The sequence below is a fragment of the Pelobates fuscus genome, chromosome 7 (assembly GCF_036172605.1).
Source record: "Pelobates fuscus isolate aPelFus1 chromosome 7, aPelFus1.pri, whole genome shotgun sequence".
Taxonomy (NCBI): Eukaryota; Metazoa; Chordata; class Amphibia; order Anura; family Pelobatidae; genus Pelobates; species Pelobates fuscus.
The window spans coordinates 11,251,063-11,395,241 of record NC_086323.1 but is presented as its reverse complement, the minus strand read 5'-3'; positions in this window follow the sequence as shown (position 1 = coordinate 11,395,241).

The following is a 144,179-nucleotide window of genomic DNA, read 5'->3' as shown; positions in this document are numbered from 1 at the left end:
ATATGTGGCTTTGTATGTGTTTATGGTTGTGTATTGGTATGGCTGTGTGTATATGTGCATTTGTATGTGTTTATAGTTGTGTATTGGTATGGCTGTGTGTGGATATGTGCCTTTGTATGTTTTTATGGTTGTGTATTGGTATGGCTGTGTGTAGATGTGGCTTTGTATGTGTTTATGGTTGTGTATCAGTATGGCTGTGTGTAGATGTGGCTTTGTATGTGTTTATGGTTGTGTATTGGTATGGCTGTGTGTGTTGATGTTGCTTTGTATGTGTTTATGGTTGTGTATTGGTATGGCTGTGTGTATATGTGGCTTTGTATGTGTTTATGGTTGTGTATTGGTATGGCTGTGTGTGTTGATGTGACTTTGTATGTGTTTATAGTTGTGTATTGGTAGGGCTGTGTGTATATGTGACTTTGTATGTGTTTATGGTTGTGTATTGGTATGGCTGTGTGTATATATGGCTTTGTATGTGTTTATAGTTGTGTATTGGTAGGGCTGTGTGTGTTGATGTGACTTTGTATTGCTTTGTGTTTGATTACACAATGTGTTTTTCTGTCCTTTTCCAGTGAGAGTCTAACCCGCCACTGGTCGGTATCTTTGTAAATGAACGTTATTGGAGGTCAGGGGGTAAAAACTACCACAATTTTGGGAATTAGTAGGCAATTGGCCATCACAACTAGCTACACTTACCTATCGACAAGGTTGGAAATAAGCCTTTCGTTTTTTTCCTTTTCCTTTTAATTTTTTTCCCAAAATACAGACTGTAGGTTTATTTTGCTCTCTACCACATGCTTTCTGATGGTTAGAAACAGATAATTTACTCTGTGTAATACCAGATTCACAGATAATAATAACAACTGGTGGCTCTAGCAGCAGGTAGTGCATGGAGTCAGGACTGCAGACAAGGTTTACGTGGAGTCTGTTTGCTCTGTATGTAGCTTTAATTTCTGACAGGTTTGGAAAAAATGCTGCTTTGTTAGTCAGACCTCAGCTAACCTCATTCGCTAATTAAAAAGAGAAAAACAAAAAAACAAACACTAATTAAGAAAAGTGACATTTCAAAACATTGCTGTGAGAAGCAGGGCCAGAGGATGCAGCTTCCAAGATTCTATATTACAAATTACATTTATTGGACAACTGAACCACTGCCACCTCGGCCAGCAGTTATTTTATTTTGTTTTCCTTGTTAAATGGAAATGATATTAAGCATGGCCGGAGTCAGTGTATAAGGCTTGGCCATTACAGAACTCTACAGCAATCTATCAGCTTCTGATTTCAAGAAGTAGGTTAGGGGTTTACAGTCAGGATGGTAAGAGTCAGGGGAGTTTAGGGTCAGGAAAGGCAGAGTCCAGGGGTATAGTTTCAGGATAATCAGATTCGGGGGTATAGGGTCAGTATAATCCGAGTTGGGGGGTTTAGTTTCAGGATAATCAGATTCGGGGGTATAGGGTCAGTATAATCCGAGTTGGGGGGTTTAGTTTCAGGATAATCGGAGTCGGGGGGTTTAGGGTCATTATAATTAGGGTTGTGGGTTTGGGTTAGAATAATCAGGAATGGGAGAATTAGGGTTAGGGATTTTAGGGTCAGAAGAATAAGGATTGGGTAAATCAGCAATGGAGAGTTTAGGTCAGGTAAATTAGTTAGGAAAATTGGGAGTTTTGTTAGGAGAATTAAAAATAAAGGAAAACAGTCAACATTAAAAAAAATCGTCTTCTTCAATGACTGGAAATTCGAGGTAAAAAAGAAATAGGGGACCCCAAAAAAATAAAAGTAGAAGAAAATAAACAGTGTTTTCTTTGTCTTCTAAGAAAGCAACGGAGGGACGGCAAGAACTGGCCTCCTGCGAGAATTACGGTCTATTCCTACAGTAAACAGAGTCCTGGTTACAAAACGGTGATCCCAAAACCAGTGGATCTTACTCTTATAGCTGAAATGCTGACCCAGAAATTGTATTTTTGGCTTGGATGGCAGACTTGCCGTAACACAGGTGTGTCCAAACGTTTTTCAAACAGGGCCAGATTTGATGAAGTGAACATGCGTGAGGGCCAACCATTTTGCCTGACATTCTTTGAACCATTAAAATTGAATTCAAATGAACTATTTTATGCAAAGTTTATTGCAAACGGCATACTTTTCATTTCATCTCTTTATTCTATCCCTCTTTATTCCGTCTCTTCTCTTTTTATTCTATCCCTCTTTATTCCGTCTCTTCTCTTTTTATTCTATCCCTCTTTATTCTGTCTCTCCTTATTTTGTACCTTTTTATTCTGTCCATTCTCTCTTTCTGTCCCAGTAAGGAGGAGGAACCAGATCGCACGCACCGAATCCTGCAAATCCTGTGACGTCCAAGAGATCACGAGAACGCAGACTGAGATCACTGTACGTCCGTCTGCGTTCTCGCGATCTCTTGGCCCCCAGTGAATCCACGAGTGCCGCTCAGGACCGCGGCGTTCAAAGATCCCAGGGGTCCTGAGTGGCGCTTGGGGATTCACTGGGGGCCTCAACAGATAGATTTACCAAATTAACTGTGGGGCTGTATTAAACCGGAACATGGGCTGGACTTTGGACATGACTGCCGTAAAACAACAGAGAAACCTTTAATGAAGACGGCTTGGGCAAAGCTGCCCATTAAATGTCTGCTTTGAGAAAGAATGGACTGAAATGATCCACGTGGGCTGGAAGCAGGGCCGGACTGGCCCACTGGGATACCGGGAAATTTCCCGGTGGGCAGCGGCACCTGGGGCTGTGTGACTGTCTGTGTGTGACTGTGTGTGACTGTCTGTGTGTGACTGTGTGTGACTGTCTGTGTGTGTGACTGTGTTTGTGTGACTGTCTGCCTGTGTGTGTGACTGTGTGTGACTGACTGTATGTGACTGTGTCTGTGTGACTGTCTGCATGTGTGTGACTGTCTGCGTGTGTGTGACTGTATGTGTGGATGTTTGCCTCGGTGTCAGAGACTGTCTGCCTTTGTGGTTGTGCATCTGCTAGTTAGTGAGCGAGCGAGCATTTGTGTGTGTGTGTGCGCGCGCATCTGCTAGTGAGGGAGCCTCTGTGTGTGTGCGTCTGCTAGTGAGTTTTGTGTGTGTCAGTGAGCTTGTCTGTAGTGAATCTGTGTGTTAGTGAGCTCTTCTTTAGGGAGCATGTGTGTGTCAATGGGCTTGTCTGTAGGGAGAGTGTGTGCGCATCAGTGAGCTTGTCTGTAGTGAGCGTATGTATGTGACAGTGAGCTAGTTTGTAGTAAGCTTGTGTTTGTATCAGAGTTTGTCTGTACTAAATTTGTGTGTGTGCCAGTAACCTTGTCTGTGTGTGTCATTGAGATTGTCTGTCAATGAGCCTATTTGTGTGCATCAGTAACATTGTCTGTGTCTGCATGTGCGTATGCTTTACTGTATAATTTAATTACCCTGAAAGAACTAATATTTTGAATTAGAAGAAGAAATGTATCAATAATATGTATATATAAAAGCTGTTGTACCTTGCACTCAGGCTTCAAAGTTGTGTGACCGGGCTCCAGTATCCAGGCAATTGAAACAGTTGGCTGCACTCTCAGATTTCCTTAAAACATAACTTTTATTGAAATATTTATGATCCTGATGAAAGTCCACAAGAGGGGATGAAACGTTGATCTCCTCTTAAATATTTCAATAAAAGTTACGTTTTAAGGAAATCCGAGAGTGCAGCCCACTATTTCAATTGCCTATATATATATATATATATAAATATATATATCACGGGGCGGGGCCTGACAGCCGAGCCAAGAGGACGCTCACCGCGACGGCTCCTGCATACTGGGGCAAAAAAGCGAAAATAAAACCCAGAAAAATTATTAAAACAGCGACGAAAGGCCTCCTGGGGAAAGGAGTAACCGAGCGGCACACAATGATACCCTTTAAGCGACACCTGCATCGGCGCACACCGACCACCCTGGAGAGGCCTACCAGCATGGCTGGCGCGGGAGAGACGGCCGCTCTCCTGCCGCCGGATTCGGCTGGAATCCTGCCCTGGAGCCCTCGTTCCCCCCCCTCTGGACCGGCGGGGGTTATCCCGGGCCACCCCCACACGATCCCCACATTAAGAGACGCCCAAGCGACAAGCTTACCGAGTTCGGAGGGCGACAGTGCAACTTCCAAAATGGCGGTAGGCTCACACAACGCAACCCTGTGCACAGCCTGGAAGGCCACAGAGCTACGACTCAACGGCATATTCAGCTCCTTTTGGGAGAAGCTGGAGGCGCTCCAGTGGCCCACAGAGCAGGAGCCCCCACTCGAAAATATCGCACGGGGCATGCCACGGAAAGCCCCAGAGCGTGTCACAGCATATCCACCGCACTACTCCTTCAGGCCGAGTAGACACAGGGGACGAGCCACCTCGAAAGCTGGGGCCTGGAGCCACACTGAGAGCGGGAGCAGCCCAAAAAAACAAGCAACCAAAGCAAGAGGGACAACTACAGTAAAGCGCCAAAAATCATCTCACCCACGCGCAGAGATCCAGCACGGACCCCGGACTGGCGCGGCCCAACGAGCAAGATTGCAAACGCAGAGCTCCAGGGGAACTAAACCGATGGCAGCAGTAGCCCACCCATACCGGCGCTACAACAGCCCACAAACGCACCGACCACAGAGACACTCAAACGGGACTTCACATTGCCTACCAAGCGGGCCGACTTCCCTCTTTGGAACTCCTCACCCCAACGCCTCCGGACCACGGAGAACGAAGCACAGCCCAACGCACTGGGAAACCACCGCAAACCAACAGGGTATAGGTTGAGAGACTCAATACTGGGGCAGCCTCCCAGAAGCTAGGACCGCAGTCTCCAACAGTGAAGCACACACACAATTTTTAAAGGTTCACCACACACAACACCGCAGACTTATCACTGTACATAGGCATACCCCATGTACACACACAATAGGCTTCAGCAAGCAACCACCTACACCCAAACACCTGGGGATCAGAGGGGGGCAACACTCTTATGCAAAACACATAATGAACCTACCGATATGTCTAACCCTAATGCAAATTGGTTTAACCAGAACGTAACTTTTATTATGTCTTGCTTTACCTACTATTTAGCTTAGCATTCTATAACAACTGTTAATTGATATATAATGATTATCTCCTATATTCCTGTCTAGTATTTACCTCGGAATGGCACACGCAATCCGCTACTTAGTCTAGACAACAATGACTAGCATGAAGTACTCATGAAAAAAAAAAAAATAATAATTTTGTGCTCGCACTTCCAACGCCATGTCACTGTCTTTAAATGTTTGAAAATGTTATTGTCTGTTCCGCTGTTGTGGCGATGCAAGCTTCTACAGTATATTCTTTGCGCATCAAAAATAAAGAATTAAAAAAAAAAAAAATAAAAAAATATATATATATCACCATACATATCACAATGACCTATGGGGCTGGCATAGCTTTTTTCCAGGGCTGCTTCGTATCCCCAGTCCGGCCCTGGCTGGAAGTACCACAATGCTGGCTGGAAGTACCGCTTACCACTTTACTCTGAGCTTCAAGAAATATTTCAATATTTTTTCCCAAATTAATGTAAAAAAAAGCCACACAGATAATTTGTTCCAACGCAGTTTAGTTTTCGTTCCTAGCGCTAGGTGCTATCCTTCTGTGTAAGTTGTGCCTCTATCACCACGATACGAAGGAGCTGAGCTGTCCTCTCATGGCTCTTCTGCATATTTTGGGAAAATGTCCTTTATTTGGGAATTGAATCCCTAACCCTAAAACAGCATTTACCCAAACCCAGCATTACCTTACCCCAACCTAACAATAACCCTACAGATATCCCTACTCCTACCCTAACTCTAGCATACACTGCCACTACACCTAATGCTACCACTACACCTAACTGTACCGACTAACCCTACCACTACACCTAACCCTACCACTACACCTAACCCTACCACTACACCTAACCCTACCACTACACCAAACTGTACCACTAACCCTACCACTACACCTAACCATATCACTAACCCTACTACTACACCTAATGCTACCACTACACCTAATCCTAGTACTAACCCTAATCCTACTACTAACCCTACCACTACACCTAACCCTACCACTACACCTAACCATACCACTAACCCTACCACTACACCTAACCCTACCACTAACCCTACCACAATATCTAACTGTACCACTACACCTAACCCTACCACTACACCTAACCATATCACTAACCCTACTACTACACCTAATGCTACCACTACACCTAATCCTAGTACTAACCCTAATCCTACTACTAACCCTACCACTACACCTAACCCTACCACTACACCTAACCATACCACTAACCCTACCACTACACCTAACCCTACCACTAACCCTACCACAATATCTAACTGTACCACTACACCTAACCCTACCACTACACCTAACCCTACCACTACACCTAACCATACCACTACACCTAATCCAACCACTGCACCTAACCATACCACTAACCTTACCACTACACCTAATACTACCACTACACCTAATCCTACTACTAACCCTACTACAACACCTAACCGTACCACTAACCCTACATCTATACCTAGCCCTACCATTAACCCTACCACTACACCTAACCCTACCACTACATCTAACCCTACCACTACACCTAATCCTACCATTAACCCTACCACTACACCTAATCCTACCACTACACCTAACCCTACCACTACATCTAACCCTACCACTACATCTAACCCTACCACTACACCTAATCCTACCACTACATCTAACCCTACCACTACGCCTAACCCTACCACTACATCTAACCCTACCACTACGCCTAATCCTACCACTACACCTAACCCTAAGGAAACCCTCAGCTAATTCCAGTGCTTATCTCAGTATGAGTACAGGCACATGTTTGTGTGATAATTAATAAAGCATGCTTTTACACTGTGTAACCAGCTGATTACACTGTGAGCACCGATGTCAGTCGGCTTGGGGCACGCAGGGTGAACCTGTCAGGGTCTGTTGAGTCCTTGAGGGTCTCACTTCACCAGCCTGTAGCCCGAGAATCACTGTGACTTAGCTGTGTTTTCAATGGATGTAAACGGCTGTATGTAGTGTTGACTTTTCAGCTCTCCATAAAGCTCATCGATCAGTCTGGTTCCACTAAACATGTTCCCAGCTGACACAGGGGAGCCCTTGGTATCTATTGATACCTGGGTCTCCTGGTGCGAGCTTGGATTTAACCCTGCTGGCACTAAATCACATTTTGTCAAGAGTTGAGTCAGTTCAAATATAATTTTTTATTTATTTATTTGGCGCAGGAGGGATGGTACCTTAGCAGCAAATGCAAAGCAATAGGAGTGTCAGATAGGCGAGTTAGAGATCGATTGGCAGAAATAGGGGCCGTGCAGGACTGTCAAAGAACAAGTTAAAATCAGGGGAGAAAAAAAAGAATACCTGTCTGTTTGTTAGTAATTTTTTCATACAGCTAAGACTGCCATTTACTGCGATTATTTCTATAAGATATGTACACTTGCTGTCCTGTGATTGAGTGGCTCACATTTTCAGTTTTTCTGATCACGTTGCTGTTGTATAATTTGCTTGTGGTGCGATCTATGTCACCGTGTCTGCGCAGCCATTCATTCCGTGCTAATCACACACCTGCTGCTACATTATCTGTATTATAAAACAGCAAATTAATTTTAATATTGTAATCTAAACTAGCTAATCTGAAAATACAGCTGATTTGGGCAATCTCTCCAATCTGGCAATTTTACCCTAATACTTAAAATTGACTTTAAATTCATTTGCAATTCCCAACAATCGCCCACCTTAGTGAATAGCCCTGTGCGTGTTTTCTGTGAGATCAATACAGATTGCTCATTAACTCTCCGAGATACGGAACGCTGAGACACTCTGAGGCTAACAACCAATTGGTTTAGTTACTGTTGTATCTTTCTTGTGATATTTGTGGGTGGCTTTTAACGAGATCTGCGTGTGTCTGTGTATTACACGTATAGCTGGCCATTGCAGCCTTGTTACTGTGTCTCCTTTTAACCCCTTAAGGACACATGACGTGTGAGACACGTCATGATTCCCTTTTATTCCAGAAGTTTGGTCCTTAAGGGGTTAATGGAGCTGTATGGAACTCTTTAAAGGGACAGTATAGGCACCCAGCCAGTTCATCTCAATGAAGTGTTCTGGGTGCAGCGCCGCTGGCGTTTTGATCCTGCAATATGAAACATTGCAGTTTAGTACAAACAGCAATGTTTACACTGACTGCCATGAGATGACTAGACTCGGTTCCTCACGCTTTGTAGTGGATTCATTGCGTCTCTATAAGAAGCATGTGATTGGAGGAGTGTGGGGTTTGCTGCGCATGCAGTTCTTGTCCACAATGCTTCTCTGTGAAAAAAAGTGTTTGATTGGGTGAGAGGTCAAAGCGGAAACACCCAAGGAGGTAAGGAACAGATAGATAGATAGATAGATAGATAGATAGATAGATATGGGAACAAGAAACTAGGAAATGGAACAAACAGGGGGTACTGTGTACTGCTCAGGTAGTGTGGGAGTTTCCCAGAGGTGGAGGGAGCAGGTGATAGCGTACTGCTCAGGTAGTGTGGGAGTTACCCAGAGTTGGAGGCAGCTGGTGTGAGCGTACCGTTCAGGTAGTGTGGGAGTTACCCAGAGTTGGGGGCCACCGGTGAGAATGTACTGCTCAGGTAGTGTGGGAGTTTCCCAGAGGTGGAGGGAGCAGGTGTGAGCCTGCTGCTCAGGTAGTTGGTGTGGGAGTTTCCCAGAGGTGGAGGCAGCTGGTGTGAGAGTACCGTTCAGGTAGTGTGGGAGTTCCCAGAGGTGGAGGGAGCAGGTGTGAGCGTGCTGCTCAGGTAGTGTGGGAGTTTCCCAGAGGTGGAGGGAGCAGGTGATAGCGTGCTGCTCAGGTAGTGTGGGAGTTTCCCCAGAGGTGGAGGCAGCTGGTGTGAGCGTACCGTTCAGGTAGTGTGGGAGTTACCCAGAGTTGGGGGCCGCCGGTGTGAATGTACTGCTCAGATAGTGTGGGAGTTTCCCAGAGGTGGAGGGAGCAGGTGTGAGCATACCGTTCAGGTAGTGTGGGAGTTTCCCAGAGGTGGAGGCAGCTGGTGTGAGCGTACTGCTCAGGTAGTGTGGGAGTTTCCCAGAGGTGGAGGCAGCTGGTGTGAGCGTACCGTTCAGGTAGTGTGGGAGTTTCCCAGAGGTGGAGGGAGCAGGTGATAGCGTGCTGCTCAGGTAGTGTGGGAGTTTCCCAGAGGTGGAGGCAGCCGGTGTGAGCGCACTGCTCAGGTAGTGTGGGAGTTTCCCAGAGGTGGAGGGAGCAGGTGATAGCGTGCTGCTCAGGTAGTGTGGGAGTTTCCCAGAGGTGGAGGGAGCAGGTGATAGCGTGCTGCTCAGGTAGTGTGGGAGTTTCCCAGAGGTGGAGGGAGCAGGTGATAGCGTGCTGCTCAGGTAGTGTGGGAGTTTCCCAGAGGTGGAGGCAGCTGGTGTGAGCGCACTGCTCAGGTAGTGTGGGAATTTCCCAGAGGTGGAGGGAGCAGGAGTGAGTGTGCTGCTCAGGTAGGGAGGCAGCTTTCCACAGAAGCAGTTATGAACCAGACAAAAAAACAGCAGCATTTTTCTATTTCAACATATTACAATGAAGAGTACCGTAGCTACACTGGAGAACAAAGTGACATCATGCATTATACAGAGAGTTGAGTTTAGTCAGTTGTGTTTGTGCTGAAGATGTCTATGTGTATGACATTAATATTTGCTGGATTAGTTAGGTTTGTTAGTGATATTATTGTGGTGGTGCCATCATGGTGCTACCTGCACACCTGATGTTTTGCTCACTGTGGGGAGATTATAAATAAATATGGAGAATAGACGAGGCAAGGATTGAACCTGAGGGGACTTCACTTCGGTGAGAGACGCTGTGGGCAGTGGACTAGGTCGGACATAGTAGAACACGACCACATTTTACTGGTTGTATCAGGAAGCCACAGTGTCTGTGTTACTAGGGGTGATTTGGGTTAGAACTCAACTGCAGCTTGTAAACTCCCTAATTACAATAGTGAAGAAATTGAGAATCCTTAAGTATCAATACTGTAGCTTTAAGAAAAGAGAGAATCACTGGTAACTTGATTCAACCAAAGTTTTAATAAGTGTTAAACTTAATGAATAGTGGTACTCTCTAAATAGAAAATCTAATAGGGAGTACAGAAAAAAATCGGGTTCTAGGGGTGGCAACAAGGGCATAACCCTGCATAAAGCATATAATATATAGAAAAACAGAAAATGAGAGAGAGCCCCCCTCGTATAGAAACAGGCAGCTCTCCTTCAAAGCCACCCCCAAATCGAAAACGTCTATAGAAAATAAATAACTTTTATTAGAAATATACAAATAAGGAATATATACAGTAATAGTATTTACAGCCTAAGGACCCGTAAATGTATCTTGCCTTGATATGCAAGGTTATGAGATAAAGATAGTAAGTATTAATCATTCCTGGATGTAGCAGTATGAACGTTATAAAGAGTCAGTGCTAAGGGTGATGATAACAATACAGAATGCTATCCACTGTGGCAATTAAACTAGGAGCAAATAAGTGTCCAAAGTTATGATTGCAATACTCATAAAACCTTATACAAGGTCAGAAAATACATAGTCACTAGCATAGGGTGGAAATCGAAAGGATAGGGGGCGGGGCCGGGCAGCCATGCCAGCAGGCTGCTAGTCACCACGGCTCCGGGGAAACACGACGAATAAAGGGTGAAAACCCTTCAAAAAGCGGCTTGGAATCCCCTGGAAATGCGGGATACCTGACCCTGGAGTGTCCCGGTGCAGCTGGAGCACCTAATATCGGGTGGACCGGGTCCTGGTGAGATGCTCCGGGGCAGGGGAGACTGAGGCCTACCCGGGAACAGGGCGGGGTGGACGGCCGCCACCTCACCTTCCGTCCCCGGCACGTACCGAGACCCTTTACAACTCTGGGGCCCCCGGCCTCGTTTCCCCCCCCTTTGGGCCGGCGGGGGTTATCCCGGCCTCCACCAGGCAGACACCACCTCGGCAGAGCTTCTGGGCGACTAACCGCCGACAACCACCACGCGGCCCTCACAAAATGGCCGACAGCGAGGCACCTACTCGGCACACCGCTGAAGGAAGCTCCCGCATCACTCAGCCAGGGCTATAACCACCCATGGCATTTAAAAGCAGCCATGACGGGGAGACAGCGGAGACCTGCCATACCGCTGGACAATCACCCCACAAACAGCCTTACACACCAGCAGAGGATCCAGCGCTTACCTGCACTGAGAGTACCCCACTGGAGCTCTCGAGACCCCAAGCGACCAGCTCTTCACAGCACCAGCCTCATCTGGGTGCTGCGACCCATAAAGCAACATACCCGCATTCAAGCACCAGCTGAACACACAGTCGAAAAGGCCTGCAGACACATTAACCCACAGAGGGACCCACAGCTGCAAGGGATGCAGAGATGCGCTATGTGGAACACCTGGGTGCCGAAGAAAAGGACACTGCTCGACACCATCCTCAACTCTGAAACGACAGGTACCCCAGCCCCAGGTGACAGACGGCAAACACGGCAAAGCTGCTGGACCTGCTGCTAACAGCCTTACTCACCCCCACAAACCCTGGCTGTGAACACCTCCAAATGGACACATCTCCTACAGATAATTAGCGCAGTAATTCACATAATATGCCATAACCTGCCTGGTGGTAAATGTTTAACTCACCTGTGTAATCCTTCTTAAATAAGCTGCTGATACCAGTGAAACTATTGTTACTCTTAATAATGTTACCCAAGCATAATTAACATAATTTAACAGACGTTGCTCAATTCTCAGTAATTTAATCACATGCATGTTTAGCGTAGAATATGTAATACGACTACTGAAGTTACAAAGCTTAACGAACACTCGACATGTACTAGCTTAAAACTTAAACGTTCATTTGTTGTGCTTTTCAAACTCTTTAAGCAAAGTTCTTCATTACGGTATAACTCTTTACTTTTAAAAAAAAAAAAATGTGTACAAGATCTCATGTCTACCCCTATGTTTGAATTGTACCTAACGTGCTAGAGGAATGCCTTTGGGGTACCTCATAAGCAATTGTTATCACTGTGCGCACTTCAAAAATAAAGAATTTAAAAAAAAAAAAAAAAAAAAAGAAATCAAAAGGATAGGTGAGATTGTATAGTTTGAGAAGGAAATGGTAAGTAGGAATCAATGTAACACAGATCCAGATGCACAGAAGCTGTATAGATCAGCCTACTAAAAACTTCAAACTAAATACTCAGGAAAACCCCCGGCAGTCCATAGCCAGAAACGATCTCCCCAACATAGCTGTGACACATTAAGGGTCAACTAGAGGTCTGGTAAAAGCAGCAAGACTGCAAGGAAAGCCCAAGCAGCAAGACTGCAAGGAAAGCCCAACGCGCGTTTCGGCGGACTAACCGCCTTTCTCAAGGGCTAGAAAAAAGTGCATCGATAGAGGTCTCCCCCTCCCTCTTTTAAATACCTCCTACATACCTCCTATCAGCTGCCGCTAATCTCCTGAGCCGGTCTCATCCAATCCTCCTAGTACTGCGCATGTCTAAACGTAGCTTCCGCGCAAGCGTGTCAGACTTGGAGTGTAAGGTAATTTCCGAACCTCCGTATTGCGCATGTCCCTTCAAAGCGTCCGCGCATGCGCGTCAAACTTAGAGTATGGAGAGTCTCCAAGCTGTTCAGGACAGAACGGTCAGCATAAATGCCGAAAAGAGCATAGAGCGAGTTTGGACTGCACTTTATATATATATGAAAGAGGGATTTAACCTTTAGTCTGGACAATGTTCAGATACCTGTTAAAACTCATCGATTGTGTAAGTAATTATATAACTTATCAGCCCAGATAAATGGGATCTTAAGTATAACAACATTTCTGGCACATAAAGGACAGAGGTGAGAGGATGGAGAGAGAGGGGACTAAATCGATAGCATAAAGAAAAGTATAATAAAATAAACAAAGTATATACATAATAGACAAATAGAGTGGTAATAGTGTATTTCAATTAGGCTGGTAATAGCAAGTTCAGATGTAAATATACCTATATATATATATATATACACACACAAATATATATATATATATATATAGAGAAAAATTAGGCTAAGAATAGAAATAGAAGTAAGCAGGGAGGGAAAAGAGATGGAATGTATATGACTCAAAACACCGTGTAGAGGTCCACTCTGGCGATTATATGAAGGGGGCAAACGAGAAGCCCTCATTCAAGCCTAGAGGTTGAAGTGTTTTGAGTTCATATATCCATCTGGATTCCCTTTGTCTAAGTACTCTATCGTAATCTCCACGTCTAGATGTCCTTTTTACCAGTTCCAGACCAGAGAACCTGAAGTTGTTGGAGTCCCCCTGGTGAGATTCACTCAGATGTCTTGAGACGGTACCTAGGGGATCTCACATGTTCCATGATCCTGTCCTTGAAAGCCCTAAAAGTTTTCCCCACATATTTCTGTCCACAATTACACGAAAGCAGGTATACTAGGCCCTTTGTGTTACAGTTAAAAAAACTTTTGACTTTAAAGGAGCCCAGTCCCTGGCTATCGCTGACAGTTTTTGAGTTTTTGAGGATGAACCTGCAGGCTACGCAGCTACCACAGCCGTATGTGCCCGTTGGAGGAGTACCTAACCAAGTTGCACGTGGTTGTGGTTTAGTGGAGAAATGACTAGGGACCAACAGGTCACGAATGTTGCGTCCCCTCCTAGCTGTAATGTTCACATGTGGGCTGAGGACCCCCTTGAGATGTACATCGTTCAGTAGGATAGGCCAGAATCTTTCAAGTGACTTCCGCACTTCTGGCCACCCCTTGTCGAATGTTGCAATCATACGGATGGTTCCTGCGTCCTTATTAGTGTTGGTCTTATTAGGTATAGGCTCACACAAAAGGTCGCCCCTGTCAGTTTGTAGTGCCCTCTTGTAGGCTCTTTTTAAACAACGGTTAGGATAACCCTTTTCCTTGAAATGTTGTCGGAGTTGTTTTGCTTTAACAATAAAGTCCTGAGTGTCACTACAGTTTCTCCGAAGTCGGAGATATTGACCCACCAGAATGCCCTCCTTGAGGGGTCGAGGGTGGTAACTGGTCCAATGTAGGAGAGAGTTGGTTGCCGTGGGTTTCCTGAATAGAGTAGAGTGTAATGTGCCATCTTCTCTAATATCGATGGTCACATCCAGGAAGTTGAGTGAGCGTCCTCCGAATTCGGACGTAAAACGGAGATTTTCAAGTGTTAAACTTAAATGAATTGCATTTAGGCAATAATCCAAAAAGAAGAAGTGCAAGTAATCAACAACACAAAGTTCATTATTAAGTATTTCTTCAGAGATGCATTAAGTAACATTAGTTCATGAGAATAATCTTCAATAGGAGCAATAAGCAAGTAGCTAAGGATATTTGCAAAGCAAGAACAGTTCATAGTGAATATGCATGATGGGAGTTGTCCTTCATGAGATTAGTAACTTGAAGCACTGAATGTAATTGCAAAGCAAGAAACAGTTCATAGTGAATAAGCATGATGGGAGTTGTCCTTCATGAGATTAGTAACTTGAAGCACTGAATGTAATTGCAAAGCAAGAAGCAGTTCATAGTGAATATGCATGATGGGAGTTGTCCTTCATGAGATTAGTAACTTGAAGCACTGAATGTAATTGCAAAGCAAGAAACAGTTCATAGTGAATAAGCATGATGGGAGTTGTCCTTCATGAGATTAGTAACTTGAAGCACTGAATGTAATTGCAAAGCAAGAAGCAGTTCATAGTGAATATGCATGATGGGAGTTGTCCTTCATGAGATTAGTAACTTGTAGCACTGAATGTAATTGCAAAGCAAGAAACAGTTCATAGTGAATAAGCATGATGGGAGTTGTCCTTCATGAGATTAGTAACTTGTAGCACTGAATGTAATTGCAAAGCAAGAAACAGTTCATAGTGAATATGCATGATGGGAGTTGTCCTTCATGAGATTAGTAACTTGAAGCACTGAATGTAATTGCAAAGCAAGAAACAGTTCATAGTGAATATGCATGATGGGAGTTGTCCTTCATGAGATTAGTAACTTGTAGCACTGAATGTAATTGCAAAGCAAGAAACAGTTCATAGTGAATATGCATGATGGGAGTTGTCCTTCATGAGATTAGTAACTTGTAGCACTGAATATAATTGCAAAGCAAGAAACAGTTCATAGTGAATAAGCATGATGGGAGTTGTCCTTCATGAGATTAGTAACTTGTAGCACTGAATGTATTTGCAAAGCAAGAAACAGTCCATAGTGAATATGCATGATGGGAGTTGTCCTTCATGAGATTAGTAACTTGAAGCACTGAATGTAATTGCAAAGCAAGAAACAGTTCATAGTGAATAAGCATGATGGGAGTTGTCCTTCATGAGATTAGTAACTTGAAGCACTGAATGTAATTGCAAAGCAAGAAACAGTTCATAGTGAATAAGCATGATGGGAGTTGTCCTTCATGAGATTAGTAACTTGTAGCACTGAATGTAATTGCAAAGCAAGAAACAGTTCATAGTGAATAAGCATGATGGGAGTTGTCCTTCATGAGATTAGTAACTTGTAGCAATGTAGATTTGAGTAAGCAAGCATTAGTTCATTAATAAATGATATTGTGGAAAATAGCTGAAAGATATACTTAAGGTAAATATGGGTAGTCCTCCAATAGTTCAGAGATATGGTCCACTTTTAAAGTAGCAAAGTATCCGTTCTCCAGTAATCCTTTATGGCATACAGCAATCCTTGCAGTTGCTCAAAGGCTGGAAGGGCTTGTCTGAGCTTGTGGAGAGGTAAGTCTGGTGGAAGCAGTTCCCAGTAGCTGAACCTGTGGAGCTCACAGAGGCAGCTCACACGTTAGCTCAAACAATCAATCACCAAGCACCCTCCCTCTGGCCCAGTCTCCCTAAATACTGTCAGAGCTGTGTCAGAGGGGGGCGGGGTCCGGCTCCTCACAGCTGAGTGCCAAACCCTGAAGTGTTACTCCATGACAGTCTGGATGGAGTGGGAGTCTATACTCAGGTGGCCGTCTTATTGGTGTCCTTGATAAGCACAATAATCAGCATTGAACAATGAACCCCAACTTTTGGATAGATGTGTGGAGACCCGAGCCAAGGTCACAATGCTAAGTCCATTCTCTGGTGACAGCTAAAGGACATCAAAGCATGTACGAATAAGATAAAGGCATAATGAACTCTGGGTAACTGGATAACAGGATCTGCCATGGAATCTGGCTGGAGAAAAAAAATTAAGGAATCAGGTCAAAAAGAAATATTCATAAGGGGAAAACACGAAAAGTTGTTCAATATAATATATTCACTTCCATGCTTTCATTGTCCAACTTTTCAATTGTTAGTAAGTGTAGCATGGGAAATGGATGATGTTATAATAATTCCATAGATTAAAAAAATTAATAGCAATGAAAATCGGCCAATTTGCAGCTAGATTCATTATAATCTTACATAATTTTCTTTGATTCAATCCTCTTGGCAGAAGATGTGAAACCATGTTTTATACAATTTATCTTGACGGTTTATGTCTTTTCATTGGAACTAGAGTAAAGGTGCTAAGACAATACAATGAAAGAGCTGGCCTAGAGGAGAAAATAATTAATTATTGCCAGAAGGTTTCTTTTGATTTGAACATTACTTTGTGTTAAAATAACATCTTGTCGGGTCTTTGTCTGCGTGCGATGTAATAAAGGCGCTGAAGAAGCAATCGGAGCAGAGTTGGTAATTGCTACCAAGGCTCTGTGAATGCTGGATCTTATGCACAGCTTATTGATCATTTACAACTTTTTAGAAAAATACACCTTACAAAGCAGGACGGTCCAGCCTTGGCTCTCCAGCTGTTCTTTGTTTTGTATGTAGGTCCCAGAATTCCCTGCCAGTCAAAACTTTCTCCCATTCCAGAAGTCCATTCGGGATTGGTCCTTCTGGTCAAACTGGAAGGCAATATCCATCCACAGCCTTAGTCCAGAGATCTACCATGTAAGATGGATGGGCGCCGGGCACCTCAGATCTTTCTGTTTCCCGTGATAACAAAAAGTTTGGTTCGGACATATCCAGGCTGTCAGTCTTAAACATCAGCTGATTACAGCTTTGGTCAGTAAAGAACTGGACAGTTGGCAAAATAATGTAATTGGGGTTAATCGTCGTGGAAACAGATGGAACATTCTATTAGCTTCCATAGAACTATCTGTTCATTTTGAACTTTCCCCCACAGTCATTACATGACCCTCATTATCTGCAGTTACATAAATATAGACTAACGCTAGAAAATAAAACAAATACAAATTTACCAAGGAAAAGTACTCCTGGCACCATAACTACTACCATGGACTGTAATGGTTATGCTGGATGGAGTAACCCTACCAATTCTTAGCTCAAATGGGAGAGAATTCTGATTTCTCCTTAGATCAGTAACTGTTAATCCTTGACTGAACAGAGAGTTGTAATGTGAGAATAAAAATCACAACATTCAAATATCGTTATTCGATCATATTCTTCATAGTGGCATCTTTAGATTCTTTCTCATTGCAGAGCAGAGCTGCTACAATATTTCGTCTTTTTGGGCTGTCTGGAGTCTGGATATCAGGATGGGTTCCAAGCATTGGGGACCCTCTGAGATAGCACGGTAACCCAAATCCTGATCCAAGACTTAATAACAAGAACTCTAAATGTATTCAATTTTTTGCTTTCTGTGTGTCTCAATGGATAAAAACATACTTTAGGTCGGTGCCTAATGGGACTTGTGGTTATATGTCAGCTAGAGGGAGTCAAGAAATGTTAGATCTGGTTAACATAGGAACAATCAATATGTAAAGGTTCATATGGCGTTTATATTCTGCCATAACCTATGAACTGTTCAATAAATCAAAGACTTTATATTCTATGCTTTTTATTTCTCTGTATCACAGTTTCCCTTATTCCTTCTATATCACTATTTCTCAACGTTTCTCCTTTCATTAGCTTTCTCTTTGTTTCTATTTCTGCCCAAGTCATATTTTAAGTCCCCTCTCCAAGCGCCCCCTCCTTCCCTCGTCTCCTGGTGGAGAGGTTTTTTTTAAAAGATAAGAAGAGCTGGCTGAGTTTGAAGAGGGAACATTTCATGCTCTGTGACATATTACCCGACACGACAATCGTTTACTAAATACAATAACAGCTTCTTGGAATTCTGAATATGTAGATTTTGTGTAGAATAAATGTATGTATACAGGTATCTCTGCCAACTAAAAAAATCTGTATCCTAGGAAACGCGTTCTATATAATTTCTCAGATTACATCACTCATTCCTAATTTCAAAATCACATCAAAGACATTTTAGGCTCCAAACCTACAAAGAAACTTCCTCTAGCAGCCCGGTCCCTGGACAGTTTGTAAAGGATGTGCATTGATTGAAAACTAGCGATTTCTAAACCATTAAAGCTATACTGAGGGGCAATAAAGAATACTTTGTATCATGTAACCAATATCCGACCTTCATACCGTTCATATTTGTTCCAACTGTCAATCATAGACAGTTAATGTCTGATGTCACAGGTAGGGGGCTTTGATGGGTTCCCGATAGACCGCGTCTTTGAGCCCAAGGGAATATTTAATGACTGTTACACTAACAGAGAGTTAGAGTCATATTTCAGGACATATCCCCACCTTTCTATGTTATATCCTGTCTTCTAAACCCATGAACGGTCTCAATAAAAGCTGGAAACAAGAACACGCTGCCCAGACAGGTATTCAATGTGACCCGCTTCACTAACTAATAGAAGTGTGTGCAGCTCCCCCTCCCGACTGTCAACTGGGGGTCATCACCTATTAGCAGAGCACTATTCTACTAATCTTTCATATTTTAGGGGTAGAGGTAGGGCTAGGGGTAAGGGTAGGAGTTAGGTTAGGGGAAGGAGTAGGGGTAGGGTTATGGGTAGGGGTAGGTTAAGGGTAGGGTTAGGGAATTGCCGAAGTCCAGAATTGCCAAAGCCCCAAATTGCCAAAGTCCCGAATTTTGGAAATCCCAAACTGAAGTGCCAAATTACTGCATTGCCGAAGTGCCGAATTTCGGAAGTGCTGAAGTGCTTTGTGTAGGAAATTGGCATTCCGTGAAATCTTTGTTTGTCACATATCAGTTTTCTTAACAATCGAATCAAGTATCTTGCAGTTTAACTTATGTTTATTCAAACATAACAATTATCATCCATCTGGTAATAACAAATGTCTTTAACAGTCTTTGTCCAATACAGAGCAATATTCCAGGTGTTATCCATTTTTGATGTTAAAGGTATTGGCCACGAATTCTAAACTACAATTAGTTTTATGGGTTTAAAATTCAGTTACAGAGGGGAGTATACATAAGATTGCCTTACTTTAAAATAAGTGGCTATCTTAGAAAAAGGGGTGTGACTTAGCATCATTTGAAATCTATGATTAAAGTCATACGTTATATTTGGCGGCAAGATATGTGAGACAAAGAACTTCTATATACATGATGTAATGAATAATTGCCTGTAGAAATGTGAGTCTTCAAAGGAATTCAGGCTTTCAAGGCTAGGTCAAAGGTTACTATAAACAAGCCCTTCAACATCACTCTTAAAGTGAACCAGATGTGGTCTCCATTCCTATACAATGAAAGTCTGTAATACTCTATAGGCCAAGGTATGGCTTCTCAATTTCAGTGTTCTTGAAGCAATCCGAATAAAACTTATAATATTTATATCAACACGTTAAATACATTTAAAGTACATAAAAAATATTTTTCAAGCCCCTCTTTGATGCTTTTTATATTTTACTTATACCAATTACTTATGGAATTTTAATTTTGTTTTCTGATATTGATCTAAGTATCAGTTTACAAGGAAAGGCCTTTTAACACAGCCATTTCCAGTTGTCTGTATTTTACACTCCAAGAGGGAGAAGCAAGCCATTTTAACCCTTTCATAGTTACATAGTTACATAGTTAGATAGCTGAAAAGAGACTTGCGTCCATCAAGTTCAGCCTTCCTCACACCTGTTTTTTGCTGTTGATCCAAAAGAGAAAAAAAAAAAAAAAACCCCCCCAAAAAAAAAAAAAACCAAAAAACAAAAAAAACAAAACCCAGTTTGAAGCACAATTTTGCAACAAGCTAGGACAAAAAATGCCTTATTGACCCCTTTCATTTCTGAACTCCTAAGAACAAACTTCTTGTTACAATTACCTTTACATTTTTCACTAATTCATTAATTTACCTTGGGCATTGATTTTACCTAACATTAATAATAACGGTATCATAGTTATTATGCTGTGTAATTGTATACAGTTTATATTAACCAGAAAACACAATCGGTTTGATTTAGTCCATGAAATATTGTCCTCTCCAATCGAATCCACAAGCACAGTCTCTTTGAAAGTCCATAATGTCCTTTGAAAGTCCAAACAATTTGTCCTTTCATTTAAAATCATACAGGTTTTTGTCCATGTAAAACAGTATTAGTTCTGTAATGAAAAACAGATGGGAGTTTACTATTCTTATACATTAGTACATTTATTATACCTTAGCACATTTCTTATACCTTAGTAAATTTCTTATACCTTAGTACATTTCTTATACCTTAGTACATTTCTTATACCTTAGTACATTTCTTTTACATTGATCACTAGACACAAGAATTGATTTATTACACTTTGTACCAATGTTTGCTTTTTAAACCTATAACACAGTTTGTTCTAATTTTTATTCTTAGACTAACATAAGGACCATAAGGACCTTCCCAACTTGCTTTTCATAGACCTGGTGTTTTAAATGATTTACCATTGCCTTGTAACCTGGCTTAAGCATATCTGCATAATTTCCCTGTGTTACTTCTTTATATTTATTTAATTTATTTATATAGCGCCATCAGATTCCGTAGCGCTGTACAACTTTAACACATAGTTTACCATAAGGGACGACATTTGAAGTTGCAAACTTCAAATCTAACAATAGATGTTCCTGTAATACTTTCAACTATTCAGCATGTTCTGCTGTAACTTTGAATGTACTTGGAACAAAAGGTTTATTAGGGAAAGTGATTACATAGTTCTACATGTCACTAACTCATGAGGTGACACTTGAGTTTGGATTTGCAGGAATAGACATTAATACTCCTGGTAAATATGTTAACCAATTACTCTTATCTTAAAGCATTTTTATTTCTATTTTATTTTATTTATTTTAATTTAGAAATTAATTTATATAGAGTACCATGGTATTTTTGCCAAAGGAACTCTCTGCAATTTTGGTTTCTAGTATTTAGGTCTTGGATTAAATTGAGCACATATGAGACACTTCTGCAATATATTTATACACTTTTTGTTTTAAATTAGGATGATACAATTTATTTTGCAGGACCTTAAACAGTTGTCCTGTACCCAAATGCCCTGTGTACGATGATTGAATACAATCAGCCCTTGTAATAAGCCACTAGGTACAAATGTTTGTGTTTCATTGTGTTTAACCCTGTACATGCCAGTTTCAGTATCTAGATCCATTCTTTTTATATTGAAAGCTACATCCTTCCATTCTCTATCTGATCTTATAGGGTATTTGTTATTTGTCTTTTACTAACAGTTGCACTCATTACATTTTCCAAGTATTATAACAATTATAAAAGCAGCTTCCTTTGATTCCTGATTTACAAGTCTGTTTCACAACAACAAGTTAAACCATTTTTTTCTTTTTCATAATTAAACAGTTCTGCCAGAATACCTGCATGTTTTAAAGCTTTATCCTGAGAATCTACCATTCCTCTTTTCTCCATATTGGGAGGTGAAGTGTTAAAGCTTTAACTACATAACTGCTGTCACTGATTATATTCACTGGTCATATACTGTTATTTCTAGAACTTTCTTTACAAACTCTAACTCAGCTTTCTGAGCAGCCATATGGCCTGGCAGTCTATCTTTGCAATTATTTTGTTTAATCGTCATATATGGCATAACCTGTGTGATGTAATCCATCAACATAAAATCTTGTTCCTCCACATACAAACTAGAAATCCCTTGTATTGTTTGCTTCTCAAAAGGAGATCTGGATTATATTTCCATTTCCTTCTGACATCAAATCAGGAATAGCATATCTTTTACTGGTTTCTACCCTGGGTGGTTTATTTTGTAACTGGCTATATACTCCTAACTCAGAACAATTTTGTAACAGTTTTAGATATTTGGGGGGTTTGTAAATTTATCTGTCCAAATCCTGCCATGGGTTGTGTTGCTTCTAAAGCCCATCATACAGCCATGAGCTGTTTTACACAGGAAAACATTCCTCTTTCCACTGGATACATAATTTTAGCAAAATATCCCAGCATTCGTAAAGATTCATGCTACCTTTGCATTAAACTGCTATTAATGAAGAGACACCTGCATAACATTGAACAATATATGGTACTGTTTCAATGGGAGCAGCTAGCACAGGCGCTTGTGTGAGAGCATCTTTTAACAGATTTAACTCTTTTCAAATTCCCCTGTCCAGATGATCTTATCTTTTATATTTTAGCATATTGCATAAGGGTTTTGCTATCCCTGCCATATCATATATAAATTCTCTGCTAACATTTATCAAGCTTAAACATTTCTGTAGATGATACACTGTCATTGGCCTTGGCAATTGCTGCAATGCTTTAACCCTTGCTGTACATGGCGTTTTACATTCTGGATCTATATTAACTCCTAGGAAAGTAAATCTTTCCTTCAAGATCTGCACTTTGAATGTGTTCAGTTTTAACCCATTATCTGCCAGTGTTTGACAATTATCACACAGTATCTGCTCATGCTCTTCCCTTGTTACTGTTTGAACTTAACAGATCATCAATATATTGCAAAATCTTATTCCCATACCCCAGGGGTTCCAATACTTGAGCCATTGCTTTATGAAAGTAAGCTGGTGAGGCGTGGAAGCCCTGTAGCAACACCTGGAACAGATATTGATGATTTTTAAAGGTAAAAGCATAGCGATACTAGCTATCTGGATTGAATGGTATAGAAAAGAACACATTGACTATATCCAATACAGAAAGTACTTAACATTAGCATCTATTTGCGCCATGATATCTGATGAGATTTACTTATTCACCACATACGTGTCTACAATTAAACCATAAGTGCCATTGGCTTGATTATTAGCCAAATGGTGACTTACATTTGGAATTACCCACTCTCAACACTCCTTGAGATACCAATGCTTTTATCACCTGATTCACACCTTCTTCTTATTCTTTGGGATCTTATATTGTTTAACTGCAGGGGGTCTAGAACTACAATTACAACTTGCAAATTCACTATCCCACACTCTTGTTTAGACTTAGAGCACACTGTGGGGTATTTAGTTTTAAGATATGGTACAACCTCATCATCTTGTTGTATAGAAGGTGACACTTCACTCTGTTTTACAGTCATATCATGACTAAACTATCTTAAATTATTAGGTTTAACCACTCAAACTGTTTTGCTCTCACCTAAAGCTTGCCATAAAACCAAATTTAATAAATCCACATACAACTTTTTTCATTGATAACATCCATTCCCATAATAGTACAGTGTGAGGAGAGGTCGACCCATAAGTCACAATTTATTTTACCTCCTTCAAACTCAACGTCATTATCAGTGGATAGAATTGCATGTGCATGTGTTCCATTAAAAACTTAGAAGGGATTTGTTGATATGCTTAAATTTTTAAAGGCAAGCGTGTTTTATTAGAGTCATTCCTGCTCCTGTTTCTAATAAAACTCTGTTATATTTCCCTCTAGTCTTCCATAAATATATGGTTGCCCATCTTTACTTCATTATCAGCAAGATAGATCTGATAATAGCTAGGGGTTACACATCCCTATTTATTGGTGGGTTTAGGCAGATTTCACTTGCTGAATTTCAATGGCATTTAACATCAGTATACACTCTTCACATGGATTTGATATGTGAGGGGGGGTTGGTTGAAGATGTATGCTCTGTTTTTACAGCTGACACTCTCTGTAGATTCTTATGGTCTGGGAAATTCAATTTTCTTTCCCTTTCACTGGGTAAGTTTTTTCTTCATATTTAGGACAATATCTCCTAGCATGACCTTCTTGCAATTGCAATTATAGCATACCATAGAATTACTCTAATAAAATCCTATAATATCTATCTTGGGGTGTGGCCGAATAGTTTTTAGTACCCTGGTAATTTTGTTAATTTTGTGGTCTTTCCTTAAACCTCACTCTAAAATTACCATATTCAATTAATAACCTAATTTCTCCTTCTACCTTCTTCACTAGACACATTTTTAATAGGGGCCAGTCCTGCTGAAGTATCCCTAGACAAAAGTGTGTCTGTGCAACATTTTAGTTATTCCTGTGTTTTTCCTTTTTAACAATTGCAAGGATTTCATAATTTCCATAGCAGCAAAATCTCTTAATCTAGCTCATTTGGTTACCCTGATATTATAGAGACACTATACTCTTTAGACATAGTAGACGGTTTTGTGTCAGTAATCAAATTCCATGCCTTATTCCTTAAATTAGCACAAACATGTATATCATAATTTTCTCCATTTAAATTAATCAAAAATAGAAAATTCAAAACTATTCAAACCAGTTGCACACTGTACAACCATTAGCAATATATTTGGAAACAATTCCTGCAACTAAACTCTGGGCTTTTCACATTCTTTATCCTCCAACACATCAATGAGTTAATTTTTAACCCATTCACTTAATGAGGCTGGCAGCCAGATCAAACGACATCTGGTGGCTACCACATCACTAAATTTTCGTTTATTCATTTCACCTTCAAAAACACTCATATTGTAAAAAGGTCCTCTCTGCTCATCATATTTAGACACATTTTTAATCAATCTGGCTAATCTGAGAGTATCCATCTGACCCTTTTCCTTGCACAATTTCCCAATTTTCCTATATCTTTTCTTCTCTTCTGCCCTTTTCACACAACTTCTACTTTAATCCAAATCTTTCAGATTTTTCCACAAATATCTGTAACATTCCCCAGACTAGCAATTTTTGCAAATTGTCAAAATTAGTAACAACGTCTAATCTTGGACATGTGAGACATTGTTTTATGGGTTCTATTTAACAGATCAGTCTGATTCTTAAGCATTTCTTTCATTATATTAAAATCTTAATTTCCTTGACATTACTTAATCCTTTCAACAACTGCCGAGAGTCTGAGGTTTTGTTTCAACTAATGTTGCATCCAATGCACTCTCAAAAGAGAGCCATGGGGGGCGATTTCCTTCTTTTAACACTTTTAAGGAGATTTACAGTTTAACTAGGGGCTAGGTAAATTACTAGACCTTGCAACAACACATATATTTTTCAATTGTTTTTAACAACACATTTCTTTTTTGTTTCGATGTATTACAAACATAACAATTACTGGTCTTTTTAAGTTGACACCATTCCTTTATAGAATCTTTAGTTTCCAGAAAGCCTTTTGCCAGTAATGCAACTTTTTCTTTCCCTTTTAACCACATTGCTTTGCTCAATACCAGTTAATCTTTCTAACCATTTCAATACACAATAGCGTTTTCAGACAGATCCTGTTACATTTGACAGCAGTCTTTTGCTGCCAATCCATAATTTGTTTCAATATACATATGAGCAACTTCTACAGACATGTTAAAGACACATACCCTTGAAGTATTTGATTTCCACAGGTGTGCGCATCATCTGATGGAAGAATACTTTTTGGAATATGTTGTTATTTCTTGAGAATCCTCCGAAATGCCATCTTCGATCTGCAATTCGTCATAACATTTATTTCTTCATAAATAAAGTATGGATAAAAGGATACAGATTGTCATCTCAATTATTATCGTCATATTCTTCCGTCAGTACTGAGCATATTTCCACGTTCAAACGATTTTTCACCCTGCGCAACTCTATTTTCGCATAGTAAAGCTGAATGTTTAAATAAAGGATTTTTGGGATGCCATCCTGCTGTATCAGTCACTTGTGTTTCTCCTGTTTCAAGCCGGGTACTAAAGCTTTTTCTTCAGGGAACAATTTCAACTTTTCTTCTGTGATTTTCTTATCTTCTTCTTGTAATCTTCTTGTAGCAGAACACTTAAAGATTAAGTCAGTCATAATTCAGGCTTAAATCAAAAGTTCAATAATAGGTCGCGCTATTTTTCCTTTGAGGTTATTAGAGGGAACCTCATACCCATAGGTTGCAGCTTTCGATTTGTTCACAGTCCTATTAGATCACTCAGCGCTGATCCAATACCTATCTTTTAAATCAAAAGTTTGCTGTTGGTGCCCGCATTCTCCACCATTAAATGTAGGAAATTGGCATTCCGTGAAATCTTTGTTTGTCACATATCAGTTTTCTTAACAATCGAATCAAGTATCTTGCAGTTTAACTTATGTTTATTCAAACATAACAATTATCATCCATCTGGTAATAACAAATGTCTTTAACAGTCTTTGTCCAATACAGAGAGCAATGTTCCAGTTGTTATCCATTTTTGATGTTAAAGGTATTGGCCACGAATTCTAAACTACAATCAGTTTTATGGGTTTAAAATTCAGTTACAGAGGGGAGTATACATAAGATTGCCTTACTTTAAAATAAGTGGCTATCTTAGAAAAAGGGGTGTGACTTAGCATCATTTGAAATCTATGATTAAAGTCATACGTTATATTTGGCGGTAAGCTACACAAAGGAGTTATATATGCATGGTGGAATAAATGCCTTTAGAAATATGATCCATGGTAATACAGAGGGAGACTGGCTAGCAAAGCTTAGGTCAAAGGTTACTATAAACAAGCCCTTTAACATCACTCTTAAAGTGAACCAGATGTGGTCTCCATTCCTATACAATGAAAGTCTGTAATACTCTATAGGCCAAGGTATGGCTTCTCAATTTCAGTGTTCTGGAAGCAATCTGAATTAAACTTATAATATTTATATCAACACGTTAAATACATTTAAAGTACATAAAAAATATTTTTCACCATTCACCAACTCTGGTAGTTTTCCAGTTAGATTATTGTTCACTTCCTTTTTAACTCCCCACAATGCACTGTTCAGTGCAGAATTACCAAGGAATTGACTGAGTTAAACACTTTTATCCCCCATGTCAAATTATAAGCAAGTGATTTACGTTACAGTCTCTTTCAGTTTGTTAAATGAGCCTTTCAGGATAATATTAATTCTCTGTTTGAGCTTTGATTACTGATCATTCTTGCAGTTAATTGAATTTTTACAGAAGCGTTAAGCAAGGCCCAGACCGAACGTTACAGATAGGACAAACGTGCACTTATCTATCCTCGATCACACAGCTGATGCTTCACATTTAGTGATTCATGCTCTTATTTCGTTAGGATGCAATACAGTAAGGGTATTTGGTACTTGAAGGGGAAAATACCGATTACAAAAACAGTATCGCCCAACTTTGCCTGGTAGGGATTCGGGGTGGGAAGGCCAGGAAGGGGGCAACACCATGGAACTGGCCCTCACATGAAATATTCCATATTTATATACAAATATCTATAATCATGGAGTAAACAGAAATAACATAAGTGAACAATGTATATATGAGTAAAATAAGATTTATACATAACAACATACAATACAGAGTATAATTGAACCAAAAATAAGTGTAGTATTCGCCAGAAATAGATTTTCTTGTGTCCTGATCTGTTAATAACCTGCTAGAGCCTGCATGAGTTTGCTTTTAAGTTCAACTAACAGAGCAGGAGATTTAAAAAACCTCTAATATAGGGGGCGGAGCCTGACAACCAAGGAGAGCGGACGCATGATCCAGAAGCTCCGAGCTGCAAACGACGAAAATCGGCGCATAAATAGCCATTACCACCCCCAAACGCCAACGATCATCTGTGGGAACACCTCATGGGTCGCAAACACAAAAAACACCCAGAAAAAACGGCCCCGGGGCTCACAATCGGTGAAATGTGGCAACAAGCACGCGGCCTGAGCGGAGCCAATATGGCGGCGCTCCATGGAGGCTGCTCGGACTTCTCGGATGACGGCTCAGGGGGAGCCGAAGATGATTACCTCCAAGCTCCAGACCCGACACCGAGAACGAAGTCTGGGAAAAGCACAGCAGACCCCGATACAAATTTGGTGACCACTGGGGTGCTTAAAGGACTGCTGGCGGAACTCCAGAAGAACATCCTTACGGATGTCACTGCTCTCTGGGAAGAACTACGAGGCCTCACAAGCCGCCTAACAACTCTTGAAGAAACCTCCCAGGAACAACAGCGGACCATAGCCTCGCTGCATAAAGACATCCAGGACCTGCGGCACCAAAATGCGCTGCATGAAAGAAAGTTTGCCGCCCAGGAAGACGCGAGCCGGAGGCTCAACATCAAGGTTATGGTATACCAGAGGGGGAACTGCCACGAGTGATTACCCGCATTCTACACTCTGTGTTACCCCCAGGCCCCGCCAAGGCTATTGCGCCCACAGCCATGTTCCGGATACCGAAATCCCCTAGAGCACCGCCAACAGCCACAAAAGACACCATACTGATCTTTCAGAACAGCACAGACAAAACGACGGTCCTCACCGCCCTCAAGGGAAAAACTCCCGTGCGGTTCGAGAACTCGGAGATCACCTTCTACACTGACCTGTCTCAGGGTACTCTGGCCTGGCGCAGATCTCTCCGGCCGTTCACCTCCATACTCCAACGCCATAGTATACAATATCGCTGGCGAGCCTCCACCACATTACTTGTGCAACATGACGGGAAAACGCACCAAATCCTGGGCATACAGGACGCTACCAACCTCCTACATACCTTAGGACTGCCTCGAGACTCGATCTCACAAGGGGAACCCCTGATCCCCAACCCCCCGACCCACAACTGGGATCCAGCAGGAACGGCCCCATTCATACCGCGGAATACCACACCAATTTCTTACGCATCTGTCACTACCTAAACAGACACGCGGGGCATGTTGCCCACCCGCTATGACACCTCCGGATCGACCCTACAGGATTACCCTTCTACCTTGCCCAGCAGACATATCAGCCTAACGGAACCATTAGCCAGACGGCCCCACAGACACCGCTCCCGATGGAGCACAGGACCTTTTTTTTTTTTTTTTTATTACATGCTTGGCCCTCACGCTCTTTCCCAAGCTGTCCCCTGGTTGGACTGACCGATGTGTCTACGTCCTAAACCGCCCGGGAAACACTGCATGTCTCTCCCCTCAGGACACTGCCAGGGTTTCTACCTTCAGGGGTGACAGCATTCCACGCCAACAGATCAACTATATGGGCAATGGCCGACACCGAGAAGCACAGCGGACATCTCCACACTATGGACGGCCGCTCAAACGCCAATACTAGCCCATAATATGTACATTTTATAAATGTTACGGACATCCGTGAATCTTCCCTAAGCAAATACTGATCTGTTCCATCCCTCTATTCTTATGTTTTCATTCTATTCTGTTTTCACACTTATATCTCCAGCCAAGATCTCCTGATCAGGACCAAACGCAGCTTTAGCTACACAGGCAACGACATACAATCACTTATGCAACACATGAATACCCATAAATTCTTTCACCCTCTCGCAACCAATTTACAAATTTATGCTTCGCCGGCACTCAGTCACACTGAGAATAGCCGTCTCTCTTAGTCGCCTGTACAGGCAACAATACCGACACAGGCAGGACCATAGGCTCATACACTACTCATACACTACACTTTCTCTCTGCCTGTAATCAATAGTTTAGTTTGGCTACTTCTTGATCGATGTTAACGATGGAACTACAAATCCTGAAATGCCATCTGCCGACCTGGTACGCCAGCAACTAATATCAGGTTTATCTCTCAAGTGTACAATATGTTTTTCCTTTTTATCTTATTTCTCATGAAACGTTCTCCCTCACCTCTCTGTCTAACTTAAGTGTTAATTGCATGTTTAGCTGAATTTCATCTGGAACCTAAGTCTGTCAAATGCTCAGTAATACCCAGCCAGATTTATTATGTTTCACAACAGGGCATTTTTAGCCTGACAAAGCGTGCACCAGTGTAAAAAGGTGGCCGCCGCACCTAGAAGCTACTTAGGTTAAAACGTTAACACATCTGGAGTGAGTCTCTCTGATTTAGCTCCTTTACCTCTTGATACTCTAACTATAAACCTTAACCAAAAATTGTGCTGTCACATCGAAATGAAGAGGTCAGCTTAACCTCCATCCTACACCCTAATCATAGCAATTGTCAAGCATAGGCTGACATATTTAAGCATGCTGTATAACTCCAGCTTGACTAGATTAATGTTACACCTCTTGCTTTGACTTATGTGTTATGTGTTTTGCCATAAGCTTAAGTGTACCCAACTGTGATACCCTGACTATTGTCTCAATGCACTATGACCTCGCCTGTACCAATCAGTTCATATGTTTCCTCATGGTAATCGCAGTTAATCTAGCAAAGATGCACCCAACTACACCTGTTATGATAGGCTACTTTTTCTTTTATATTGTAATGATAGTTAACTATATGTGACCCACCCGTATGCTGCAGCTGGACCTAGCCTGTACTAATCAGTTCATAAGTTAAGTGTTTTTATGGTAACCACGGCGACTCTAGCAAGGTTACATTCAGTTATAATGGTTATAATACGCTGCCTTTTCATTTTTATTTTAATGACCTTGTCGTATAGCCGAGCTAATGTTCAATATCAATATACAAAATGTGCAATTCCTCTTGCCACTGTTCAACCTAAGTACGTTCTTAGACACGCTGTTGTGGCGTTTGACATTGCTATGTAAATCATGCACAACAAAAATAAAGAATTTAAAAAAAAAACAAAAAACCTCTAATATAAACCCAATGGGCTGTCAGAACTGATAGCATATCGACATTTTTCACAGCCAGGGGAGGTGTGGCTAGGGCTGCATAAACAGAAACAAAGTGATTTAACTCCTAAATGACAGTAAATTGAGCAGTTAGACTGCATTACATGATCTTTACACCAAAACTGCTTCATTAAGCAAATGTTGTTTTGGTTCTTAGAGTATCTCTTTACAGGGAGTGCAGAATTATTAGGCAAGTTGTATTTTTGAGGATTAATTTTATTATTGAACAACAACCATGTTCTCAATGAACCCAAAAAACTCATTAATATCAAAGCTGAATATTTTTGGAAGTAGTTTTTAGTTTGTTTATAGTTATAGCTATTTTAGGGGGATATCTGTGTGTGCAGGTGACTATTACTGTGCATAATTATTAGGCAACTTAACAAAAAACAAATATATACCAATTTCAATTATTTATTTTTACCAGTGAAACCAATATAACATCTCAACATTCACAAATATACATTTCTTACATTCAAAAACATAACAAAAACAAATCAGTGACCAATATAGCCACCTTTCTTTGCAAGGACACTCAAAAGCCTGCCATCCATGGATTCTGTCAGTGTTTTGATCTGTTCACCATCAACATTGCGTGCAGCAGCAACCACAGCCTCCCAGACACTGTTCAGAGAGGTGTACTGTTTTCCCTCCTTGTAAATCTCACATTTGATGATGGACCACAGGTTCTCAATGGGGTTCAGATCAGGTGAACAAGGAGGCCATGTCATTAGATTTTCTTCTTTTATACCCTTTCTTGCCAGCCACGCTGTGGAGTACTTGGACGCTTGTGATGGAGCATTGTCCTGCATGAAAATCATGTTTTTCTTGAAGGATGCAGACTTCTTCCTGTACCACTGCTTGAAGAAGGTGTCTTCCAGAAACTGGGAGTTGAGCTTGACTCCATCCTCAACCCGAAAAGGCCCCACAAGCTCATCTTTGATGATACCAGCCCAAACCAGTACTCCACCTCCACCTTGCTGGCGTCTGAGTCGGACTGGAGCTCTCTGCCCTTTGCCCATCAAGACTCACTCTCATTTCATCAGTCCATAAAACCTTAGAAAAATCAGTCTTGAGATATTTCTTGGCCCAGTCTTGACATTTCAGCTTGTGTGTCTTGTTCAGTGGTGGTCGTCTTTCAGCCTTTCTTACCTTGGCCATGTCTCTGAGTATTGCACACCTTGTGCTTTTGGGCACTCCAGTGATGTTGCAGCTCTGAAATATGGCCAAACTGGTGGCAAGTGGCATCTTGGCAGCTGCACGCTTGACTTTTCTCAGTTCATGGGCAGTTATTTTGCGCCTTGGTTTCTCCACACGCTTCTTGCGACCCTGTTGACTATTTTGAATGAAACGCTTGATTGTTCGATGATCACGCTTCAGAAGCTTTGCAATTTTAAGAGTGCTGCATCCTTCTGCAAGATATCTCACTATTTTTGACTTTTCTGAGCCTGTCAAGTCCTTCTTTTGACCCATTTTGCCAAAGGAAAGGAAGTTGCCTAATAATTATGCACACCTGATATAGGGTGTTGATGTCATTAGACCACACCCCTTCTCATTACAGAGATGCACATCACCTAATATGCTTAATTGGTAGTAGGCTTTCGAGCCTATACAGCTTGGAGTAAGACAACATGCATAAAGAGGATGATGTGGTCAAAATACTCATTTGCCTAATAATTCTGCACACAGTGTAAAGGGGAGCAGTCACGTCTGTAGAGACATCACTCCATCTCTCCTTTTCTCTGTATCCTCTCTCTATGCTGACAGTCAGGTGTAATGGACAGAGCTTAGAACATTTATTGACCAGGAGCTAAGATGGAGGCACCCTGCTACAGGATAAAGAGGTGTGCATTAATAGATTGAATTTAATTTTTCAGTTTTTATTTGTTAAAAATCTAAATATCATATTAAATCTAAAACTATCCTCTGACGTGACAGGTGTATAGTCGCCATTTGGGCAGTCGGAATCCAGGGCAAACCAAACCCATATCCTAACCCAATAACACGCAGACACTAAGGAATATGGGAAAATTTGTCCACAGCTTTATTAACCAATAATAATAATAATAATAATAATAATAATAACCATAGTAATAAATTAACAGGTAAACATGGGTCATTGCCCCCCATACTCCGCCCTCGCATCCTGTTCCTTCTGCTACCATACAAAAGGCAATGACCCCCATATAAATAACACATATACATACATATAACATACACCAACATTATTCCAATCCACCAATTGTAAAAGTGCCAACCATCCATTAACCACGGCAGGGGTATACCCGGATACCCCTGCCCCACCAGGTTCTGAGCCACCGACAGGACTCGAAACCTATCAACCACCGATGACCACAACTTGTTTGTTCCACCTCACGTTCATCCAGGGGAGCCTATTTCCTCTCCTTCGGCTCCCCGTCCCGCCACTGTGAAAGAAACGGGATAAATTGACACACAACAAACATAGGGAGGGTGGGTGGGACAAACTCAACCAGGTAGAAAGTTAGAATGACTCACCTAAAATGGCTGCCTATTTAAATAGCCAATCCTACTTACCCATAACTCCAACCCTTGCTTACTTCCTCCTAAGCCCGCCTCCTAACCCCTGTCAAGGCCTTTTTCCGCTTAGCTGCGCTCTAGCTACATGGGGCTACAGTTCTGCTTTAACAGCTGCTTTTTAACAACACGCACGGAAAAAAGCAATATTTATAATTGCGCATGTTTATTTCTCTATCACCACGGTAGATACAATGAACATCCTTAGTGCGACTGTAGCGAATTACACATTAACTTTATATAAGTTGCTATTTGTTTATCCCAGTATTCTCCCCAAATGTCGCTCTTCATTCCATATTCACTCCATTTGCCCATATACCATTATACACAACACTCACCATTATCTATTCTTCCAATATGATATTTTACACGAAACCTTCGCCCAGTAAGTTATTATATAGCCAGATATAACATTCATATGTCATTGTTCATCTAATTGATCCTATATGTCATTGTTCATCTAATGTGCCATTTTCAACAATTTCCCCAAAGTCCGCTCTCCTTTCTCAAGTTGCACAACGGAAGCACTTATTCCTTCTCCGCACCCATTGAAGTGATATTGATCTGGTCAGCAATGAGGTGACGGAAGGGAACATGATATACAATATATGAGATAAGCATTAATTAGACATTTCCACTCTCTCAAATGATCTAAAGTGAGCAGCCCCCCATTTTCCCTCTCCCATGACGTCACTTATTAAAACCAGTTATTCTATTTTCAGTTGTCGCAAAGGCTCTACAAATGAATCCATATATAATTTGTAAAGAAAGTCATTATTTGGGTGTGTGCCCACTCGCCTTGTTTATAAAATCAATTTATTCTTTCCTTCAACGCAGGGCGGGAGATTGTGAAAATGGCTTTGTTTAAAGGAAATCTTCCTGGAGAGACTGTAATTTTCAGTTCTGCTGCATCGCTCGGGAGGTGAGAAAGTGTCACTTTTATTGTTTCGAAAATAAGCGTCAAAGTCTGACATTATGGGCACTCTAATTACAAGCCCAGTAACTGTGACTGACAAAGCGAGCGGGCGTCTAACCATCATCACGAAGCAGAACAGCGAGAAGTGCAACTCAAACCCTCTATTTCATCCCCAGTATGTTACATAATAAACAGCTCGGGAAGAAATATTGTTGAGTATTTGTGACAAACACTGATCTGCATCCTGTTACCTCTACGTTTATATTTAGTTTAGTTACTAAGGCTGTCAACGTGTAATCATCAATCCAAATACTTAGAACATTTCCTGCATATTCTTTCATTATGATTTCAGCTTCCTGTCAGTTAGGATGTCCGTATGTCCAGGTCTTGGAGGTGGTTGGCCATGGTTAGTCAGTACGCTACACGTAACTCTCTAAGGGTACTCCGCTTTGAGATAATGGGGGAAGGAAACACAATGTGGAAATCCTGGAGAAGGTACCACGGGGCAGTCTACTTGAGCCTTATTCTGCATTATCCAGAACTCCTGGAGAAATGGTGAGCTCAATTTTCTGCTCCTGAATGACAGATTTAGGGATTTAGTGATTGTCTCTATAACAAATAAATTGACCGGCCAAGGAGGATTTTAATGGAGTCCTTCTACCCATTGGCAGCGATGGGTTCCATGAACACCTGGAGTCTAAGTGCAAAGGTTGATGAGCAGGGCCCTCATGTTATATGAAGGGCTCAGCTGTTATCTAGTAATTATAGAGGATGAGATGCAATAAAAACCTTTGTCATTGTTAATGGACTTTTTAATATGACATCTTTATCAGAGCCCGATGTAGGTCAAAGCCTGGAGCCGCCAGAACATATCCTACAAAGGGTGTATCACCACTATTATGATATGGGAACAATTTGTTAGCTGTGTCTGTAATTTCCCTGCGTTACTATGTTACTTTGTTACTCTACTGATCCATTTATACTGATATGGAAGTCATACAAAAAGCTTGAACAGGATTGCAGCAACATCTGGGTCCTATATCCCACAGGGACTGGTATTTTGGTGCCCATCTCCTGGGTGGATAAATCAGAGATCTCAGGGCCTGCCTCGAATGATCAGTCTCAGCAGATATGATCCAAGTGGTGATATCATATCACCTCCACAGTAACACTTTATCCCAAACCATTAGAAGCCGTTCAGCTAACTGATTACCTCCTCAATCTGTCTGCTTTAATCAATGCTAGACTAGGACATGGGTTGCATGGATGGTGTGGGTGACTCCCTTGTATGGTGGGAGGACAGCTTATCATTGGCCAACCATTGAGTGTGTTTTGTAACTCTCAGTGAGAGCACAGTGATATGCTAAGAGCATCAACAAACATTCTCAAGCAGAAACAGAAGTCGAAGTGCAGCGGACATGGCGAGGACTGCAGGAGACAGGGCAGACAGGGTCGACACTCTGCCCCCTCCGACATCCCGTGATGAGCTGGGTCTATTGTGCATGTGCGGCGTGAGGACGTCCAGTGTCAGATACCAGACCTAAGGTCTGTTTCAATCCTGGAAGCCCTCTAGTGGCTGTTTGGGAGACAGCCACTGTGGGCAGACTTAGTGCTGCAATGTAAACATTGCAGTTTCTCTGTTTTACATTGCAGCACTAAGTGCAATAGGGATACTGTACCCAGAACACTTCAATGAGTGGAAGTGGTAATGGTGCCTACAGTGTCCCTTTAAATAACAACAATTAAATAATACATAATAATTATTATTTAGCCACAAAACAGAAAAAAGTTGGGGGGAAATAGAAAGAAGAAGAAAATAGGGATAGCTGAATGTGCTTTGAGTCTGTTATCAACGCTTCCTCAGCTGCACAAGCAGCAACGTGCGGCCGAGGAAGCATTGTTAACAGATGCGAAACATGTTTAGTTATCTGTGATTACTGCTGGCACTCTGACCGAGTACCTCCGCCAATCGATGCTCCTAGTGCTTGCCGAGGACTCCAAGCACTCCAACCGACACCATCAGCACTGCAGACCCCACTTCCAGCGATGCAGCTGCACCGGGGTCTCGCCGTCTTTCACCCACCCTGGACCGAAGGCCAGGATTCAGCTTCCAGTGGGTATACCTCTCCTATATCCAGAGAGCAGGAACCAGGAACAAGCTCTTACAAGAGCTTACACTCAGGGGAGTATTGTGATATAGTTATCCCATCCCCCAAGCATGAGCCAAAGCTTCAAGAAAGGGTCAAGTAGTTCTGTTTAATTGGCACCAAAGGGCTTTCTTTTATGGAGGTCTTACACATACATACAGGACCGCCCACAGGGTTTTGAAGAACAAACCAATCCATACATTACAAGACAGCTAAACACTCCCATTCATACCAGCAGAAATCCTCCTCTCTGCCTGTGATACAATTATATCAACACAATAGACTAACTTAATTATCACAGGCAGAAAATACACAGTTTTACACAACATAAACAACTTTAAAAGTATACATCACATTCACATACATTTTCAGAATCAGCATACTCCAAATACAAACATACTCAAAAATCAGGCAATTCCTTCCATTGGATTAAAAGTTAGATCGAAGTCCTTTGAGATCACTGCAAGCATGGCTTTTCCTGCCCAAACCAGTTCCACAGAGTTAGGCTGTGTGAGATAAGTGGCTTAACTGGGTGCGGTAAGCCAACTATCTCCAGGTACAGAAAATATCCCTATTCACAACAGCAAAAATACATAACTCCTATCATACTGAACAGAACCTCCACATTCCCCAGATAGCTACGATCTGAGCGCTCAATATATCCAAACAGCGCTCAGATCCCACAAACACAGTCAAATTGCCATGAGGTTAAAGTTACAGCATGGGCTGATGAGAGGGACCATAGTCATGAGGCAAGAGGCTAGCCATTAGTCCTCTCCAGGTAGAAGTGGTGAAGGGCACTTCGTCACATTATCTTTTTTTCTCTTCTTCTTTAAAATTGACTTTGAATTCCCATCGACTCTCAAAGAGAACGTCAGAGATAAAACCTACTCCACCATATAACTATGTGCGGTAGACGACTGATATAGAGGAGAGTGAACTGTAAGGTCCAAGCTACGAAGAAATATAACAGTTCAGTACCCCAACGAAATCACTCTCCATCTAACAAATCTTAGATAAACTAAAATATTGAAATAAATAAAAAGTTAACTATGGTAACCAACAACACCTTAATTTAATATTTTAGGAGAGCTTTTCAAATGATTTAATATTTTGAAAAATATTTTGAAAATGTGATATTTATTGATTTATATAAATTTATATAATATTTTTTTATATATAATATATTTTTTGATATTTCAATATTTTGAATTTTTTTTTGGAAAATCCCATCTAAAAATATAAAATTACTCTTATCCGCCTTATACTCTCTTCCCCAACCCTCCGTGTCCCCCTTTGGTTAGGCGTCAAAATTCTATTTCAACATCTCGCTTGCAGGTCCCTGGCTCCCACATAGCTTCATTGTTCCCATCGCAAACTAAGCTACCTGTCACCCGAATGTCGTAGTTAATCGCTGGGAAATCAATGGAGAACATCAGCTTGAAGTGCTCTAAATAATCACGCAGGTGCACACGGATTAGGGTGTTCTGGACACTCAAGCAAAACACCTTTAATCAGACGAATGTTAGACGGTTTTACTTGAATATGAAGTCATTCTTCAAACCTTGTCCTTACCCTCGAAAACAAAACAAAAAACATCCCAATTTGACAGTTAAACTAAAAACCATTTGCTATTTGAGCTAAAAAAGAAGTTACCGAAGATCATCCGTAATAATCGAGATCAGAATCCTGAGTCTGGCACTTAGAGCCTAAATATATATTCAGATTCTGATACACCAGAGACAAGATCCGTGAACAAACCTATATCTCCCGGTAAACTACAGCAAGGAACAGGAGCCAGGGAGCTTATATCATATACTCATGGTATAATGAGGTTAAAGGCCTCCACAAGAGAGTCTAATGATAAAGAAAGCTTGCTATATATTGCCAATAGAATGTAACGTGCCCACGCCATCAATAACCCCAGGCACGGAGCACAATGCCAATCAGATAATTCAAAGTAGGGGAAATGGCAGCAGTAAAACTCTGCATCAGTCAGCAGGCAAAGAAATACATTTATAACCAGCAGTATTTTTCTTTTATTTGAGTAAAAGTGCATATACATAAATCTCTCTGATTAAAACTCTTCCCAACACTTATAAGGAGAAGGGGGTGGGGGTTAGGGGGGTATTCATTCTTAAAGAGTGGGCTGTTTGTGTATAGCTACATCTGGAAGATAAGAATTGAGAAATTATAAGAAAAGTTAAATAAAAATTGATGTACCTGACCTGGAGCCCCAATAAGAGTTAATGGGATAGCATGTTGCACAAGGTGCGGAGGGGTCTGAAGTGTGTGCTGGGTTCTGCTCCTTTAGTATCAGAATGTCTAATTATGGCCTTAATTTAATATTTTTGGATATATTTTTCACATTATATTTTTGGATAAACTGTTAAAATTATATATATATATTTTTTAAATATTAAAATATCAAATTATATATAATATACAAAAATATTTAAAAATAATTCTGAAGCTGTTTTTTTATGAGTGGGGAGCTGCTGAGAGTCAGCTGACCGCTTTAAGCCAATCAGTGGCACCCCTGTCCGAGGCAGTCCGAGGCGTCCATTTTGAAGATTTTTCCAGAAAGTGGATGTTGGGGGAGGCAGAGCAAAATGGCACTCGTGAGGAGACATGGTAATGTAAGACTTCATTTAAATTAAGTTGTTATGGTGCCCAGAGTATTATTTCAAGTCTCATGTTAATAAAACGTATTGAAACATGGTGAATATAATATAGATACAGTGAAACACAATCCATGTAATACTGTAACTATAAAACATGGTGAACATGATAGTTAGGTGAAACACAGTGCATATAAAACAAATACAGTGAATAATAGTGAATAAAATGATCCCTTGCATTCAGAGTAATTCACTACTCCATAATTTGTAGAATATTCACCCGGGAAATTACAATTTAAAGTCCGTAATAACTTGATGGAAAACATACTTGGAGAATTTTACCAATTAGGCTCTTTTTGAATACAATTTGCAAATCCCACCAGAATTCCTGACAGTCCAGTTTCGTGAATAATATGATAGTGTGTTCCTCTAGCGCGTGATGAGCTAAGATCCAAATTCAATGAAAGGGTGGCATTATAATACCAGTTTTATTGGCATTTCATTAATGGAATGTATAAGCTCATCGGCCTGTGCAGAATGCTCAATGCTTTTACTTCATTTATTTGTGGCTCAGTTGAAATATTTGCATATTTCCTATCATTTCTAGTTAGAGATCTGTATTTTATTGCTATAGTTTGAGGGCTATACGGTAGCTTAGCAGAACGAAACTCTCGCAATTCCAAACACACGCACACGGTATCGTGCTAAATTTTTATATAGTGCCGCACTGCTCTTATTAATGTTTTAAAACATGCCCCTGACCTTATCTAGGAAGCCAGCCAAGTGAAACCCACAGCAGACGATAAGAAACATTTGGGATAAAGTTCTGCTTTGACCTTGATTAGGTCATTAGGTCAGGAACCGGCGATAACACATTGCAGGTGGTTTAGCTGCACTATGTCTTTGAAGTTATTATTGTGGGTTTGATTCGAGGGCCACGTGCAGTTGGGAGCTGGTGAATGTATAAGTAGGAAATATCTTTAATATGCTGCGCACAGAATCTTTTAATAATACTCGCAATTGAGAAAACTGACAAAGAGCTCTTTATCACGGGACGCGGGGTCCTTATCATCTCTACTTGTTGCAGAATTATTGCTAACGTTTGGTGAAGAGAGAGACGCGCAAGCACTAATGTTTCTAGTGGCAGAATTCGAGTATCTTGTTACCATGTACTTTAGAATGAACGTGACACCTCGTACGCTTTGATGACGGGTAAAAATAAATATAATGTAACTATAGCTGCAGGAAACGCACAGGGTGAAAAAGACAGTTGGCTTTCGGATCGTATATCATTCTGTGACTGGGTGTAGCAAACTATAAAAAAATAAATAAAAATGTACATTGAGAACATAGGGATAATCTCTATATAGCTTAAAAGACAGCTCGTTTTAAAAAAAATTGGATTCAATTTAATGAAACAATTATATATATTTTTAAATTATGTATTATAATTTTTTCAATAAAGTCGTACTTTTCTAATCTGGCCGAGCGGCCATGTTGGTTCAGCAAAGTCTGAACCAACATGGCCGTTTGACAGATAAAACATTTTTTGCATTTTTTATAAAAAAATAAATCAATATATATAATTAAAAAAATATATCATTATCTTTCATAAAATGTACTAAGCTTTTATTTTTTTTAATAAAAAGGTCACAGATAACCTGTCTAACCTCAACACCTTGTTGAATAAATGTCCTTTTTAAAGCGGGTCTTTTATATTTTTTTGCGTCTCCGCCTACGCATAGCCCCCCGACCTCCAAATGTAGGTTTAGCAGGAATAATAGTAGACCATGTATAGTAAAGTAAATATGTGAGCTAACACTCTATAGCCAGTAACGTACCAAGTAACCCCAACCTCGGCTAAGGCTATCAGTAAACCCTAGCAGGGGTTATTAACCAAAAAACCTTAAAAACACATCAATACAAGCAGGATCAACAAGACCTAAATAACTCAGAAAGGATCTCTCCCTGGGTTACCTCGGCATCGCACATAGTGCCTACCTGAACCAACTGACCCTAGTGTAGCCAAACTGGTATACAAAAATAAGGAAAACTTAATTAAATGTGCTCATCGTGCTACCAAGTGCAAAAATGAAGGTGCTAGGAGCTAACTATTATTACTATTTTATTACTGCTATTATTCCTGCTGAGCCTACATTTAATCCTAAATAACCCTGCTTACATCTATACCTACTGTCCCTCTCTCTCACCCAAGAGGAGGTTTTTTCGTGGACCTTGGTTTTAGGTTTGCCCTGCTCTGCACCAGTTCTTTCTGGTATTTATCCTCCCCTAGTGTACAAACATTATCGTAAGCTGTAATCCTTCTGTTTTTAATTAGTAATAATAAAGGTAGGGATTTACTACTCCGCGTTTAGACTCTGTCCTTTCACTTACTGGTCCCTTTATCTGTTTGGGATATTCATTGAGTACTGTTTTGTTTATGTTTTGTTTTCTGTTTCAGTCATTGTATGATAGACAGACAGACAGACTGACAGCAAGCCATACGGACAGTCAGAGATGTGCGTATATAAATAAAAATATATATGCCCACAAAAAAATGAAATGAGATATAATCTAAAGAGGATATCGTTTAATATACTGATATGTTCAGATGCACTAGTCTAGTGAGTAAGTGAGATTATCTCTAAAACTCCTCTCCTACATGTGCTTGCGATATAAGAAGTTCAGTTGTGTAAAGTCGTTTTATTTATTAAAAATCACAAAGGAAGCTACTCGGCAGATTAACACTTGCTCCTAACATCCTAATGCTGTGAATGAAGCCAGTCTGCTCTGTGATCTAAAAACAGGAGTGAAAACAGAGAGCCGTCATTAAGTCCTGAGCAGATCATAATGACATGCTTTCTGCTAAAATCTGAAAAACACTGTAATCAAACATGAATTCTATTATATAATGGAGAGAATGGGGGTTTTATGTAAGATCTATAATTGTCCACATTTTGCCCTACTTTATCCAAATGCACTTATAATGTGGCATTAATGTTGTTTGTCTTTAATTGGCTGACCCCTAGAGAGCGGAGCAGTATTAATGGGGGGAAATAATGCTGGTGTTTTCTACTCACTCAAGTCAGTAACAGGATTACAAGCACCTGGCATGAGGCAAAAATCATAACTACTATTATATAATGTCATTATTTGAGGTAAAATAAGGAAATATGCATGAAAGATAAAAAAAAATGTATTTAAAGGGACACTTTGACAAACTAAAGAGCCTTAACTTGCTGAAATGTTTTATCTGTGAAGAGTGTGTCCTCCTTTTTAAATTGTACAAAAAGTGCATATTTCAATAGAAATTGGCAGCTTTGTATGTCAACCTAGTTATACCCTGGCTGTCAGACACCTGCTTTGCAAAGACTTATCATTTGGCTGCATTGGGAAGTCTGTGATTGGACAGCCACAGAAAGTCTGGGCGGGGTTAGAAGGGGAGGGTAGATCTGAGAGAGATCTGCAGCTTTTGCATGCTGTTTTTTTTAGATATTTTTAGAACGTGCAATTACATGCATGAATGTTTTTTATAAGGGGTATATTTACCAAACAGTAATTTTTACTAATGCTATTTGGGCAGCGGTGTGTCCTTTTAAACATCACGGCTTAGAGATTAGTACATAAATATAAAAAGAGTTTTGTGTAACTTTATGAATACATTAAAGATAACTATAGTCACCAGAACAACGATGCTTAATGTAATGGTTCTGGTGTCTATAGCCTGTCCTTGCAGGCATTTTAATGTAAGCACTGCCTTTTCAGGGACAATTCACCTTTGTAACTGGGGATAAGGGGGGCCAGGTCCCTATATGGTATTTTAGACCTAAAGTGTCAGGAATACAGGCTTGTATTCCTGACACTATAGGGTTTCTTTAACTAAAGGACCACTATAGGCACCCAGGCCACTTCAGCTTAATCTCATTGACAGCCGCTAGAGGCGCTTCCGCGCTTCTCACTGTGATTTTCACAGTGAGAAAAGGCTGCCGTCCACAGGAAAGCATTGAGAATGCTTTCCTATGAGACTGGCTGAATGCGTGCGCGGCTCTTGCCGCACATGCGCATTGAGCCGATGACGTCAATAGAAGGAGGAGATTCCCCAGTGCAGAGGGAGCCCGGCGCTGGAGAAAGGTGAGTGTTTAACCCCTTCCTCAACCTAGAGCCCGGCGGGAGGGGGACCCTGAGGGTGGGGGCACCCTCAGGGCACTATAGTGCCAGGAAAACGAGTATGTTTTCCTGGCACTATAGTGGTCCTTTAAAGGCACACTCTAAGCATCAAAGCCACGTAATCATAATGTAGTGTGTGGGCCCTGCCCCTGAGGCCTGACAATAGTTTGTGAGAACAGCAATGATTACATTTGTCTGTCAGTTTGTTTCTAGTGACTGTCATTCTGTCAATTAATCAGTCATTCTCTCAAGCAATCAATCAGACACTATAAGCCCTTTCTAGAGAATAACTTTAGAAATCTTAGGACATTCTGCTTTGCAATCTATATCATAGAGAGGTATTAGACTTTATGAGAAGTATCGGATTAGCTGAGCATGGTGATTCCATGCAGCGCATGACATGTGCACAGTCGTTATTCGGCATGTGCTAACCCGTAATTAAATGACACTCAGACACCAAATTTCTGTTGGATTATAAAGTCCACAGCTTTATTAATTATAAATATAAATATATATTTAACAATTTAGGGTCATTGTCACAAGTACTAATTACTTCCGACCTTCTTGCCCAATACCCCTGACAATGACCCTACCAAATAACAATAATGAACATTCCAATAGTGCATAACTTTTTTACACGTGGCCTACCAAAGAGGCCCCAAAACCATATGTTTAACCGTAGGTGTTTACCCCAGACACACCTACACCCCCAGGTTCGTAGCCACCAACGAGCTAGAACCTACCAACCACTTTTTCCTTCCGGCCTATTCCAGCCTAGACCTTGGCCTATCCCCATTCTATTCCACCTAAATCCAATTTAACCCATGCCCTATTCCGCCATAGCACGTGACTTGACCACCTTAAGCTCATGTGCGACCCCCACCACACCTAAATAGGGCCTGGGCAATCCCATCCTGAAAACCTAGGTTAAGAAAATCAGAGCCCACGTCCGACAAATGCACCCCGTCTTTCCTGAAATATCCTGGCAGCATGACCTCCAGTTCCCGGTGCCTCACTACCACCCCGCCAATCCGGCGAATGAAAATCGCCATGGTCTTATTGACCTTTCCCCTACACCTCGCTACAGCGGCCGAGTCCCTGGCGTGTCTCCAATTAAAACGGGGCACCATTTCCGACCAGACAACAATCACTCCAGGGACCAATTCGCGCAGCCAATCCAAATCTTTATTCATCCTCCTCAACAGTTCGCGCTGAGGGATTAAACCTAGGTCATTTCCCCCACCTTGAACCAATACCACGTTTGGGATAAACCCCTTACCAATCCTGCGGAACAATTCCAAACTAATACTCTGCCAACTGAAACCCCTGAACCCGAACCACGATAGGACCGCCGTATCCCTAGTAAAGCCCAATTGCGCTCCATCTCTTCTCACTGCGGCCCTCTTCTGTGCCCAGTACACATAGGAATGTCCGATCAACCATACCAAACGACCTGAAATAAGAAAAACAGTGAACAGCAGAGTAACTTGAAACAGCTAAACGCCCCATCCCACCATTACACCAACCTATCAGGCCTCACATAGGAACGGAACCGAATAGATTCCCACCTCCCAAACCGCTTAATCCTCTCGTCGCCCAGCCCCAGGCGTGCTGGCTCCGTTGCCGCTCCAATTCGGAAAGAATGTGTCCCGAAATGTGCTGGGTCCAGGCCTAGCTTAAGTAGGCCCGAGCGAAATACCCTCACAAACTGAAAACGGGATAACGCCGTCCCATCCGCATGGATGAAAAAACAACCTTCCTGTTTGGGGCGGAATTCCAAGAACCTGGCACCGCAAGCCACTGTGCAGACCTTGGACGCTGGCAGAGCAAACAATGTCACCGAGCATGCTTTACCAAAAACATCCATTTTTGAACGCCTCAACTTAATCAGCACCCTGTCTTCGCTGATAACCACGTCCCCCCTTTGAAGCCCACCAACTCCCACTTTGTTGATGCTAATCAGTTCCCCGATTCGGAAAGACCCAAAAAAGGCCCACGCAAATGCCCCAGAAAACAAGATCACTTCGTAGTTTGAGGAACATAAGGAAGGTAGCACTTCCACTAGCCCCTGAAGCACTGCAAAAGACACCGGCCTCCTCGTATCCACTGATTTTTTGCCTCTTCGAAAACCGCGCACAGCCTGCCTCACCATAAAGTGTTTGGTTATGTCCTCCCATCCGTTAAACTTGAACAGGAAAGCCAGCGCCGACAAGTGCCTGTCTAGCATAGACGGCGACACCTTCTTAGCGAATAGTCGACACAGTACCCATAATAGCATGTCTAGACGCCGACCTGCGGAAAGGTCCCCTCCCACTTGTACAACAGTCTCATCCCATTCCTGCCGAACCTTTTTGTATGCCACCCACCTGCCCGGCGCCAAGGAATTCCTCATGAACTCCCCAAGCATGATGTCCCGAGCTGCCACATTTCTTTCGGACATGCCAGACCCACCTCCTGTGCTTCCGGTGACGCTTCCCGAAAACGTTCCCACTGTGACACTACCACCGGGAACAGCTCCAGGAATGCTAGATTCCTGATCAGCGAGCTCGCTTTCCATTCCGCCGGCCACTCTTCGGCGCACCACTGTCCTGACAGATAAGCCCCAAAACCTACACTCCCTGAAGCATCCGTGAACAATCCTATGTCCTCAGACGATACGCCCGGCTCCCGAAAAATTACCGTACCATTAAAATCCTTTAGAAACCTCCCCCATACTTCCAGATCCTCTCTCATATCCGCAGAGATCTTAACGTAATGCTTTGGCCTCCGCACTCCACTTGTTGCCCGAGCTAGCTGCCTGCAAAATACTCTGCCCATCGGGATCACCCGGCAGGCAAAGTTTAGGCTCCCCAGCAGGGACTGTAGCCCCCGTAAAGTCACCTTCCTTGCCCCCTTCATTGTGTCCACTAACTGACAAAGCGTACGTAACTTGTCCTTGGGCAGCCTACACTCGCCCTCCACCGAGTCAATCTCCAAACCGAGGAAACTGAGGCATGAAGTGGGGCCGACAGTTATATCCCTTGCTAGCGGAACCCCGAAGGAGTGTGCCACCCATTGAAATACCTTCAATATCTGCCCACACCGGTCGGCTCCCGCCGGCCCTACGCATAAAAAATCGTCGAGGTAATGCACTATCGTCCCCCCCGGCCGACTCCCGTCGTACCACCCATTCCAAGAAGGTGCTAAACTTCTCGAAATTGGAACACGATATGGAACAGCCCATAGGTAGACACAGGTCCACGAAAAAAAAACCTTTGAAGAAACACCCCAGTCGGTGGTGGCAATCCGGATGTATGGGTAGCAGCCGAACGCTGCTTCCACATCCACCTTCGCCATCAAAGCTCCATGTCTGTCAGGGCTCCGCGGGCGGCGGTGAGGGGAGGCTGCAATCCTCTCGCAGCACTCACCCTCGGTCCGTCGCCGCCCGCGGTCCCCTCTCCCCTTACCGATAAGCGAGCGGCGTCCTCTCCTCTTGACACGCCGCTCGCGTCCTCCTCCCAGCGGCAGCATGTCTAACGCTGCACGCTGGGAGCCGGCACTATTATCTAAGCGCCGGGGTCACTCACATGACCCGGCGTTAAAGCTACAGTGCAACAAACACAGTGGGGGGTATAGATATCCCCCACGTGTGTTTGTTAATACTGATTGGTGGTTAGCCAATCAGGATTCAGGCTAGGATTTAATTACTTACCTTTCCTGTCTTTCTGTGCCCTGTTGTGGTCTTTGCTTCTTAGTATTGATTGTGAACGTGTGCTTTCTGGTTACGTACTCTCTGGCTTGATATACTGACTTTGTGACTTTCTCCTACCCTTTGACCTCGGCTTGTTTCTCGTTATTCTGTTTTCTGGTTCCCCTTACTCGGCTTGTCTCCTGACTATTCTGTGTGTGCTTAGCCCGGCCACTCTAAGGACCGGTACTGCACACTTTCTGTGTGTGTGTCTGTGTGTGTGTTAGCGTGTTGGGTTCCCCGGAATCGTGACATTACAACAGGGCCATAATGGAACCTGCTGACATACCACAGCTCCTAGTTAATCAGGAGGCTAGAATGGATGGCTTGGACCACCGTATGGATCAGTTTGCTCAGGCTTTGCAGACCATACTGGCTCGTACTGCACACCTGCAGCCTGCCGTCCAGGAGGCGGTTGCTGCTGTGCCCGAACCCATTGCCACTCCAGTACCCGTTCCTGCTCATGTAGTCCATATGACACCGCCACAGCGCTATAGTGGTGACCCAGCTTTGTGTCGTGGTTTCCTCAATCAAATTGACATCCATTTGGTGATGAATCCACGTTCCTATCCCACCAACAGGTCCAAAATTGCCTTTTTGATAAACCACCTGTCTGGGAGAGCTTTAGCATGGGCAAACCCCATGTGGGAAAATATGTCTCCTATGTCCTTTGCAGATTTTTTGTCAGCATTCAAACGCACGTTTGATCAACCCGGTAGGGTTGCCTCTGCTGGCAAAGCTCTGCTTAGGGTTCGACAGGGTAACAGATCTGTAGCGGATTATACTATCGAATTCCGCACTCTAGCAGCTGAAGTGGTTTGGAATAATGACGCCCTCGTAACAGTTTTTCAGGAGGGTTTGGCCGCTTACATACTGGATGAAATAGCATCCAGGGAACTGCCTGTTCTTCTGGATGATGTTATAGACTATGTAATCCTTATTGATAACCGTATTAGAGAGAGGCGTACTCAAAGACGGCTGGATACACGGGTGTTACCTGCTCTACCCAGTACTGCATTACTAGCATTACCCGCTCCTAGACAATCATCCCCCGAACCCATGCAATTGGGTGCTACAGGGTTAACTGAGGCTGAAAGAACGTATCGTAGAAGGGAGGGGTTATGTCTTTATTGTGGTAAGAGGGGGCACCACTGTAATACCTGCCCTAAGTTACAGGGAAACTACAGCACCTAAGGCCCAGAGAGGGGTCGGCCTCGGGTGTTATGACCTTGTCCCCTCATGTGTCCATCTCCAGACCGTTTATTACAGTTTCTCTTTTGGTCAATAAAACCACTATAACAACCAAAGCCTTGATCGATTCAGGTGCGGCAGACAACCTTATGGATGAGAACTTTGCCAAAACCGCAGCCCTGACTTTGATCCGAAAGGCCACACCCTTGGCCGTTGAGGCCATAGATGGTAGACCACTTGAGAAACCTCTGGTGACCCATGAAACCCAAGATATAGTTATGTCTGTGGGTGCTTTACACAAGGAACGATTAACCTTCCAAATAATTGACTCCCCTACTGCTACCATCGTTCTGGGTTTTCCCTGGTTAGTTAAACACAACCCAGTACTTGATTGGGGTTGTTTAGATATACTCTCCTGGGGGGAATCTTGTCAACGAGACTGTATGGCCCAGGTACGTCCCGTTAGTTTACTCAACGTGCCCACAGCTAAACCACTTTCTGTTTCTGTCCCTTCTGTATATGCAGACCTTGCATTGGTTTTCGAAAAAAGGGAGGCAGATAAGTTACCTCCACACCGTGAGTATGACTGTGCCATTAACCTATTACCGGGTACTATGCCTCCTAGGGGTAAGGTCTACCCTCTTTCTGAGAAAGAGAACCAGGTCATGGAGGAGTACATACGGGAGGCCTTAACTAAAGGTTTTATTAGAAGGTCCTCCTCTCCGGCTGGTGCTGGTTTCTTTTTTGTGGCGAAAAAGGAGGGTGATTTGAGACCGTGTATAGATTACAGAGCACTAAACAATATAACGATTAAAAATGCCTATCCGATCCCTCTCATTACGGAGTTGTTTGATCGTGTCAAAGGTTCTAAATATTTTACAAAACTAGACCTCAGGGGGGCTTATAACCTTGTTCGTATCAAAGAGAACGATGAATGGAAAACGGCGTTCAATACACGCAGTGGGCATTACGAGTATCTAGTCATGCCTTTTGGATTGTGTAATGCTCCTGCCGTATTTCAGGATCTCATAAACGATGTCCTTAGAGACCTACTGCATGTCTGTGCCGTAGTCTACCTTGATGACATACTGGTATATTCTCCAGATTTGGAGACACATCATACTCATGTTAGGATGGTGCTTAAAAGCTTGTTGCAGAACGGTCTTTATTGTAAATTGGAGAAATGCTTATTCGACCAAACTTCTGTACAATTCCTGGGTTATGTTATTTCTGAACAAGGATTCAGCATGGATCCTTCAAAATTGGAAGCTATACTGTCCTGGCCCCTTCCCCAAGGACTTAAGGCAATACAGCGATTTATAGGGTTTGCCAATTATTATAGAAAGTTTGTTAAAAACTTCTCATCCATTATTTCCCCTATCACTAAACTGACAAAAAACGGTTTACACCCCAGGGTTTGGAATCCTAATGCTATTGTGGCCTTCGAGACTCTAAAAAAGGCATTTGCCACTGCCCCTGTGTTACACCATCCCGATCCTTCCCTTCCCTTTGTACTGGAAGTAGACGCCTCTGAATCAGGTATAGGAGCAGTGTTGTCACAAAGACAATCGTATGACGAACCCCTCCTTCCCTGTGGTTACTTTTCAAAACGCTTGTCAGAGTCTGAAAAGAATTACGACGTTGGGAACAGGGAATTATTAGCTATAGTGATGGCATTTAAAGAATGGAGGTACTTGTTAGAGGGAGCTAGACACAAGATTCTGGTTATAACCGATCATAAAAATCTATCCTATATCGCAGATGCTAAGAGGTTATCCTCTCGTCAGGCTAGATGGTCTTTATTTCTCTCACGTTTTCAGTACATAATCACATACAGGCCTGGTTATCGAAATGTCAAGGCTGATGCCATCTCCCGCCAGTACGAACCTGTAGATTCTATTACCTCCACTCCTGAGCCCATTGTACCCACAACTAATATAATAGCTACTACCCGTTTGGTTATCTCGTCTCTTTTTCTTGATGGTATCAAGTCATACCAATCCCAAGCACCCTCTGAGACTCCTACTGGTAAGCTGTACGTGAAAGTAAAAGACAGAAAGAAGTTGTTAACTTTATTTCACACAGCCAAAACGGCTGGTCATCCAGGGGTTACCAAGACTTACAAGGGTCTTTTCCAACAGTTTTGGTGGCCCTCACTCAAAAAAGACGTGGTAGATTACGTGCAGGCTTGCCGTGTCTGTACACAGTGTAAGTCCCCTAATGTTAAACCCCTGGGACTCCTTATGCCCCTATCTGTACCCAAGAAACTGTGGACACACTTATCCATGGACTTTATTGTGGATCTTCCTTCATCTGATGGGCAGACAGGAATTTTGACTGTAACGGATAGGTTCTCCAAAATGGCGCACTTCATTCCGCTTAAGAAGCTACCTTCTGCGGTTCAGTTGGCTCAGGTGTTTGCCAAAGAAGTGTTCCGCTTGCATGGTATACCACAAGATATCGTATCTGACAGGGGCCCTCAGTTTGTCTCTAGGTTTTGGAGAGGCTTTTGTGCTGAGATGGGGGTCTCCTTATCATTTACTTCCTCCTATCATCCGCAATCTAATGGAGCTGCCGAACGAGCAAATCAGTCTGTGGAGTTGTATTTACGCTGTTTTACGAATGCACACCAGGACAACTGGTCCCATCTCCTTCCCTGGGCTGAGTTTGCCAGAAACACTGTGTCTCATTCTTCTACTGGCGTAAGTCCTTTTATGGTGGCTTATGGGTTCCAACCCGCTGTCCTTCCCGGTGTGTTCTCCGACAAGGGAATGCCCGCTTTGGACGAGCACCTCGCCTCCTTACGGAAGATGTGGGATCAGGTCCATGCTGCTCTTTGTCGTGCTGCTGCTACTCAAAAGAGATTTGCTGATCGTCGCAGATGTGCGGCTCCTTCTTATGCTCCGGGTGATAGGGTTTGGTTGTCCTCTAGGAATCTCCGCCTTAGGGTTCCCTCGATGAAGTTCGCGCCCAAGTTCCTTGGCCCCTATAAGGTGTTGCGTAGGGTGAATCCTGTATCCTACTCCCTGGCCTTACCCCCTTCCATGCGCATACCTAACACCTTTCACACCTCCCTTTTGGAGCCCTTGCTCTGTAATCGGTTCTCTGGGTCTCTCAGGCGTTCAGATACCCTTCGCGCAGTCTCTAGTGATGTATATGAGGTGGCTGCTCTCCTTGATTCTCGTTTCTCTCGAGGTCGGTTGCAGTATCTGGTTGATTGGAAGGGTTACGGCCCGGAGGAGCGGTCGTGGGTTTCTGTCTCTGACTTGAACGCCCCCTCCTTGATCCGCTCCTTTCATGCGCGGTTTCCTTTGAAGCCTTCGGCTTCCCGCCCTCTGGGCGGTCTTCGAGGGGGGGGGTTATGTCAGGGCTCCGCGGGCGGCGGTGAGGGGATGCTGCAATCCTCTCGCAGCACTCACCCTCGGTCCCCTCTCCCTTTACCGATAAGCGAGCGGCGTCCTCTCCTCTTGACACGCCGCTCGCGTCCTCCTCTCCTCCTCCCAGCGGCAGCATGTCTAACGCTGCACGCTGGGAGCCGGCACTATTATCTAAGCGCCGGGGTCACTCACGTGACCCGGCGTTAAAGCTACAGTGCAACAAACACAGTGGGGGGTATAGATATCCCCCACGTGTGTTTGTTAATACTGATTGGTGGTTAGCCAATCAGGATTCAGGCTAGGATTTAATTACTTACCTTTCCTGTCTTTCTGTGCCCTGTTGTGGTCTTTGCTTCTTAGTATTGATTGTGAACGTGTGCTTTCTGGTTACGTACTCTCTGGCTTGATATACTGACTTTGTGACTTTCTCCTACCCTTTGACCTCGGCTTGTTTCTCGTTATTCTGTTTTCTGGTTCCCCTTACTCGGCTTGTCTCCTGACTATTCTGTGTGTGCTTAGCCCGGCCACTCTAAGGACCGGTACTGCACACTTTCTGTGTGTGTGTCTGTGTGTGTGTTAGCGTGTTGGGTTCCCCGGAATCGTGACAATGTCCTGCTCTCCGAACCAACTCGACCGCCTGGTCGAATGATGCATAGGATACAGAACACAGTGGTGCGTCGATATCATCATTCACCGAAGCCTCTTGTGGGTGCGATAAGTGATGTATCAAGCGAAATTTTCCCACCTCCTTTTTTGGGACCACCCCTAGCGGGGACACTCGCAAATCACGTATTGGTGGGGACAGAAATGGCCCCGCCATCCTCCCCGAATGGACTTCCTTCATTAATTTTTTCCTCACTGCCCCAGGGTGCTCCCGAACAGACTTCAGGTTTGCACACATAATTCCCGGCCCCTTAATCTTGAATGGGATAACAAAGCCTTCCGTAAACCCTTGCCATAAAAATTGCGCGTCTTCCTGGTTAGCGTATAGCCTTAGCCAAGGCAGCATCACGTCGACCTTCACCGGCGACGCTCCCAGGTGCAACCGCTGTAGCTGTTGACCCTGTTGCACCCCCAAGGTTAGCTTTTCCTTTTTGAAAGCATCTGTTGACCCCGTGGTTGCCCCCACATCCGGAGCATTCATGTTTAAATCTGCATGAAGCCCCCCACTTACACTGCCCCTCATTGTAGAGCCAGCAGAATCCCTTCTTCTGTCCGGCCGACACGGCGCCTCCGGCGACCGTACCGGCCGTCCCCTGAAAGGGCGCATTTTTCTGCGCCATCATCAGTTTCATCCACAATGGCAGGTCCATCTGGTCCCACCTCATGCTAGGGTTTGCTGCTAACCGCTGGCGGAACTGCTCATCGTACCACCACCACGTCAAGCCCCCATAAGTCCTGTACGCATCACCTATCCCATCCAAATAGCAAAATAGCTGCGAGCATCTGTCAGGGGACTTTTCACCGATAACGCTCGCCAAAATACAAAAGGCCCTGAGCCAATTCCCGAAACTCTTTGGTATCTTTCGATACCGTCGCTTCTTCTCCTCCTCTTCCTTCTTAGCGTCTTTCTTGTCCTCCTCCTTTAAATCGAGGAATTCCTCAAGTGGGAGCAAGGAGAAGATTTCTAAGTACTCACCTTTCCAAATTTTCTCTTTCGTTTCCACTTTCAAGTGACACCCCAGGGGCCCGGCAAAAGATACGTGTACATTCTGCCGTGCCGTGTCCGCAATCTTGCCATGCCCCACTACCTGGTCCACCGCCCCTTCCCCTTTTCCAGCCACCGCCGGCCCTTCCTCAGCTCCGCCGCCGCTCAACCTGCGCGCTATCGACACCTCCGCCCCTAACTCCTTGTCACTTCCTCCTACCGGTCACCATACCCTTCCAAACTGCGGAGATGACCCCTCCTCCCCCGACCATGACTCTAAAAAAGTTTTTAAGCAACCCAATAAATCCCCAGTGTGTGGTGTATGTCGTGACTCACCAGTGCCCCCGACCGTGGCCGGCCGCGGCGTTGCTGTCCATCCGTCCGCCTTTCCAGGCTCCGGAGCATCCTGTTGATGCCGACTCCTGTCCGCCTGGCCCCTCCTCGAGGCCGAAGGTGAGACTTGCCGAGACCTGCTGGGAGAAGATAACCTGGGTATTCTGCACACCTGTTGCCTTACCCGCCCTTCCTCCCTGCGCTCCCTTCCGCGGTCCCCTTCCCTGCGTGTCCCAGCTGCCCGACCATCCCGGCCGTATGCGCTCCTCTGCTCGCCCTGCTGACTGGCTGACTACACTGATGGACTGCGCCAATATCTCTCCCTCGGTTCCCTGGTGCTGGACCTCTGTCTCCTCCACTGGCTCCTGGACCGGCTCCTGCTCCTGCGCCTCCTTCCCTCCACTGAACTCCTTCGTATGCTGCGCCTGTCGCAGCGCTGCGCTCCACTCTCCCTGCGACTCCTGCTCTCCAACTGCTGACCCTGGGAGCAACCCCTAGGGGGCTCCCGCTCTTCTCTCCTTCCCCTGCCGAACTCTCTCCTCTGTGGACTCAGCCTCTCTTCCCTGTCCTCTGAACCTGTCCTCAGCTGTGTCCTCACAGGATCCCCTTGCGACCTCCTGGGGGACGGGATTTCCCCCCCCCCCGCTGATCCACTAGGTAACTGAGCTCCCGGTCCCTGGACCTCCTGTCCGTCCGTTCCCCTGCGCCTGGTCCCTGCAAGGGTTAATCCTGTCTCTGACCTGGCAGCTGCTTCACCTCCTGCCCCCTGTAGGGGCGCTAACGCTGCACTGTCTGCCTCCATCACCTCCCCCTGCCCTCCAGCATCGCCACCAGAGCGGACTCACCGGGGCGTTGTTCCGACATTCCCACACCGCCATGCTGACCGGCCGCCGCTGCCGCCGCCTCCGCCGGGCCGGATCCAGCATTCCGGAAAGTCCTCCCGCCCGCGGACTTGCGGCGAGGCGCCTTCCGCGATGCAGGCCTCCTCGCCTGCCTTGCGCCCGACTGGCGCGTCCCTGTTCCCGCGGCCCGTCCAGCCACCTGGACCTCTCCTCCGGCTCCGCCCGACGATGGACTCCTGTCCCTCAGCTCCGCCATTGCTGCTCCTGGGCTGAGCCGTTGGGGCGGTCGTGCCATTCTCCTCGGCCTCTTCTCCATCACCACGGAGGGGGGAGCAGACGTGCTCGGGACCCCCAGTTGATCCTGCAGCCAGGACATCCCCTTCTCCTCCACCATTCTACAAACGCCAGCCAGGATCTCTTCAGCAGAAGCCATACCTGAAAGAGAAAATACAAACCACCCAAACCTGCTACAAGTAACAAGTAAGTGATTTTGATTAAGATGGCCACATTTCTAAAATGGGTGCTATTTAAACCCCTACTCTCCACCCCCCAAACTGCCTATCACTTAACCACACCTCTTGAACTTAATTTCACCTGCCCACTCTCTGGCCCTGTCAAGGCCCATTCCCCACTGCGTTGCTCCATGGGCTTCATGTCCACTAGGAGAGTGTTACTCTTTGAGAAGCAATTGATTGGATCACAGATAATCCCGATAGATTATTCCAGAAGAGTGACTGATTGACACAGACTGTCTGGCGCTGCGCAAAAGTTTAGTAAACATTTTTTACATTTTTTATGGGGAGTGGGACATAATCTGAACTTTAGGAACACTAACAATAAAATTACTTACATTTATGATTGTAGCGGAGCCCTAGTCCTAGCAGGGACTCTCCTCCGCTGGTTACTCCAAAATATACTCAAGTAAAACACTCCATAGGAACAATCAGGCACAGCAAAATACTAAAAGAATCTCCCACCTCATCCCCAGCAACTGGACATACTCAGCTCTGGGGATATAACTGAATTTTATTCACACATACACGGCTTTCATGCCATCTCCCATGTAAGGGGTCTGCAGAAAACGCAAGGGTTTCAATCCCAGGATCCCTTGTGTCTTAGAGATAATTGCCTGAGTAATCTCCTCCAATTTAATTATGTCTCAGGTACAAAAAATCTCAAAAATATCCCGTACCCCAAAAGTCCCCCAACCATACATAGGAACCCCACAAAAAGTATGTGACGAAATGCCTTTTGTCACTGGATTGTTAGGTGACAAGCTGCCTTTTGCTCCCGGCTGTTGGAGGAGCCTGATTGCCAGCCTCCTTCTCATGACTATGGCCCTGGGGTGTATTGCCATTTAAAAAGACTATTTGGGGCTTATTGGCTTCTAAAGACTGTTTCTGCCCATTTGAATCCATGGGAAGGTGTGTCTCTTCCCTTCCCCCCGATTCCTGTCTATTGTTCTCCAGCAGGGTGTTGTCCCAGGCACACTGCCAAACCAGTTGGAACAGACTGCTTTTGTCCCTACCCCATGGCAAATTTACTCTGTTCATGGGATCTGAGCGCTGTTCTGTCAGGGTACCTGCTGTCTCTACCTCTGTGGAGGTGAGACACTTGGACGTTCTTCCTCGCAAAAGGGTTGAATCACTCGTTCCTCGCGGTTTCCTCGGTCGTTTACACGCCGGCCGCGAGGGATCCACTTCCTTTTATGACGCGGCATTCAGTAGCCGACGTCATGACGACAATCCAACTCGATCTGTCAATCAAGCCCCAGGCACGAATGAGGATTCGTCGGGGGCGTGATTACCTGTTTAGAATCAGGGTATAAAAGAGGGCTTTCTACGTTTGTTCATTGCCCTGTCGTGGTTCTAGCTTGTCTAGTCACTCAGTGCTCTTGTATTCTGTTAGTTTCTTTGGTTTTGACCCGGCTTGTCTGTTCTACCTCGTTTACCTCTATTACCCTTTGACTCGGCTTGTCTCTCGTTTACCTGCTCTCTCGTTCCCTCGACCTCGGCTTGTCTCTAGACCATTCTTTACTACTACTTACGTTAGTCCGGCCATTCTAAGGTCCGGTATACGTACCCTGTACCTGTTTGTACTCTGCGTGTTGGATCCCTGTCCCGATCCTGACATTACGACAGGGCCAATGGATCCTGCAGGTACAAACACTCAGGTTGGTTCTTCCGATTCTAGATTTGATGCCATGGATCACAGAATGGACCAGATGGCTCTAGCGCTGCAAGCTTTATTATCTCGATCTAGTAATCCACCGGAGGAGATGCGAGCTACGTCCATCTCTCCTGTAAGTTCAGGTCTAGAAGTAGCCACTGTAGGTGCTTCTTCCCGTATTACACCTCCTGTACGTTATGGTGGTTCTCCGGAGAAGTGCCGTGGTTTCTTAAACCAAATTGGTATTCATTTTGAACTCCAACCTCGCTCTTACCCTACAGATAGGGCAAAGGTTGGGTTCATTATCACACTCCTCATTGATAAGGCTCTGAGATGGGCCAATCCTCTGTGGGAGAATGAGAATCCGTTATGCCGTAATGCCTTTGTCGCTGCTTTTAGAAGAACTTTTGACCCTCCAGGTAGAAAGGTCAATGCAGCTAGATTACTTTTGCGCCTTAGACAAGATAACCAAACCCTTGTGGATTATGCACTAGAGTTCAGGTCTTTGGCGGCAGAGGTTAAGTGGAATGAACAGGCCTATATAGACGTATTTGTAAACGGATTATCTGATGTAATTCTAGACGAGGTGGCTACTAGAGAGCTCCCTGAAAATTTGGAGGTTTTAATTTCTTTTTTTTCTCGTATTGACGAACGTTTAAGAGAGAGACAGAACACTCGTGATAATATTCGTAGACCTTCCTTTAAACTAGCTCCTTTATTTCAAAGTCCTCAAACCACTATCCCAGTTTTTTCTGAACCTATGCAATTAGGCAATACCCGCCTCTCAGAAGAGGAGAGACAGTACAGAAGAAAGGAGGGATTGTGTATGTATTGTGGAGTAAGAGGGCACCTTCGCCTAAATTGTCCTTATCGTCCGGGAAACGCTCGCACCTAAGTTTCTCTAGAGGACAGGCCTTGGGTGTTTCTATTTTGTCCTCTATACACAATTATAAAGATCACAGGCTTCTACTACCGGTTTCTTTAGCATGGGAGAAAGGAGTAATAAAGACTATGGCATTGATAGACTCCGGAGCTGCTGAGAGCTTTATCGACCAAGTTTTTGTTTCTAAACACTCTATCCCATCTCAGCTAAGAGATACTCCCTTGGCCGTTGAGGCCATAGATGGTAGACCATTATCTGAACCTGTGATTTCTCAGGAGACTATACCTGTTAGTTTGACTGTTGGTATCTTACACGAGGAGGGTATATCCCTTATGCTTATCTCTTCCCCTTCTGTTCCTATAGTTCTGGGGTATCCATGGTTAAAGAAACATAACCCTATTATTGATTGGGAGCTAGGGGAGATAACTTCATGGGGTCAGGGTTGCCAGGACAGGTGTTTACAGAAAGTCTCACCACTTTGCGTAGGTAATACACCGGTTAACTCCACCCAGTCTACAGACTTACAAATACCGTCTCGGTACATAGATTTAAAGGCAGTCTTTGACAAGAAGAATGCTGATACTTTACCTCCACACAGGTCCTTTGATTGCAAGATTAATCTCCTACCTGGTACTATGCCTCCGAGGGGCAATGTATATCCTTTATCCACTAAGGAGAACTTAGTCTTAGAGGAGTATATCCGTGAGAATCTAGACAAGGGATTCATTAGGAGATCATCCTCGCCTGCCGGGGCCGTTTTTTTTTTTTGTGAATAAAAAGGATGGCACGTTAAGGCCTTGCATTGATTACCGAGGTTTGAATAAAATAACTATCAGAAATGCATACCCAATTCCCTTGATTACTGAGCTCTTTGATCGTTTAAAGGGTTCCAAGATTTTCACCAAGTTAGATCTCAGAGGGGCGTATAACTTGGTGAGAATTCAGCAGGGAGACGAGTGGAAAACAGCGTTCAATACTCGATATGGGCACTACGAGTACACGGTAATGCCTTTTAGGCTCTGTAATGCACCGGCAGTATTTCAGGATCTGATCAATGAAGTTCTTAGGGAATTTCAACAGGATTGTGTTATTGTATATTTAGATGATATACTTATACACTCTAGAGAAATTGAGACCCACCACAGACAAGTCAGAAGGGTATTGCGCAAACTCCTACAACATGGGTTGTACTGCAAATTGGAGAAATGTAGTTTTGATCAATCTCAGATAAACTTTCTTGGTTACGTGATTTCTGGGGAAGGCTTTAAAATGGATCCGGATAAACTCCAGTCTATTTTAGATTGGCCATTACCTAGGGGTCGCAAGGCCATTCAGAGGTTTATTGGATTCTCCAATTATTATAGGCGCTTCATTAAAGGATACTCTTCCATTATTGCTCCTATTACCAATATGACCAGACAGGGGGCTGACACTAAGACTTGGTCTACTGAAGCTCTTGTTGCCTTCAAGACACTTAAGGAACTTTTTGCTTCTGCACCAATTTTAGTTCACCCCGATACTACTTTACCTTTCCTACTCGAGGTGGACGCCTCAGAGACAGGTATAGGTGCCATCTTGTCTCAAATGTTAGGCGTGGATAAACCATTACATCCATGTGTTTTTTTTTCCAAGAAACTATCTGGGACTGAAAGCAGATATGATATTGGTGACAGGGAACTACTAGCTGTTATCATGGCCTTAAAGGAGTGGAGACATTTATTGGAGGGGACCTTGCATCCTGTTACTATTCTGACGGATCATAAGAACTTGTCTTATATTGGGGAGGCCAAGCGCTTATCCGCCAGACAAGCTCGTTGGTCCTTGTTCCTCACCCATTTCAATTACGTGCTCACTTATAGACCTGGTTCTAAGAACTCTAAGGCCGATGCTTTGTCTCGCCAACATGAACCTTCTACTATATCTGAGACGGTTTTCTCTTCTATAGTTCCCAAGTGCAATATTATCGCCAACACTAGCCTCAGGATTCATTCTCCGTTGCTTGCCAAGATTATGAAGCTACAACATCTGGCTCCTAGACAGAGTCCTGAGTCACGGCATTTTGTTCCTGCTGAACTCCAACTAGAACTGCTACAATGCTTTCACAATGGTGGCTGGGCATCCTGGCATTCGTAAGACATGTTCCTTAATAGCCAAAGATTTCTGGTGGCCCACCTTACGTAAAGATATTAGGGATTTCGTCGAAGCATGTGAGGTCTGTATGAAGACTAAACGACCTCAGACGCTTCCATGTGGGCTTTTGCATCCCTTGGAAATTCCCGAGAAACCATGGACCTGTTTGGCTATGGACTTCATTGTCGATTTACCTGTTTCTAAAAAACAGACTGTGATTCTCACGGTGGTTGACAGGTTTACTAAGATGGCTCATTTCGTGCCCTTACCTAAATTTCCATCTTCTCCTGAACTGGCTGAGATATTCGCTAAAGAGATATTTCGTTTACATGGCATACCTTCCGAAATTGTTTCTGATAGAGGTTCCCAATTTGTTTCCCGTTTTTGGAAGTCATTCTGCTCTCAAATGGGTATCAAATTGAATTTCTCTTCTGCCTATCATCCCCAGTCTAACGGAGCTGCTGAACGCACTAATCAAAAGATCGAACAATATTTGCGTTGTTTCGTTTCCGAACACCAGGACGATTGGGTTGGTCTGATTCCTTGGGCAGAGTTCGCACACAACAATCTCGTTTGTGATTCTACTCGTTCTAGCCCCTTTTTCATGAATTATGGCTTTCATCCCTCCATTCTTCCCTCGGTTTCTCCTTCCCAAGGAGTACCATCGGTTGATGTTCATGTTGCCAATCTGAGGAAGTTGTGGGATCAGACTCGACAAATTCTTCTGCATAATTCCATGTTGTTCAAGAAACACGCTGATAAACATAGAAGGGCGGCTCCAGTCTTTGTTCCAGGGGACAGGGTAGGGTTGAGTACCAAAAACATTCGCTTAAAGGTTCCTTCTATGAAATTTGCTCCTCGTTACATTGGACCTTACAGGGTTCTGACTCGAATTAACCCAGTTGCGTATCGTCTGGCTCTTCCATCTGCCTTACGCATTCCTAACTCCTTTCATGTTTCCTTGTTAAAACCCCTAATATGTAACAAGTTTTCCTCCACTGCATCCTCTCCTCGCTCTGTTCAGGTTGAGGGACAAGAGGAGTATGAAATCAATTCCATCATCAATTCTCGTATCTCCCGGGGGAGGTTACAATATTTGGTTGATTGGAAGGGATATGGTCCTGAGGAGAGGTCTTGGATACCTCAGGAGGATGTGCATGCGCCTCGCCTCCGCAGGGCTTTTCACTCCCGTTTTCCATCTCGCCCCGGTTCCTTCCGCCCGGTGGGCGTTTCTGAGGGGGGGGGGGGTACTGTCAGGGTACCTGCTGTCTCTACCTCTGTGGAGGTGAGACACTTGGACGTTCTTCCTCGCAAAAGGGTTGAATCACTCGTTCCTCGCGGTTTCCTCGGTCGTTTACACGCCGGCCGCGAGGGATCCACTTCCTTTTATGACGCGGCATTCAGTAGCCGACGTCATGACGACAATCCAACTCGATCTGTCAATCAAGCCCCAGGCACGAATGAGGATTCGTCGGGGGCGTGATTACCTGTTTAGAATCAGGGTATAAAAGAGGGCTTTCTACGCTTGTTCATTGCCCTGTCGTGGTTCTAGCTTGTCTAGTCACTCAGTGCTCTTGTATTCTGTTAGTTTCTTTGGTTTTGACCCGGCTTGTCTGTTCTACCTCGTTTACCTCTATTACCCTTTGACTCGGCTTGTCTCTTGTTTACCTGCTCTCTCGTTCCCTCGACCTCGGCTTGTCTCTAGACCATTCTTTACTACTACTTACGTTAGTCCGGCCATTCTAAGGTCCGGTATACGTACCCTGTACCTGTTTGTACTCTGCGTGTTGGATCCCTGTCCCGATCCTGACATGTTCACCTATATTGGGCACTCAGATCAGAGCTATCTGGGGATGTGGGGCTTCTGTGTAATATAATAAGAATTATGTATTTTTATTTACTTTTGCGTATTTTTGCTGTTAGTGTAAAATGTAGATATTTTCTGTACCTGGAGATAATTGAGTTTATTGCAGCGCCTTAAGCCAATTATCTCCAGGATGGAGAGGAGGGATTTCATTGTGTATGTGGGAGTGTTATTATGTTAATTAGTGTTCCCATTGGTTTGTGTCCCTTTTGTCACAGTTTACCACGAGCTCCAGGGGGTGTGCCTCTGGCCTGAAAACACGTGAGTTTACAGAGGAAGAGGTTCTATTTCAACTCTCAAAAGTAACGCCAAATAAGTCAATTGGACCTGATGGAATACACCCAAAGCTATTAAAAGAGCTTAGTGGTGTACTAGCAAAACCATTGGTTTATTTAACCAATCTTTGATAACAGGAGTAGTCCCAGAAGATTGGAAGTTGGCGAATGTTGTGCCCATTCACAAGAAAGGTAATAGGGAGGAGTCGGGCAACTATAGGCCAGTAAGCCTTACTTCAGTAGTGGGGAAAGTGATGGAAACCATGTTAAAGGATAGGATTGTTGAACATCTAAAAACACATGGATTTCAAGATCAGAGACAACATGGGTTTACTTCAGGGAGATCATGCCAAACTAATCTTATTGATTTTTTTGATTGGGTAACTAAAATTATAGATCAGAGTGGTGCAGTAGACGTTGCTTACCTAGATTTCAGTAAGGCTTTTGACACTGTTGCACATAGAAGGCTTATCAATAAACTGCAATGTTTAAGTTTGGATTCCAAAATTCTTGAATGGGTAAGGCAGTGGCTGAGTGACAGGCAACAGAGGGTTGTAGTCACTGGAGTATATTCGAAGCTTGGGCTTGACACCAAAGGGGGTACCTCAGGGATCTTATTAATGATATTGCAGAAGGTCTTGATGGTAAGGTATGTCTTTTTGCTGATGATACTAAGATATGTAACAGGGTTGATGTTCCAGGAGGGATAAGCCTAATGGCTAATGATTTAGGTAAACTAGAAAAATGGTCAGAGTTGTGGCAACTGACATTTAATGTGGATAAGTGCAAGATAATGCATCTTGGACGTAAAAACCCAAGGGCAGAGTACAGAATATTTGATAGAGTCCTAATCTCAACATCTGAGGAAAGGGATTTAGGGGTGATTATTTCTGATGACTTAAAGGTAGGCAGACAATGTAATAGAGCAGCAGGAAATGCTAGCAGAATGCTTGGTTGTATAGGGAGAGGTATTAGCAGTAGAAAGAGGGAAGTGCTCATGCCATTGTACAGAACACTGGTGAGACCTCACTTGGAGTATTGTACGCAGTACTGGAGACCGTATCTTCAGAAGGATATTGATACCTTAGAGAGAGTTCAGAGAAGGGCTACTAAACTGGTTCATGGATTGCAGGATAAAACTTACCAGGAAAGGTTAAAGGATCTTAACATGTATAGCTTGGAGGAAAGACGAGACAGGGGGGATATGATAGAAACATTTAAATACATAAAGGGAATCAACACAGTAAAGGAGGAGACTATATTTAAATGAAGAAAAACGACCACAAACTAACAGTCTTAAATTAGAGGGACAAAGGTTTAAAAATAATATCAGGAAGTATTACTTTACTGAGATGGTAGTGGATGCATGAAATAGCCTTCCAGCTGAAGTGGTAGAGGTTAACACAGTAAGGGAGTTTAAGCATACGTGAGATAGGCATAAGGCTATCCTAACTATAAGATAAGGCCAGGGACTAATGAAAGTATTTAGAAAATTGGGCAGACTAGATGGGCCGAATGGTTCTTATCTGCCGTCACAGTCTATGTTTCTATGTTTCTATGTAAAACTTGTATATAAGGAGTAATAAACGCTCATTGGAGTCAGATCATCTTGTCCCTTCATGAAGTTTCGGCTCATGTTTGGGGGATTAGAGAACTACACTCTGGGGATTGCTATAATCACTATACTCCCCAGGGTATAATCACTAAGCTCTCCTAAGAGCTTGTTCCTGTTCCTGCTCTCTGGAATTAGGAGAGGTTGAAACTGGACCCTGGTCTTGGGTCCAGAGTGGGTGGAGACGGCGAGACCCCAACTAAGCTGCGGCAGTTCGTGTGAGTCTACAGTGGTTATGGTGTCTGGCGGAGTGCTTGGAGTCCTCAGAAAGCACTAGGAAAGCACTAGGAGCATCCTCAACGGAAGGTACCCGGTCGGGGTGCCAGCGGTTCTGTTACAAAGTACATTCCCTGATAGCCCCGATCTGAATGACCAACATATCCAAGAATCACTAAGATCGGTTTGGTAGAAGGGAACGGCATCGTGTGGAAGATTTGACCAGCCAGACACGAGGTTGTAGCACAAAATAGTTCCAGGAGAATAGGTGCCCTGGCTGTAATATCTTACTTTCATTAAACGAATGCTCCCCCTGTTTGGTACTTTATATCTCCCGAACGCTGTTCGTGTAGGTGGTCGGGAACAGGAACAGGCAGCGGTCGACAGTTTACCAGTGTTCGCACGAGTGCCAAGTATGCCAAGTGCCAAGTACCAGGTATGAGGGCAAAGTGGTTAGTCCCATTAACAGGAGCACTCCTAACAGCGGGCTGTGGTGGTTAATATTTTTGGAATAACATAAAGCTGTCACCACGGTAACAGAATTAAAACATTTTTAAATCATTTACAGCAAAAAGGATTGTATATGCTCACTTATTGCTATAAGAATTGATATGAATTGATACTCAAACCACTATGCGGTGATTGCCCTGCAGGATGCACTGTCTGAAGAAGTCTAAGAATGAGACAGATATCTTCTCCTCTGGGTTCTCCAGGAAAGGACATTATCTGTGGTCATTCTGTGTTCAGGACATCAGTCCTAAAGAAGTAGGCTGGCTTTATACTGATTTTTTTGTTGCCAAATATTTACTGTCACGGTGGCGCTTGACGCATTGCTTTCAGATTCTCTCCTTGTCATTCTCTTCAGAGAAATGTAAACTATATGTATGTATCAGTAAGGTGCTTCTTCATCAAACGGGACAAGTGGCCCAGTTCACTCCATGGGAGCTCCAATAGATGTTTGGGCAGGCAGGCTGTCTGTTAGTAAAACTGCTGGCTACAGTACATTGCCCAGACTGCAGTGCTGATAGTTGGATAATTTTATAACATGACAGGAGGCTTCGTATTTGCTTAAGTCTCTCTTTACTAGAACTCCACAGCAGCACAGAAAAAACAACCAATCAGAAAAAAGTTAGATACTATAAAACTCCCCTCCCCATGCATCATTTCCTCTTTCTTTGCTGCTCCGCATCAGTACAGGTCAGAGTACCACTGCCTCCTGCTTATGTGGGTGGCTTTGGGTTGTATTATGATTTATTAGGATTTATATTTGATTTCTTAGTATATTTACTTATTTGTTATCTGTACCTTTATTTAGTACCATGTGTTCTGTACTTCTATATATTATGTTATTTTTTGTGTCATTGTCTGCTTACATATATTTCTTCTTCCCTTGCCTTTGCTTCCCTGTCGTCTTAGGGATTTCTTCCCTTCCATGTGGTAGTTTTAGGGGAGTTCTTGGGGGTCTTCCCTGTTTCGCATGTCTTCCCTCCCTCCCCTCACTGCCCACTCTCTTTCCCCGCCATTTTCCGCGGGCTGCCTGCGCGGTATAGGGGTTTCAGGAGACTAGCCTCTGGCTGCCTCCTGATTTCCCCGTTCCCCTAGTTCCATTCCGGCGACCGAGGTGCTCGCGGTCGGACGCGAGTACCCGCCGCCCGTTCCACTCACACACGTGGCCGCCCCGTTCACCACATGGCCGACCGCCGCGCTCAACTTCTTCACAGAGCCGCAGGCGGCCGACCGGGTGGAGGAGTGTGCACCTACCCGCGGCCTCTCCTCCGCCCACGGTGGTCGGATCGCGGCTATCGCTGCCCTGCTTTTTCCCCGGCGGATTGCCTTCCGTTTGGTGTGGAACGGAGGGCTCTGTGCTGCATCCCATGCCTTCCTCCCATGTACTATGTATTTGCAGCATATATCTCACAGATTACTGTGTGTCTTAGGGCATTTTTCACTTCTTCAGATATATTGTATATTGTGAGTTTTTATTGGATATTCTGTCTTGCTCTGGTTTTTCTCTGACAACCACATATTAGTTTTTACTGACAGCATATATCACATAGTTTTTCTGCCAGTGTTTTTTTTTCACATATTAGTTTTGCTGTCAGTGTATGTCACATTAGTTTTTACTGACAGTGTACGTCACACATTAGTTTTACTGACAGGGTTTACCACATTTTAGTTTTCTGATAGTGTATATCACATTTTAGTTTTCTGACGGTGTATATCACATTAGTCTTTCCGACAGTGTATATCACATTAGTCTCACTGACAGTGTATATCACATTTAGTTTTTCTGACAGTGGAGCTCACATTTTAGCTTTGCTTTGCTGTCTATGTATATCACATATTAGTTTTACCGACGTCGTATATCACATATTAGTTTACTGACAGCGTATATCACATATTAGTTTACTGACAGTGTATATCACATATTGGTTTACTGACAGTGTAGATCACATATTAGTTTTACTGACAGTGGATATCACATGTTAGTTTGCTCTGCGGACAGTGTATATCACAGATTCTGTGAGTTTTACCGACAGTGTGTATCACGGTTTACTGTGGGTTTGTTGTCGGTGTATAGCGCGGATTGCTGAGTGTTTCTGTTGATTGTGTACATCGCAGATTGATGTGAGTTTTGCTGACGGTGTATGTCACGGATCGCTGTGAGTTTTACTGTCAGTGTATATCTACAGGTTTCTGTGAGTGCCTGATGGGATACGTCACAGGTTATTGTGAGTTGCAGATATATATGAACTCAGTTACACAGACTCTGTACAGGGTGTTTACAGTGCCAGTTAGCTCTAGGATTCATCTCCGTCTCAGTATATATTTTTTCTGCCCAGCTGGAAGTCTCTGTGAGACTACTCTGGTATGATTTCTCTGTCCCTGGCATATTTTTCTCGCTTACAGACCTGGCTCTGACTCAAACTGGTAAGGGAGACCAGTATACGCTGATACCATAATTTTTTACCAGTTTCCCGGGGGAATTCATTGAGTTGGCTATCGTTAGCCCTACTCCATACCAATTCGCAGTTTACGGAGAGTATTGCTCAGTGCATCTTACATTCATGGACATGGTAGTCACTGGAACAACTTCCGCTTATACCCTATACGGATGGAATACCACTATTTGCCTGCTGGGCATTGAGGGACTGCGAGTCCCGGTTCCGGTTATTCATACGGTGTTACGCTGCATATGGGTTGGCGTCTAGAGGTCCTATGTCACAGGATGCTCTGAGGCTCTGCTTTTTTTAGGGACCTCTGCTGAAACTCGGAGGTCCCCATTGCTCACTCCATACCCATTGGAACGCGCTACGGAATCGGAGAGCGCTATATGAATAACAGGTTATCATAATATAACAATAATACACAATTCAGGATTGGCCTGCTATGTATGTGCCCATAAGAACGGCCTGCTATGTCGGTGCCCATAAGAATGGCCTGCTATGTCTGTGCCCATAAGACTGGCCTGCTATGTCTGTGCCCATAAGAACGGCCTGCTATGTCTGTGCCCATAAGAACGGCCTGCTATGTCTGTGCCCATAAGAATGGCCTGCTATGTCTGTGCCCATAAGACAGGCCTGCTATGTCTGTGCCCATAAGACCGGCCTGCTATGTCTGCGCCTATAAGAACGGCCTGCTATGTCTGTGCCATAAGAACGGCCCGCTATGTCGGTGACCATAGGATCGACCTGCTAGGTCTGTGCCCATTAGATCGGCCTGCTATGTCTGTGCCCATAAGATTGGCCTGCTATGTCTGTGCCCATAAGATTGGCCTGCTATGTCTGTGCCCAAAAGATTGGCCTGCTATATCTGTGCCCATAAGATTGGCCTGCTATGTCTGTGCCCATAAGATCGGCCTGCTATGTCTGTGCCCATAAGATTGGCCTGCTATGTCTGTGCCCATAAGATTGGCCTGCAATGTCTGTGTCCATAAGAACGGCCTGCTATGTCTGTGCCCATAAGATCGGCCTGCTGTGTCTGTGCCCATAAGATCGGCCTGCTGTGTCTGTGCCCATAAGATCGGCCTGCTATGTCTGTGCCCATAAGTACGACCTGCTATGTCTGTGCCCATAAGTACGGCCGACTACGTCTGTGCCTATTAAGAATGCGGTACCTATTAAGACGGCCTGTTATGTCTGGGTGCCGTACCCCTGCTAGGCCACAGACCTGGGGGAATATCACTGGGAAATGCCGGTGCCCACCAGTGACATGGAAATAGGCAGGTGTCCAGACTGGCATCTTTGCCAACCTATCCAAGAGGAAACCAGTATACGGCCATCTGAATACGGTGGTTAGGGTGAAGGCCCTAAACCTCATGCCTGAAGGGCAGGGTTTTTTATAAGGTACCCGGTCATACATCTCCAAGGAAGACTTCGCACGGGCAAGGATCGGTGCTCAAGAATTTATGTATTTTTCTCTTATCTGCGTTAATTTTTTCGTTTTCGTAACTTCTTTTTCCTTTCGCTCGGGTCGTCGAGAGGCCTGACTTGACCTCCCCCGACCTCCCGGGTGCTTGTGGATTGCGGAGAACGTCTCCAGCTTTCCTCCGGCTACCAACGGTCGTCCTGGACCCCGCGCGCGCGCACGGGATCCGGGCGGACAGTTGGTAGTTTTTTCTTTTCCATTGTTGTTTTCTTCCGTGGATTGCCATCAGCCTTATACTGATATTGGTATTGGGTGTACCCTACAATTGGTCACCCTGATTCTCTAGGGACTCTAGTTTGAACCACAGGAGGGTGCGGCCCTCCATCATCCCGATTCAAGAATACTTTATTTTCAGGAACAGAGAGCGTACCCTCTCAGATACAGGACGGACACTGATTTGTTATTGGAGGGCGCAGCCTCCCTCAACCTCGGCCGAATACTGGGCTGGATACAGAGTACATGTTCGGAGGACACGTTCTCATAGAAGGAACTGGTCACGGATGTAAACCCTACTGTTTTGGTTGTTAACAGGCGCGGCCGCTCAGGCTATCGGCCGGACGCTATCACGTTAGTCGATCTCATTAGATGAGAACGCGGCTCTCTCGTACACTCGACACTCTACACAGGCTTGTACCTGTGCAAGACATCGGTGACTGCATAGCGGGGCGTCCCTCCTGCATTCGATTAGATCTGACGCTCGTACTACTGATTTCGTTATAGAGGACTGCCTAGTCATACAAGATACAATTTTAGTCTGGATCCCTCTATTCTATCTCCTGTCAGGGCTCTACTGGGTCTGGATCACTTAGGTACACACACTACTGGAGATAGTACGGCTAACGGATGGCCTCAGGTATTACGAGAGTGCAGGTTTTTGGTATTTTCTGCACCTTATAAATCGGAAACCTGCTTTCTGCTTTTGGATATCCAGACTATTGCGGACCAACCGCACAGACCGTTTCTCCCATGTCAAGATGACAGGAGCTACGGAAACCTTCATGGAGCGAAAGGACACTGCCTTGCTCGGGTACCAAGATTAAGGAAGGCCAGTTATCCGGCCCCTAGGTAACCGCACACATGGTTCACATGGTAAGACCGGACATCCCGGTTGGCTTGAGTTCCCTGCTCATACGATCTTGGGAGAAGGGGGCAGGACGGCCCCATCTCCTCGGAACGCTTACCTGGCGAACAGGATTCGGAGTTGGTGGGTTCTCCGTCTATTAGCTATTTACCCCTCGCGGAAGCCATTCTGCCTTTTGATTCACGCTAACCTACTCTTCAACTACCGTCGAGGAGACCTACGGACCTTGGGAGAGTACCTGGGGTACCCCGACTCCTACACAGACGCCTTTCACTCTTAGGCGAGGACATACCTGGATGGAAATCTGCACTCCGGTTTGCACTCTCCATCCCTTTGAATATTTCTGGGATTCTCTATTCCAGAAATTAGTCGACCACTGTTCCTCCACACGAGTTCAGTTCGGAACCATGACTGGACGTCCTTTTGGAATCTTTTCTCTACAGAGTCCGAGGATTACACAGTCCATTTGGAATGTCGGAATCACTTAGGATACGGCTAATTGACAACACTACAGTTTTATTCTCGGATGAGACATCTCACCAGGTAGACCGGGAGTGAACGAAGGATCATACTCGGTTATATTGCGTCTTGGTGGTGGACTTAGACACATTCCTTGTGATTGGGGATCTACCTGCAAGATCGCGTCGCCGGATGACCCTGACACGATCGAAGGAACCACCCTACAGATCAAGAGTTGAGACAAGGTGGCAATTTCCGCAAAAGGCCTTCGTTATTTTTACAATTACAGGAATATAGCTGATAGGTCAGTTTGCAAGCTCAGGTCCCAACCGCTAGGAAGCGGGTGACAACAACAAGTTTGTTGGATCTATCAGCAGATGGTGTTTTTTTCTGTGTTTTGAGATGCTTCATCGGCTGACATCTTCATTGATCCGTCTACTGTCGTTTTTCGCAGTTGGTAAGTGCAATTAGGATTACTCCGCTATCTCCTGGAATAGGTACCAGCGACACAACCAGCGTTGGATTGGTGATCTGAGCGTTGAAACAGCAAATACGAAGCCTCCTGTCATGTTATAAAATTGTAGATTATGCTAGCTTTAGTGTACCTATAATCTTAATTTTATTAATGACAGGAGGCGAGTATTTCCCACCCATTTTTATCCCTCCCTTGTTCTATGTTTATAGTTTGGTTTGATCAGGTACGTATGCAACTCTGCTTGTTGTCTCTGCTACCTGTTGCATGCTCTTATGTCTTTTCTTTCATAAGTAGGGTTGGGATATCTAGAATTTAAGGTCATTTTGGTTGCTACATGGGTGCACACATGTTTATTCAGAGTACATTTCATTGGATAATCAACCTGTTCGATTCTGTTTTTCTCTCGTTTCAGCTTACAGTCCATCAACACTATCTAGTTTGACGGTTACTCTCGGATGGTGGACATCGTTATATTCATCGTGTCTAGGACTTCGTTTCTTCCCCATGATGTTCTCTGCCTTTTTTTCTGTTTTTGTCGCAGCTTGAAAGAGGAAATGATGCATGGGGAGGGGAGTTTTATAGTATCTAACTTTTTTCTGATTGGTTGTTTTTTCTGTGCTGCTGTGGAGTTCTAGTAAAGAGAGACTTAAGCAAATACTCGCCTCCTGTCATTAATAAAATTAAGATTATAGGTACACTAAAGCTAGCATAATCTACAATTATTATCAGTGTGCGTTTCAAGGGAACGTGGGCTTATTTTTAAACAATGAAAATGTGTTGTTTATATTGGAGAATGTTACTTTTCAACTTTATAACTTTTCAACCTTGAAATAATGTATTATTTTGTAAATGACATTTCGTACAGTTACTCCGCTCAAAGACCGCATTCAACACTTTCAGTCAGTTTTGCAATGCGAAAGAAATAAATTTAGCAATGCGAAAGAAATAGATTATTTGAGTTTTTAATCTGAGCCATTTGTCCACACACTCAATGTTCTTTGAGACACCTTGCTGAAACCGTCCCCTTACTCCAAATCCCACGAGTCCACTGTGAGCTTAACAGCATTAGTGCAATGTGAGTGTGGCAGGACTTTGGCATTGGGCAAGCAGTAATCCCGCCATGCTTCGTCTGCCAAGCTCAGCCAAGCGTGATCTAAATAGCGCATAGTAAATGGTGCCCAACAATTACTCAATCACACTACCGCAGGCAACTACAGACACACCGATGTTCCGGAACTACAATCCCATCATTCTCTTTTATTATATGAACAGGTTGTGGTGCAGTTCTAACACGAAGGAGTTACCATGAAAAACATTGGAATGTTTCAACTGCTCTCTTTTAAGAAACTTGCCCAATAATTGCAATCCTTATTTTACCAATATAAGTGTTATACTTAGATATTTATTGTTGTTTACTTAAAGGACCACTATAGTGCCAGTAAAACATACTCTGGCACCCAGACCACTTCATTAAGCTGAAGTGGTCTGGGTGCCTATAGTGGTCCTTTAATGAAAGCGATAATATAATTAGTGAATGTTCTATAATGGTGCTTTCTTGCCATTAGCATCAACTGCGTTAAAATGGAACATTTCTATCGATGCTTTGACAGAGTTTTTCTATCACTGTATGACGTGTACTGGATGGCTTCTTAATACAATTTCAGAAGACCAGATTTGTTTTCAAGTATTAGATTGCAGTGGATGGCAATCATTGTATAACAGAAAGGGGTCAATGTGCCCTTATTTCCTAATATCTGCCCCCCTGCGTTGTGGTTCTTCATCTGATTTGATGTTCCTTCTGTCTCTGCTGCATTTGCTGTGATTGCCTGTTTGTCTCCCCTCGGGTGCCATGCACGGCGGGAGCCTGCACACCTTGATGAGAAGTGGGAATAGGTTTAATAAGAAATCCAAGGTGTGAGCTATTATGATTCCCTACGGGCCCCTTGTACCGCTATTGCACAGCACTTTGCAAGATTACTCATTATTTACTGTTACGGCATAACTGCTGTCTTGGGAGATGCTGCATGATATTTTTAGTGGCAGTTATGTTAAGCTCCTAAACTAGAAGATTTCAGAGAGAGATGATTTTTTTATTTTGTTTCCATTATCTTGTGTCATTGGAATAAAATTTAAAAAATGTTACAGAAGACATACGCAGAGTACTCTAGCCTGAATTTCACATCAGATAAATTAAACACTCCACTAACTGAAGGAAAATGATTGGTTAATGATAATGATATTTGTACTTGGTAAATTAATAATTTTTTCTATACCTAATGTTGTGAAACAGAAGTCATGTCCATGTTCTCATTCCAAAACAACCCAAGTAGATGCTGCATAGACTGTGGAACAATGCAGAATTCTAACGATGGCACTTGTCAGGGGCACTATACAGAGTGTTGGCCGCCATTTGCAGGAAGTACCATCTAGTGGACCGCAACCTGGGCTGACTGATTTGGTGCGGTTTGTACTTTTCTTTCTAACTTCTTGACTGGGGACGGCCATTTCAGTCTAACTTTGCTGCTCACCATTTCCAATATTTACCTGCCGGGAGCGGCCATCTCAGTCTAACTTTGCTGCTCATCATTTCCAATGTTTACCTGCTGGGGGCGGCCATCTCAGTCTAACTTTGCTGTTTACCATTTCCAATGTTTACCTGCTGGGGGCGGCCATCTCAGTCTAACTTTGCTGCTCACCATTTCCAATACCTGCTGGGGGGGCGGCCATTTCAGTCTAACTTTGCTGCTCACCATTTCCAATACCTGCTGGGGGGCGGCCATCTCAGTCTAACTTTGCTGCTCACAATTTCCAATACCTGCTGGGGGGCGGCCATCTCAGTCTAACTTTGCTGTTCACCATTTCCAATGTTTACCTGCTGGGGGCGGCCATCTCAGTCTAACTTTGCTGTTCACCATTTCCAATACCTGCTGGGGGGCGGCCATCTCAGTCTAACTTTGCTGTTCACCATTTCCAATGTTTACCTGCCGGGGGCGGCCATTTCAGTCTAACTTTGCTGCTCACTATTTCCAATGTTTACCTGCTGGGGGCGGCCATCTCAGTCTAACTTTGCTGCTCACCATTTCCAATGTTTACCTGCTGGGGGCGGCCATCTCAGTCTAACTTTGCTGCTCACCATTTCCAATACCTGCTGGGGGCGGCCATCTCAGTCTAACTTTGCTGATCACCATTTCCAATGTTTACCTGCTGGGGGCGGCCATCTCAGTCTAACTTTGCTGCTCACCATTTCCAATGTTTACCTGCTGGGGGTGGCCATCTCAGTCTAACTTTGCTGTTCACCATTTCCAATGTTTACCTGCTGGGGGCGGCCATCTCAGTCTAACTTTGCTGCTCACCATTCCCAACGTTTACCTGCTGGGGGTAGCCATCTCAGTCTAACTTTGCTGCTCACCATTTCCAATACCTGCTGGGGGGCGGCCATCTCAGTCTAACTTTGCTGTTCACCATTCCCAACGTTTACCTGCCGGGGAGCGGCCATCTCAGTATAACTTTGCTGCTCACCATTCCCAATGTTTACCTGCCAGGGGCGGCCATCTCAGTCTAACTTTGCTGCTCACCATTTCCAATACCTGCTGGGGGGCAGCCATCTCAGTCTAACTTTGCTGTTCACCATTCCCAATGTTTACCTGCTGGGGGCGGCCATCTCAGTCTAACTTTGCTGCTCACCATTCCCAATGTTTACCTGCCAGGGGCGGCCATCTTGGTTTGAGTTACATGATTAGCCTCCCCATTAGTTTAGTCTAATACAAGTTAAAATGTCCTGCCAGCTTCAGAAGGGAGAGTCAGATTGCTTCGCTCACACCTTTAAGCTGACCTACAATGAATTAATTATGGGAATTGTGGTCTTTAAGTTGGGCGGCTGGAGTTTGGCACCCTGCAGTAACCTTTCACATCCTTCTAAGGCTGCCAGGACATATTAGCTTACAGCAAATCAGTGGGAAATATAAATGGGGAGGCTAAACAAGCAAAACAAACCAAGATGGCCGCCTCCATGTAGTAAACATTTGGAATAGAGTCTGTTTAAAATAACTGTGTGAATGACTATACTGTCAACCCCAAAGTATTAATTTTAAAGCATCTTTTCCCCTTGCAAGACAAATGGGGGAAACACTGTTGGATTTAAAACAAATGTTCATTAAAAGGTTACTCCAAGCACCATAATCACATCCTGCTGTAGTGGTTATGATGCCAGGAGTGCCCAGTACCCTGGCCATGTTTCCCGGTAATGCAGTAAACCATTCAGCAATGATTTGCTTCTTACCAGGGACTCCACCAGGCGCTGTGGGTTATCTTGTGGCCATTGATGACTTTTGCAGAGCCGCAGCGCTGTAGGAGCCTAGTGTCCATCCCTGCAGCCACTTATTGGCTGAAAGTGTTATCTGTCCGCTCTCAGCTAATGGATACATTTCTGTGCATAGAAACATGCGCACAATTGATTAACCAGCCCAGTCTAGTTTTAACTTATTGGTGACGCTCCTATGGCACTGCCAGGGATGGAGTTACCCCTCCAGCAGAAAATGTTTAAATTCGATATGTGCAGGGTTTCAAAGCCCAATGCTGCACATACAGACTCCAGTGCTTGGAGTAAACTTTTTAAACGTGCAATAAGTTGAATGCTTTATTTCTTTACTTTTTATTTTTTAAATTTAATTTGTATTATTATAGTATGCCAGACAGGTAGTTACAATGCTATTGCATTAAACAAAAGCCACGGCAACAGACAATGATGATTCACAAAAAACATGTTATTATTCCGCTTGCACTATCCAACCTTGATACATTAGTGATTTTCCAGGCATGTTACATAGATCTGATTTATTTAAATTTTTTTTGTTTTATTTTTTGTAAGTCGACACAGCTGACGCCATTTACCAGTCTGACAACCCTTTTTTTTTGTTTTTTACTGAAAAAACATATAACCAAGGCTATTCTCATGCCTGTTTCAACCTCTTGCATTGTGTGAGGTGTAGGTATTATAGTTGTTCCATCGTGTCTATTTTCATTTTTGAAGTATATTAGTGGTATCAGACAGGGGAAGCCGTTCAAGTATAAACATAAACGTTAATCAAATAATAAAAATAAAAGTTCCACCGGGAGGCCGATTTCAAGGGACTAATTATGTTGTGCTGATGAGTTTAGGCTTGTAATGTAACTCTTCAAGCCGTCCACCAACGTGGTAGCAGGAAACGCTGGCCGAGTAAGATAACGAATGCATTCGTTCTGTATTGCTGCAGTAATAACCCGCCACATGTCCGTCTCCTGACTCGCACACAGTCCATGGTGTAAACACACTGAGTAATATTTACTGATATCAGTTTATTCCCAGCTCTATTGCTGCTCAGAACGGCATTTCATTATTAATCCTGCAGTTTCCATATAAAAATGATCAGAATTTCTTTATGTGAGCTTGATGTGGGATTATTAAAAAATCTTTATTGTACTTGTATTGAATTATTGCACTAACTCCATTTTAACTTTATACTGTGACAATCCTCCATTTTGTCCTCCTAACCTGACTTCTTCAATCCTCCATTTTGTCCTCATAACCTAACTTGTTCATTTTAAAACTACCTTACATGACAGAATTTCCCAGCACATCTAATACAATAAGACAAAGACTGTATGTTCTAACAAAGACATGATTAACACAGGAATTGCTGACTTTTCCTTAACTTGCAACATAGTATAATTTGAAGGCCATGAGAACACAGTAGTAATGAAATGTTCTATTCATAAGAGACCTTGCACCTGGCCACGAGGCCTGAGATCACCGACCGTGTAAAATGACGCTCAAGACCCCCTTGTCCCCACCCGTGTCCAGAACAATCCCACCTCTTGGTGGGTGGACACGGGACTAACCACTTAGTTTTTGAGCCAATTAATAATATTGATAGGTGGACACTAATCCCGACACTTAACAATTAATCCAATTAATGATGTTTATTTGCTGATATTCTAATAATCAATGATGACGTAAAATGTCTCTTAAAAGGGCCTGCGTGTCCGCTTTTTAATCACTTGCCAATAAATTTTCTCAGTTATTTTAACCTGAACCTTGTGTGTCAGACTTAATTACTTCAGCGTATATACGCAATTTAATTTTATTGATTTGGACAGGAACAGATAGACATTTAAACATTTTGGTTTACTGCTAAAAAGTACCATAACAACTTTGGCGCCCAGCGTGGGGCATCGGGCTATGTCCGGCCGGTGAGCCGTCCTAAGGAAGACAAGGGTGGACGGAGGAATCCAGGGGGAAGGAAAGGAGATTGATCACCTCCAGGTACACGGTAGAGACTTCTGCAGAGCCACCGGTATGTTCCGGCCCCTTTGATTGACCCGTCCACGTGTCTGTGACTGCTTCCCGGGAGGACAGGTAATATCTTGCCCGGTGCCTCGTTACTCACTTGTTTACCTGCATTTTAGTCTATCTGTTGCCTGGGTGTGTTTGAATTGTTTGCCTGTTTCCCCATTTTGAGATAAAGGGGGGGTGGACCTGCAGGGGATTTGCCTGGGGTTCTGTCTTGCTTGTTTTCCCCTTTTTGGGATAAAGGGGGGTGGACCTGAGGGGACTTGCCTGGGTCTTCAGTATATCTGTCTATCTGTTTGTATTTTACCCCTTTTTGGGATAAAGGGGGGTGGACCTGAGGGGATTTGCCTGGGTCTTCTGTTGCCTGTTTTACCCCTTTTAGGAACCACGGTGCTGTGGTTGTAGGGAAAAAGGGGGGTTGACCTGTGGATGTGTTCCTGGGGGTCATCTTTTCCTGTTTAACTCTTTTAGGAGCCTCGTGGCTGGGGCTGTAGGGAAAAAGAGGTGTGTTGGATCTGTGGAGATTGTGTAGACTCATAGTTTCCTGGGGATCCTTCTTGTGTCACTTTGATAGCCTAGCTAGCTTCTCTGTGCACGTTACTCTGCTTGCAGAGTGGTGGTACCCTCCAGCTTTGAGCGCTGAGCTGGAGCCATTCCAATTTTTTATTTGTGGTGGATGAATTCGGGCAGGCATTGCTGTTTTCATCGCCACGGAGTAGTGAGACTTATAAAGTGGGTTTTTATAGGGGCACTACAAGGGTGAGGGTAGCGCAGACACTATTAGTGGGCTGCTGTGTCGAGGGAGGCTGGCGGAACTCGGACCGGTGTCAGTTGTTTTCCGCGGCCGCAGGTAGTGGAGACACTACGGGATTGAGGGAGGTGACTTTGGAGTAAGCACACGAGTAAAGGAAAGGAATTACTGTTGATTTCATTTGAACTGTGATGCATGCACTGTATTTCAACTGTATTGTTGTCTTGTTTGTTTAATGAGGAGTCTCATGAACTCCTGTGTCTGTCTCTAAGGATTTTTCCTTGCCTTTCATCTTTTCTACACTTTCTATATTATTATACTATCCACTCCCATTCCTCTTAAAAGAGAAGTGATTGGTCACACACTTCTCACCTCGCTCCAATCCGTGTCTACCACCCCGGGTAGGCGGATTCAGTGACTGGTCTACGTTTTGGGAAGACGCACCTGAGAAAGTCCCACGGTTCTCGGGTGGCAGTCGAGCATTGTAGACGTTCCTGTTCAATTTTCCTTCTCTCTCTCTATATCTAGGACGCTGGTATAGGGGTAAAGGGACTATGGGACAGGATTTAGATAAGCCCAGCAAGGGCTGGTTAGCATGTGATTTAGTAGAGAACAGAGAGGGTGAAGAGATGGTTAAAGGTGTTGAGAAGATTGCAAAAGTATGTAAAATTGCTGTACCGACATGTGGAAGATTGCAACCAGAAAGTTGGCGCAAGTTACTGGCAGAAATGAAAGGCAAGCTTACAGATAATGGTTTATTAAAGACTGCTGAAGCATGGTACAGAGTAGCGAAGGCTATTCAGTTAGAAGGTTGGGTTGAGGAAGAGATAAATCACAAAGGTGTGAAATTGTTTGTGTATCATAAGAATTGTGTTGCTGGGGTTTACCCTCAGCCGGCGCCCCAAAATGGCGCCCAGGGGATGTCTATCCCCAAGGTTCAGTCAGCAATAGGTGATAGCCAGCTGACTATGTTCCCCACTCCCAATCCTCCCGAATCCCATCCCATCACCTCCCCTGTCTGCCCGGTCCTGAATTCTGACGGATCTTTCTTTACCCCTTCCCCTTCTCTACAAGTCCCATCATCCTCATCCATCCCCACGCTACCTTCCATGCCAAATCCTAACATTTCATCTGCTATTTCCTCCCTGCAATCCCTCTCCATGGCTAATCCCCTCCCGTCAGCATCCGCCCAACTAACTACCCCTCCCTCCCTTGCTCCGACTCCTCCTTCTGCACCCATCCCCACCAATCCCGTCCTGTCTCCTCCCATAACCAGCTCCACCCCAGTCCAATACCCTACCTCCTTAAATGTACCTACCCACCCTACTCTAATGCCCTCCCCTGCCTGGCCCTACCCCTTCCCATATCCCATGGCCCTGCCCTACCCCGGTTACCCTCCCTTTCCCCAAGCGTCTCCCCAGGTTCCGGTCATGCCCAGTCCGGCTCAGTCTGCCCCGGAAGTGCCCATATCAAACATGGCCGCCACTTCTTCCCTTAATCCTAATGCAACTCCTTTCCCCGCCTCCAATATGGCGGCCCCCAGTTCAGCCCTGATGCCGGTAATCCCCGGTGACTACCTGTCCCCAGGTTATGACTCGCTAGCCACCCCTGCATCTGGGGCTCTTTCCCAACCCCCGATCCTTTCACCTCACGCGGGCCCTGCACCGCGTAAGAGAGCCAATATCATAGAATTCGATGACGAAGAGGAGGACAGGGTGTCCCATGTCTCATCGGAGGTTGCTGCGGGAGCCTCAGCTCATCGTTCTATCGATGACCCCTTTGGCCACAAGGGTCGGGGAGAACGGGCCCCTCCTAAATATGTTGCTTTCAACCCCACTCAAGCTAGTGCTCTAATGAAATCACTCCCTGACCCAGAAAAGCAGCCTATGCCCTTCTACCGAGGGATAGTTCAAATTCAAAAGACTTATTCCGCCGCATGGCGTGATCTACTGAGCATTTGTGCTATTAAAGCAGGGGATGCATATTGGCCAAGCATGGCCCGACACCTCAGTACAGATCTGCTCGGCAGTGACGTTGATTACCCCTCTGGAGTAACTTTTTGTAGCCAATTAAGAGACTGGGCTAAGGACAAACTTGCAGATCAGGCTGCTGGCCTTACTGATGTTATGCAAGATAAAGGAGAATCAGTGGAAAGGTTTCATGCAAGACTGTATCAAATGTTTACAGATTTGGGGTTTGATCTTACTGACAAGATTCATTCACAAATGCTGTCTGGTGCGTTTGTCCAAGGTGTTAAAGACTCTATACGCAAGGGAATTATTGCTGCCCGCCCAGAATATAAGGTTGTTCCTCTGGATACCCTGCTCTTAGTTGCCAGAGGGTTAGAATCTGCTCAGACCCCAAGAAGACCCACTTCAGCTCCTCTCATGGTCTCCCGCTCTACCCCTGTTCCCAAGGGCGTCCGACCGGAGGATGGCCATTGCTTTAATTGTAAGGCTAAGGGACATTTTAAAAGTGATTGCCCAGAACCCAAGAGAGAGCCAAGAAAGCCATCCAGGCCTGCCCCGGCCCCCAAGGCCGAGAAAGAGGTTCCGATAATTGAGGAACCCGATGATTAGGACATTGGCAAGCCTGTGTCTGTAACCCCTGTAATGGCAGTGTCTACAGGGGATAAGGGGGGGCCACTTGCCACAGTGACTTTGCCCATTGAAGGCCACCCTACCACATTTCTGGTTGACACAGGTGCAGCCCGTAGTGTTCTGCGAGAACAAGACCTGCCAGACCCATCTTTCCTGTCCAATATTGATGTTTCTTGTGTTGGAGTGGATGGCCAGCCAAGGCATAGCCCTCTAACAACTCCACTACGAGTTGGCTCTAGCCTGCTTGCTCGCTTTGTGGTATCCTCCACATGCCCAATTAACCTGTTAGGTGCTGATGTTCTTTCACGCCTGCAAGCCTCTATCACCTTTACCCCAGACGGTCAGGTAGAAATGTCTACACCCCTATCTGAATCAGACACCTCAGCCTTGTGCTCATTGCCTCTGATGCTGCATTTAGAAAAGCCCCGTGAGAAAGCAGCAGAATTAAGGTCCAATTTCCCAGAGGTATTAAAAACACAGGTGCCCGCCAAGTTATGGTCCTCAGGCCCAGAGGACATAGGTCACCTAAATGTTCCCCCTGTGGTGGTAAAGCTTATCCCAGGAGCTAAGTTACCAAGAAAACCACAATATCCTTTAAAACCAGCACAGGCTGCAGCCATTTCTACCCAGATCAAGGCACTGTTGGAGAAGGGTGCCTTGGTAAAATGTAAATCTGAATGCAATACCCCGCTATTTCCTGTGAAAAAGAAAACTCCAAAAGGTGAGCCAGAGAAGTACAGGATGGTTCAGGATCTCCGTGCCGTCAATGAAGCCACTGTCCTGGACACCCCTCTTGTACCAAATACTCTGCTCTCTGGAGTCCCACCATCTGCAAAATTTTTCACAGTCATTGACCTAGCAAACGCCTTTTTCAGTGTCCCACTGGACCCATCCTGCCAATACCTGTTTGCTTTCACCCATGAGATGCAACAGTATACCTGGACTGTCATGCCCCAAGGGGCACAAAATTCTCCAAGTCAATTTGCAAAGGCCATGGCCACCATCCTTGACCCATGGCAAGCTGAGCACCCAGAAGTTGTTCTGCTCCAGTATGTGGATGATTTGCTGCTCTGTGGAGATGATATACCCACTACTGAAAAGTGCTCAATTAGTCTTCTTTGTTATTTGGCAGAACAAGGATGCAAAGCTTCGCTCATCAAGCTACAATTCTGCCAACCCTCAGTAGTTTTCCTTGGACATTGCCTATCTCAAGGTACCAGACATCTTACTCGGGACCGGGTAAGAGCTGTACTGGATATTCCAACTCCAAGGACTTCAAAATCTCTCCATGCCTTCCTAGGCCTCATTTCCTACTGCAGAGCATGGATCCCAGAAGCCTCCCTGCTCATGCAACCTCTCTATGACGCACTTAAGTCTGACCCTTTCTGTTTGTCTAATGAAGCTCTGGACAATTTCAATGCTCTCAAACGTGCCATTGCTTCTGCTCCTGCCTTGGGCCTACCTGACTACTCCAAACCTTTCAAATTATTTGTCTCTGAAAGACAAGGCCACGCAACAGGAGTTCTCACCCAAACTAATGACTTAAGAGGCCGCCAGAGGCCTATTGGATATTTCTCATGTCAACTGGACATTGTGGCCAGAGGGACTCCTTCCTGTCTCAGGGCTGTTTTTGCTGCAAGAGAGCTCATAGAAAGAACCTCAGACCTGGTCCTTGGCCACCCTCTGGTTGTTTTGGCCCCTCATGACATTTCTGCCATCATCAACCAAGTCCAGCTCAAGCACGTGTCTCCAGCCAGACACCTACGCCTCCAGTGCCATCTTCTTCTACCTGACAACATTTCCATCCAAAGATGTCAAGTTCTTAACCCATCCACTCTTCTTCCACTCCCTGAGGGGGGTATCTATTACGGATTTATCACGGATGAAACCTACATTTACCTGCTTTGTGGATGTATCAAGAAAGTCATGCATCCACATTTGACATTTTATGAAGATGAGAAGCCTCTCTGTGAAGGCCCAGATTACGCCTTCTGTACCATGTGGTACAAACCAAACATTACTCCCGAACCTTGCTATGAAGATGAGCTTTACCACTGGACTGATGTGAAGCTCACTGCTCAAGATTTCTATTGTGACTCTGAAGGCAATAGCATGGTCTTGGTCCAACTACCTCAACAACTTAACTACCTCTACCGCCATTGGGATACTGCTATCCCACATATTCCTGTTACCAAATTGAAGACAAGGTCATGGAATGATCTTGGGCCCATGGCAAAGTTATGGGCCACCATGGATGAAGAACAGCTACAGGAAAATGGTATTGTCAAATACCCAACAACTGACCTTCTGGAAGCATGGCCACGCCACTTCCTAGAAAAAGAATTTCAAGATCTGGTCATAGTGAATGATTATGACCCCGAAACACCTCATGACTGTTTTGAACAGATGAAAATGGAGACAGTGCACCTACCAACTGTGCATGAGAATCCGTTACTAGATCCAGATTTTACCCTGTTTGTGGACGGCTCAAGATATGCTGATGAAGAAGGAAGATATCATACAGGATATGCCGTAACCACAACAGATGAAGTTATCAAATCATCATCCTTACCGCCAGCAATGTCTGCGCAAGAAGCTGAATTACAGGCTCTGACTTCAGCATGCAAAATTTCCGAAGGAAAACGTGCCAACATCTATACAGATTCAAGATATGCTCTGGGCGTGGCACATGACTTCGGCCTAATTTGGAAGACAAGAGGATTTCTTACCACCGCCGGTACACCAGTCAAGCATAGTACTGCAATCAAGGAGCTAATGGATGCCCTCCTACTCCCTAAAGAAGTGGCCGTTTTGAAGGTAAAGGCCCATGGGAAATTGGATACAGATGAAGCAAAGGGCAACCATTTGGCTGATCAGGCTGCTAAGCTAGCAGCCAGGGATCTGCAGGAAGTGGATGAAGAAGTGTCCGGACAAGAAGAAGAAGAAGTCCCTATTTTTGCTCTGCAAACTCTTCCTACTGATTTGCGAATTTTGCGAGAACAGCAAGCTGCAGTCACTCCTGAAGAAATCCAGAAATGGAAAAAGAAAGGAGCTGTCCAAAAGGACGGAGTATATTACAACAACTTCAAATTTTGTCTTCCAAAAAATTTATATCCAGCAGTTGTCCAATGGGCACATGGGCCTGCACACCTGTCAAAGGAATTGATGGCCGCCCTCATACAGAAGTATTATGAAGCACCCGGAATCACAACATTGATCAGCAGCTTCTGTAAGGCCTGTGTCATTTGTGCAAAATGCAATCCAGGAAGACCAATCAAGGTGCCTGCAAAACACCTGGCAAAGCCCATGTACCCCTTCCAGCGAATTCAAATTGACCACATCCAAATGCCCAAGAGTGGGCCCCATGAATATGCACTAGTCATAGTGGACATGTTCTCAGGATGGCCAGAGGCCTACCCAGTGGCCAATATCACTGCAAAAACAACCGCAAGACGCCTACTTACAGAGATAGTATGTAGGTTCGGACTCCCAGAAGTCATTGAAAGTGATCAAGGCCCAGCCTTTACAGCAACAGTGACTAAAGAAATTTGGACTGCTCTAGGGGTGACCCTAGCCTTCCACACCCCTTACCACCCACAAAGTAGTGGTAAAGTAGAGCGCATGAATGGCACTCTAAAAGCCAGAATGTTAAAAATGTCACAAGAAACGAAAATGCCCTGGCCAGAAAGCCTGTCAATAGCTTTATTTAGTGTTAGGCACACACCTAGAGGGAAGCATTCACTGTCCCCATATGCGATTCTATTTGGGACAGCACCCAGACTAGGTTGTTATTATCCGCAGCAGTTACAGCTCCAATCAGATGTTTTAGTAGATTATGTAACTGAACTTGCAAGTGCCTTGAACAAAATACATGCCCACGTTTTCTCTTTAATTCCAGATCCCGAATTGGATACAGGTACCCATAACCTGCTTCCCGGAGATTGGGTTCTGGTCAAGAAGTTTGTGCGGAAAAATACCCTGGAACCAAGATTTGACAGTCCATTCCAAGTTCTCCTGATTACCGCAACCTCCGTCAAACTGGCCGGTAGGCCAAATTGGATCCACGCTTCCCACTGCAAGAAATCTCCAGCCCCCGAGGAAGCAGATACCGCACAAGCATGTACCTCTGGTACACCTTCTCCTTAATTAGCCTCATAAAGGCCCAGCAAGTAGCCATCACCAAAGATATTAGTGGGTATACCTTCTGGTACAATTCATCATGCACCCATGTGGCTACTTACACCTTTGACTATTGTGATATTGTAGAATGCCCGTTCCCCACATCACAAATCCAGAGCATCTACAGAGATATCCCTCATTCAAAAGACCCATATGTTTGTGTAGTTGACAAGCAATGGGGGCACAATTGTAACCATTGGGGGGCGGCGGGATGGAATGCCGGGCCTGCCTGGGGTTACAAACCAAAAAGTGCCTTATCTAAAGTAGATGATCAAGGTAGATCCCTTCTCCAGAGAATGACTTTGAGAAAGCCTGGGGGGGGTACACCAATGAAATTAATCCTTAACATTGAGCATCCAAGCCCAACGGATGCAGACCAGTATGTGATGGGAATGTATTGGAAAAAGGGTTCCTACCGTAAATTAGGGCATTTCTTCCTAAAAGATATGTGCAACTCTTCTGAGTGGCAAGGGGCCACCCATATGGTCCCTAACCCATTAAAACCTCATATCCAGACCTTTCAAGACATGATGGCCATTGCTAACCCCACCTTTGAAGATACCATGGCCGCTGAAACGGGTTTTAATGATGTAAATTTATGGTTAGAATGGATGAAATATAATGCTAATAAGCATAATAAGACTGCATGCTATGTATGTGGCGGTGCCCGGCCTCACCTGGGTACTGTGCCTTTAATCCTGCCAATAGATATAGAAGAATGTGTTTTAAGCCTTTTTGCCTATCACTATGATTTTAACAGGTCCATATGTATAGCATGGACAAAGGAGTATCCTCTCCTAACCAAGGATGTCAAACCCCCAGATGGTATTACCGTGTATAAAGGTAATTACACTTGTTATGCTAATTATGATGGAATTGGTAAATTCTTGGGTAACTTCTCTAAGGGGTATTGTGCTACCTACAGAAATGTCTCTATGAACTTGTTGCAGTTTCACACCAGGTCATTAGGGGATATTTACTGGTTGTGTGGGGATTTACAGCTAAGATCCAGAATGGACAAAGAGTGGTGGGGGGAGTGTACTCTGGCTAAAGCTATTATGCCTATACATATTATCTCTGACACCCACCTCGTCACCCATGAGTCCAGGCACACTAAGGTTAAGCGTGACGCCCCAGTGAAAGGAAGTTTTGATCCTCATGTTTATATTGATGCCATTGGAGTGCCTAGGGGGGTGCCCAATGAGTTTAAGGCAAGAGATGAAGTTGCTGCAGGATTTGAATCACTTTTTGCCATAGTTACCACAAACAAGAATTTAAATTGGATAAATTACATTTATTATAATCAACAGCGTTTTGTTAATTATACCAGAGACGCCCTCCAGGGATTGGCCGAACAGTTGCAGGCCACATCCCAAATGGCTTTTCAGAATAGAATGGCCCTAGATATGATCTTAGCCGAAAAAGGAGGGGTTTGTAAAATTTTGCCCGACACCATGACATGTTGTACCTATATCCCAGAAAACACAGGCCCTAATGGTAAAGTTACATTAGCCATAGAGAAATTAAATGACCTGTCTGAAGAGTTAAAAAGGAATTCTGGGATAAAAGATCCCTGGGAAAGATGGTTTGGTTGGATGACAGGATGGCAAAAGGCTTTAATGCATATTGGTATGGCTATACTAATTTTTCTTTTTATCTTTGCTCTTCTCTTTTGTTGTATCCTCCCATGTCTGAGAAAATCCCTCATGAAGACTGTTGACCAAGCGGCACCCACTTTTACTCATCTCGAAGTTGATGACCAAGATTTCCAAGACATCAACTCACCCTGTCTGCCGCTGCAAACAATCCCTTTTGTTGATAAAGTGCAGGAATTCTAGGAAGGGACCAGCCTAGGGACAGCATCTGTCAGTGAATGGTAAAGGCCCCGTGTGGAGAAGTGGTGGGTTAGCCGCCATGGGACACCCATGGGTGTGAAGTGTTCGAGAGCCATACTGACGGATGAGTTAGCCTATCAGGGTCAGATCTAGGGACAGTCTTGCACTTTGCATTAACACCTAGCTAGTGGCCACGGGGTTTCTGTGCCTTTGGGTTAACACGTCTTCCTGGTACTAACTTAATAAAGTTTTTATCTCTTAGAATCTAACATTTCATAGGGGGGACTGATGTGGGATTATTAAAAAATCTTTATTGTACTTGTATTGAATTATTGCACTAACTCCATTTTAACTTTATACTGTGACAATCCTCCATTTTGTCCTCCTAACCTGACTTCTTCAATCCTCCATTTTGTCCTCATAACCTAACTTGTTCATTTTAAAACTACCTTACATGACAGAATTTCCCAGCACATCTAATACAATAAGACAAAGACTGTATGTTCTAACAAAGACATGATTAACACAGGAATTGCTGACTTTTCCTTAACTTGCAACATAGTATAATTTGAAGGCCATGAGAACACAGTAGTAATGAAATGTTCTATTCATAAGAGACCTTGCACCTGGCCACGAGGCCTGAGATCACCGACCGTGTAAAATGACGCTCAAGACCCCCTTGTCCCCACCCGTGTCCAGAACAATCCCACCTCTTGGTGGGTGGACACGGGACTAACCACTTAGTTTTTGAGCCAATTAATAATATTGATAGGTGGACACTAATCCCGACACTTAACAATTAATCCAATTAATGATGTTTATTTGCTGATATTCTAATAATCAATGATGACGTAAAATGTCTCTTAAAAGGGCCTGCGTGTCCGCTTTTTAATCACTTGCCAATAAATTTTCTCGAAGTTATTTTAACCTGAACCTTGTGTGTCAAACTTAATTACTTCAGCGTATATATGCAATTTAATTTTATTGATTTGGACAGGAACAGATAGACATTTAAACATTTTGGTTTACTGCTAAAAAGTACCATAACAACTTCAGAATCTCCCCTCCTTAAAACCTAAATGTGACCAGCAAGTCTGAGTGTAACAGATTCCTAAAAGGAAGCGACATGTAAACGGTCAGCTTGTTGCACTGGTTGTAGAGGTTATGAAGTGGTACGTTTCTGGGTCCTGTCACCAGATTAAATTTCCAACTGTTTTGAAACAATTTTACAAAATCGCAGCTGTCTAAGCATCCGCAGCCCGTCGTCCCCTTTTCAGACACACCGATAATGCTGCCACTATACTTAGAAATGATGCTGTTCGACCTGGAGGTCTGGGAAAGCCACCCAGAAGCGCAAGCACTGTTTTGACGGTCCTGATGAATTCCCTTCTGGTTCAAGATTAGTTAAGAAAGGGAAGGACCAAAAAGGGAAAGATCTTAATGAAATGCGTACATCACGCAAACCTACATACTCTTCAAATACATGCTCAATGGACGTTGAACCTTAACGAGTCTTGACTTCGTAATAGATTACAAAAAGTCCATTTTAACTCACTTACAGGAAATAGGATTCTGGGATTTTTAGTAAATTCCAAATTGGCTACTCTCAGTGCCATCAAGGAAATTGAAGACAATTTGGAAAGACATCATTTGATCAGTTTTAAAGAAAGAACTTATTACCATCTAGCAAGAATTGTGGACCTATTATCAGCTTTAATTCAAGCAATATTCCCAGCCCCTCTTCACTATTGTGCACTCCAAAGGCTGAAGATAGAACATTACCGAAATGGTCTTTGCTATTTTCATAAACTCCACTTCCTGGTTTATAGCACACATTTCTGCTATAGCGTCGCTGGACATCTTTACGATATGTGAGGACCTCCAGCGTTGCTGAAATTCCCATAGGAAAGCATTGAAACGCCCTGGGGAGAGAGCGCAGCTAAGCGGACAAGGGCACATGTAGGAGTGTGGGGATAGATGCATGGGATTGGCTGGGAAAGAATGTGTGGGTGGGATTATGTTCTGGGAAAGAATGTGTGGGTGGGATTATGTTCTGGGAAAGAATGTGTGGGTGGGATTATGTTCTGGGTAATAATATGTGGGTGGGATTATGTTCTGGGAAAGAATGTGTGGGTGGGATTATGCTCTGGGAAAGAATGTGTGGGTGGGATTATGTTCTGTGTAAGTTAATGTGCCAGGATTTCTGGCAGATGCCCTCAAATCTGCGATTGAATGAGTTGAGCCACTCCTGTGCCTTTGAGTCTGATTGTGGTTGCGGTGTCACTGGGACGGTGGCCATTTTAGGTACGCCGCGTGGGTCCCAAGTTGGCCTGCAGCTCACTGCTGGAGAGGGAGATCACCCCAGTGGGGACTGGGATATCCCAGAGGGGGGGCAGTAACGAGGCAGGTGGTAGACCTCACTAGTTGCCTTGTTGCGCGGGGAAGGCGATCGGCCGTTTCACCTGCCGGGCAGCGGGAGAATTGAGTAGGTAAGTCTGCAAAGTCGCAGGAACTTCCCCCAGGGCAGCACATAGCGGTATGTAGCTGTCTAGGGTGTTGGTAGCGAGCTGGCTGTCCGTATATCAGGCGGAATGTATGAGTCTAGTTAGGAACTTAAAGGACCACTATAGTGCCAGGAAAAGAAACTATAGTGCCATTCTGGCCCTTTAAATGAAACTGGCTGCTTTGTCCCTCCTCAACCTCTCATCAGCCCGTGCTAAACTCTAACCCCATGGCGATTTTATTCTGTTCTTGGGATCTGAGCGCTGTTTGGATATATTGAGTGCTCAGATCCAAGCTATCTGGGGATAGGTTGAATGTGTGGGTTCTGTTCAGTGTAATGGGAATTATGTATTTTTGTGTATTTTTGCTGCTGTTGTGAATGGAGATATTTTCTGTACCTGCAGGCCTCGAGTCCTGCAGGAACGCGTGGGAACGGCGTTCCTGCACTTTTTTCACAGCAGGAACGCCGTTCCCCCTGCAGGCATTTAGGGGGCGGCAAAAAATGCCGCCCCCAAATGCCCTGTGTTCCCCCTGTCATGGGGGGGCCACCTGATTGCCTCCCCCCGCAGGCTGCTCTCTCCCTGTCACACGCGGCGAGGGAGCTGTGTCCTCTCTGTATGTCTGTTAGTGTATGTGTGTGTGTGTATGTCTGTTAGTGTGTGTGTGTGTATGTGTGTATGTCTGTTAGTGTGTGTGTGTGTGTGTATGTGTGTATGTCTGTTAGTCTATGTATGTGTGTGTATGTTAGTTCATGACTGTTGGTGTATGTGTGTGTTTGTGTCAGTGTGTGTGTGTGTGTGTATAAGTGTATTTACGTCTGTTAGTGTATGTACGTGTGTGTGTATGAGTGTATGTGCTTCTGTTAGTGTATGCATGTTTGCGTGTATGTGCTTCTGTTAGTGTATGCACATGTTTGCGTGTATGTGCTTCTGTTAGTGTATGTTTGTAAGTGTCTGTCAAATCAGTGAGAGTCTGTTTGTCATTTAGTGTGTGTGTGACTATTAGTGTGTGTCTGTCACTGTGTTTGTGTGTGTCTCTCTGTCAATGAATGAGTGTGTGTCAGTGAATGTGTGTGTCAAATCAGTGACGTCTGTGTGTTTGTCACTGAGTGTGTGCAGGGCCGGCGCGTCCATAAGGCGCCCCAGGCGGCCGCCTTAGGGCGCCCAAGCAGGGGGGGCGCAAAAATCCGAATCCCCAGCCACTGGCTAGGGATTTGGATTTTTATACAGCCGCCCGCAGCCTACCTTGCCCTGCTCTCCTGCTGCTGGCTCCCTCCACAGACGGTCTGGTCCCAGGGGAGGTGAAGTCTGTGCTGTGCCGCATAGGCCCGCCCCCTCCTGATGATGTCAGGAGGGGTGCGACTTTCACCTCCCCCAGAGTCCCCTGCGGTCCGATGCTGGCAGGGACGGGCTCCCCCTGCTGGCTGGCTTTAATATGGCGGCGCCTATACAGTGGAGCCCGCCCGGAACACAAGTGAGAGGGAGTGAGTCAGTGACAACACTGAGGTAAGGGGAGGGAGACAGGGAGGAAAGGCAGGCAGGCAGACAGGCCCAGCGGATACATGCTAAGGAGAAAATAGTGCTAATAATAGAAAATAGATATACTTGTGAGTCAGGCAGAAACAAGCAAAACGAGTAAAGATAAACATGTAGGCATGCTGACATGACAAGATAATACTCAGGAGTAAAGGGCCACCAAGCAGTATATATTCTGGGCACAGTGTATGCACCCTGTTTGTTATGTTCCATGGAGGGGGTAGACATGTGGCAGGTTGTGGTGGAGTGTAAGCAGGGTCAGTAACTTTTGGCCAAGGCAACAGCTTGTGTAAGCTCACTGAGCAACTGACTCCGTGAGTGTTGTCTTATCACCCTATGCCTGTAGTGGACAGGCTGGGTTCCACTCTGTACTTGAGAGGATTTGTGCCATCCATGGTGCCATGTCATGCGGCATCATTGCAGCCGCCGGTGGTAGCGGGAACCATTTCTCCAAGTCCATGGGCCCTCCTCACCCGTATATCGGGATCCCAGGTGATGGTGTGTGGACTGCGGGCGGGTATATGGCCCTTCTTGGCTCCCCGCCTTGGAGGAGGGCACCAAACCAGTGCTTTGTGTATATGCTGTGTCTTGGGAGTGTGTCTGTCTGGCCTCCAGGCTCCTCCAGAAATGCTGACATATTGCTTCATACGCTGCGTGGAAAGTAGCTTCCCAGCTTCGGATGGTTTCTGTGGAGTCCGCCATTTTGGAGAGACCACGTTGCAGGTCCCTTAAGAGTAGTCGCCAAGTAGCAATCATGAGGTAAGTGCTCTGTGTGACTGTTTGTGTATGTTTCTGCCTGTGTGTCTATATGTCTCTGCCTCCATATCTGGAGGGGAGGGACACACAAAACGGACTCAGGGGAGAAATGGCCACATAGAGGGTGGAGGAAAAAAACAAAGAAAGGGGCTGGGGGTAAGAGACACAAAAAGGGGCTGGGTGTAAGTAAGAGACATACAAAGGAGGTTGTAAGACACACTAAAGAGGGAATAAAATACATTAAAGCACAAAAGGGGTAATACATTCAAAAGAGGGGATATGAAACACTAAAGAGGGTAAGAAAGTAAGAAACCCAAAACGGGGGGGTTACAAGACACACAGGTGAAGATGCACTTTTTGGGGGGGGAGGCGGGGGGTGTCAAAATGCATCTTCGCCTATGTAGCTAAAAATCCTTGCACCGGCCCTGAGTGTGTGTGTTACTGTCAGTGTGTATCTGCCAGTGTGGGTGTCTGTCATTGAGTGTGCTTAGAGGGACACTATAGGCACCCAGACAACTTCAGCTCATTGAAGTGGTCTGGGTGCAGTGTCCCAGTCCCCTTAAACCTGCAAGTGTAATTATTGTGGTTTCTCAGAAACTGCAATAATTACCTTGAGGGGTAACTCCACCTCTAGTGACTGTCTACCAGACAGCCACTTGAGGGACTTTCGGGTGGTTAGGTGACCAAAAGTCGCCTAACTGATGCTGGACGTCCTCACCCTGTGCATGAGGACATCCAGCATCTGCTGAATACCCATAGGATTTTAACCCCATCAGTGTCGAGTGGGGGAGGGGAGGACATGAGGGAGGGGGGGCACTATAGGGAATTATAGTGCCAGGAAAACAGCTTTGTTTTCCTGGCACTATAGTATTTCTTTAAAAGGTGCAGGAAAAGGTGGAGTCTAAAGAGGAAGGGGTGGGTTCTTAATCAGGAAGCGGTGCGCCCTTGACAGGAAGGGGTGGTAAATTTAGATTAGGGGGTGCTCAGGTATAGTCATGCCTAGGGCAGCACAAAATTAAAATACACCACTGTGTGAGTGTCTGAGTATGTGTGTGCGTCTGTGAGTGTCTGAGTGCATGTGTGTGTCTGTGAGTGTATGTGTGTGCACGCGTTTATATATGCATACGAGTGGGGTTTTTTTGGTGGGGGGAGTTCCCACACTTTTTTCCCCAGGACTTGACCCCTGCTGTAGATAATTGGCTTACCACACCCAGTTAAGTCAATTATTTCCAGGATAGAGGAGAAGATAGACCAGCTGCACAGCCTAACTCTGTGGAACTGGTTTGGGGCAGGAAAGCCATGCTTGCAGTCGGTCAAAAATTACTTCCATCTAACTTTTGAACCACTGGACCAATTTGTATGATTTTAACATATGTTTGTATACTGAGTATGCTGGTTCAGAATTTATGTGAATGTGATGTATATTCTTAAAGTTATGAATATTGTGTAAAACTGTGTATTTTCCTGCCTGTGATAATTACATTAGCCCATTGTGTACAGTAATTCTATCACAGACAGAGGGGAGGATTTTGCTGGAATGAATGGGAGTGTTTGACTGTATTGTAATGTTTTGATTGGTTGTTCCACAAGACCACGTGGGTGGTAACCTTGTGGGAAAAGTTGCATATAAGTGCCAATAAACCCTCAGACTGCTGAGTTCCTGTTTTACCCTCAACATAGAGCCTCGTCTCATGTGTGGGGGAAAAGGCTGCATTTACACTGGGGATTGCTATATACTGTATACTCCCTTGGCTATAATCACTGTCGACAGCTTGTTCCAGCTTTGCTGTCTGCAGGAAGAGAGGTTCGGTCTGCAGTGCTGATGGTGTCAAGTGTAGTGCTTGGAGTCCTCGGAAAGCACTAGGAGCATCCATCAACGGAGGTACTCGGTTGGAGTACTGGAGCTCCGTTACAAATCTTATACACCTTTTACTGAATTCTACATCCTACATGGCAAAAAAACACAGAATAGGCGCTCTCTATAATAGCAAAGTGGAAGGCAAGGCAGCAGTGAACCAGCAGGTATTCCCAAACCTTGCTGAATAATAGTGCAATATGCCATACTAGTTGTAAAAGGATTTTGAACCTAATAAAAGACTAATTCACAATCTTTAGAGGTATTGAGAGCTCTGCTGTATAGCGTTTGGACGGTATAATCCTCGTCGAGGATGTGTTAGTATTCGTTGTGATAGGCTTCCAATTTTCAACAGCCATATAGGAGAGAAGCAGAAAAGAAGATCCAATGGCACCGCATATTTTATATAATGTAAAATCTTTAAAACTCGATATCCTACTTACAATTTCCAGAGCAATGACTTGCTCTGGTGGTTTGTGGTTATGGTGGTACGATCCTCACCTGGGAATAGCAGGATTCAGTGTGGCAGAACAGCACCAGGATACAACAATAAAAAATAGGGACTATATAAAAAACAATTAACTTTATTGATTAAAAGTATGTATATAAAAAAACTAAACAAATGCAGTTAAAGAATAAGTGCTCCAAGTCCTACTTGACGTGTTTCACCCGGATTGGGCTTCTTCTGAAACCACCTGTAAGATCCTGGTGTACCCATCTGGGCTCCTCTCTACCCACTACATCTCTGATTGGAACCAGTGGCATACATACAGGGGTCGCAGCTGCGACCGGACCCGTCACTCCAGGGGGGGGGGGGGGCATGGATCACTGTTCGCACCGGCGCCCCATGGATCTTATGTACGCCACTGATTGGGACCTTTATGCCAGATTCTCCTTAACCCCTTAAGGACTAAACTTCTGGAATAAAAGGGAATCATGTCATGTGTCCTTAAGGGGTTAATGGCTGCAGCTCGGTAAAATATAGCAAATTAAAAGGTACGTTTTGCTGTTCCAGGTTTATGTTTTCTTGTCTTATTACATTGAGTTTTATTGGTCATTGAGAACCATGGAGCTCGTTAACACGGACTGTGGCAGGCAGTGGTTTCACGCAGTAGTTTCTCTCGTTTTCCTATTTCCAGATAAAATGCTTTCTGTGTTACATGCGTTGCTGTGAGTGTTTACTTGTCTCTATGTGGTTATTGGTTACTGTAGCTTTAAGGGGGAAGCTGGGTTTAAACTCCCTTTACATTCACCATTATTGTCTGTGTGTTATCTCAGAGAGCACTAATTCCCCTTCTGCTATCTATGGAACAGACAATTGCCCTTCAAAATATCTGCTTGTCTTTTTCGTTTCCAAATCCTGCAAAGCCAACAAGGCAATTAACGTCTTCTGAGAACGCTACAATATCCTCATTCACCTCGTTACAGAATGAAAAGGTTATTAGGATGACGACAGGATATACAATTGGGATAATTTTGGGTGCATTTGCCATTTTACTTAATAAAAGGTTGAAATGATACTATGAAAATTTCTATGTATTGTAACAAATAGAAACACCGGAAATAGATGATTAGAACAGTCTTGGGCCATTGGGAATATGAAAGCCCCATCTCACGCCTTACATTTAGCTGTGCGGGTTGGATAGATCATATCCAATAATCACATGATGATTGAATAAAGGAAAGGGTTAACTGATAATTACAGAGGGCAGTCTGGCATGTAAGTCAGTAAGCTCTGATACAGCTTATCACCTGCGGAGATACTGCTGCTATATGTCCAGAGTATGTGATGGTGTATCTACATACATGCTGTCACTGGGCTGATGGTAAATTGAGTAATAAATAATATGATCATAGATGTTCTATCATGCTGAGCCTCTGGCAGTCATTGGGTTAATAACATTTCATAATGCAATGGGACCCAACCAGAATGTTTGTATATACCAGTAGCAATACTAGTGATACAGCCCACGTCAGCCAAAACGCTAGAGATGTAGCCCACGCCAGCCACAATGCTAGGGATATAACCCACGCCAGCCACAATGCTAGGGATATAACCCACGCCAGCCACAATGCTAGGGATGTAACCCACGCCAGCCACAATCATAGGGATATAACCAACGCCAGCCACAATGCTAGGGATATAACCCGCGCCAGCCACAATGCTAGGGATGTAACCCACGCCAGCCACAATGCTAGGGATATAACCCACGCCAGCCACAATGCTAGGGATGTAACCCACGCCAGCCACAATCATAGGGATATAACCAACGCCAGCCACAATGCTAGGGATATAACCCGCGCCAGCCACAATGCTAGGGATATAACCCACGCCAGCCACAATGCTATTGATATAACCCACGCCAACCACAATGCTAGGGATGAAGCCCACGCCAGCCACAATTCTAGGGATATAACCCACGCCAGCCACAATGCTAGGGATGTAGCCCACGCCAGCCACAATGCTATTGATATAACCCACACCAACCACAATGCTAGGGATGTAGCCCACGCCAGCCACAATTCTAGGGATATAACCCACGCCAACCACAATGCTAGGGATATAACCCACGCCAGCCATAATGCTAGGGATGTAACCCACGCCAGCCACAATTCTAGGGATATAACCCACGCCAGCCACAATTCTAGGGATATAACCCACGCCAGCCACAATGCTAGGGATATAACCCACGCCAACCACAATGCTAGGGATATAACCCACACCAACCACAATGCTAGGGATATAACCCACACCAACCACAATACTAGGGATGTAACCCACGCCAGCCATAATTCTAGGGATATAACCCACGCCAGCCACAATGCTATTGATATAACCCACACCAACCACAATGCTAGGGATGTAGCCCACGCCAGCCACAATTCTAGGGATATAACCCACGCCAACCAAAATGCTAGGGATATAACCCACGCCAGCCATAATGCTAGGGATGTAACCCACGCCAGCCACAATTCTAGGGATGTAACCCACGCCAGCCACAATTCTAGGGATATAACCCACGCCAACCACAATGCTAGGGATATAACCCACGCCAGCCACAATGCTAGGGATATAACCCACGCCAACCACAATGCTAGGGATATAACCCACACCAACCACAATGCTAGGGATATAACCCACACCAACCACAATACTAGGGATGTAACCCACGCCAGCCACAATTCTAGGGATATAACCCACGCCAACCACAATGCTAGGGATATAGCCCACGCCAGCCACAATGCTAGGGATATAACCCACGCCATCCAAAATGCTAGGGATATAACCCACGCCAGCCACAATGCTAGGGATGTAACCCACACGAGCCACAATACTAGGGATGTAACCCACACCAACCACAATGCTAGGGATATAACCCACGCCAGCCACAATGCTAGGATATAACCCACGCCAGCCACAATGCTAGGGATATAACCCACGCCAGCCACAATGCTAAGATGTAACCCACGCCAGCCACAATACTAGGGATGTAACCCACACCAACCACAATGCTAGGGATGTAACCCACGCCAGCCACAATGCAAGGGATATAACCACAATACTAGGGATGTAACCCACACCAATCACAATGCTAGGGATGTAACCCACACCAGCCACAATGCTAGAGATGTAGCCCACGCCAGCCACAATGCTAGACATGTAGCCCACATGCAATCAGAGAACGTTCCTTAGGAGCGCTCCAGCTTAACCCTGTGTATTAAGGTAGTCACTTCCAGTGTAACCGAGTAAACTTACAGAAGCCAAACACAGAGAGATGGATGCAGGTCTTCAGGAAGTAAGAAGTCTTTATTAACATACCGATCGGGCCTCAGATGAACTATCGTTCCAAAACAGATCTGAGAGACAAATACATGGAGTACATTCCTTTTATAATACTATAACTCCTCCCATTAATAGCTACGCCCACATATACCTTTAACCAATCAATGAGCAGAGTATAGACTTGTTCATCTGGTCAGACCACATGGCTCATCCAAGACAAAGGAAATAAGTGCAATTTCAGTTCCTGCATTCCTGCACATGCTCAGTACATTGATGACAGTATCCCAGCTACGTGTAGCTAACTAACTGACACAACATACACATATGCCACGTGGAAATCTCGGCCTACTAAATTTACATTCACTGAAATTCCACTACATTCCCCCCTTTGATGCCTCTGATACAAAATTATTCCATATGCATCACCAATCATAGTTTACCAACACCTCTCAAGTAGCCATTGAACCAGAGCAGACCTTGTAAGCATCTTAGCATCATCACAAACTTCTTCAGCATTCCTCATCCTGAATAGGTTCTCTTTGGGCTAAGGGATCATATCTATAGACAGCCATTACATGAGCAGCTGTCTTTCTTTCTATCGTACTCTCTATGATATTTCGTATAGATCTAACCACTAATGGAATTAGGCAGGGCAGAAAGAGACATAAGAATATGATAAACACTACTCCTCCTACTAACGCCTTAATCCCTCCAAGCTGCTCATACCAACTTCCAAACCAACTACTAGGATTATACCCATTCCAAACCTGAGTCGGTACATGCGTCAGTTTAACCAAGTGGCTGGTAAGTTCAGCCACTGTGTCACAACTAGTAATGTGGTCCAGCACGCAGAACTTATGTAAACATATACATAAGTAAGAAAAGGAAAATAATAGGATAGAGCGTAAACCGGACCTTAGAATGGCCGGACTAATACGCTAGAGACAGAGAATGGTCAAAGGGAAAGCCGAGGTCAAGGAAGCCAGAATATACTCAATACCGATAAAACAAGCCAAGTCAGGGAAACCAGAGATCAGAATAACCAGGGAAACGCCAAGGATCAGGATACCAGGAAATCAGAAACACAGAATCAGCACTCTCAGGAAACCAGGAAACTGAAACCACGACATGGCAAAGTACTAGGGTGAATTAGGGGTTTAAATACCCCTCTCTAAGCTATGATTGGTCAGAGGGCGACCTCTGACCCCAGAACGTGCGTGTGCGTTGACGTCGTGACGTCACGCACACGTTAGTATAATTCTCGGGGGCGGGGCTATCCTTAGACGCGACCACGTGGTCGGCGCCATATTGGATTCGGGCGTGATGCCCGGAAGAACTACACGCGCGGTTCCCGGCTCGCCGACGAGCAGGTAAGCTCGTGTAGTCGGAGCGGTCGTGCCGGTCGGGCACGACCGTGAGGCTCGGCGGGCCGGTGACCGCAACAGTACCCCCCACTCGAAGACCGCGCACCGAGCGGGAAGGACCCGGCTTAAGAGGAAAGCGGTTGTGAAATGACCGGATAAGACGGGGCGCATGGACCCGGTTAGCAGGAACCCAACAACGTTCCTCGGGACCATAACCCTTCCAGTCAACGAGATAGGACAAGACACCTCTGGATAATTTGGAGTCCATGATAGAACGGACTTCGTATTCCTCTTGATCACCCACTACCAAGGGCGGAGGAGGAGTGGATACCCTTGTGTAGCGATTGCAAGTAAGGGGCTTGAGCAGAGACACATGGAAAGTATTCGCTATTCTCATATGAGCCGGTAGTGCCAAAGTATAGGTCACTGGATTAATACGTTGGGTAACTCGAAAGGGACCAATATACCGAGGGGCAAATTTCATGGATGGGACCTTAAGCTTGATACGTCTTGTGGAGAGCCACACCCTGTCACCTGGAATATAGACAGGATTAGCGCCCCGTTTCTTGTCAGCTTGGACCTTCGCTCGTAATGAGGCTTTTTGCAGAGCTGAATGGACGGAATCCCAAGTATCATGAATCGAATCTAAACGGGTGTTCAAAGCGGGGATTTCTGTGTCTGAGAATGCAGAAGGAAAAACAGTGGGGTGATAACCCTGATTAACAAAGAATGGACTGTGATTAGAAGATTCATGAGTGGCGTTGTTTCTGGCGAACTCAGCCATGGGTAAGAGCTCGTACCAGTTAGATTGATTGGCATTTATAAAGCAACGTAAATAGGCTTCTAAAGACTGATTCGCTCTCTCTGCTGCTCCATTAGTTTGAGGGTGATATGCTGACGAAAAGGAGAGTTCGACGCCCAATTGTTTGCAAAAGGAACGCCAAAACCTAGAAACAAACTGGGTACCTCTGTCAGATACTATGCTTTTGGGTACACCGTGCAACCGAAAGATCTCTCTCAAGAATATTTGAACTAGATCTTGAGCAGATGGTAATTTTTTAAGTGGGACGAAATGTGCCATCTTCGTGAATCTATCAATGACCATAAGGACTGTATTAAACCCGTTTAAACTGGGTAGATCCACAATGAAATCCATGGCCAAGTGGGTCCATGGAGTACTAGGTATGGGCAGTGGTTGTAATAGTCCAGGAGGTGACCTGGGAGGAACTTTAGAAACAGCACATATTTGACATGCCCCAACATAATCTTTGACATCGTTTCTAAGAGCAGGCCACCAAAATCTCCTGGAGATGGCAGAGAGAGTTTTATGGACTCCAGGATGGCCCGCTGTGAGGCTGTCATGGAACAAATCTAGTACCTTCTTTTGAAACTGAGGTGACACATACAGTTTGTCCGGAGGTTTTCCCACAGGTGCCTGAGTTTGATCTGCTATTATGGCACAGAAGAGTGGAGAAGACACTTCGGAAACTGTAGTGGCAATGAGGCATTCAGGAGGTACAATAGGATATATCACCTGTTCCGGAACTTCATCTGTCTCAAACTGCCGAGAAAGAGCATCTGCCTTGGTGTTTTTAGTACCAGGTCTGTATGTAATTACGAAATTGAATCGGGAGAGGAACAATGACCACCTAGCCTGACGAGAGGACAGTCTCTTAGCGTCCCCAATATAAGCCAAATTCTTATGATCAGTAAAGATCAAAAGTGGCTCTTTGGAACCTTCCAAGAGATGCCTCCATTCCTTAAGGGCAAGTACAATGGCCAAAAGTTCCCTATTCCCTATGTCGTAATTCCTCTCTGCAGGTGTGAGTTTGCGAGAGTAAAATCCACAGGGATGTAAAGGCGTATCAGGACTCTCTCTTTGAGACAGAATGGCTCCAACTCCTGTCTCTGATGCATCCACCTCTAGGATAAATGGTTTGGATGGATCAGGATGGGTCAGGACAGGTGCTGAGGAAAATAAAGATTTTAATCGTTCAAATGCCTCTCTTGCTTCTTTGGGCCAAGATATACAATTTGCTCCTTTTTTTGTTAAATTGGTTATAGGGGAAATCACGGAGGAAAATCCCCTTATGAATTTGCGGTAGTAATTCGCAAAACCTATAAAGCGTTGAGTAGCTTTAAGGCCCTTGGGTAATGGCCACTGTAAGACTGCCTCCAGTTTACGAGGATCCATTTGGAAACCAGACGGAGATATAACGTATCCAAGGAATTGTATCTCCGTTTGGTCAAACTGGCATTTCTCCAGTTTACAGTAAAGGCCGTTCTGTAACAGGGTTTTCAGTACAATTCTCACATGTTCGTGATGTGTCTCTAGGTCTGGGGAATAGATGAGAATGTCGTCCAAATACACTAGAACGAACATGTGAAGGTACTCTCTTAGGACATCGTTGATAAAATCCTGGAATACCGCTGGAGCGTTACATAATCCAAACGGCATAACCAGGTATTCGTAATGTCCCATTCTGGTGTTAAATGCGGTCTTCCATTCATGACCGTCCTTAATTCTGACTAGATTGTAGGCACTACGGAGATCGAGCTTGGTAAAGACTCGAGCTCCCTTTAATCTGTCGAATAGCTCTGATATAAGGGGAATAGGGTAGGCATTTTTTATGGTAATCCTATTCAAACCCCTATAATCAATACAAGGGCGTAGGTCTCCTTCTTTTTTAGAGACAAAGAAGAATCCAGCCCCGGCTGGTGAGGAGGACCTACGGATATGACCCTTTCTGAGAGCATCCTTAATATATTCCTCCAAACAAAGATTTTCCTGGGGGGACAAGGCATAGACTCCTCCCTTGGGAGGCATAGTCCCTGGTAATAAGTTTATAGTACAGTCATAAGGTCTATGAGGAGGTAACCCTTCTGACTGGACCTTGTTAAATACCTCTTTCAAATCCATATACTGCTGTGGAATTTGTGTGGTCAAGGGAGGTGTAACAGGAACATTAATGGTGCCAATAGGTCGTGGGATTTGCTTAAAGCAAACACCTTTGCATCTCTCACCCCAACTCACAATCTCTCCTTCAATCCAATCCAAATGTGGATTGTGTTTCAGGAGCCAAGGGAAACCGAGTATTATCGGAACTGTAGGTGAAGATATAATTTGAAAGGTCATTTCTTCAGAGTGGAGAATACCCACTGAAACAGTGATTGGCAGAGTTTCGTGTGTGATGAAAGGCTGGGTAAGAGGCCTTCCATCAATGGCCTCGACTGCTATAGGTTTCTCTTTATGTCTTAAGGGCAGGAGATGTTTTGCAGAGAATTCTTTGTCTAGGAAATTCTCCGCTGCCCCAGAGTCAATCATAGCCTCACACTGAACAGTAGTGTTCTTGAAAGATAAGGTTACTTTGACAAGGAAACGGTTCTTAGTCAATTTAGGGGACATATACATCACACCTAAGGTCGGTCCCCGTACGTGCCTTAGGTGTGCAAGTTTTCCGGCCGAACCGGGCATGACGATCTTAGATGTCCCTTCTTGCCACAATACATACATAACCCCTCGTTACGTCTGTGTTGTCTCTCTGCCTCAGTGAGTTTAGCGCTACCCAATTGCATGGGTTCAGGTTCCGGAAGAGGTGTTTGGCTACTCACCACTGGGTTAGAGAAACGAGGGGCTATGGACAAATTAGAACGTCTGTTACGTTGTTTGTTTTTCTCTCTCTCTCTGAGCCGGTTATCAATGTCTATCATGTATGCAATAAATTCGTTAAGATTAACCGGAAGGTCTCTAGCTGCAGTCTCATCTTGTATACTCTCAGCTAGACCCTCAGAGAAAGCAGCCACCAGACCACTATTGGTCCAATCAACCTCAGATGCTAATGTCCTGAACTCTATTGCATAATCGGCTACAGAACGACTGCCTTGCTTGATTCTCATAAGGGCTTTGGCAGCGTTCTTCTCCCTGCCTTTAGGTTCAAACGTAGCCTTAAAGGCCGTAAGAAAAGTATTGTAATCACGGGCTACTGCGTCACCACTTTCCCATAAGGGGTTAGCCCAGGTTAAGGCCTTTCCTGTTAATTGGTTCATCAGATAGCCAATTTTCGATCTATCTGTTGGGAATGAACCTGGGGAGGCCTCAAAGTGGTATTCAATTTGGTTTAAAAAACCTCTGAATTCCTTGGAATCACCTCCATAGCGAGGGGGCGGTGACAAGGTTATGGACGGTGGTTTATGTGGTACGGGAACCACAACAGGTGGCGGAACCACAGGTGGTACCGGAGGAACCTCTAAATAGGCAGTCCTCTGGAGCAAGGTCTGAAATGCCTGGGCAAATTGGTCTAACCTGTGGTCCATATCCTCCACCCTACTCTCACATGCGATCATATGCTTGCATAGTTCTGCAGGATCCATGGCCATGTCGTAATGTCACAACTAGTAATGTGGTCCAGCACGCAGAACTTATGTAAACATATACATAAGTAAGAAAAGGAAAATAATAGGATAGAGCGTAAACCGGACCTTAGAATGGCCGGACTAATACGCTAGAGACAGAGAATGGTCAAAGGGAAAGCCGAGGTCAAGGAAGCCAGAATATACTCAATACCGATAAAACAAGCCAAGTCAGGGAAACCAGAGATCAGAATAACCAGGGAAACGCCAAGGATCAGGATACCAGGAAATCAGAAACACAGAATCAGCACTCTCAGGAAACCAGGAAACTGAAACCACGACATGGCAAAGTACTAGGGTGAATTAGGGGTTTAAATACCCCTCTCTAAGCTATGATTGGTCAGAGGGCGACCTCTGACCCCAGAACGTGCGTGTGCGTTGACGTCGTGACGTCACGCACACGTTCGTATAATTCTCGGGGGCGGGGCTATCCTTAGACGCGACCACGTGGTCGGCGCCATATTGGATTCGGGCGTGATGCCCGGAAGAACTACACGCGCGGTTCCCGGCTCGCCGACGAGCAGGTAAGCTCGTGTAGTCGGAGCGGTCGTGCCGGTCGGGCACGACCGTGAGGCTCGGCGGGCCGGTGACCGCAACACACTGCCCGCCCTTCATCATCTATGTGCAAACAACAGTTGTTAAGGTTAAACTTACCGCATACACCGCCTGCCACTGCTAATAGGTAGTCCAAAGCTAATCTATTTTGATAGATGGCTGATCTCATCCGAGTATTTTGCTTAGCTAGAAGATTAAGTGCTTGAGCTGTCTCATTAGTAATAATCTCAACCACTGCCTGTAGTCTTATAATACGGTTGAGCATATATAATGGGGTTCTATATCCATAGGTGCCATCTTCTGCCCAAGTAGCAGGTCCATAATAATGCGTTGGGGAGGCCACTCATCATCTTCCCAACTACCTATATTCAAGGATGCTCACTTCTTTTTATGATTTACATCGTAAACCTTAACTCCCAAGATCTCTCCTGTCTCGATAGGCAACAAGAAGAAGGATGGGTTGAGCATACCTAATACACATGCCCCTTCCCAATCTTGTGGTAACTCTGAATATGCTTTCTTACCACAGATCCAGTATAGATTTGCTGGGGCTTTCCAATTGGATGTAGCAGATAAGTCAAACCATACCTCCTTTAAATGAGTGTAATTGGCAAACGGATTAGTTGGCTCTGAGACATTTGAAGCTGACCACCAAGTAGTATCTCTAGTATCGGCATTATAGGCTTTTTGTCCCAAACAAGTTAGCTCACCTACAGACGTGTTATACATTGTCCCTTTCCTGGCTACACAAACATGACGTATAATGGAGGTTTTTAACCGCCATTACGATTTACTTCTAGTACTTACTTGATGATCAGACTGAAAAGGTATTTGTTGTTCATATGTCTCAGAGCCAGGGTAGCATACTTCCTTTGCCTCCCATGGCCACTGGTCTCCCATATTAATACCTCCACATACAAAGCAATTAGTTACATTAAGACTACCCACAATACTCTCAGCCAAATCAATAAATAGGTTATTAACATTATGGGGAATTTTATCCTTAACACTCATCTCCTCATAGAAGGAATGAAAAACCTGATGAGTTTGAGTTGCTACTGTCTCAGTTTCAAGTCCTACATATATTATCGTTCCTGTGCCATATATTTGGAACCCAAATAGATTTCCAAATTTATCAATAAAGTGTTGGGGATTAGAGATGGTCATATGGACCGGATTACATTCCATAGATTTACAATATGGTGTGGTAGGCAACCTTTGGATAATCATATCTTGATCCACTGTTTTTCCCCAGGTTGCCCACTCTACACAAGACCAATAGGGACAAAAATTTAAATCTCTATTCGGGCAATCAGGATCAGTAGATCTTTTACTGGGACATAAGTATTTATCATTAAACCCATAAGTTTGTTCCCATTTAACCCCTTAAGGACCAAACTTCTGGAATAAAAGGGAATCATGACGTGTCAGACACGTCATGTGTCCTTAAGGGGTTAAGATTACCAGATACATTCCATGGCTTTCTACTACCAGAAATCGCCTTACATACATCAAATAGCAGAATGCCCGTAGAATGTATGGTATTGATCACAGTCCTATTTATCAAAGTTCCCTGGGAATTTTATAACATGACAGGAGGCTTCGTTTTGCTTAAGTCTCTCTTTACTAGAACTCCACAGCAGCACAGAAAACAACCAATCAGAAAAAAGTTAAGTACTATAAAACTCCCCTCCTCATGCATCATTTCCTCTTTCTTTGCTGCACCACAGACAGTACAGGTCAGAGAACCACTGCCTCCTGCTTATAGTGGGTGACTTTGGGATTTAATATGACTTATTTAGGGTTTATATTTGGTATCATATTATATTTGTTATTTATATTTTCTGTATTCTGTATTTAGTTATATATTCTTTTTTGGTATCATTTTATTTATTATTTATTTTTTAGGTATACTGTATTTAGTTATATATTCATTATATTTAGTATATATTATATTTATTATTTATTTTTATGCATACTGTAGATATTTTTTGTTATATTTTATATATTATATTTTCTATTTATATGTTTTATTTATATTGTGTTCAGCCTTTCCCTTATTAGGCTTTCAGTTTGGGTATTACTGTCCTTCTGATTCTCTTCTTCCCCTGTACCCTCTGAGATTTTTTCCCTTCACGTGGTGGTTCTAGGGGAGTTCTTGGGGATCCCTTTCAGTTGCTTCCCCTCCCCCCCACCCTCTAGCACCATGCGTTCCGCCATTGCTTGCACTGGCTACAGTGTTCGCTCGGGGTTTCAGGGGACTAGCCGTCTGGCTGCCTCCTCTGACTCCCCGAGCTCCTTCATGTGTATACCCGCTCGAGCACGTGGCCGTCTTCCGCGATCGGCTCCTTCTAGAGCCGCGGGCGTCCGACCGGGTAGAATAGGGTGCTCCTGCTCGTGGCCCCACCTCCACCCACGGTGGTCGGATCTCGGCTGGCGCTACCATGCGGTCTGCACCGGCTGATTTCATCAGGTGCTTCCTCTCTGAGAGGACAGTTCATTCAGGTCACTGTTTCCTATGTCAGTGTATATATATCATATACAGGGTATGTGTCCCAGCTTGCTGTGAACGTTAGGTAGATTTACACCTCAGATTGCTGGTTTTCTATACAGGGTATATATCACAGCTTGCTGTGGGTGCTTATGGCAGTTTTCTTCACAGATCACTGTATTTCCTAGGACAGTGTATATATATCACAGCTTGCTGTGAGTCTTGGTAACAGTTTACAAACAAGATTACCGAGTTTCTATGCAGTGTGTATATCACAGATTGCTGTGAGTTTACTGTCACTGTATATCACAGATTGCTGTGTGTTTTACTGACAATGTATATTGCACAGATTCTGTGAGTTTTGCTGACAGTGTATGTCACAGATTGCTGGGTGTTTTACTGACAGTGTGTATCTAGATTTAGTCAGGGGCGGACTGACCGGTCGGGCACTTCGGACGTGGTCCGAGGGCCCGGCCGGGAGGGGGGCCCGCCGCAGCCGTGCACATAATGTGCATGGCTGCAAAGTTATTCAGTGTGGAGATCGGGGCCCGGCGCTGTAATATACTTACTGCTGTATCAGGAGGAGGAGGAGGAGGAGGAGGAGGAGGGGCCCAGTCCTGTGCGCGGAGGCGCGTCGACGTCACTACGTGACGCGATGACGTCGACGGGCGCCGCCTGCACGGGACCGGAATCCACATGGGTCGGCCATCTTCACATCACAGGCCCAGCAACCAGCCAGGTCAGCCACATACCCGCCGGCCAGCCACAGACCCACAGGGCCCCAGGCCCCCAGCCACAGGGCCCCAGGCCCCCAGCCCCCCAGCCCCCCAGCCACAGGGCCCCAGGCCCCCAGCCACAGGCCCCCAGGCCAGCCAGCCACAGGGCCCCAGCCACAGGCCCCAGGCCAGCCAGCAAGCCACAGGCCCCAGGCCAGCCAGCAAGCCACAGGCCCCAGCCAGCAGACCCCAGGCCCCAGCCAGCAAGCCACAGGGCCCCAGCCAGCAAGCCACAGGGCCCCAGGCCCCAGCCAGCAAGCCACAGGGCCCCAGGCCCCAGCCAGCAAGCCACAGGGCCCCAGGCCCCAGCCAGCAAGCCACAGGGCCCCAGCCAGCAAGCCACAGGGCCCCAGGCCCCAGCCAGCAAGCCACAGGGCCCCAGCCAGCAAGCCACAGGGCCCCAGGCCCCAGCCAGCAAGCCACAGGGCCCTAGGCCCCAGCCAGCAAGCCACAGGGCCCCAGGCCCCAGCCAGCAAGCCACAGGGCCCCAGCCAGCAAGCCACAGGGCCCCAGCCAGCAAGCCACAGGGCCCCAGGCCCCAGCCAGCAAGCCACAGGGCCCCAGCCAGCAAGCCACAGGGCCCCAGGCCCCAGCCAGCAAGCCACAGGGCCCCAGCCAGCAAGCCACAGGGCCCCAGGCCCCAGCCAGCAAGCCACAGGGCCCCAGGCCCCAGCCAGCAAGCCACAGGGCCCCAGGCCCCAGCCAGCAAGCCACAGGGCCCCAGGCCCCAGCCAGCAAGCCACAGGCCCCAGGCCAACTACCCACCCGCCGACAGGCCAGCAGCCTGCGACAGGTCGGCCACAGCAGCCAGCCACAACCCAGCAGCCGGCCACAGGCACCCACAGCCCTGCAGCTGGCCACCACAGGCCGCCAGCCGGCCACCACAAGCCGCCGCCGGCCGCCGCCGGCCACCACAAGCCGCCAGCCGGCCACCACAAGCCAGCCGGCCCAAAGGCCAGCAGCCGCCCATAGGTCAGCAGCCCAGCCGCCCACAGGCCACAGGCACCCACAGCCCAGCAGCCGGCCGCTACAGGCTGCCAGCCAGCCGGCCGCTACAGGCTGCCAGCCAGCCTGCCTATAGCAAGCCCACAGCCTGCCAGCAAGCCACAGGCCTACAGCCAGCAACAACACAGCCTGCCAGCCAAAGCCAGTAGGCACACAGCCTGCCAGGTGCAGCCTGCCAGCCGGAGCCAGCAAGCCCACAGCCTGCCAGCCGGAGCCAGCAAGCCCACAGCCTGCCAGCCGGAGCCAGCAAGCCCACAGCCTGCCAGCCGCAGCCACTAAGCCCACACCCTGCCAACCAGCAACCGTAATTGAGGTAAGAAGAGCCAACTTGGCCTAGGTATCAGCGAGCTATGTTGTGTTGCTATATTGTCAATAGGAACCAGAGTGTTGGAGAGACCCCCCTCCAGGCTCCATTAGACTCCATTGTAGTCTCTAATGGGGCCTGGAGGGGATTCTTTCGAACACAGTCTCTGAAGGACACTGAGATAGCATCTGCTAGAAAGACCCCCTTCCAAGCCTATTAGACTCCATTGTAGTCTCTAATGGGGCCTGGAGGAGATTCTTTCTAACACACTCTCTAAAGGACACTGAGAGGGTCTCTGTTAGATATACCCCTTCACTTCCTGCTGTTTGTCCATTGTTGTGGGATCGAGGAATTTCAGGGATAAGAATCTCCTTAGGGGAGCTTCTCTGTGCTTCAGTGCATTTATACACTTAATGTATTTTTCTATTAGAGCAGGGCTCGACAAATCCCAGGTCACCATGTGTTTTTACTCACCTTTTTTCCTACGCTTTGCCTGTTTTGCCGCAGCTGGTCCCGACCCTATGGCTGGTCCTTCCTCCATGGCGGATATCATCAATCTGTAAGTCAATGCTTTCCCATAGGCTTTAGGAGGATATTGTGCATGTGCAGAAAAGGCTGTTCTGCGCTGTAGCGGAGAGCCGATCTTGCACAGCTATTCTCCACTAGAGATCCCAGTAAGGCTCAGGAACAAGGTGATGTTAAGTCCATAGGCAAGGTTTCCAGCAGGTAAAGTAATACAGCAGTATCCCCATCGCAATCCCAATAACTGGACGACACACAGTTTCAGGAGTAGTCTGACAAGCTTTATTCCACAGTTCCTTATAAAGCCCTCTCCCATGCAAGGGAGGAGGTTCTATCACTTAAGACATTATCCAATCTCTAAGTAGTAACCTCCCACAGATCTCCTCCCCTCCTCTAGCATCATAATCCCCTTATTGTGTACACAGTTTTCCCCGAGTTTTGGATGTACCCTAAATCCTTGGGGTACATCCACAAATCCAACATCCCCAGATAGCTCTATTCTGGGGGACCAACATACTTAAAAATTAGCCCATTCGGATGAAGCGTTCGGGAGTTATGGGACTTTGAAGTTTGGACCGACCGCAGAGGTAAAGTATCCGAAAACCGTTCCATGTATTCTGGCCCTGCGGTCGGTCACAAACAGGCGAATGCAAAGGGGAGAAATATTACTGCTAAGTGACCTGACTGGGATTCGGATGAATCCCCTAGTTTGTGGGGTTCTTTCCACCGAACGGCGGGCCGTTCGGTAGTTTCCCCACGAAGTATTAGGAGTCTGGAGGTCTCAGCGGTGTTTGCCTAATCAAGTGTCCGATTTTGGTTCCAGACACTCGACGGCAAAACACCGCTGTTCGGCAGTTTAAGATGGCCGCCGCCACGTGTTCGCATCCCGAATGGCGGCCACCCAGAGAACAAAGACCACACTGCAGGGATAGGTAATTACCCGTTTGCAACATTGTTGCAAACGGTAATTAAAGGCACATTTTACACGGGGTGGTCTGGTTGTTCGGTAGTTTCATTCCCTTGTTTTATTTGAATGATTCTACCGAACAACCAGAGGAATACAATTCTTTACATACATTTAACTGTCATTATACCCGGATACCATGCTTTCTATACATGTACATACACATTAAACCAGCCATATGACCAAATACACTTATTCTCATACATGTCGTGGGACAGCCCGGTACCAATCCGCTACACTGCTCCCCCTTGCCCACAAGCCGGCATACACAGTCTGATCCAACACGGATCGGCTTGGGGATGTCCGGGGGCTCACGGATCATTTCTCTAAGTCAGTTTGTCTTGACAACCCGTCAGCATTTCCATTCTGCTTACCCGGCCGGTACTGGATATTAAAGTCAAAAGGCTGTAGCGCCGAACTCCAGCGCAGCAGCCTGGCGTTGTCTCCAGCCACCCGGTTCAGCCAGACTAACGGGTTGTGATCCGTGAGCAAGGAAAAGGGCTGTCCATATAAATAGGGTTGTAGCTTCTTTAGGGCCCACACCACAGCCAGGCATTCCTTTTCGATGGCGGCGTAGCTTACTTCTCGAGGTAACAGTTTGCGACTGATGTAAGCCACTGGATGTTCTCCGCCATCGGCCCCGACTTGACTCAGTACTGCCCCCAATCCAAACATAGAAGCGTCTGTGTGAACGAGAAAACGTTTAGTTGGATTGGGAGCTGCCAAGACAGGGGCATTTATCAGTGCATTTTTCAATTGTTGGAATGCCTGCTCACACTCCGGGGTCCAGTTTACTTGGCGGGGAAGGTTCTTACGGGTCAGGTCAGTGAGGGGTTTGGCCAGGGCGCTATAATTGGGAACAAACTTCCTGTAATACCCTGCTGTCCCTAGAAACGCTAGAACCTGGGTCTTAGTCCTAGGGGTGGGCCACTGGGCTACAGCCTCTACTTTGGCGGGTTCGGGTTTTTGTTTACCGCACCCTACTCTATGTCCCAGGTATTGTACCTCAGCCATGCCGATACTACACTTGGCCGGCTTCAAGGTCAGACCTGCTTTCCTTATCCTATCTAGTACAGCTCCGATGTGAGCTAAGTGTTCCTGCCACGTATTGCTAAAAATAGCAATATCGTCCAGGTAGGCACATGTATAGTCCTGGAATCCATCTAGGAGTCGATCCACCATCCTTTGGAAGGTGGCTGGGGCGTTTTTCATCCCAAATGGCATGACCTTAAACTGGTACAAGCCAAATGGGGTGACAAAGGCCGACTTCGGGATGGCGTCTGGGGCCAGGGGGATTTGCCAATACCCTTTACACAAGTCAATAGTGGTGAGGTATTGGCCCCTGGCCATTCTGTCCAGTAACTCGTCTATCCGGGGCATCGGATAGGCGTCAGATACAGTCTTCTCGTTCAATCTCCTATAGTCCACGCAGAAGCGGGTCGTACCGTCTCGCTTTGGTACGAGGACTACAGGAGATGCCCAAGGACTGTCTGAGGGTTCAATCACCCCTAGTTGGAGCATTTCGTCGATCTCCTTACGCATGTTTGCCCGTACCGCTTCTGGAATGCGGTATGGCGTCTGGCGCATGGGTAGTTGCCCTGGGGTCTCGACCCGGTGAGTTGCCAGAGGCGTGTATCCAGGTACATTAGAGAACGTGCCCCTAAATCTCCGGACAGCTGCCCATCCCCCAGCAAATCGGGGAGGGGTAAGCTGTCAAACTCTTCCGTGTTAGGGGCACAGATGGCGGTTACCTCCTCAGTACGCTCGTGGTAGGGCTTCAGCATGTTCACATGGAGCATGCGTCGCCCCCCAGTCCCTGTGCAGGGGCCGATAATATAGGTGGTATCGCATCTTTGCTCCACCACCTTATATGGGCCCTGCCAGGCGGCCTGTAACTTATCATGTCGGACAGGTTTTAAAATTAGTACCTTCTGCCCGACCTGAAAGCTACGGTCCCTGGCTCCCCGATCATACCATGTACGCTGGCGGGTCTGGGCCTCCTGAAGGTTTTCCCTTACCGTCTTGGTCAACGCTTCTAGGCGGTCCCGAAAGGCCAACACATATGGTAGGATGGGAGTGCCATCTGTGCTCCGGTCTCCCTCCCAATGCTCTCTAATAAGATCCAATGGGCCTCGGACCCTCCTTCCAAACAATAATTCAAACGGGGAGAACCCTGTGGATTCCTGCGGCACCTCCCGGTATGCGAATAGGAGGTGCGGCAGGAATCGTTCCCAGTCCTTGTGGGTCTCTGCGAAGGTTCGGAGCATCTGCTTCAAGGTACCATTGAATCGTTCGCAGAGCCCGTTCGTCTGGGGGTGGTAAGGGGCGCTGATAATAGGCTTAATGCCACAGATCCTCCAGAGGTGTTGGGTGAATTCTGCGGTAAACTGGGTACCCTGATCCGAGATAATCTCCCTGGGTAATCCCATCCGGGAGAATATCCGCATGAGGGCATCCGCGACCGTCTCAGCGTGGATGTTGGTCAGAGCCACTGCTTCTGGATACCTGGTGGCATAATCTACGACCGTTAAAATATACAGTTTTCCTGACGGGCTAACTTTATTGAGGGGGCCTATCAGATCCACCGCTATTCGGCTAAAAGGTTCCTCTATTATGGGTAAGGGGTGAAGTTTAGCCTTCCTGCGATCCCCCCTTTTTCCCACTCTCTGGCAGGTATCGCAAGTCGTGCAATATCTGCGTACTTCCTGGCTAATCCCTGGCCAGAAGAAACTCTGGGTTAGTCTGTACCTGGTGCGACTAACCCCTAGATGTCCGGATAGCGGAATATCATGCGCTATCCGGAGTAATTCAGCCCGGTACCGCTGTGGTACCACTAATTGTCTCCTTGCTATCGGGTCTAACCCCGTAATCTGTTTGGTTGTTTCCCTGTATAAAAGTTGTTTATCCCAGATAAACTTCTCTCCCTCCGCCCCGGGGGAACCCGTGCCAACCTTGTCCCTATACACCTGAAGCGTGGGGTCTGTTGCGACTTCAGCTAAAAATTCGTTAGGTGGAGCCCAGGGGACACATTCTAGAGGGGGGGTAGGGTTGCTTACCTGGACCTCCGGCAGTGTGTTGTGGTCCTGGGTGCGGGCCTGTTGTCGGGTGACTACAGGGTTGACCTCTCCTGTGGTGGGTGACTGGGGCTCAAAAGCAGAAGTGAGCCTCCCCAGATCGTTCCCCAATAAAACATCCGCCGGTAAATGTGGCATCAACCCCACCTCCACTTCCCCTGCCCCCGCTCCCCAATGTAAATGTACCCTTGCTGTAGGTAGCCGGTACACTGCTCCCCCAGCTACCCGGACGGCAACAGTTTTGTTCAGTTTTGCCTGATCTGAAATCAGGTGGCTCTGTACCAAAGTGATGGTGGCTCCCGAATCTCGTAATCCCCGGACTGCTGTACCATTCAGATATACCGTCTGTCGATGGTGCCGTAGATTATCCACATTGGCCTGGACCGGATCTGCCTCGTGCAGTACCTCCCATTGTTCCACAGTAGTAATGGGGACTGCGGAACCATATGGGGTGGTGACTAGGTCCTGGTAGTGGTGGGCTGCGGCCGCCCTGGGTGGAGGTGGGCCTGGACGAATCCAGGTGGAACGGTCCCGTAGCTGTGGGCATTCCCTTTTATAATGTCCCCACTTCTGGCAGTGATGACAGGGGCCAGCGGTGGGTTGTCGGAACCGGGGCTGTGCAGCGGGTGGTGGAGGTGGTGGTAGCGGTCTCGGTGGAGCTGGGGTGTAGTTGTTTCCCCCGAATGTTTTAAAGGTTGCTTTTGGAGCTGCAGGTTTTTGTGACCTGCGTGCATCCAGGTAGTCATCTGCTTTCCTAGCAGCCTCGGTAAGGGAAGTAGGGTTTCTGTCCCTTACCCATTCCTGGACCTCATTGGTTACTCCCGCATAGAACTGCTCCATCAGCAACATTTGTATTACATCCTCCATGGAACGTGCCTTGCTAGCTTGCACCCACCCGAGCGCTGCCCCCTGTAATCGGCATGCCCACTCTGCGTGCGAGTCCTTCTCTGTTTTCTTTAGATCCCGGAACCTCCGCCGGTATGCCTCGGGTGTTATAGCATACCTGGCGAGTATAATTTCTTTCACTTTACTGTAATTCCTTATTTCGTCATTAGGTACAGTCCGATATGCCTCTGCTGCCCTCCCGGTTAACCTTCCGGCCAAAATAGGTACCCAGTCCTCTGCGTTAATTTTATGCAGTGCACACAGTCTTTCAAAGTCTTGCAGGAAAGCGTCTATATCTTCCTCTGCCTCCACATATGTTTTAAAAGCCTGGTATGGTATTTTAGGCTTACCTTCCTGTGGCACATTAATTGCAGAGCTTTGTTCTGGTGCCTGGGTCCTTAGGATGAATTCTTGTACCTCGGCCATTGTCCTGGTAACAATTTCTGTTGGGGGGTTTTCCCCATAAAAGGATAACCTGAACTGAACCTGCCTCTGGAATTCCGATCCTTGTGGTGTTCCTCCCGGCTCCCTCTGTGCCGGAGCTGAATCGCCCTCCATTCTGTACTCTGCCATGAGTTCTGTAACAAGTACTGCTTTCTTCTTATTGCTGGCTTGTATACCCCTTGCCTCTAGGAGGTCCTTTAGCGTGGAGCGTTTTAGCGCAGAAAAATCAATCTCCATCCGTACTCCATTTACGCTTGTTCCTCTGTGAGTTTGGATCCCACCGCTGCCAACCAATGTAGCGGAGAGCTGATCTTGCACAGCTATTCTCCACTAGAGATCCCAGTAAGGCTCAGGAACAAGGTGATGTTAAGTCCATAGGCAAGGTTTCCAGCAGGTAAAGTAATACAGCAGTATCCCCATCGCAATCCCAATAACTGGACGACACAAAGTTTCAGGAGTAGTCTGACAAGCTTTATTCCACAGTTCCTTATAAAGCCCTCTCCCATGCAAGGGAGGAGGTTCTATCACTTAAGACATTATCCAATCTCTAAGTAGTAACCTCCCACAGATCTCCTCCCCTCCTCTAGCATCATAATCCCCTTATTGTGTACACAGTTTTCCCCGAGTTTTGGATGTACCCTAAATCCTTGGGGTACATCCACAAATCCAACATCCCCAGATAGCTCTATTCTGGAGGACCAACATACTTAAAAATTAGCCCATTCGGATGAAGCGTTCGGGAGTTATGGGACTTTGAAGTTTGGACCGACCGCAGAGGTAAAGTATCCGAAAACCGTTCCATGTATTCTGGCCCTGCGGTCGGTCACAAACAGGCGAATGCAAAGGGGAGAAATATTGCTGCTAAGTGACCTGACTGGGATTCGGATGAATCCCCTAGTTTGTGGGGTTCTTTCCACCAAACGGCGGGCCGTTCGGTAGTTTCCCCACGAAGTATTAGGAGTCTGGAGGTCTCAGCGGTGTTTGCCTAATCAAGTGTCCGATTTTGGTTCCAGACACTCGACGGCAAAACACCGCTGTTCGGCAGTTTAAGATGGCCGCCGCCACGTGTTCGCATCCCGAATGGCGGCCACCCAGAGAACAAAGACCACACTGCAGGGATAGGTAATTACCCGTTTGCAACATTGTTGCAAACGGTAATTAAAGGCACATTTTACACGGGGTGGTCTGGTTGTTCGGTAGTTTCATTCCCTTGTTTTATTTGAATGATTCTACCGAACAACCAGAGGAATACAATTCTTTACATACATTTAACTGTCATTATACCCGGATACCATGCTTTCTATACATGTACATACACATTAAACCAGCCATATGACCAAATACACTTATTCTCATACATGTCGTGGGACAGCCCGGTACCAATCCGCTACATGCGCCAATCAGCATCAATGCATCTCTATTGGGAACATTCAGCGCCTCCATGCAGAGGCTGAAACTAAGCGTGAGTGACTGCCACAAGAGGCGTCCCAAGACAGCAATGTAAACACAGCCTTTTCTCTGAAAAGGTAGTCTTTACATTAAAAATCCTGCAAGGACATGCTACAGATACCAGAACAACTACATTAAACTGCAGTGGTTCTGATGACTATAGCGTCCCCTTAAGAATTGTGTTTTTCATGTTCAAAATGAAGCTTTCTTCGTTTAAAAAAGACTGGCTCCTAACTTTTAGTTGACTCCTAGATTCCAAACAAATTTATCAAGCCATGCATTACAGTAACTTTTGTTAGAAACATATAAAATAAAAAAAAATATAAAATCACCTATAACATTCACGGAGCACATATATATGAAACCTGGAATCTGCAGTCTCTTAAATGAGCTTACATTATGGGACACATTGACTTTGTGACAAGCTGAGGCAGATGATCGTATACTGTAGCTAGAGTGCCTCTATTTTTGCTTCATTCCTGTGTTTTTTTTTAAAAACAATTATATTTTTACAAACTTTTAAGCTTCTGGGTGAGTGTACTGGATTTTGTATAGTTTATAGCAGGGGTGCCCAAAAGGTAGATACCCAGATGTTGTAGAACTACAACTCCCATGATGCTTTGCATGCCTTTAGAATGGCAAAGCATTGTAGAAGCTGTAGTTTAAAAACATCTTGGGATCTACCTTTTGGGCACCCTTTTTTAAATAAAATATATATATATGTGTGTGTGTGTTCTAAAAATATTTTAGATGACACTTGTTTAGAACATATTGCACTTTTGTTCCTTGTGTCTAAAGATTGTGTAGGGTGTGGCTGGAGGCGGGGCATGGAGGCGGGACAAGGGTGGGGCTTGCGGCAACGCGGGTGGGGCATGTAAGGGGGCCCTTGATTTATTTTGCCCGGGGGCCCTGAGGGTTCTCAGTCCGCCCCTGGATTTAGTCTTGCTGACAGTGTATGTCACAGATTGCTGGGTGTTTTACTGACAGTGTGTATCTAGATTTAGTCTTGCTGACAGTGTATGTCACAGATTGCTGTGAGTTCTACTGACAGTGTATATCACGATTCGCTGTGAGTTTTGCTGACAATGTATATCGCAGATTGCTGAGAGTTTTGCTGACTGGGTATATCACAGATTCCTGTGAGTTACTGTGGTGGAATCTCGGTAAAAATAAATTTAGTAGGCCGAGATTACCACGTGGCATGTGTACGTGCATATGCTGACGTATCGATCAGTTGGTTGCACGAGGCAAGATACGATCAGTAGTGTACGGAGCATGTGCAAGAATACAGGATGTAGTATTCCCCCTCCTCCATTGTGCTGGACAAGCCATGCGGTCAAGCAGGAAGTTAATTCTTATTTGTATTGATTGGTCAAGAGAATGTGCGGGTGGAGCTTAATATGGGAGGAGTTATGTGCCTATATAAGGAGCCTGCACTATTGTCCGGGGCTCAGAACTTGCTGTATTTTGGTGACGTTAGTCCCTCTGAGTCCCGATCGGTGATCCAATAAAGAATCTCTTCCTTCCTGAAGAAACCTGTGTCCATCTCTCTGTGCTTCGCTTCCGTCAGTTTCTCCGGTATCATTTGGTGCATTGGCCAGGAAGCTCATCGTTCAACGGTAGCTGAGAGGCAGAGGCGTGAGACGGTCTATCTTTGCCCACGTTCTCTACGGCTGCACCCCTGAACTTCTGCGTGGACCTCCCTTCGTCTCGGCGCCACTGGTCTGTTGTCTAGGAGATCATCGGCCTCTACGTAAGAAGTGCTGGGGTGTCCCCGTCGATGAGTGTGAACTCAGGTTCAGGAACGAGGAGGTAAGACAACTGCTGTTTTAGACGGCAGACCCACTAGGGGTATACCGATTGTGCGGTAGGCCCATAAGGGGTTATTTGTGTATGGAATCTGCCCCCTCTGTCGGAGGGAAGGAGCGAAGGCGCACCGCTCAATCGAACGCTCTTTAGTCAGACCGTTTGATTTGGTTAGTCAGGCGGGGCTCTGGTGTAAATAGCCCTAGCCGGACACCGGTGTCTTGTCTAGACTAGCATTCTAGGGTGTATATTTTGTTCGCTAGGTCGGAGGGACCGGGAGACTAAGCGGCGTCTGTGTAAATTCGGTTCGCTAGCTCTCAACCTATCTTGGCTAAGTGGGAAGGCGTGTAAATTTGGAACCCACTAGATTTTTGATAGTAATCGACTAAGAGGCGTCTGTGTAAATTCGGTCCTCTAGCTCGCTATATGTGGTGCTTGGGCAGTGTGGCTAACCAAAACGTATGTAGATTGTTTTTGGTAGTCCATTCAAGGTACTGGCCAATAGTTTAGTTGGGAATTGTAAATGTGATAAAGATTGTTTAGTAAAGTGTATATCTTGTTAGATAGCGCGAGCTCAGCCGTCTAGCGAGAGTGTTAATAGTGTGTTGCTGTATTATAGTGCACGGTACCATAACCCTGTATATTTACTGACACTGTATATAAGTACTAATCATTGTCGTCCATTGCATGTTTAACACCATAACCACTAATAATTGTATTGTGACCTTAACTTGTGCTTTGACCTATGCTAACCGTACTGTAACCGCTATTTGTAAAAGACGATGTTACTGGGGTGTGTTATAGACGGGTAATTCGTATATAGAGAATTATAGCGTGGGTGACTGTATAGTTTCGCCAAAGGGCATAATATTGATTATTTAGTGACTGGTGTAACAGCTGTGTGTGTACGGGAATTCCCTGAGTGTTTATTGTGTTATTGTATACGTTTCACTTGGTAACTGTACCACGTGGTGCTGTTGCCAGAGGAAACGGGTGTGACTGTTGAATAGTACGCGTGCATAGTATTCGTTGTCAGCGACGTTCCATTGATAAGTATGGGCGCGTCGCAGTCAACGATTCCGGATCCCTTAGGTTGTATGGTGAAGAATTTTAAAAAGGGATTCAAAACTTGTGATTTTGGGGTTAAAATGTCTCCTGTACGTTTGGTCACTTTGTGTACTAGGGAGTGGCCTACTTTGGTTGCGGCATGGCCGCCACGTGGCAGTTTGGATCCAACTCTGGTACAGCGCTTACACGTGGCTGTATCGGGTAGGCCTGAACTTTACGGCCAGTTTCCTTATATTGATTGTTGGAGACAGGCCGTAAATGACTCGCCAAAATGGCTTCAGACATGCCACGAGGAGCAATGTCGCCTCATGGTAGCTAGGACTTGTTTGTCCACTAGGACTGGTGTTAGGCCCATTTTGGACACGCCCCCTGAGTCCGAGATCCCTTTGCCGCCCCCTTACTTTCCGTTAAGAGGAAGTGACGCAAATGCAGGAAGTCCTGCAACCCTTCCCTCATTGCCCTCATCCACTTCCGCTTCCTCCTCCAGTACAGAATCCACCCCCTCTCGTACTAAATCTCCCCTTCCGGAATCAGAGCCAACCCCCATTAGATCCGAATATCCTGATTTGGCGCCACTTCAGACTTCCGGTCAAGCTTCTTCTAGCTCGACTCGAAGTGTTTTATTTACAACCTTTTCCCAAAACCAAGCTCCCACATCCCCATACCCTATTTCTCCCCGACTGGAACCTATGACTGACGCCCCTCCACGTAGCCCCATACAAACCCGACAACTGACCGGTACCCAACAATTAAAACACTATCAGATGCCTCTTCGTCTGAATCCTGGGTCAGCCTATATCGATGCCGCAGGCCAAATGGCACATGCTGACCCAGTCTTTGTATATGTCCCGTTCACGACAACCGATCTCTTAAATTGGAAGACCCACAATTCCTCGTATACTGAGAAACCACAAGCTATGACTGATCTGTTCACCTCAATAGTACAGACACATAACCCGACATGGGCTGATTGCCAGCAGTTATTAATGACTTTATTCAACAATGAGGAAAGGACAAGAATTAATCAAGCGGCCATTAAAGCACTAGAGGATAAAGCCCGTACTTTAAACCAAGCCAATCCATCAGCATTGGCCGCAACACATTATCCCAACACCGATCCCGATTGGAATGTAAATGGTGCTGATATGGTTCAACTCAGAGCCTATAGAGACGCTATAATTGCTGGCATGAAAGCCGGAGGAAAGAAAGCCCTTAATATGTCGAAGACAGTTGAGGTGATTCAGAAAAGTGATGAAGCGCCCAGTGTCTTTTATGACCGATTATTGGAGGCATACCGCTTGTATACCCCCTTTAATCCGGAAGACGCAGATAATTCCCGAATGGTGAACTCCGCCTTTGTCAGCCAAGCTTACGGAGATATTAAGCGCAAGCTACAGAAGTTAGAAGGGTTTGCAGGTATGTCTATCACCCAACTAATGGAGGTAGCGAATAAGGTGTATATGAATAGGGAAACAGAAAGTAAGAAAGAGGAAGAGCGCAAGATGCGTAGAAAGGCAGACATGCTAGCGGTAGCGATCGCAGGCGTAGATAGACGGGGCCCAGATAGAGGCGATAGTAAGTGGAGTGAGGAACCTCTAAGTAGAAATCAGTGCGCATACTGTAGGGAAGAAGGGCATTGGAGAAATGAGTGTCCTCGAAGAGAACAGTGTGAGAGAGACAGACCTAGGACAGGTTATGGAAACTTTAGAGGCAGAGCGAGAGGTAGAGGAGGCCCCGGAGGGAGTAATGGTAACAGAGGGAGCAATGGGAACAGAGGAAGTGTTAGGGAAGATAGGTATTTCCCAGCAGCGCAAAGGTCCCGCCATAGAGAAGGTAGGGACTTTGTAGGATTGGCTGACACGGTCATGGAGGACTATTGATACCAACCGGGCTCCATCCCCCTTGGTCGAGCGGAGCCTATGGTCGATGTATCAATAGGGGGAAAAAGGAGTGCGTTCATGATCGACACTGGTGCTGAACATTCAGTGGTGACTAATCTAGTTGCTCCTCCATCTGGAAGGACTATTACTGTAATAGGAGCAACTGGAAGAAGTGCTGAAAAACCGGTTCTTAAAAGTCGACTCTGTACATTGGGAGGCCACGTAGTAAAACATCAATTCCTTTATATGCCTGAATGTCCAGTCCAATTGCTGGGACGTGATATGCTATCAAAATTACAAGCGCAGATTACGTTCCTACCAAATGGAACAACATCCTTAAAGTTTAATGGACCTTCAGGTATTATGACATTATCCGTACCAAAGGAAGAAGAGTGGCGGCTTTATACAGCGTTGACTAGCCAAAACCTTAGGAGTGATGAGTCATTATTCAACATACCAGGAGTTTGGGCAGAGAACAACCCACCAGGACTGGCCCGCAATATTCCACCTATTAAAATTGAACTAAAACTTGGGGTTTATCCAGTAAGCCTAAGACAATACCACATCCCGCAGAAGGCTAAGAAGAACATCCAATCTTATCTGGATAAGTTCATACGGTATGGTATCCTAAAATTCTGTACTTCCCCCTGGAACACCCCATTGCTGCCTGTTCAAAAGCCCGGTACAGATGAGTATCGACCTGTGCAGGACTTGAGAGCAGTCAATGATGCGGTTGTTAGTATACATCCAGTTGTACCCAATCCATATAACCTGCTTGCTTTAATTCCGGGCGGGGCTACTTACTTTACAGTCTTAGACCTCAAAGATGCCTTCTTTTGCCTCCGAATTGCCGCAGAAAGTCAATGTATTTTCGCTTTCCAATGGGAGAACGCTGTAACGGGCTCAAAACGCCAAATGACTTGGACAAGACTGCCCCAAGGGTTTAAAAATTCACCTACCCTATTTGGTTCAGCTCTAAGTCAAGATCTACTGGATTTCGAGTCCATCCCAGGAGAGTGTGTATTGTTACAGTATGTAGATGACTTGTTGATAGCAGCAGTTACAAAAGAAATCTGTCAGCAAGCAACGCACGATCTACTACACATTCTCTGGAAGGCAGGATACAAGGTGTCTAGAAAGAAGGCTCAGTTGTGTTTGCCAACTGTCAAATATCTGGGATTCCATATCTCTGAAGGTCAAAGAATTATGGGGCCAGAGAGAAAAGAAGCTGTGTGCCAAATACCGATACCCAAGAATAGAAGACAAGTGCGAGAATTCTTGGGGGCAGCAGGCTTCTGTAGGATATGGATTCCCAGCTACGCGATACTGGCAAAACCTCTGTATGCAGCTATAAAAGGTACAGAGCACGACCCCTTCTTATGGACTCAAGAACAGCAAACGGCATTTGAAGATGTGAAGAAGGCTTTGATGAGTGCCCCAGCATTAGGTCTACCTGATCACACACGACCATTCTACCTGTATGTACATGAGCAAAGAAGAATGGCTGTGGGAGTATTGACACAGTACTTGGGATCATGGCAAAGACCTGTTGCCTACATGTCTAAGCAATTGGATGCAGTGGCCAGCGGACTTCCACCTTGTCTAAGAGCCGTAGCTGCAGCCACCCTGCTAGTAGCTGAAGCCGATAAACTCACTCTGGGTCAAGAACTTTATGTACGAGTCCCACATGCAGTACAGACGTTGTTGGATTACAAAGGAAATCATTGGTTTAGTAACAGCCGTATGACCAAGTATCAAGCAATGTTGTGTGAAAACCCAAGAGTGCATTTAGAGACTGTAAACACCTTAAATCCAGCTACCCTTTTGCCACAACCTACTGAAAGTCAACATGATTGTTTGGAAGTAATGGATGAAGTATTCTCAAGTAGACCAGATCTTCGTGATTTTCCCATCCAGAACCCCGATGTTCAATATTATACCGACGGCAGTAGTTATGTGAAAGAAGGGATCCGCTATGCAGGATATGCAGTAACAACAATAGACAAGGTGATAGAAGCTCGGCCACTGGCGAAAGGAACATCAGCACAAAAGGCAGAATTGATAGCACTGACACGAGCGTTACAATTGGCTGAAGGTTTAAGAGTGAACATCTACACGGACTCCAAATATGCGTTTTTAACCACTCATGCCCACGGAGCTTTGTATAAAGAAAGAGGACTACTGAATTCAGAAGGCAAAGAAATCAAGTACGCAGCTGAAATCCTACAACTATTGGAAGCAGTGTGGGAGCCGAAAGAAGTCGGTATCATACATTGTCGAGCGCATCTGAGAGGAGATGGTGATGTAACCAAAGGAAATCGGATGGCAGATAGTGCAGCTAAGCGTGCTGCTGAATCAGGAAGACAGGAATATGTGGGGCATATAGCTGCTCTTATACCAACTCCACTGTCCCAATGGACTCCAGTTTATACAGCTCAAGAAGAGGAGTGGTTAAAGACTGAACCAGGAAAGTATTTGGAGAACAAGTGGTATCAGCTAGAAGATGGAAGAATAGTCATACCAGCATCACTAGCGGTAGAAATTGTCCAAAATTATCACAACGGGACACATTCTGGGAGAGACAGCACAGAAGAATCTCTCAGAAAACATTTCTACATACCAAGATTGTCCAACTTGACTCAGGCCATTGTACGAAGATGTGTAACGTGTGCTAAAAATAATGCAAGACAAGGACCAGTAAAGCCACCAGGAGTCCAGTTTATGGGGGGACTCCCCATGTCCGATTTACAAATTGACTTTACAGTGATGCCTAAATCGGGTGGACATCGTTACCTGCTGGTAATTGTGTGCACCTATTCAGGCTGGGTAGAAGCATGTCCTACTCGTACAGAGAAAGCAGGAGAAGTTGTGAGATTCCTGCTACGAGAAATAATACCCCGATATGGACTACCCTGTTCTATAGGATCGGACAATGGTCCAGCTTTTGTTCATCAGTGCCTACAACAACTGACTCATATGCTTGGTATAAAGTGGAGGCTTCATACAGCATATAGACCCCAGAGTTCTGGTAAGGTAGAGAGAATGAATAGAACTATTAAGAATCAGTTGGCTAAAATGTGTCAGGAAACCCAACTTAAGTGGAACGTTCTCTTACCCATAGCTTTATTGCGAATCCGCAGTACCCCTACCAGAAGGATGGGCCTCTCTCCTTTTGAAATCATGTATGGGCGACCACCTCCCGTACTTGGTAACTTAAGGGGGGACTTGAGTCAGTTGGGAGAAGGAATTACCCGGCAGCAGGTTGTAGAGTTGGGTAAGACTATGGAGGAGGTACAGAAATGGGTACAAGATAGATTACCTGTGAATATTTATCCCCCAGTTCATAGTTATCATCCAGGAGATCAAGTGTGGATTAAAGAGTGGAATAATGTACCGTTAGGGCCCAAGTGGAGAGGTCCTTATGTTGTTCTTTTGTCTACCCCTACAGCGATAAAAGTAGCCGAAGTGACTCCGTGGATACATCACTCCAGGGTTAAACCAGCAGCAGTCGATTCTTGGCAAGTTACAGCAGATCCAGAGAATCCCTGCAAGATCCGGTTAAAACGCACGACTCAGTCGGAGTAACGAGGAACTATTGTGGATTACAACATTTTATTATTTTTGGGATTTGGTGCGTGAGTGAGAAGGCCATAATAAAGCCTGTCCGCCCACCGACGTATAGTGTATAAGCCAGGGAAAGTCTCGAAGGGACTCCTGTGAAGACGAGCAGAACTCCATTCCCTGCAGCCCTTACATCCTGGAAGCTGAGGTGCCTTCGCACGGACGAAGACTGAGGATGACTGCGAAAGATGTGTTGATGATAATGTTTATTTATGTGTATTTTTATATTCAGGAAGGTAGAGGTACCGACACTCCTAGCTGTGAGGTATGCATTAAGACTACAAGAACAGGTAACCATATTTCCCAAACCCTAATTTGGCATTCACAATACGAGTGTAAAGGAGATGTATCGAGATGTAGATACCTAAATATAGACTATAGTGTGTGCCATTTAGGAATAGGAGAACCTAAGTGCTTCAGTCCAGAGTATCAACCCCGTACAATTTGGTTGACTCTCAGGAATGGAGATCCTCAGGGGACCCTAATTAATAAGACGGTGTTAGAATCCGTACATTCTTCGGGTGTTCTGCTATTTGATGCGTGTAAGGCGATATCAAGTGGTAGAAAGCCGTGGAATGTATGTGGGGATCTTAGATGGGAGAGGACGTATGGGTCTAATGATAAATATATTTGTCCCAGTAGTAAAAATAAATATGTGAGTCCTAGATGCCCAAATAAAGACTATAACTTTTGCCCATATTGGTCTTGTGTGGGGTGGGCGACTTGGGGACAGACAGTAGACAAAGACATGATAGTGACTAAGTTGCCTACCAGCCCATATTGTAAGTCTATGGAATGCAACCCAGTCCATATACTTATAAATAACCCCGATAAGTTCTTAGACAAATATGGCAATTTATTTGGGTTTCAAATATACGGGACGGGTTTAGATCCTGGGACAGTATTGTTTATAGGGATAGAGACTGATACGGTATCCTCCCAAACTCATCAAGTATACCATTCCTTTTATGAAGAGATGAGCATAGATAATAAGATCCCCCATAATGCTAAAAACCTGTTCATTGATTTAGCTGAAAGTATTGCCGGTAGTCTTAATGTTACTAACTGCTATGTGTGTGGAGGTACTAACATGGGAGACCAATGGCCTTGGGAAGCAAAGGAGGTAATGTCCGGTTCTGAGGCAGTTGACCAATTAATATCTACACAAGCCGATTATCATATGAGTGTTAGAGGTAAATCTGAGTGGAGATTAAAGACCTCCATCATAGGTTATGTTTGCATAGCAAGGAAAGGAATAATGTATAATACTTCTGTAGGAGAATTAACTTGTCTAGGGCAAAAAGCTTATGATGATGATACAAAGAATACAACTTGGTGGTCGGCTTCAAATGTCTCAGAACCATCTAACCCGTTTGCTAGATACGCCAATTTAAAGGATGTGTGGTTTGATTTATCCATCACATCTACCTGGAGAGCCCCAGCAAATTTGTACTGGATCTGTGGTAAGAAAGCCTATTCGGAGTTGCCACAGGACTGGGAAGGGGCATGTGTGTTGGGTATGCTCAAACCATCCTTCTTCTTGTTACCGATTGAAACAGGTGAGACTTTAGGTGTTAAAGTGTATGATGTGAATCATAGGAAGAAAAGGGGACCCATAGAGATAGGCGCCTGGGAAGATGATGAATGGCCTCCCCAGCGTATCATAGATTATTATGGGCCAGCCACGTGGGCAGAAGATGGTACCTTTGGTTATAGAACCCCTATTTATATGCTCAACCGTATTATAAGATTACAGGCGGTGGTTGAGATTATTACTAACGAGACATCACAAGCGCTCAATCTTCTAGCGAAGCATAATACCAGGATGAGGACAGCAGTCTACCAAAATAGATTAGCCTTGGATTACCTTTTGGCAGTAGAGGGAGGTGTATGTGGGAAGTTTAACCTGAGCAATTGCTGTCTTCAAATAGATGACGAAGGGCAAGCAATAGCTGAGCTTACTAGCCATATGGTTAAACTAGCGCATACTCAGTGCCTACTCAGGTATGGAAAGGGTATAATCCAAGTAGTTGGTTTGGTAGCTGGTATGAGTGGTTTGGAGGGCTTAAGGCAGTGGTAGGTGGAGTCCTACTGATTTTAATGTTGTGTCTACTCCTGCCGTGTCTTATACCCTTAGTAGTTAGGTCTGTGCAAAGCCTGATAGAAAATATAGCAGAGAGGAAGGCTGCTGCACAGATAATGGCAATTTATAAATATGAGGCTCTAGATCAGGGAGAACCAATGCAGGAAGATGAGTGTTGAAGATTCACATCATAAGTTAAGTCTGGTCTGGTTCAAGGTAACTTGCGGTGTATGCAAACCAAGGTTAAGTGATGCCTCAAGTAATTGTGAAATATCAAGAGGCATCAAAGGGGGGAATGTGGTGGAATCTCGGTAAAAATAAATTTAGTAGGCCGAGATTACCACGTGGCATGTGTACGTGCATATGCTGACGTATCGATCAGTTGGTTGCACGAGGCAAGATACGATCAGTAGTGTACGGAGCATGTGCAAGAATACAGGATGTAGTATTCCCCCTCCTCCATTGTGCTGGACAAGCCATGCGGTCAAGCAGGAAGTTAATTCTTATTTGTATTGATTGGTCAAGAGAATGTGCGGGTGGAGCTTAATATGGGAGGAGTTATGTGCCTATATAAGGAGCCTGCACTATTGTCCGTGGCTCAGAACTTGTGGTATTTTGGTGACGCTAGTCCCTTTGAGTCCCGATCGGTGATCCAATAAAGAATCTCTTCCTTCCTGAAGAAACCTGTGTCCATCTCTCTGTGCTTCGCTTCGGTCAGTTTCTCCGGTATCATTACAGATATTTATGAACTCTGTTATACAAACTCTGTACAGGGTGTATACAGTGCCAGTTGGCCCTATGATTCATGTGCTTCTCAGTATATATTTTTTCTGGTCCTGCTATGAGGTCTCAGATGAGACTACTCTGGTATGTATTCTCTGCCCATGGCGTATATATAAGCTAACAGACCTGGCTCTGGCTCAAACTGGTAAGGGAGACCAGTCTACGCTGATACTATACAATTCTATCAGATTCTCGGGGGAATTCATTGAGTTGGCTATTGTTAGCCCTACTCCTGGAAGTGTCCATGGTTACAATACCCTTCAGGTGGTATGATGATGGTAATCTATAATAATGATAAGAAATTTCCAACAGATCTGTGTGAGCATGGGCATACCAATTCTCAGTTTAAGGAGAGTATTGCTCAGTGTATCTTACATTCATGGACATGATGGTAACTGGAACAACTTCCGCTTATGCCCAATACAGCTGGAATACCACTATTTGCCTGCTGGGCATTTAGGGACTGCCAGTCCCGGTTCAGGCTATTCACACGGCATTACGCTGTCTAAAAGGGTTGGTGTCTAGGGGTCCTATGTCACAAGATGCTCTGAGGATCTACAATTTCTTTAGGGACCTCTACCCAAACTCAGAGGTCCCCATTACTCATTCAATACCCATTGTAACGCGCTGCGGAATTGGATGGCGCTATGTATTAATAATAATAATAATATAATAATAATATAATAATAATATAGAACACAGGATTAGTCTGCTATGTCTGTGCCCATTAGAACGGCCTGCTATGTCTGTGCCCATTAGAACGGCCTGCTATGTCTGTGCCCATTAGAACGGCCTGCTATGCCTGTGCCTATTTTAACGGCCTGCTATGCCTGTGCCCCATTGATTGGCCTGCTATGTGTTTGCCCCATTTATTGGCCTACTATGTCTGTGCCTATTTGTATGGCCTGCTATGTCGGTGCCTTTTTGCTTGGCCAACTATTCTGTGTCCATTTGTTTGGCCTGCTGGGCCTGTGCCCTTCTGACGGGCCTGCTCTATTGGTGCCGAACCCCTTTTGGCCGCAGGCCTGGGGGAATATCACTGAGGAAAAGCCAGTGCCCACCAGTGACATAGAGTTAGGCAGGTGTCCAGACAAGCACCATTGCCATACTATCCAAGAGGACACCAGTATACGGCCATCTGAATATGGTGGGAAGGATGAAGGCCCTAAACCTCATGCCTGAAGGGCAAGGTTTCTTATGAAGACCCGGACACACATCCACGGTTTGCGCCAGACCGGCAACGGCACATCTCCAAGGAGAACTTCGCACAGGCAAGGACCGGTATTCGGACACCTACAGCAGGGGCGTATTAGCCGCGAGGCAAACAAGGCATTTGCCTTGGGCGGCATTTTCCAGGGGGCGGCAAAAAACGCCGCCCCCAAATGCCCAAGGCAAATGTCTTGTTAGCCTTGCGGCTAACAGACATGCTGGGCTGGTTGCTGGGCGGCCGGCGAGGGAGCTCTTCCCCTGAGCTCTCTGCTCAGCTCCCTCGCGCGCCGCCCGCAGAGTGAGGCTGGGAGGCGGAGCCGGAATATGACGTCATATTCCGGCTCCCAGTCTCACTCTGTGGGCGGCGCGCGAGGGAGCTGAGCAGAGAGCTCAGGGGAAGAGCTCCCTCACGGCCGCCCAGCCTGCCCGCCAGTGCCGCCCTACAGCCACTGGACCACCAGGGAATGGGAGAACCCCCCCACCCCCAGCATTCCCAAAGGTAAGGAGGCTGGGGGGGGGAGTAAATAAAAAAAAAAAATGTGTTAATGTGAGTGTGTGTGTGTGCGTGTCTGACTGTGTGTGTCTGATAGTGTGTGTGTGTGTCTGTTAGTGTGTGTGTGTCTGATAGTGTGTGTGTGTGTGTCTGTTAGTGTGTGTGTGTGTCTGCTAGTGTGTGTGTGTCTGTTAGTGTGTGTGTGTGTGTCTGTTAGTGTGTGTGTGTGTCTGTTAGTGTGTGTGTTAGTGTGTGTGTGTGTCTGTTAGTGTGTGTGTCTGACTGTGTGTCCGACAGTGTGTGTCTGTTAGTGTGTGTGTGTGTCTCACTGTGTGTGTCTGTTAGTGTGTGTGTGTCCGACTGTGTGTGTTTGTTAGTGTGTGTGTCTCACTGTGTGTGTCTGTTAGTGTGTGTGTGTCCGACTGTCTGTGTTTGTTAGTGTGTGTGTCTCACTGTGTGTGTCTGTTAGTGTGTGTGTGTCCGACTGTGTGTGTTTGTTAGTGTGTGTGTGTCCGACTGTGTGTGTTTGTTAGTGTGTGTGTCTCACTGTGTGTGTATGTTAGTGTGTGTGTGTCCGACTGTGTGTGTTTGTTAGTGTGTGTGTTTCCGACTGTGTGTGTTTGTTAGTGTGTGTGTGTCCGACTGTGTGTGTTTGTTAGTGTGTGTGTGTCCGACTGTGTGTGTTTGTTAGTGTATGTGTCCGACTGTGTGTGTTTGTTAGTGTGTGTGTCTCACTGTGTGTGTCTGTTAGTGTGTGTGTGTCCGACTGTGTGTGTTTGTTAGTGTGTGTGTCTCACTGTGTGTGTGTCCGACTGTGTGTGTCCAACTGTGTGTGTTTGTTAGTGTGTGTCCGACTGTGTGTGTTTGTTAGTGTGTGTCTCACTGTGTGTGTCTGTTAGTGTGTGTGTGTCCGACTGTGTGTATTTGTTAGTGTGTGTGTCCGACTGTGTGTGTTTGTTATTGTGTGTGTGTCCGACTGTGTGTGTTTGTTAGTGTGTGTGTCCGACTGTGTGTGTTTGTTAGTGTGTGTGATTGTCCGACTGTGTGTGTTTGTTAGTGTGTGTGTCTCACTGTGTGTGTCTGTTAGTGTGTGTGTGTCCGACTGTGTGTGTTTGTTAGTGTGTGTGTCTCACTGTGTGTGTCTGTTAGTGTGTGTGTGTCCGACTGTGTGTGTTTGTTAGTGTGTGTGTCTCACTGTGTGTGTCTGTTAGTGTGTGTGTGTCCGACTGTGTGTGTTTGTTAGTGTGTGTGTCTCACTGTGTGTGTCTGTTAGTGTGTGTGTGTCCGACTGTGTGTGTTTGTTAGTGTGTGTGTCTCACTGTGTGTGTCTGTTAGTGTGTGTGTGTCCGACTGTGTGTGTTTGTTAGTGTGTGTGTCCGACTGTGTGTGTTTGTTAGTGTGTGTGTTTGTTAGTGTATGTTTCCGACTGTGTGTGTTTGTTAGTGTGTGTGTTTGTTAGTGTATGTTTCCGACTGTGTGTGTTTGTTAGTGTGTGTGTCTGTTAGTGTGTGTGTGTCCGACTGTGTGTATTTGTTAGTGTGTGTGTCCGACTGTATGTGTTTGTTATTGTGTGTGTGTCCGACTGTGTGTGTCTGACTGTGTTTGTCTGTTAGCTAGTGTATGCGTATCTGTCAGTGAATGTGTGTGTATTTAGAAGGCGGGGCGGGGGGAAGGGTTAGGTGGGGGTGGCGCGCGCGGGGGGGGGGGGGGTGTCTGAGTTTTGTCCTGCCTAGAGCAGCACAAAACCAAGATACACCACTGACCTACAGGAGAACCCAGTCTAGTCTTTAACGACTAACTCCGTATCTGCCTCCCAGTATCCATATAGGTATCGGTAATTATTCCTGCAATAGGTTAGCTCCTGGCCCTGTTCAGTGGGGCCTACTTGTCTTACCTTCCGGCCTGCTTTTTGCCTTCTAGCTGAGATAGAATTTGCTTTTACTCCTATCTACGTTATTGTTGTTTTTTGGGACTTCTTTTTCCTTTCGCTCGGGTCGTCGAGAGGCCTGAATTGACCTCCTCCGACCTCCCGGGCGCTCGTGGATTGCGGAGAACGTCTCCAGCTTTCCTCAGACTACCAACGGTCATCCTGGACCACGCACATGAGATCCGGACGGTCAGTTGGTAGTTTTCCATCGTTGTTTCCAAAGATTGCCCTCAGCCATATGCTGAAATTAGTAATTGGTGTACCCTGCGGTTTGTCACCCTGAGTCTCTAGAGACTCTAGTTTGGGTCACAGGAGGGTGCGGCCCTCCATCACCTCGATTCGAGACTATTTTATCTTCAGGAACAGAGAGTGAACCCCTCTCAGATACGGAACCGGACACTGATTTGTTATTAGAGGGCGCAGCCCTCCCTCAACCTCAGCCAGGTACTGAGCTGGATACAGAGGACATGTTTGGAGGACACATTCTCATAGAGTCACGGATGTCGACTCTACTGTGGGGTTATTTACAGGTGCAGCCTGCCGGATCAGCCGGACACTATCACGATATTCGATCACATTAGTAGAGAGCGCGTCTCTCTCATACACTCGACGCTCTACAGTGCCGGCCATTTGTTCACCACACAGGCTTGTACCCGTGCATGACATCGATGACTACTTGGAGGGACGTCCCTCCTCCTTTCAATTAGGTCTGACGTCCGTGCTACTGATTTTGTTATAGAGGACTGCCTGGTCATGCAAGATATACATATTTAGACTGGATCCCTCTATTCTCTCTCCTCTATGGATCTACTGGATCCAGACCGCTGTAACACACGCGAGGCATTCTCACAGAGGTATAATGGGGGGAGACTCCCACTTATTTATACACACTCCTGAAGATGGTACGGCTACCAGATGGACCTCAGGCATTACGTGAGTGCAGTTTTGGTATTTTCTGCACCATATAAACAGAGGATTGCTTTCTGTTTTGGATATCCAGTCCATTACGAACAGCTGCACAGACAGTTTCTCCCATATTTAGATGACAGGAGATACGGAGACCTTCATGGAGCAAACGGGCGCTGCCTTGCTCGAATAACAAGATTAAGGAAGGCCTATTACCCGGTTTGAAGGTAAACCATTCGCATGGATCACATGGTAAGACCGGAAACCCCGGTTGTCTTGAGTTCCCCGGTCATTACGATCTTGGGATAAGATGGCAGGACTGCCCCATCTCCTCGGAACGCATACCTGGTGAACAGGGTTCGGAGATGGTGGGTCCTCCGTCTATACTCTATTTATCCCTCTCGGGAGCCGTTTTGTTTTGGATTCGCGCTAACCTATTTTTCAACTACCGTCAAGGAGACCTACGAGACTTTATGGGGGTACCTGGTGTGCCCCGACTCCTACACCGACATCTTTCACTCTTAGACGATGTGGCGAAACCAACTTCGCCACTGTGAACTGGAGAAGCCTGGTCGCTCGCCTGCTGCCTTTAGATTATGGACCGGCAGCTAAAGGGTTAATTTTGCTGTGCAGAAGGATTTATTTCTCCCTTCCTGCACAGCAGTTCGGTAGATTCCATCTACCGAACAAACAGCCGTTTGCCAACCTCCCCAGAGCCGTGGGAAGCCGGCCGGCGTTGTTAATGGGCCACCCAGAAGCTGGAGTGTGCTGCCAATTTACCTCCCTGAAGCTGCGGTTAACCGCAGCTTAATTGATTGTTACTGGGTGGCCGCTGTTACACTTAGCGGCCGCTAGGTGCCGGTGTTCTGGAGCTCCCCGGGCAGCCAGCGCTTTTCTGCCCGGCTTTCATGCACCAAAATCGGACACTTTTACGTGCAGGCACCGCTGAACCTCCAGCCCCTGGTTCTAATTCGTATGGATTTGGTGAATGCAGGGAAACTCGGTATTTTATGTTTTATGTGAATGTTTTAACCCAGATAGCCATGGAGCCTGTTCGTATAATTAAAGACTTTAGCTCCATGGCAATTAAAATGTATTCGGTTGGTCTGAGTGTCATTCACCTAATAATGTGCACCCAGACCTGAGCTATCTGGGGATATGTTACATGTCTGTGTTTTATGTATAAAATGTGTCTTTATGTATTTTAAAGTGATATACTGTTTCTGTGTCACCACGTGTATAATGGAGTCTTGCCTTTGTCCTGGGAGATAATTGAATTACTTCATTAATTATCTCCAGGACAGAGAGGAGGAAACCAGGATGCATTGTGGGAAAGTATTGTGGCTGTGTGTACGAAAGTGATACATGTCTGTCTGCTGTTTCAGTCTTCCATTTGGTCCCTTAGGGGAGTGTCCACCAGGTGGGAGACCTGCATACATACTGGGCAGGTAGCCCTCAGTAAATCAGTTCCTGCTTAACCCTCAAAGCGATGTGTCATCTCGTTATTGGGGGAATTGGATTGTATGCTGACTGCCAGGAGTGTAAACCTTTCGTATGGTTTTTCCTGTTCGGCTGATTCCAGGGTTCGTGTGTTTGCAGTTCGGGAGTTGGTGAATTCGTACAGTTTGCAGTTCGGGAGATTGGTGATTGTAGTAGCTGCTGGCCTATGGAAAAGGGGATTATCGCCTAAACGATTTTTATCCCCTTCTGAGCGAAACTGTCCGTTACAGACGAGGACATATCTGGATGGAAATCTGCACTCCGTTTTGCACTTCCCACCCCTTTGAATATTTCTGGGATTTACTATTCCCAGAATAGTCGACCACCGTTCCTCCCCACAAGTTCAGTTCGGAACCCTGAATGGACGTCCTTTTGGAGTCTTTCCTCTACCGTGTCCGAGGATTACACAGTCCACTTGGAATATTGGAATCGCTTAGGATACGGCTAGTTTGACCACACTCTTGCCTGCATTATAAACTTATCCTCGGATGAGACATCTCACCAGGTAGGCCAGGAGGGAACAAAGATCCTACTCGGTTCTATTGCGATTTGGTGGTGGACTTCCTTGAGATTGAAGATCTGCCTGCAAGGCCACATTGCCGGGTGACCCTGGCACGATCGGTGGAACAACCTTACACATCAAGAGTTGAGACATGGTGGCAGTGTCTTATCGTGGCCCTAAGTCCGCAAATGACCTTCGACATTTTATTACTGCAGGGAAATGGCTAATAGGTCAGCTTGCCAGCTCATGGACCTGCTGGTAGGTAACAGGTCGCAACCCCACGTACAATGGATCTATCAGCGGATGATGTGTTTTTTTTCAGTTTTTGGGATACTTCAGCAACTTGCGTGGTCATTTATCGCAGTTGGAAAGTCCATTTAGGTTTGCTCGGGTAGTTCAGAGAATAGGTACCAGCGAAACAAACAGCATTGGATTTGTTGACTGAGCGTTAAAACAGCAAATACGAAGCCTCCTGTCATGTTATAAAATTGTAGATTATGCTAGCTTTAGTGTACCTGTAATCTTAATTTTATTAATGACAGGAGGCGAGTATTTCCCACCCATTCTTATCCCTCCCTTGTTTTATGTTAATAGTTTGGATTATTCAGGTACGTATGCAACTCTGCTTGTTGTCTCTGCTACCGGTCGCCTGTTCTTATGCCTATTTTTTCATAAGTAGGGTTGGGATATCTACATTTTAAGGTAATTTTGGTTGCTACATTGGGTGCACACATGTTTGTTCAGAGTACATTTCATTGGCTAACCAACCTGTTCGATTCTGTTTTTTCTCTCGTTTCAGTTTACAGTCCATCAACGCTATCTGGTTTGGCAGTTCCTCTCGGATGGTGGAGATCGTTGTATTCATCGTATCTAGGACATTGTTTCTTCACCATTATGTTTTCTGCCTTTTATTCTGTTTTTGTCACAGCTTGAAAGAGGAAATGATGCATGAGAAGGGGAGTTTTATAGTACTTAACTTTTTTCTGATTGGTTGTTTTCTGTGCTGCTGTGGAGTTCTAGTAAAGAGAGACTAAAGCAAATACTCGCCTCCTGTCATTAATAAAATTAAGATTATAGGTACACTAAAGCTAGCATAATCTACAATCACTGTTCCGAATTACCAACCAAATTGTACGGGGTTGGAATTGGGGATCGAAACATTTAGACTCTCCTGATATTAGCTTGCACACACTGTAATCAATATCCAAATATCTACATTTAGATACAGATCCCTTACATTCATACTGTGAGTGCCAAATAAGAGTTTGGGATATTTGATTACCTGTTTTCGTAGTCTTAATGCAACTATCACAATTCGGTATGTCTGTACTCTTAACTTCCCGAAAAATCACAAAAATACCTAAACACATAATATAACACATCATTTCAAAATTCCTCATTTTACTCTTCGACCGTGCGACGGCACCTCAGCTTCCCGATTGTGAGGGCTGCAAGGATTGTCGTTCTTCTGATCCTCACTTTTCTTCACAGAGATCCCTTCGAGACACTCTGGCTATGACACGTGGGTAGGTGGTCAGGCTTTATTATGGCCGTCAAAACACCTACTTGCTGATATCTGTTGTTACTTTCACTAAGATGTCCCAATATCTCCTCGTAATATTTCTCACTCCGACTGAGTTGCCCACTTTAACCGGATCTTGCAAGGATTTTCAGGATCTGGGATAGCTTGCCAAGAATCTGACGCTGGTTTAACCCTAGAATGATGAATCCACAGAGTCACTTCTGCCACCTTTACAGCTGTTGGAGTAGATAAAAGAACAGCATAAGGACCCCTCCACTTTGGACCTAATGGAACAATATTTCATTATTTTATCCACACTTGATCTTCTGATTGATAGGAATGAACAGGTGGATATATGTTCACAGGCAACCTATCTTGCACTAATTTCTGCACTTCCTCCATAGTTTTACCCAACTCTACAACCTGCTGCCGAGTAATTCCTTCACCCAACTGATTTAAGTCCCCCCCTTAGATTGCTGAGTATGGGAGGTGGATGCCCATACATAATTTCAAAGGGAGACAGACCCATTCTTCTGGTAGGCGTTCTACGTATCCGCAACAGAGCTATTAGCAAAAGGACATTTCACTTGAGCTGAGTTTCCTGACACATTTTAGCCAACTGGGTTTTTATTGTTCTGTTCATCCTTTCCACCTTTCCAGAACTCTGAGGTCTATAGGCTGTATGAAGTTTCCACTTGATACCAAGCACATGAGTTAATTGTTTTAAACACTGATGGATAAAGGCTGGACCATTGTCTGATCCGATAGAACACGGAAGTCCATATCTGGGTATAACTTCTCGCAACAGAAATCGTACAACTTCTCCTGTCTTTTCTGTACGAGTTGGACAAGCTTCTACCCAGCCTAAGTAGGTACACACAGCTACCAACAAATAATGATATCCCCCAGATTTAGGCATTACAGTGTAATCTATTTGCAAATCTGACATTGGGAGTCCTCCCATATATTGAATTCCAGGGGGTTTGGCAGGACCTTGTCTTGCATTATTTTGGGCACACAAAACACATCTTCGAACAATAGCTTGAGTAAGATTAGATAATCTTGGTATGTAGAAATGTTTCCTAAGAGATTCTTCCATACTATCTCTTCCGGTATGTGTACCATTATGGTGACCACCTCCTGTCCGTTGTCCGCACCCGTACGGCCAACTAGCGCTTGCAGGACTTCTCGCGGGCAGCTCCCTTCCTATGGAATAGCCTACCTACCGCCATCAGACTCTCCCCTAGTCTTGCATCTTTTAAGAAGTGCCTTAAAACCCACCTCTTTAGGAAAGCTTATGGCCTCCAAGACTAACCAATACCTCACATACCTGTCTCTTGCCCTCTCCTAAAGGGCAGCCCACCTTATTTGATTGCAAATTCCTGTCCTAATGTGTTTTACACCCTACCTCCTATAGAATGTAAGCTCGATTGAGCAGGGTCCTCTTCAACCTATTGTTCCTGTAAGTTTATTTGTAATTGTCCTATTTATAGTTAAATCCCCTCTCATAATATTGTAAAGCGCTACGGAATCTGTTGGCGCTATATAAATGGCAATAATAATAATAATAATAATAATAATAATAACTTCTCTATAGCCAGAGATGTCGGAATAACTATTCTTCCATCTTCTAACTGATACCAGTTATTCTCCAAGTATTTCCCAGCTTCAGTCTTCAACCACTCCATCTATTGGGTTGTATATATTGGAGTCCATTGAGACAGAGGTGCCGGTACAAGGACAGCAACATATCCCACATATTCCTCTTGCCCAGATTCAGCGACATGTTTTGTTGCATTATCGGCCATGCGATTTCCTTTTATGACATCACTATCACCTCTCAGATGTGCCCTACAGTGTATAATACCGACTTTCTTCGGTTCCCATACCGCCTCTAATAGTTGGAGTATTTCTGATGCATACTTGATTTCTTTCCCTTCTGAATTCAACAATCCTCTTTCTTTATACAATGCTCCATGTGCATGGGTGGTTAGAAAAGCGTATTTTGAATCGGTGTAAATATTCACTCAACCCTTCAGCTAATTGCAAAGCCCTGGTTAATGCAATCAGTTCCGCCTTCTGTGCTGATGTCCCTTTTGACAGTGGCCGTGCTTCTATCACCTTATCTATAGTTGTTACCGCATATCCTGCTTAACGTACACCTTCTTTCACATAACTACTACCATCCGTATACTGTATGTCCGGATTCTGGATGGGAAAATCATGAAGATCAGGCCTGCTTGAAAACACTTCATCCATTATCTCCAAACAATCATGTTGTCACGGCTTACCTTGGTGGGAGTCCAGTATGCAGAGATATGCTCACCCTTGCAATTAAACACAGGCCAAGGTGGTCAGGGAAGAACTCACCTGGCCTGTGAGTCTGTGCACGGGGGCTGTTCAGGATAACCAGGTCGAAGTACAGACAAGGACTAGAGCAGGAGGTGCCAGAAAGCAGGATAAGCGAGTAGAAAGCCCAGGTCAGAGGATGCCAGAAGTCAGGGTACAACAAAATAACAATCCAAGGTCAGGAGAACACTGGAACACGGAACAGCAATACTCGAACCAGAGTCAATGAACTGACACTGCCCTTAGGGAGGGGCAGTGTCTTATACCTTGTTAATTAGGTATCAGATTCAGCTGGAGAGTTACTGACAGGTCTGAGCCTGGTGAAGTCCAGCCCCCTAGTGCTGCAGGCAATTCAAGAATAAACAGGAGTTATCCAAAGTCCTGAAATGGCTCAGAGGTAACATAGCAGGATACAGTCCAGAAGAACCATGGTTCAAATCCCCTGTTGGCCGCTTCTGGGGTGACCACGTCTGCCAGTCGGGATGTCACGGTGGCGATCATGACAATACCTCCCCCTTAAGAACGCACTCTGGGCGTTCCTAGGATGTTCTTCATTCTTTTTTAGATTGGAAATACCTTCCTCCTCCAAGAGATCAAAGATATCCTCTGGCAGGAGGTACATATGCCCATAATCATCCATGCCATAAGTTCGTCCTTCTTCCAGATCATTGGGAAACACAGCACCTACTGTAGCTTTTGCTCTAGTCGTTCTCACAGGAGAGGCGTTCGCAGCTTCCTCAAACACATCTAGATCCTGTTTGCATTCAACTGTGACATTAGAGGCATACGTGCGGTCAGGTGGTAGAACTTTTTTGGCCAGGCATGAAGTGGTGATGGTGCTTGCTTGAACAGTAGTTTCTTCAAGAAGAGGTACAGATGTTTCTGGAGCAGGAGGTAGAGATTCTTCAGGGGTACTGGTAGCGGATTCTAGAGAAACACAGAGTATTAACTACCGTGGTCGGAGTACTCTTATGTGTCACGGAGCGTGGTCCAGACTGACAGCGACTTTGGCGTTTCTCAGGCACAGGTGCAGACTTGGCCGGATGGGTATGCATAACCCCAACTTGAACGGTTTCTGGCCGATGTGGGCGAATTGGGCAGAGTGAGATAAAGTGCCCTCTTTCACCACAGTAAAAACAAAGGCCATGATTTCTCCGCCAGTCTCTTTCTTCACTAGTCACCTTGAGCTGGACCAATCCTATTTCCATAGGTTCATCTGAGTCAAGAGGAAGGTAGGATTGCTCTGGGGCCTTCCTAGGAACAGGAGCATAATGAGGCAGCACGGGGTTGTGGTATTGGTACAGGTTCCCTTTGTTTCTGGGAATCTGGGATCCTCTGGGACGTGGTGCTGGTTTAGGCACAGCGGTCTTGCTAGGAGTCTTGCACTGTGCTTCCATGGCAGTCATGAAAGCATCCCATCCAGCAAGGACAGGATTCTGAGACTGCAACATTTCATGTGCCCATTGTTTAAATTTTCCAGACAGCAGGTTAATAGCTGCTCGGACCCTTATGAAGTCATTAGCATAAGTCCGAGACTTCAGGGAAAACACCAATTCACAATCCACTTTAAAGCATAGGAAGGAAGCATGGTTACCATCAAATCTCTCCGGCATAACTGTAAACGGTTCAGGATAAACAGGTTCCAGGGCTGGGCCTACCGTGCCTTTAACCCCTTAAGGACCAAACTTCTGGAATAAAAGGGAATCATGACATGTCACACACGTCATGTGTCCTTAAGGGGTTAAGAAAACGAACTTCTCGCTGCAGCTCCAAGACAGTCTGGGCCAGGCTGGATACTTGCTGGGTAAGCAATTGAGACATCTCTGCAAACTCCATTATGGTCAGTTCATTCTGTCACGGCTTACCTTGGTGGGAGTCCAGTGTGCAGAGATATGCTCACCCTTGCAATTAAACACAGGCCAAGGTGGTCAGGGAAGAACTCACCTGGCCTGTGAGTCTGTGCACAGGGGCTGTTCAGGATAACCAGGTCGAAGTACAGACAAGGACTAGAGCAGGAGAATCGTTGTGGGTAAGCCAGTGGTCAGTGGGTGCCAGAAATCAGGATAAGCGAGTAGAAAACCCAGGTCAGAGGATGCCAGAAGTCAGGGTACAACAAAATAACAATCCAAGGTCAGGAGAACACTGGAACACGGAACAGCAATACTCGAACCAGAGTCAATGAACTGACACTGCCCTTAGGGAGGGGCAGTGTCTTATACCTTGTTAATTAGGTATCAGATTCAGCTGGAGAGTTACTGACAGGTCTGAGCCTGGTGAAGTCCAGCCCCCTAGTGCTGCAGGCAATTCAAGAATAAACAGGAGTTATCCAAAGTCCTGAAATGGCTCAGAGGTAACATAGCAGGATACAGTCCAGAAGAACCACGGTTCAAATCCCCTGTTGGCCGCTTCTGGGGTGACCACGTCTGGCAGTTGGGATGTCACAGTGGCGATCATGACACATGTTGACTTTCAGTAGTCAGGGGCAAAAGGGTAGCTGGATTAAAATTATTGACAGTTTCGAGGTGTACTCTTGGATTTTCACATAACATAGCCTGACATTTGGTCATTCGACTGTTGCTAAACCAATGATTTCCTTTATAATCCAAAAGGGTCTGTACTGCATGGGGTTCTCGCACATAGAGTTCCTGACCCAAGGTGAGCTTGTCAGCCTCTGCTACCAGCAGGGCAGCAGCAGCCACTGCTCGCAGACAAGGTGGAAGACCACTGGCTACTGCATCCAACTGTTTGGACATAAAAGCTACAGGTCTTTGCCATGATCCCAAATATTGAGTTAATACTCCCACAGCCATTCTTCTTTGCTCATGTACGTACAGATAGAAAGGACGTGTGTGATCTGGTAGACCTAAGGCTGGAGCACTCATAACATCTTCAAATGCCTTCTATTGTTCAGAGGTCCACAAAAAGGGGTCATATTCTGTACCTTTCACAGCTTCATATAGAGGTTTCGCCAATATTGCATAATTAGGAATCCGTATCCTACAGAATCCTGCTGCTCCTAAGAATTCTCGCACTTGTCTTCTACTCTTAGGTATAGATATCTGACACACTGCTTCTTTTCTTTCAGGTCCCATCATTCTTTGACCTTCGGAAATATGGAATCCTAAATATTTAACAGTTGACTGGCACAATTGCGCTTTCTTCCTCGATACCTTGTATCCTGCTCTCCATAGAATGTGAAGCAAATCATAAGTTGCTTGTTGGCATAACTCTTTAGTAACAGGCGCTATCAAAAGATCATCCACATATTGAAGTAATACACATTCTCCTGGGATGGACTTGAAATCTTGCAAATACTGGCTCAATGCAGATCCAAATAGGGTAGGTGAATTCTTGAACCCTTGCGGTAGTCTGGTCCAGGTCATCTGACGCTTTGAACCTGTCCCATTGGAAAGCAAAGATATGCTGACTCTCAGCAGCAATTCAAAGGCAAAAGAAAGCATCCTTAAGGTCTAAAACTGTGAAGTAGGTTGCCCCACCTGGTATCAAAGCAAGCAGATTGTAAGGGTTGGGTACAACCGGGTGTATATTAACTACTGCATCATTAACTGCTCTCAAATCTTGTACAAGACGATATTCATCCGATCCTGGTTTTTGAACAGGTAATATTGGAGTGTTCCAGGGGGAAGTACAGAATTTTAGGATGCCATACCTTACGAACTTATCCAAGTAGGTTTGTATGTTTTCCTTAGCCTTTTGGGGTATATGATACTGACGTAGACTCACAGGATAGGCCCCACGCGTTAGCTCAATACGTATAGGTGGAATATGACGAGCAAGCCCAGGTGGATTATTCTCTGCCCGTACTCCTGGAATGTCAAATAAAGATTCATCACTCTTAGGGTTAACACTTGTCACTATGGAGTAGAAGCGCCATTCTTCTTCTCTTGGCACCGATACCGCCATTATGCCTGGTAATCCATTAAACTTCAGAGATGTTGATCCACTAGGTAGAAAGGTTATCGGGGCTTGAAGCTTCGATAATAGATCTCGTCCTAGAAGTTGAATCGGACACTCTGGCATATATAGGAACACCAAATGGCCTCCCAGAATACAAGTGCGACTCTTAAGAACCAGTCTAGCTGCGCTTCTCCCAGTAGCTCCTATCACAGTTATAGTTTTCCCCGAAGGTGGAGCCACCAGCTTAGTCACCACGGAATGTTCAGCACCTGTGTCCATCATGAAAGAACTTCTCTTTCCCCCTATTGCTACATCGACCATAGGCTCCGCTCGGCCAAGGGGGATGGAGCCCAGTCGGTTTCAATAGTCTTCCATGATAGTGTCAGCCAGACCCACAAAATCTCTATCCTCTCTTTCTCTAGGTCTCTGTGTGGGTGGATAATATCTGTCTCCTTGAACACTCCCTCTACTATTCCCACCGTTCCCTCCATAACTTCCTCTTCCTCTATAACTACCACTATAACCTCCCCGTACTCTTCTCTCTCCTTGTCTATTACTTTCATAATGCTCTCTCTGTGGAGGAGTATACAATCTATATGACTCCAATAATCTCTCATAAAAGGTACTAGGTGATTCATCAACATTTTGCAGCACCTCAGCCGTCTTTGACATATTGATTGCCTTCTTCCCTCCTGCCTTCATTGTTTCCAACAATCAATATACGGAAACTGATCATAAAATTCAGGCCTACTAGATACAGCCGCGTGCACACGTTGTACCAAAATTAGATCAAAGCTACCACGTGGTGGCCATGCGGTCACCAAGATAGGCTACTCTCTACTACATAATGTAGTCAAACGTTTTGGGGACAATTTTACCCCAAAATCCCAAGCTTTATATCCCTTTGTAAAGTTTTTCATCATACACGACAAGGGATCAAAAATCTTTGAGTCAGACGCACCCATACTGGTAACGGAGCGTCTAATACAAAGAAACACAATACTCCAAACACACTTCCAACAGTCACACTCGTTCCCCTGACAACAGCACCACGTGGCACAGTTGCTAGGCCAAACACACACACGATAATACGCAGAGAATTCTCGTACATACAGTGATATCACGGCGTCTCACTCACAAAGATTTACCAAACACTAGATACTTACCTCTATAACTATAAATCAAACCCTACAATTATCCATACTATAAATCAACTTTTAACTAACCGACTATATCACATCCTAGTAATCTCATCTTTACAGTCAGTGGTTATGGTACAGTTTTAAAGTCACAGATCAGTTAGTAACAGTTATGGTATTATACATATAACATAAGACAACAGTTTTTAGTAATTTTTACACAACGTCAGTGGTTATAGTACATGTCAGTGGTTATGGTACCGTGCGCTATTTTACAGTTATACACACAATTTACACTCCCACTAGACGGCAGAGCTCAAGCCTTCTAGCAGGACATACAATTTAACCAATTCACCAACTACAGTATATTTAACAACATTTACAATAATCCCAACTATTCTAACTGGCCAGCACCTCGAGAACTATCGATTTATTTACACCAAAAATCGGTTAGTCTTCGCTGCCCAGACACCACATATAGCGAACTAGTGGGCGGAATTTACACCAATACCCATTTAGTCTATCTACTCTATCAAAAGTCTAGTGGCTGGATTTACAAAAAAGCACACTTAGCCAAGATAGGGTGAGATCTAGCGGACGTAATATACACCAATATCCGCTAGTCTCGCCGGCCTCCCCGACCTAGCATGCTAGTCAAGACAAGACACCGGTGTCCGACATGAAGTATGTACACCAAGTTTCAGTCTGACCCAATACCACCTATATTAGACTGGCTGACTGCAGAGCGTCTAATGTCCAATAAGCGTTGCGCCTTCGCTTCTTCCTTCCAGAGGGAAAGGGCCAATTCCAATAACCGGTTCCAAATATAAAACCCCTTGTGGGTCTACCGCTGTAATGGTATCAGTCTTACCTGTTAGTTCCTGGCCCTGGGCTCACATTCATCGACAGGGCACCCCGGTACTTACTACGTAAAGGCCGATGATCTCCTGGGCGAGGCAGCCCAGTGGCGCCGAGATGAAGGGATGTCCACGCAGAAATCCAGGGGAACGTCTCAAATCTCTGCGCCAGCTTCCGTGCGATGAGAAGTTCCCGGCCAATGCACCAATTATGTAACCGAGTAAACTTACAGAAGCCAAACACAGAGAGATGGATGCAGGTCTTCAGGAAGTAAGAAGTATTTATTAACATACCGATCGGGCCTCAGATGAACTATCGTTCCAAAACAGATCTGAGAGACAAATACATGGAGTGCATTCCTTTCATAGTACTATAACTCCTCCCATTAATAGCTACACCCACATATACCTTTAACCAATCAATGAGCAGAGTATAGACTTGTTCATCTGGTCAGACCACATGGCTCATCCAAGACAAAGGAGAAAGAAGCGTAATTTCAGTACCTGCATTCCTGCACATGCTCAGTACATTGATGACAGTATGTCAGGATCGGGACAGGGATCCAACACGCAAAGTACAAACAGGAGGTAGGTACGTATACCGGACCTTAGAATGGCCGGACTAACGTAAGGAGTAAGCAAAGAATGGTCTAGAGACAAGCCGAGGTCGAGGGAACGAGAGAGCAGATAAGCGAGAGACAAGCCGAGTCAAAGGGTAATAGAGGTAAGCAGGGTAGAACAAACAAGCCGGGTCAAAACCAAAGAGACAAATAGAAAACAAGAGCACTGAGTGACTAGACAAGTTAGAACCACGACAGGGCAATGAGCAAATGCATAAAGCCCTACTTTATACCCTGGTTCTAGATAGGTAATCACGCCCCCGACAAGTCCTGATTCGTGGTCGGGACTTGATTGACAGGTCGGAACGGATTGTCGTCATGACGTCGGCTACTGAGCGCCGCGTCATAAAAGGAAGCGGGTCCCTCGCGGCCGGCGTGTAAACGGCCGAGAGAACTGCGAGGAACGAGTGAGTCAACCCCTCTGAGAGGATGAACGTCTAAGTATCTCACCTCCTCTGAGGTAGAGACAACCGGTACCCTGACAGTACCCCCCCTCTCAGAAACGCCCACCGGGCGGAAGGAACCGGGGCGAGATGGAGTGAAAAGTGAAAAGCCCTGCGGAGGCGAGGAGCATGCACATCCTCCTGAGGTACCCAAGTCCTCTCCTCAGGACCATATCCCTTCCAGCCAACAAGATATTGTAACCTCCCCCGAGAGATTCGAGAATCGAGGATGGAGTTGATCTCATACTCCTCCTGACCCTCAACCTGAACAGCGCGAGGAGAGGATACAGCGGAGGAAAACTTGTTACATACTAGAGGCTTCAACAAGGAAACATGAAAGGAGTTAGGAATGCGTACGGCAGATGGAAGGGCCAGACGATACGCAACTGGGTTAATTCGAGTCAGAACCCTGTAAGGGCCAATGTAACGAGGGGCGAATTTCATAGAAGGAACCTTCAAGCGAATGTTTCTGGTACTCAACCATACCCTATCACCTGGAACAAAAGCCGGAGCCGCCCTTCTACGCTTATCAGCGTGTTTCTTGAACAACGCGGAATTATGCAGGAGAATTTGTCGAGTTTGATCCCACAACTTCCTCAAATTGGCAACATGAACGTCAACCGACGGTACCCCTTGGGAAGGAGAAACCGAGGGAAGAATGGAAGGATGAAAGCCATAATTCATGAAAAAGGGGCTAGAACGAGTAGAATCGAGATTGTTGTGTGCAAACTCCGCCCAAGGAATCAGACCGACCCAATCGTCCTGGTGTTCGGAAACAAAACAACGTAAATATTGTTCAATCTTTTGGTTGGTGCGTTCAGCTGGGGATGATAGGCAGAAGAGAAATTCAATTTGATGCCCAGTTGAGAACAGAAGGATTTCCAAAAACGGGAAACAAATTGGGAAATTTCGGAGGGTATCCCATGTAAACGAAAAATCTCTCTCGCGAATATCTCAGCCAATTCGGGAGAAGATGGCAGTTTAGGTAAGGGCACGAAATGAGCCATCTTAGTAAACCTGTCAACCACCGTGAGGATAACAGTCTGTTTTTTAGAAACAGTCAAATCGACAATGAAGTCCATAGCCAGACAGGACCACGGTCTCTCGGGAATTTCCAAGGGATGCAAAAGCCCACATGGAAGCGTATGAGGTTGTTTAGTCTTCATACAGAC